This window comes from Saccostrea echinata, unplaced genomic scaffold (genome assembly GCF_033153115.1).
Source record: "Saccostrea echinata isolate AGI-Se365-2 ecotype Australia unplaced genomic scaffold, CSIRO_AGI_Sech_v1 ptg000024l, whole genome shotgun sequence".
Classification (NCBI taxonomy): Eukaryota; Metazoa; Mollusca; class Bivalvia; order Ostreida; family Ostreidae; genus Saccostrea; species Saccostrea echinata.
The window spans coordinates 2044560-2188738 of record NW_026889773.1 but is presented as its reverse complement, the minus strand read 5'-3'; the positions used below and the strand labels follow the sequence as shown (position 1 = coordinate 2188738).

The 144179-nt window shown below is 33.8% G+C and overlaps 7 protein-coding genes across 7 annotated transcripts in view; 3 read left to right on the top strand and 4 right to left on the bottom strand.

Moving 5' to 3' along the window:
- LOC133191705 (anaphase-promoting complex subunit 7-like) overlaps nt 1–4118 on the top strand; it is a 17340-nt gene extending 13222 nt beyond the window's left edge. Inside the window, exons 14-16 of the mRNA XM_061327441.1 lie at nt 1153–1269; nt 2710–2830; nt 3387–4118. Coding sequence (XP_061183425.1) covers nt 1153–1269; nt 2710–2830; nt 3387–3443 — 295 coding nt within the window. The 3' untranslated portion in view covers nt 3444–4118. The remainder of the gene's footprint in view (nt 1–1152; nt 1270–2709; nt 2831–3386) is intronic.
- Nucleotides 4119–26414: 22296 nt separating this feature from the next.
- LOC133191813 (proton-coupled folate transporter-like) lies at nt 26415–29172 on the bottom strand. The gene is made up of 2 exons (XM_061327545.1): nt 28955–29172; nt 26415–28119 (listed from the first exon to the last, which is right to left on the bottom strand). The coding sequence occupies exon 2, from the start codon at nt 28068–28070 to the stop codon at nt 26550–26552; it is 1521 nt and encodes a 506-aa protein (XP_061183529.1). The 5' UTR covers nt 28071–28119; nt 28955–29172; the 3' UTR covers nt 26415–26549.
- A 12621-nt stretch (nt 29173–41793) lies between these two features.
- LOC133191812 (aspartate dehydrogenase domain-containing protein-like) lies at nt 41794–50820 on the top strand. The gene is made up of 8 exons (XM_061327544.1): nt 41794–41971; nt 45391–45523; nt 45934–46018; nt 46334–46477; nt 46868–46973; nt 49096–49216; nt 49541–49680; nt 50357–50820. Exons 1-8 carry the CDS (start codon nt 41935–41937, stop codon nt 50392–50394), a joined length of 804 nt encoding a protein of 267 aa, XP_061183528.1. The 5' UTR covers nt 41794–41934; the 3' UTR covers nt 50395–50820.
- Nucleotides 50821–51683: 863 nt separating this feature from the next.
- On the bottom strand, nt 51684–58833 carry LOC133191811 (trichoplein keratin filament-binding protein-like). Its single transcript, XM_061327543.1, has 15 exons — nt 58717–58833; nt 57918–58145; nt 57526–57634; nt 57165–57266; nt 56588–56644; nt 56060–56128; nt 55269–55442; nt 54841–54953; nt 54601–54667; nt 54296–54406; nt 54126–54187; nt 53455–53536; nt 53106–53291; nt 52809–52952; nt 51684–52009 (listed from the first exon to the last, which is right to left on the bottom strand). The coding sequence occupies exons 2-15, from the start codon at nt 58106–58108 to the stop codon at nt 51980–51982; spliced, it is 1497 nt and encodes a 498-aa protein (XP_061183527.1). The 5' UTR covers nt 58109–58145; nt 58717–58833; the 3' UTR covers nt 51684–51979.
- Nucleotides 58834–65089: 6256 nt separating this feature from the next.
- Nucleotides 65090–91947, bottom strand: LOC133191704 (trafficking protein particle complex subunit 11-like). Its single transcript, XM_061327440.1, has 29 exons — nt 91884–91947; nt 91378–91596; nt 90607–90776; nt 89790–89975; nt 87709–87882; nt 87349–87445; nt 87009–87142; nt 86695–86836; nt 84219–84309; nt 83666–83745; nt 83433–83511; nt 82790–82844; nt 80217–80362; nt 79808–79869; nt 77365–77491; nt 77086–77158; nt 76228–76444; nt 75775–75953; nt 72721–72846; nt 72102–72154; nt 71203–71294; nt 70556–70615; nt 70318–70443; nt 68908–69015; nt 67943–67994; nt 67692–67797; nt 67236–67458; nt 66840–67007; nt 65090–65238 (listed from the first exon to the last, which is right to left on the bottom strand). Exons 2-29 carry the CDS (start codon nt 91579–91581, stop codon nt 65206–65208), a joined length of 3363 nt encoding a protein of 1120 aa, XP_061183424.1. The 5' UTR covers nt 91582–91596; nt 91884–91947; the 3' UTR covers nt 65090–65205.
- Nucleotides 91948–92510: 563 nt separating this feature from the next.
- LOC133191810 (RWD domain-containing protein 4-like) lies at nt 92511–108513 on the top strand. Its single transcript, XM_061327542.1, has 7 exons — nt 92511–92570; nt 95586–95643; nt 96897–96977; nt 97711–97820; nt 106951–106996; nt 107596–107703; nt 108327–108513. The coding sequence occupies exons 2-7, from the start codon at nt 95620–95622 to the stop codon at nt 108507–108509; spliced, it is 552 nt and encodes a 183-aa protein (XP_061183526.1). The 5' UTR covers nt 92511–92570; nt 95586–95619; the 3' UTR covers nt 108510–108513.
- A 6503-nt stretch (nt 108514–115016) lies between these two features.
- LOC133191740 (brevican core protein-like) lies at nt 115017–119388 on the bottom strand. Its single transcript, XM_061327476.1, has 5 exons — nt 119298–119388; nt 118009–118162; nt 117672–117754; nt 117506–117590; nt 115017–115246 (listed from the first exon to the last, which is right to left on the bottom strand). The coding sequence occupies exons 1-5, from the start codon at nt 119304–119306 to the stop codon at nt 115017–115019; spliced, it is 561 nt and encodes a 186-aa protein (XP_061183460.1). The 5' UTR covers nt 119307–119388.
- Between the last annotated feature and the right edge of the window lie 24791 nt (nt 119389–144179).

The following is a 144179-nucleotide window of genomic DNA, read 5'->3' as shown; positions in this document are numbered from 1 at the left end:
ATAGAGATGTAGGTATGGGGAATGTTACTGGTTTGACAGGGGATAGAGATGTTATTCTAGGGAATGTTTCTGGTATGACAGGGGATACAGATGTAAGTATGGGGATTGTTACTGGTATGAAAGAGGATAGAGGTGTAAGATTTAGGACATCATACTGTTACAAGATTAGAATAGAGACATTATTCATGGTATTAAGGGGGATATAGATGTAAGGAACCGGGGAAATGTTACTGATAAAGGAGGAAAGAGAATACGTTCTATTTCCATTAGTGAACTCTTCAAAATTAGAGGCACGTTTGGTCATCTAACTGGGACAGCATGGCGTTGCGGATAATACAAAACATGCCAATCTCAATCCAATTTTAAATGTTAAATGTATTTGTCATTTCAATTAAAGATTAGAAGAACTAAAAGACATATGTAAGAGAGCGAGAACCCTAAATTTATCATCCATTAATAAAAAGTACGCCTTTTCTGAGGCATGTGTATTGTATTTAGATGTACCATACGATAAATAGATGCATACGATCAACAATAGATATAAATTGATATCGTTGTCATTCCTACTCTTGATGTATATAAAGTCCACAACAATAAAATATTTCATTTGCATTTTCTTAGGAATTGTTCATCGACATTCAACATATTGTTTACATGTTTATGTAACGTTTGTCCCAGAACTCCCGCAAGATTTGTACATTTTCCGACTTTTTCACAAAAGAGCGCACTAAGAAGTATAACTCTTCCATTGTGGAAATAGAATGTATTATGATGAATGTTACTAGGAGGACAGTGAAAAAGGATTGTAATGAATATGCAAGTATTGTAAATGTTACTGGCAAGATGGAGGATAGAGAGGTGTAAGCATGAGTAATATGATAAGAGTAACACTTGCAGGTAAAAAAGATGTATATCGATAGGTAGTTATGTAAATATGAACAATGTTATTAGTAAAAAAAACAAATGTTTATGAGATGGATATACACAAATAGAGTGAATGATACAATTTATCTATGGCTGTTTGCTTGAAAGGAATTGATACTTTAGAAACCATTCAAGTCTTTCAATCATTTAACCTTAACATCAAATTGGGAATTGTCATGATATTATTATGTGATAGAAAATGGCAGTTTCTCCAAATTTTTGTTTCAGATTACGAAAACAACTGGAGACCCACAGTACATGTCGACTTCACCAGATGTTGGCAGAATTCCTCACGCAGACCCATGAACACCAAGAAGCACTAGACCAGTTTAGTATAGCACTGAGGTAACAAGACCAGTTTTATTCTGAGTTAAATTGTAATATTTAATAATGATTTTTTAAAATCAATTTTGGTCAACTGAGTCAGTCGCATTTCCTACTATTTTCCTTTTTTTGTTTGACATCATACATTGTTGTAAACTTAAGAGTATTTTCAGCTTCTTCCATAAAAGTATTGAATCACTTTATACTATGATTGGTAGGCCTGTAGATAAAGGGGAACAACAGATCGTAAACTTCATGGTCCTTGTATTTCTGTTTTTAGATTGGATTAATCTAATGTCCATATTTCTATTCTTAGTTTAGACCCATCTAATATCCATATATCACTTTTTAGTTTGGACCCGTCTAATGTCAGTGTTTCTATTTTTAGTTTAGACCCGTCTAATGTCCATATTTCTATTCTTAGTTTGGACCTATCTAATATCCATATTTCAGTTTTTTTGTTTGGACCTGTCTAATGTCTATGTTTCTGTTTTAGTTTGGACCCATCTAATGTCAGTGTTTCTGTTTTTAGTTTAGACCCATCTAATGTCCATGTTTCTATATTTAGTTTAGACCCGTCTAATGTCAGTGTCTCTATTTTTAGTTTGGACCTGTCTAATGTCCATATTTCTATTTTTAGTTTAGACCCATCTAATGTCCATATTTCTATTTTTAGTTTAGACTCATGTCAGTTTTTTTTATTTTTAGTTTAGCTCATCTAATGTCCATATTTCTATATTTAGTTTAGACCCATCTAATGTCCATATTTCTATTTTTAGTTTAGACCCATCTAATGTCCATATTTCTATTTTTAGTTTAGACTCATCTCGTGTCAGTGTTTCTATTTTTAGTTTAGACTCATCTAATGTCCATATTTCTATTTTTAGTTTAGACCCATCTAATGTCCATATTTCTATTTTTAATTTAGACCTGTCTAATGTCCATATTTCTATTTTTAGTTTAGACCCATCTAATGTCCATATTTCTATTTTTATTTTAGACTCATCTAATGTCCGTGTTTCTATTTTTAGTTTAGACCTGTCTAATGTCCATGTCTCTATTTTTAGTCTAGACCAGTCTAATGTCCATATTTCTGTTTTTAGTTTAGACCCGCCTAATGTCTGTTTCTATTTTTAGTTTAGACCTGTCTAAAGTCCATATTTCTATTTTTAGTCTTGACCCGTCTAATGTCAGTGTTTCTATTTTTGGTTTGGACTTGTCTAATATCCATATTTCTATTTTTAGTTTAGTCCCGTCTAATGTCCATATTTCTTTTTTTAGTTTAGACCCGTCTAATGTCCATATTTCTATTTTTAGTTTAGACTCATCTAATGTCCGTGTTTCTTTTTTTAGTCTAGACCTGTCTAATGTCCGTGTTTCTATTTTTAGTTTAGACCCGTCTAATGTCCGTGTTTCTTTTTTTAGTCTAGACCTGTCTAATGTCCGTGTTTCTATTTTTAGTTTAGACCCGTCTAATGTCCGTGTGAGGGAGGGCATGGAGAGGGTGGAGAAGCAGAATGATATGGGGCTAGAGAGCGCCTATGATGTCGGAGTGGAGGACATGGATAACAGTGATGAAGAGGTGGGTCAAAGGTGTCTAGGTTATCTCTGAAGGAGAAAAATGTTTGGAATCAAGAAAAGATAACATTTCATTAATGAGTACACACTTTGTTGACATTTATAACATTTGTCAAAATTTCAAAATACTTTTATGTTGAAAAATTAGAAATGAAATTTTGATTTAAAAATCATCCTGAAACCCATAATGTGTGGATTCAAGTTATATCATAACCCCTTGGAGCAAGGACGGGGCAACAATTTAACATTTTTTATTGGAATAATGAGGAAAAATCTTAAGAATAGCAGAGTCAACTGACTCAGGCATAGCCATGAGTCTCTTGCATTTTCGTGTAATCAAGTGGATGACTTCTAAAACGAAAGGGAATCAACACAGAGAGAGTTATTTCTCCTTTAACAAAACTGTATTTGGACAAACTTCATATATGATGAAATTGTTGTGTGAATGAGCAAATATACCCCGGAGCAAAAATAACCTTTATGTACAGTACATAGTCCTGTATTGTGCATTATTTGGGTTTACCATGGACTGTATGACACATGTACACTTTTTGTTTTAGGAGGAGTTTGACGGCAGTGATGTAGAGAGTGCCTGGTCAGACACTGAATTCAGCTGATTGACCCCCACCCTGACGAGACCTCAGACAAGTACTGACTAGGACTTAGGACATCCCCCTCTCAGCGGTGACCTATATATGGATCAGACTATTCTACAGAAAATGGTTCTATTTTCACAAAAAGTGAGAGAGGTGTCTCGGTCTGAACTGTTTTCCGATCCACACAGCTTCTGCTCTGTAAAAGATGTAAAATAACTCTCTGAGGAATTGTGACATACCTGTGTTTGTACTGCCTTAACAAGTTGTATCAACACTAGAAAGGTGGTGCATAATTACATGTACATTGTATGTTAGAATGGTGGTGCATGATTACGTGTACATTGTATGTTAGAATGGTGGTGCATGATTACATGTATATTGTATGTTAGAATGGTGGTGCATGATTACATGAACATTGTCTTAAAATGTTGTGATTTTTTTAATGTGATTCAGTAGCTTTTCATGGAAAATGATTGATTAATGAGGCTATTAATCTCCAGTATACTGTTTTTGTTCTTCATTTTGCACGAAAAATAAATTTATCTTTACTTACATGTAAATACTATGATACTGTTTGATGTGAGATGTGTATTTGTAAGGTGATCTAATAATAAATGGTCTTGTAATCAGAATGAATTGTGTATATAGAATATGTGTTTTAATTCAATGAATTAAATAAAAAAGCTTTTTATAGAATTAATTTTTTGATTCAGTTTGTACAACCACGGCATTGTAACTATCTTTGTGTTTCATACATAAAAAAAATCTGCCTCAATATACAGTTATGTCTGAAATGCAAACGGATTCAGCGGCTAATTTCACAATGTAACAATTAACAGGACATATACAGTATGTTAGTGATGTCACTGTGATGTGCCTCAGTTTGTTACCGCCCTTTACCAACTCGGGGTGGTGGAAGTGTTTTACTTGCGTAAAATTATGTTTCTTAAACACAGGTACATAATTATAATGTTCTCATATTGGTAAGTCCATCAATACTATAAAATTCATAGAAGAAAAGTTCTGATTGGGTCAGCTTAATGTCTGAGGTTATAGTGTTATGCAACTTTCCAAAGGGAGAGTGTGAGACTCTGCAGGACATATATTATCTATAATACCAGTCAGAAGTATGGGGAGGGACAAGTGGATCTGGAAACATCCCCCCAAGGATTTTCGTAGTGAAGAAACCTGTATAGTAAACTAACCAAAAAATGACCTTGGATACCCGCTCCCCCAGAGTCAGGAGACATGGAACAAAAGTCATTTGTGAAGAAAAGAGGCTTGTTCATGAGAACTCCCCCCCCCCAAAAAAAATTACAACAAGGGGCCCATGCTTACCTACAAGATCACCTGAGTTACTATGGCCCTGCTATTCATCGTCGCTATGGTCCTGCTATTCATCAGCAGATTTTTTTCCTATATATCCCTAAATAAAACTTTGATTATCCATTGTGGCCACACCCTACTCCCAAGGAGTCATGATTTTGATAAATTTGAATCAACACTACCTGAGACTGCTTCCATATCGATTTGACTAATCATCTTGCCGTTGCTATTCTTGAGAAGAAGACTTCTTAAGATTTTTCCTATATATTCCTATGTAAAACTATCATCCTCTGTGGTCCCACCCTTTCACCAGGGGGTCATGATTTGAACGAAGTTTAATCTACACTCTCTGAGGACGCTTTCATATCAATATCACTAATTATGCTTTTGCTGTTCTTGAGGAGATTTTTAAAGTTTTTCTATATATTCCTATGAAAACTTTGATCACCCATTGTGGCCCCACCCTTCACCTGGGGTCATAATTTGATCAAACACGAAAGTAAACTATAAAATAAAGCTTTCATTTAAATTTCAACCTTTTTGGTTAAGTGGTTCTTTAGACGAAAATATTTGAAAGATGCCTCTAAATTTTTACTAATTCTTAATCGCCACTTGAAAGAGGGCGTGGCCCTCCATTTGAAGAAACTTTAATCCTCTTCACCCAAGGATGCTTTGTGGCATGTTTGGTTGACATTGGCCCAGTTGTTCTGGAGAAGAAGTCGAAAATGTGCAAAGTTTATAGAGACAGACGGACGCCAGACAACATGTGATCATGCAGAAAAAAAACTCACCTGAGCTTTCGGATCACGTGAGCTAAAAATTCTCAATTACAGGCTGTCCGGCGCCCTAAAATTCTTAAAAAAAATTAATTTTCCTTGGTTTTCATAAAGTTATTTTAAAATTGTTGAATTTAAGTTGAACCCTCATCCCAAAAAGCCCTAATTTTTCACGTAAATTTTCCCTTTTTTTTTAAAGATTTCTACTCTACCCTTTTTGAAAATGCATTCATTCAAAATGTGCCCTAATGTACTTTACAGTTCTAATTAGATTATGCAGTGAAAAGCATTTGACCAGTGGTAAGACGTTCTGTCTGTACTTAGTTTTTTTTTTTTTTTTTTTTTTTTTTTTTTTTGAGTTTATTGTCAAATTTGCGAAGGATATTCTATTTAAATGTCTGGTACTGCCCTTATTTAGTGAAAAAAATCTAACTTTAGTCCTAAATGAGTTCTAAAATTTCTTAATTTAGTTCCTAAAAGTCGCCCTAAGTTTTTGTGAAAGAGTGCTGGGCAGCCTGCATTAACATCCGTTCCTGACTGTCATGTACTACACTTCAGACTACTACCACTTTAACCATGACTGTACCATGTAACTGTAAACTTTAACCATGACTGTACCATGTAACTGTAAACTTTAACCATGACTGTACCATGAGAAATGAGACTTGAACCATTATTGTATCATGTGACTGCAGGAAGACAAGACCTGCAACTCCAGTGCAATAAAGTCAATGTAAAGAGAGTCAGTTAATATCGTAATTAGTACACATTCTAGAAATGTAAAGATTACATCTATAAATCATTATCTAATGAGTATAAAGGAAAAGAGCTTGAACCCGTCAGAGAGAATCAGAATTTGATTGTTAATGTGCTCAAGCTTAGTCTGAGTTATGTCGACATGCTCACGATAACTAGATGGTAGAGTCTGAAACATATGTTTCATATTTGGACATTTTACTAGAAAAAAACGTTAATGGTAACCTAACAAAAACAGATAAACGTGAGGAATTTAACTTTTCTATCGTCAACTTCCCTAACTTATGTAGCAGAATATCTTTATCACTTGCATTTGGGGTTTATATTTCCAAGTTGATTTGATACACAAGAGCATGCTCCACGTACGAACAATTTCTAAACGAGGCAAGCTATTGACAAACAGTTGATGAAACAACGATATCAACAGTCTCGTTTAAAGTCAACGTTTTGCCAGTTCTATTCTCGACACAATGACCTTGTCAGCAAATACAATTTATCATGAAGTCGAATGCTGACTGATGTATTTCATACAAATGTTAAGCCATAAATATTTTAAGACTGAATTGTCTAAGGATTTTTCCGTTTGCCTGATCATGACAATGAGTAAACGGCGGATATGAGCGGTCGACAGGGGATGCTTACTCCTTCATGGCACCTGGTCCCACCTCTGATATTTATAGAGGTCCGTGTTTGCTCTGCTCCCAATTTGTTTTGTTTCAATGGAATTTTGAGCAAAAAATATATCTTTTAAGATTCATTGTAAATGTAATAGATTAGTTCTCAGCTCTGCAATGTGTTTAAATTTTTTAATCAGTTTTGCCTTAATTTCATTTCTTTATCTTTATGAAGAATACACTTTTGAAAATATTCAGTAAAACAAGGGGAAAAAAAGAATGATACCAGAAGAATGGACAAATAACACAGAAAGACAAATAGGACTACATGTAATAAATGTATAAAGCAAGCATATAAAACGAGAAACATATATTCATTCAATATTTTTATGTTCAACGTTATAAACATATTTTAAATTCATATATCAATTGGCTGGATGGAAATGTTTCAGACATTTTTTTTCCTGTATGTTTGAAGCATTTATATTTTAAATCTGAGATTTTTGACTAGATAATATAAGTCTTCTGGTATTATTGGGGTTTTTTTCACTTCTGTTTGGGATGACAAGTTATCGAATGCTATTGAGACATATTAAACTTGGTCTTATAATGAGTAAATAAAACGTAACCACGTCGATAATTAGTCGGCAATTAATCTTTGATCTAATCTTAAGCTTAAACTGTTTTTGTATTTTTATTCCTAGAATATTAAACAACCCAAGCATTGAAATACAATATAATCTATGGTTCAGGACAAAGAGCTGATACACATGAATATTATTCTTGTTTCAAGAAGATCGAACCATATTCTACATGTATGTATTATTCATATCACATAAACAATGAGATAATTTATCTCTCTTCAGTGCTAAAAATATGATAGATTGATTTTATTCAGACAGAACGCATTAAGATCTCTTATTTCTGTACTTTACCGACCCTTTTCCCACACGTTTCAGGCATGGAACTTTTTTCCTCCATGGTTTGAATCAAAAATTTGATTAAATTCCATGCAATAAAGAAATCTTTATTAACTTTAAAATTTTCATATAAGTATGTTATAAAATTATTTGTAAGTTTTCTAAATCCATATATTATAACTATTTTTCATAGATGCGTCTTCTGTATTTCCGATTTGAATACCACCTTTTGTGTCCTTTTGCATTAAGAGGCTAAAAATGATTTCGATATTTAAATCCTTCTAAAGACAGAAATCGACATTTATCAGGGAAAGATTTCGCTTATTCATGTACATGCATTTTATGTGACCTGTTATTCCTTTTAAGGACATTGTGTATTTTTGGAACTTACAAGAACAGGAGTGAATAATTGTCGTAAATCAGGAGTTAATAATTGTCGTAAATCTACAAAGATTCAAGATCATGAACCATATATAAACACTGAAAAGAATGGCAGCATTTATCAGCTAAAAGTTAAGTTTTAGAAGTAAGAATTTGGGAAAAAAAAATCCAGAATTTCATCTAAATACGTCCCCTATTTCTCTTGTCACAGGATTTCTTACATGGGAAATATTCGGCATTATTTGCATAGAGATTTTTTTTCTGATTGAAATCAGCCGATTCCCTGCTTTTTCCTGGATATCTATTTATGATTTCGTGCTTAATCACATGATCTTATGTGTTTCCTATTTTATGAAAGGACAGCATTTTGTTTTGTCCCTGGGGAAGCTGTGATTTTGCATTTATATTAAAAGTTTTAATTCTGTGTAATAAAGTGGGGGCAATTCCGAATTAAGGTATTTGGTGAGTCTAATAACGTGTCCCACACAAAGCAATGAAATATCGTATTACAGGGGGTTTACGTAATGACGTCAGAAGCTTTCATCTGTGGGCTTGAGGTCATTATGGAGGGTTCACAAAGGTACGTTCAATACGAGTGTAGCCCGTCATTGACCTTAACGAATCAATGTCCATTGATCATGTCTGCCTGACTTTAATTTTTGTTAGCCAATGTGTTGCTAATTAGACAATACAGGAATTAAGATTTGTTTGAGTTTCTCTGAGCTAAAATATTTGTTTTACATGTATACATCAAATCGGTCAATAAGTTTCATTTGACTTTACTTTCAGGTTAAAATGATTATCTAAAGCCAGTTTGTACATGTATCTGATTGCAAATATTTCCAACAATTTTACAAACAATTGTTGATAACATCGACAAGTTGCACTATTGGTGTAAACTTCGAATCACAGTCTTGCACCTGCAAACATAAGTTTAAAAAAGACATGTTACTATGATTTTCGACTGATGACAAACATTAACGAATGGCTTTACGTGATTAAAATTCATTAATTAAAAAGTAATCTTGAGGAAATACTATTCTAGGAGAGTGGTTTAAAATCTTAAATGACAGAGGGACGACAACATATTTTCTGCTTTCTTGAATTTTAAGGAACGGAGGAGAAATTAAGATCAGCATTTGTCTTCCATGAGAACACTGGAGTAGGAGGGTCAGGTCTGAAATGTCGTCATTAATGACAGACAAAACAAAAGATTGTTCTTCAAAGCTCTTTATTTGAGACGTGATGTTCGTCAACATGCCAAAATCACACGCATTACTGATCGAACACTCACGGGCCATGCAACACAATGAGTACTGAATCGAAAGAACAAATAAATTCTGGAACGATAACAATCTCGTCTAATTCCCAACAAATGATTTTGACCCACCATTATAGACAGAGGTTGAGATTCTGTTGAACTCTGTGTCGTATATCGATATCCCATGTTGTATAATTCATGTCTCCGTCCCTCTCTTAATTACTTCTCTTAGAAAATCAATGTCGGACCAAAAACCTGCGCTATTTTCCTATTTTATGTCGGATGTTGTGTTTTTCTAATAGGTCCCGGCAATGAAGATCTATAGTTGGTTTGTCCTCGTAGTCTAGGCCTTGGATGAAACGAGGAAATGTAATAAAATTGTGTTTGACACAAGGAGAACAGACTCATTTAATCCCTGCTAAAGAAAATAAACCACTCGTCCAAACCAGATTTACCCTTCCAGATTGATAGAAAATAATGTTTGGACAAAAAAGGCCTCCATAAAAAAGATATTCGAACAAATAATTGATAATGTTCCAATGAAAGTTCTTTAAAACCCAGCTATGATATCACCTAAATTGAAATGCATTTTATAATGAGGCCTTGATAAATATTTGATTTTTTTCCTCTGTCTGCTAACTTTCTGAAGAAGAAAGAAACAAATAACATTTGAAGGGAAGAGCTTTCAGAATGAGCTACATGTATTATAAAATATAAGCTGTATTGTCGCGGTCTTCTGAATTTTTGCTATAGCGCAGAAAATTCTATTGGCGAGACTTTTACTAATCTTTACTAGTCTTAACTTTGGCGATTTATCTTTACTAATCTTTACTAGTCTTAACTTTGGCGATTTATCTTTACTAATCTTTACTAGTCTTAACTTTGGCGATTAATCTTTACTAATCTTTACTAGTCTTAACTTTGGCGATTTATCTTATTAATCTTTACTAGTCTTAACTTTGGCGATTTATCTTTACTAATCTTTACTAGTCTTAACTTTGGCGATTAATCTTTACTAATCTTTACTAGTCTTAACTTTGGCGATGACCAGTTTCCTCCTCCTTCTCCTCCATTTTTTTTACATGGTATAATAATTTTTACTTGCCTTTCAGCTATCTTGTCTTTTCTAATTTACTCAGTAGTGTACTTAAATCTTTATACCTGTCTGATGTGCCACAGTAAGAACAATAAATTACGATCTCAGCCAAGTAGCATGTCAGTTTGGCAATCGCAGTAAGGTTCCATTTTTTTTCTCTTTTCGTCATAAATTAAAAAATTTCTCGATATTTGATCTTAGACACTGTCCATATTTATAGATGAAATCCGATGAAGGGAATTTCAGCTATTCAATAACTGGAAGTTATTTAAAGTTAAACATGCATGTCCCTTCAATGGATTTCATATACAAATATAGACAGGCTTTAAGATCGAATATCAGTAGCTGGAAGTTATTTAAAGATAAACATGCCTATCCCTTCATTGGATTCTATCTACAAATATAAAAAGGCTTAAGACTGAATATCGAGAGAAAAAAAATTAATTTGTGGCAAAGTAGAAAAAGAAAATGAAAGTACGTACTGAAGCTACTGAACCGAGGAAAAGTCTTTCGTTAAAAATGTTATATCCATCCCGGAGTTAAATGGAAGTTGCGAAATCTTGCAAAATGTTTATAATGAGGTGTTTCATCATACTAGGTGGAAACTTGTCTTGGGATGCACAAGCCTTAATCTAGTGGGAATGATTTTTTTTTTCAGTTGAACTTGACAAAATAATTGAAATTAATTATATGATAGTGTCATACCCTAAATTCAGAGTACAAAAACAACAATGGAGAATGCTAACCTCCGTTTGTTGTTGTTTAAACTATAAATCTATCATTAACAATACCAAAACCAGATGTAATTTCCTCTCTTTGTCAGGATATTTTTGAGTTCATTTGGAAATCAAAGTAAGATGAAATTAATAGAGTTAATGTATCCGAAGACTATATATATCACGAAGCTTAAAATGATTAATATCGGCAAATTTATAATTATCCTGGAATGTTCTTGGATGAAAATATTGTTACAATGAACCATGGATTGAAACATTTATGGCTATAATTGGCAGTGACATGACATTTTTTTTTATTTTGAAGAAGATATTATTTCAAAAATTTTAATGGCATGAAATGATACATTTTGGCAAGATCTTTTTACTTAATGGCTCAATGAAACGTGAAAATAACGAACAGTTATCAAGCTCAAAACTCCCTTGGAACGATGCAAATTTGGAAAAGACCAAACATGAACCTCTATAAACAACAGAAGTCGGATCAAGTGGGATCAGGTGCCATTCAGGAGTACGCATCCCTCTGTCAATCGGTCACACTCGCCGTGTGCTCCTTATCATGATCAGACAAACAGGAAAATCCTTAGACAATTCATTGTGAAAATAATGGCCTTACTATTTGTATGAAAGACGTCAATCAACATTCAACTTAATTAACTACAGATTGTATTTGCTAACATGGCCATTGTATCGACCATAGACTTTGAACGGAACCGGTGATATTCCTGTATCATTAACTATTTTGTCAATAGCCTTTCAGAGACTTTGAACGGAACTGGTGATAATCCTGTATCATCAACTTTTTTGTCATAGCTCGCTTCAGAAATTATTCGTACGTAGAACATGCTTTTGCATATCGAATCAACAGGGAGACATAAAATTCTTATGCAGGTGATAATGGTATATAGCTACAAATTAAAGTCATCAAGTTTAATATTAGGTTTTGCTATTCTGCCATTAATGTCTCTTTCTAGTAAAATATCCAATTATGAAAAAGATGTGTCAGACATTGTGGTGTCTTTTATTTCGAGTTCAAAGGGATATTTCGATTCAACGTAGGAATGAAAATGAAAATTATTAAAACGTCGACTATATATCTGTTAAATTGAAGGCCAAAGCAAGAATCTCCTTCTTTTCACGTAGAAGTTTTTTTTAATAAATTCTGCTTCATATGAATACAAAAATAGCCCTGCTTATAACGGGGTGCAATTAGTACCCATGGGAATTCCAAAGATTGTTGGAAGACTTCAACTCCAAAAACTACATAGATATTGTCAATCAGAAACTCAAGCATCTTTTTAATATCAACTTTGGAGTACTTGTGTGCACGTGGAAAATCAGAATAGTTTTTTTATGAAAATAATTTTGCAAGTGCCAATCTATAGACAAGGTATGTTAAGTTACGAATTACAATTTAATGGAAAAAAATTCTATGAAGTCAAAGAAGCCTGGTCTTTAATTCATCGTTGGGAATGGTAGGAAAGGGATCTATGAGGATAAGTTGAATTTAACTACTTTAAGAATTAAAGTTCCTCTAAAATACAATCAAAATACTTGTAATGTACCTCACAAAAAAGACAATGTTGTTACCTGCTTGTTAGTTGGCACCGGTGCATACTGATTGTGTAATCTAGTTAATTTTTTCTTCACTTCTGAATTATTGAAGACTGAAGGATAGATAGTTTTTAGATTTCTCGTTATGTTTTGTTATCTGTTTCGAGAAACATGGATGAATCATAGACACCTGATCCCACCTCTGGAATTTCGGAGGTCCATATTTTATGCCTTGTTCTCAGATTTGTATTGTTTGTAGATTATTAGATCCATCACTTTGTTATCTTCATGTATCTCTGCTGGTGAACAGTCTGCCCACGAGGATACTTGTAGCTGGGTATATATTCTACTATGGATAAGGAAAAGTTTAACAATCACATACTGACTGACATGGTGCCTAGTATGAAAAGATGTCAATTCACAGAGTCTATAAGGGGCACAAAGTCTGACAGAATGGTTGGTGTCCCTCGGTTACTCCTTTGGGACATAAACAGTGTATCATATATGCAGTCAGCAAATAACCAGTACAAACCAAACATTTACTAAAATTAAAAATTGTTAGGTTTCAATCAGAGACATATTTGACAATTCTTTTTCGGACCTTCTGTGTTCCATTTCGAAATGTTCTACTACAATTGCAAAACCGTTGGTATTTTGATAATAAATACTTCATTTTATAGCAATCTGACTGGACAAAGTTTGTATTAAAACTGTGAAAATAAGACTTGTAAAACTGCAAACGTTTTCTATGGAATTGTTTGTACTCTATGCGGACTGATTTATACTGGGGAAACAAACTGTTCCCTGAAAAAGAAAATGTCGGGTTTTGGTCTGAAATAAATAATTGGAGCCATCAACTTCTTTATAAACATTTCAATTCGTCTGACCACTTTATTCTTTCAATGAGGATTAGCGTTTGGGGATAAATGTATCATCCAATCATCCAACTAAGGTTGCAACGACTGAATAATGTAGGGGATCTTTCAAGCCCACAATTTGCCAACGTGAATGTGATGGGATTTTTTAACAATACACTTGGACGTAGGCGTAGTCATGGACATTTATCATACAATATACCAAATATACGTTATGTCTCCTATTTGAAGAGACTAAAGCAAGTCCATACTTAGATTCTTCAACTGCAGAATAAAAGCTAGTGTTTGTGACACTAAATGTTAACCAGAACAGGCTCTTTAGGCCACCACGTGTGTCGGATGATAATTTTGACGCAACCCGACGGTTCCTTAAAGTTGCCAACAAAGGAATAGATACTGTGAACATAAGTAATGAAATGTATGGAGATATCAAACAGTATTCAAGCTCAAAAGTCCATTAAACAATACAAATTTTGAAGCAGAGCAAACACGGACCTCTAAAACATCAGAGGTGGGATCAGGTGCCATGGAGGAGTGAGCATCCCCTGCCGACCGGTCACACCCGCCGTGTGCTCCTTGTCTTGATCGGTAAATAACGGAAAAATCCGTCGACAATTCAGTGTGTAAATAATGGCTTAACAATTAGTATGAAAAAAGTCAGTCAGCATTTGACTTAATGATAAATTGTATTTGCTGACAAGGTCATTGTATCGACCATAGAACTTACGAAATGACGACTTTAACGAGATTGCTGATATTCTTGTTTTATCAACTTGTTTTTCAATAACTTACCCCCCTTTAGAAATTGTTCATACGTTAAGCATGCTCTTGCGAAACGAATCAACTGAGAGATATAAACCCCGTATGCAGGTGATGAAGGTATATTTCTGCATAAGTAAGGGAAGTTGACGATGGAAAAGTTAAAGTCATCACGTTTATCATTAAGCTTGGTTGTTAGATTACCATTAAGTCATTTTGAAGTAAAATATCCAAATATGAAACAGATGTTTCAGACTCTGTGGTATCTTTTATTTCAGGCTCACCGGGATATATCGTATCAACATAAGAATGGAAATAACCATTGTTAGTTGACAATACGTCGTCGATATATTTAAATGTCGAGTTGAAGGCCACAGAAAGTGTTTTCTTTTTTCCACGTATAAGGTCTTGAATAAATTTTGCTTCATCTGAATACAAAAAATAGGTCTGCTAATAACGGGGCGCAATTGCTACCCATGAGAATTCCAATAGATTGTTGGAACACATGGTCTCTAAAAACCACATAGATATTGTCAATCAGAAACTCAAGCATCTTTTTTATATCAACTTCAGAGTACTTGTGTGTACAATCAGAATTTTTTTTAATAAAATGATTTTGAAAATTACCAATGACAAGGTAAGTAAATTTACGAGTTCCATTTTTATTGAAAAAGCAGCTGTCAATGATATCAAAAAGCCTGAACTTTAATTTATCGTGGGGAATGGTTGTACATGTATACAAAGTTGTAAAGTCGTAAGTTTTTATGCTGTTGATTTTGTTAAAATTTTGTGTTTTCAAATTTTCCAAAAGTTCCTTGGAATTTTTAAGTATCTACATCTGATTTACACCACTTCTCGAATATTTTGTTGCACAGTGCTCTTGAAGTTTCTCCTTCACTACTGTTAATATCTTAGTGAGGAGTAAAGAAATAGGCTTGGTTGAACATTTACTGGAACCCTCTATGTATCTTTGTTTGTAAGGATTTTTATGAAGTTTCGGAATCCAGTATAAATATGGTAATTCAAATTCATTTATTATTAAAAATTATTAAAAATATTCAAAACTGACATATGATTTTGAAGAATTTCTTTCTTAGAAAGGGAACTATGAGTATAAGTTGGATTACCACTTGTAGAATTAAATCCGAGTTCCTCTAAAATACATTTAATATAATGAGCCTTACAAACAAAGACACTTTGTCAGCAGGGACCAGTACGTACTGATCATGTTATCTATCTAATTCTTTTTTCACTTCTGGATTATTGAATACAGAAGGATAGATGGTTCTATAATAATAATTATAAATAATAATAAATAAAGATAATTTTAAGTACCAAATTGTAATGTAATACATTGCTTCGTTAAAGAAAAATCAATTTCAGAAGACAGTCCTCTTTGAAAAAAGCTAAAATAGGTGACGCTAAAGGACGTCACGGAGCAGCGAGTAGCAATATCATTTTGTTTCGCACTCGGGAAACCTCTAAATAAACTCTGAAAATACTAGAGAAACCAGGATATATATGAGAGTCATGCATTTGTATATTAATGGTAAAGACAGTGTTTGAGTGGTAGAAACTTTGATTTGGACGATGTTCAGTCTGTGAGGAAACTTACGACTTTTCATTTTTATACACAACCATTTCCCACGATAAATTAAAGTCCAAATAATAAAAGACAACATAGAGTCAGCCACATCTGTTCCATATTTGGATGTTTTATTCACTATAGACAAAAAGGGCCAACTAACAACTAAATTGTATGACAAAAACACTTCAGCTTTTCAATCGTCAACTTTCCTTATTTATGTAGAAATATTCCGCTATCAAATGCATATGGCGTTAACGTCTCCCAACTTATTCGATACACAAAGCATGCTCCGAGTACGATCGGTTCTTAAACCGAAGTCGGCTACTGAGAGATAAGTCGATGTGACAGAACTTTCAACATGCTCATTTAAAGTCACCATTCCGTTAAATTTATGGTCGTTATAATGACTTGTTAACAAATATAACCTATCATTGGGTCATATTTTGGCTGTGGTGTTTTAAACCAATGGTAAGACCTAAATTTGACTCAGAAACTTTCCGACTACCTGATCAATACATAGGGCTCACAGTGTGACAGGTCAGAGGGGATGCTGAATACTCCTTGGCATCTAATCCCATCTCTGGAATTTCCAGGCTTTTTCTTTATGCCCGGTTCATAAATCTGTATTGTTTGTAGACTTTTTGAGATCGATCACTGTTCGTTATCTTCACCCATTTTCATTTTACTTTTTAGTTAACTTGTTATTTCATTTTTTTTTTAATGTTCCTCCCTATGCTTCGTATTCAGCGTGACAATAGGTCTCATTTTTATTTTGATGTTTTCCTACTTTTACTAGCTAAAAAGAAAAAGAAAAAAAATCAACATGTCTCATTGAAAACAAGCGCACATTTTTCATAATAAGTCAGTCAAAATTTGTATTTAAAGTACATGTAAAAGATATAATCAATTTTACTAAACACGTACTCCACTTATCCCTCGTGTCATTATGACCACGTCATCCAGTACCTGCACAAAACTTGCAACATTGTATGCGGTAACTATACCTACTGACTTTTCTTCAACTTTTCTATCGTCAATTTTCGTAACGATAAGCAAGAACCTTTTCTAAGTACGAACAATTTCTAAAACGAAGCAAACTAATTACAAAAGTTGATTTTCAAATGTAATAAAGCTGGATTTGACGACCTACTTCGACTTCTTCTTAGACGTGTATATGTATCTCGCATTAGATAGACTGAAATAAAAAAAAAAGATAGATAACGTAGGGTTATGTTCTTAAAACTTGATTCTTAAATTTGTAATACGGCTAGGTTTGTCGACTTACTTCGACTTCTTCCTAGTATTCGACCTACAGCGATCCCAGATACCGAAGTTGAACTGTATAATATAAACTTCTACCAAAGTCGAGACTTCACAGAACAGCCTTCCTCACCCTTTCTGAACATAAAACCTATTTAACGACCATCAGAAAAAAAAAATGGAAACATTTCTGAATAAAAAAGTACATGTAAATTGTACAAGTTGTGCATGTTGAACACTCTATTAAAGCGACTAGCACTAGTCTCATCTTTATCTTTTTGATCTATTTAGATGATACAATAGTACTGAAATCTTACATTATACTTTGTCTTTTAATTTTTTCTTCAGGAATCTTCTATATCTGCATGCGTATTAGGTTTCATGGAGTGATGCCAATAACGACGAATAATGAACAATGATTTCAGCACAGAAACATTTACTGTACGACCCCTTCATTTTCTATTTTCGCCACAAATTGAAAATAACCCCGATATTCTTAAAGCCTGTCTATATTTGTAGATAAAACCCATTGAAGGGACATGTTAATTTTTATGTATGACATCCAGAGCTTTAGTGAATACTTTAAACGTTAAATTGATAATGAACTGTAATAATCGCCCTAACTATACATGGAAACTGAACGCTATATCTAGTTAGAGTTCTATCTTAAGTGGTACTTAGTATCATATTCTGTCATTGGATAATCCACATTTCACGCGATAAGCACAAAAAATATTACCTGATATTAATGTCATGACCGCAAGCTACAAGTAAATCTGACGCGGAATTGGGTATTAGTTTCTTTCGATTACAATACGAGGGACTTTGTAAACTGCACTGTTACAACGCACTTTGAAAAATTACGCACTTTGAAAAAATTTTTCAAAGTGCGTTAATTTTGGGACCACGTTAACGCACTTTGAAAAAAAAAAATATTTCTTTTCAAAGTGCGTTAATATCGACCATATTAACGCACTTTGAAAAAAAAATGTGCACGGCTTGGTCAATATTCTTGCAAATTTTAGGTATGATAAATAATTATTTGAGCCTGGTTGGATAACTTTTCGGTGATGAGTCAGGATCTGAGATAGAGACGTTTTAAAGATTTTTAGGAGTTGTCTTGTTTCCAAAGGTTCTCGTAACTGTCATAAAACGGAAATGGGTCTTAGAAATAATGGAGGAAGGATTGTTTAATAGCACAGTTTCGTTTCTTTTTTTTTCTTTTCTTTTCAAAATTTTATCCAGTCTCTTATAAGTTCGGTAGATGTAGGTGTAGATAAGTGACTTAAAGCATCGCATTTTTCTTAGGGAAAAGGGAGCAATTATGATTTTTCCATACATGAAAATTCTCTCTCTCTCCCTCTCACATCTATTTTTCTATCATATTCATCTATCTATCTATTGAGAACATATATTAAACAATGGTTGACTCATTTATTTGATAGTAAGAAAATAAACATTAGCCACATTACTCACTCGACTTAATTTTTTACCTCGTTCACTAATAACTTTTTTTCGAAAAGTTATGCAGTCAGATTACTTCTAAATCTGTAATTTGATATCATAAAAAAGTTAGACATGTCAAATAGCATGATTTAATTACCATGTAAATGCATTTTTCCTGAGGAATCATTGTGGACACATTTTGAATGAAGTTATGGGGTTCTCTTCTTTAATATAATAAGGTGCGTAATTTTTTTTTCAGGAAAGCTTATCTCAATTTTTACATCTATTTTACGTTAACTCAAATTTGTTGAGAGAAATAATATTAATGTCATACCAGTTATGTAAATACATATACATGTATTTGTGTAGGAAAGATAGAGAGTTGGGCTGAGGGACTTTCTACCTGTCTTCTCCTCGTTCTCGATGAGGGTAGATCAATTTATCAGTTTATTGGGAGAAATACAGTCCCTGAAACGTTCTACTTTCCCTTTTTCCGTTCGCTCACCGTTCGTTCAGCGTGCGTTCACCGTTCGTTCACCGTGCGTTCACCGTTCGCTCTCCGTTCACAGTTTTGCGTTCACCGTTCACCGTGCGCTCGCGTTCACCGTTCACAAAGCGTTCAGCGTTCGCTCTTCGTTCCGTTCACTTTGCGTTCACCTTGCGTTCAGCGTTCACCTATCGTTCAGTTTTCATTGTCATTCGGAACTCCGAAGTGAAAGGACTTATCTTTTTGTAGTTAAGGAGTTACAGGTTTTTTTTAATTTATTAACTAACATATCGTGTTTGAAGAATCATTATTTCATGAGGAAAAATATCTACGATATATATTTTTATTATTCTAACTTAGCTGTAAGGTTATTCATTAAATTACTCTGGAAAATAAATGTTGTTACAAAATATAATAGAACAATCCTGAGAGTTATACATAGTACTGCGGATATCCTGTTAATTTATTATCTTTAGAACGAATTAAATTGATAGTGTGGTTAAAGGAAATATTTATTTAAAATGTAATGCACTACAGAATTTCTCTACTGTAATATGTAAAGTCTATAGTTATAGAGAAAAAAAAAATCTTTCTTCACCGTAACTTTATATGTTTGCCATTCGATATGATTAATACACCCCCTCCCCCTTTCCCCCTAAATCGGTGACTTAGTCAGTACCGTATTTCCAGAATATTTTAATTAACATTTAAAAAAAAAGCTATGGTCTTTTTTAGAACAAAAATTTCAGTCTCAAAACAAACATGCATCTAAAAAAAGTCACAAAACAATAGTAGATCAAAATGTACACGTGTCGGCGGTGGTATTTGAAATTGGCAGAGAGTATGTTTCACATTCAAGTGTTAATGCCCAATGTATTTTACTAATTTATTATTCAAATGTTGGAATAAAATCTAGAAATGATAAAAATAAATGTTATAACTTGTTGGAAATACTCGCACTTCGTCTTCGATGTGACGAAACTTTCACACCTGCACAGTGTCGAATGATTTTGATTGACAGGACAAGCACGTGGACTTCGTGTGAACTTGAAGCAGGAAAATAAAAACGAGTATGACTGTCAAACAAATGGATATGATTTGTTGATAAAAAAAAAAAGAAGTTACTTTCACTGTCTGATATATTTAGAAAAAAATTTCAGAGTTTTTGTTTGATATAAGTACAAACATTTGGTGAAGCCTGAAAGGAGGGGGGGCTAAAACTGAATATTACTCTCTCTCTCTCTCTCTCTCTCTCTCTCTCTCTCTCTCTCTCTCATTTGTCTGTTTAATAAAAACTATAACACCATATTACTTAATTATCAAGTTCTGAAAATTGAATTTATAACAAATAATATGAATATGTATCTTTGCATCATCTTGTCCGATTATAATCACGGCCATCTAGAGATACATGTAGACGTCTGCTCAATAAATCATGATGAAAAATAGAAATGACACATAATATATTATTATATTAAAAATTTAAAATACGAGCGTATAAATGTAATTAATTTTTTTCATTACTTTACACGAAATCGCCTTGACACGGAGATATATATATATATGAGTAAAAGTTACAACCGCTTTAATTCATTCTATAAATCATAAGTTTTCTCTGATTTGTTATCAACTAAGAATAAACATTTTTATTTTCCAACTAAAAATAATATCTTTTATACTTCAGCGTTCGGCAACAATTGCAATGTTTTAATGCGATAAAAATCGTGTGATTAAAAACTTAATGTGCATGCATCGTCTTTCTTAGGACAATTTTGGAGAATTTATTTTATTGACTTAATTATTCATTCATTTATTTGTTTACTTATTTATTTATCTATTTTTTTTTTTTTTTTTTGGCACCTGACATTATAATACAATAAAATAGTTTCAATGCAAGGAAAAGATCAGAGGCATTCCGAATATATCGTTCCTCTTGCGTTCACCGTTCGTTCACCGTTCACTTTGCGTTCGCGTTTGCGCTCCGTTCGCGTTCTGCGTTCGCTCACCGTTCACCGTTCACACATCGTTCACCAAGTTGCGTTCAGCGTTCACACATCGTTCACTCACCGTTTGCTCTGCGTTCGTTCAGCGTTCGTTCACCGTTCGTTCAGCGTTCGCTCACCGTTCAAGTGGGAAAGTAGAACGTTTCAGGGACTGTATAACAAATTAATGCTGTCTATTAATATTATTAAAATCTAAGTCCAGAATTTTTGTTTTATACGTATTTTTTCAAAGTGCGTTAAGTGTCTCCATGGTAAAAAATGTTGATGTACACTCTTAACGCACTTTGAAAAAAAATTTAGCGCACTTTGAAAAATTTTTTCAAAGTGCGTTGATTTTGTCCCAAATTTAACGCACTTTGAAAATTTTTTTCAAAGTGCGTAATTTTTTCAAAGTGCGTTGCCACACTGCACTTCGTTATCGTATTTACATGAGAATCTAGTGATACTGCATGAAGCTTTGATTTTCTTTCACGGTTACTTTCGTCTTCTGTTTTTAATTCATGTTATATTTACATGTTTATAGCTGTTATCCCCTTGAGTGATCTATTTTGCTAGTTGGATGAAATTCTTCAAAATTAAGTAACAGTTTTAAATACACTATACATTCTAGTCGACGGGATTGAATTTGATTTCTATATCTAAACTGGATTCCAAAACTTTATAAACCTTACAAAAAAGATATCCACTGAAATGTTATACCAAGCCACTACCTTTACTTCTCACAAAAATATAAACTAATCAAATGTTACTTTTCAAATATCCATAGAACTTTTGCACAACTTTTTTCATTAACGATTGCAAAACGTTTTTTTTTTTGGCACTTGTAAAGATAAACTGGTTTTGTTTTGATTGGGGGGGGGGGTTATGATCTGTTTCATAGCTGAGGGAGGGTATATAATGCCAATAGAATTTACAATGCTTATAAGTTTGCCACCGAATTTCATCATTTAAACAGCAAGAACAGCAAGAAAATTTCACAATGAAATCAAAATGTTGTTGAAACTGTTACTGTGTTCTACCTCGCTGGAGGGCATGATTTCATCAATCAGAATGCAATAGTGTTTTTTTCAGAAATCGGATAAAACTTATTTCCATTAAAGTATATTACAAATATACTCGTCGTCGTACTCAATAGGTTTCAGTGTTATTTTTCTTACTTTATCACAAGTCGTCTTTTTCTGTGTGACAATTTCTTTTTTCAGTTTAATTTTCCCCATCCCTATACTATATTTTGTTGTGTTCAGTTGTATCCAGAATTCTTAATTATAAATATTAAACTCTACAGTGCCTAGATACTAGTACTGACCATCTTGTTCTTCCTCTTCTTTCAACTATAGTCCACTAGGAAGTATAATTCAAAATGATTAGGAAGTATAATTCAAAATGATTATTAAAAGGGTCTAAATTCAGGCAGCAAATATCTTTGAAAAGGCGACAGAACTTCATTTTTCTGATAAATTCCGTGGATGCATTTGCTAGAGGATGCACTAAATATGAGACCGTTTTCGAAAGAGGCAATATGCGAAATATCTATCCTTCCTTTTTCAGTAGACTGGAAGTGATAAAAGATTAAGAAAATACGATTAAGAAAATTTTTAAATACGTTTAACATTCCAGTTTAAGGAAGTGAGTTTGATTTACAGTATCTAGAGTGAATTCCGAAACTTTATATAAAATCCGTACAAAGATGAGATATGGAGATAATGAACGGTGTTCAAGCTCAAAAGTCCATTAAAACAATACAAATCGGGAGCAGAGCAAACACGGACCTCCAAAAACATCAGATGTGGGATCAGGTGCCATGAAGGAGTGAGTATCCCCTGCCGACCGGTCACACCCGCCGTGTGCTCCTTGTCATGATCGGTAAATAACGGAAAAATTCGTCGACAATTCAGTGTAAATAATGGCCTATCAATTAGTACGAAAAAAAGTCAATCAGCATATGACTTAAAGATAGATTGTATTTGCTGACAAGGTCATTGTATCGACCATAGAACTTACGAAATGATGACTTTAAACGAGACTGTTGATATTCTTGTTTCATCAACTTGTTTGTCAATTTCTTACCTCGTTTTAGAAATTGTTCATACGTAGAGCATGCTCTTGCGTATCAAATCAACTGAGAGATATACATCCCATATGCAGGTGTTAAAGGTATATTGCTGCATAAGTAAGGGAAATTGACGATTGAAAAGTTAAAGTCATCACGTTTATCATAAAGCTTTGTTGTTAGATTACCATTAACGTCTTTTTCTAGTAAAATTTCCAAATATGAAACGGATGTGTCAGACTCTGTGGTATCTTTTATTTCAAGCTCAGTGGGATATATCGTGTCGACATATGAATGGAAATCAATATTGTTAACTGATAATACATCGTCGATATATCTAATGTCGAGATAAAGGCCACAGCAAGAGGTTTCTTTTTCTCATGTATAAGATTTTGAATAAATTCTGCTTCATATGAAAACAATAATAGGCCTGCTAACAACGAGATGCAATAGGTACCCATAGGAATTCCAAGAAATTTTTGGAAGAAACCACATAGATACTGTCAATCAGAAACCCAAGCATATTTTTAATATCAACTTCACAGTTATATAATATAAAGATATATTGCAGGGTCCAGTAAATATTCTACCAAGCCCCTATCCTTACTTTTCCCCAAAATATTAACTGCTGTGAAGGAGAAACTTTTATGTTTTGTTTTAATACATATTCAAGAAGTGGTGTAAATCAAATGTGGATTCTAAGAAATTTTGGAAATATAAAATCTCAAAACTTTTTCAACATAATTAGCATCAAAACAAACAACTTTTGCACACTTTATACAACCATTCCTCAAGATAAATTAAAGGGCAGCTTTTCGACATTGTAGACAACTACTTCCTCAGTAGAAATGTTCATATCTTATGATTGATCATCTACAAAACTGTAATGTTAAAAATCATTCTGACTCTACATAGAAGTACTCTGAATTCGATGTATGTAGTCTCTGGAGACCAGATCTGCCAACAATCTTTTAGATTTTCCTTTAGTAGCCGACCTGTTTTTAAATTCCTATGAATCAGAATTTTTTAAAATGAAATATATGGAGATAACGAACAGTATTCAAGCTCAAAAGTCCATTATACAATACGAAATAGGAGCAGAGCAAACACGGACCTCCAAACATCAGAGGTGGGATCAGGTGCCATGGAGGAGTGAGCATCCCCTGCCGACTTCTTTATGAGACTAAAACTTTTACTATGGCCTTCAACTCCACATTTAGATATATCGGCGACATTTCATCAATTAACAATGGTTACTTTCAATGATATGGGCCAACTTATAACTAAACTGTATGACAAACGGGATGACCAACTTTTCCATCGTCTACTTCCCTTACCTATTAGCAATATTATAACATCACCTGCATATGATGTTTAGATCTCCCAGCCGATTCGATACACAAAAGCATGCTCCGAGTACAATCAATTTTTAAAACCAAAGCAAGCTACTGATAAATAAGTTGATGTTACAAGGATTTCAACAACCCTTTTTAAAGTCAGCTTTTTGCAAATTTTAGGGTCGTTATAATAACCTGATTTGTAAATACAACCTATCATTGGGTGGTATTTTGTCTGACAAGTTTGATACCAATTGTTAGGTAATTGCTTTTATACTAAAGTTTACTACGGAGTATTCCGTCTACCTGATTTATACATAGGGCTCACTACGGGTGTGATTGGTCGACAGGGGATGCTTACTCCTTTTCGACACCTGATCCCACCTCTGTTTTTTCAGGGGTCCCTGTTTTTGCGCTGTTCACATTTGTTTAGAGGATTTTAGAGATTGATCATTGTTCCTTCTTTTCACCTTTTACATTGAACAATAGGATTCAGGGTTATTTTCCCCACTATAATATATGTTGAATCTAACTACAAGTGTACATGTATAAGTTAAAGTGTTTAGTTTCTATCTGCACTTTTTATCGAATAAGTCAGTGTGACAATAGATTCCATTTTTATTTTCCTCCCTACTGTTCATTTCGTCGTGTACATAGTGACAATAGTTTTAAGTGTCATTTTTTCTCTATTAGCACCTTTTGTCGTGAGGTAAAAACAGGGACCTATATACTAGTATATAGGTCCCTGGTAAAAATAGGTTTCAATTTCAATTTATTTTCCTCTTCCTATACATGTGCGTGTATTCAGTGTGACAATAAATTTCAGTTGTTTTTTTTTTTTTTTTTTTTTTTTTTTGTGCATTATTTTCCACCCTATACTACTTGTTGTCGTATTCAGCGTGACAAAAGGTCTCAGGTTTTATTGCTACGTTATCGTATTCAGTCTGTGATAATTAGTTCCAGTGTTTATGTTCTATCTGAATTTTGTCATATTATATACGCGATAATGATTTCAATGTAAATTTGTTAATTTTCTTCCTATGTGCTTCATATTGTCACTTTTAGTGTGATAATGGGTTTTAAGTGAGGTTTTTTTAGGAGCTATTTTCCTTCATACATTACATTGCGTGTTGTTTGGTGGGCAAAACAGGTTTCAGTGTTATTTTGTTATTTCAATCTTATACTTCATATCGTCGTGTTGTACAATTTTCCTCCCTATATTTTATGTTGTCGTGTTCAGTGTGACAATAAATTTCAGAGTTATTTTGTTATTTTCCTTCTTTCACTAATGTCGTTGTGTTTAACGTGACAATACTTTATTTTCCTCCCTTCACTATACTACGGAAGCCGGTAGGTGCCAGGTAGAAAAATATTTTATCTCAAGGCCGCCAGATAACTTTCTGGCGGCCGCCAAATAATTATCTGGCGGCCGCCAGATAAAAAGATCTGGCGGCCGCCAGAAAGTTATCTGGCGGCCGCCACATAATTTCTGGCGGCCGCCAGATCTTTTTATCTGGCGACCGCCAGAAAATTATTTGGCGGCCGCCAGATAAGTTTCTGGCGGCCGCCAGTTATTTATGTGGCGGCCGCCAGATAAAATATTTTTTCTACCTGGCACCAACCGGCTTCCGTACTATACGTCGTCATGTTCAGTATGATAATAATTTACAGCTTCTTTTTTCTATTCATAACATTCACAAAAGATTGTTTAGAATTCATGAAAATTCAAATCCAAAGGCGTCTTAAACCAAAATTTAATAAAAAAAAAAAAAAAAAAAAATGGACAACACGTGGTTGATTTTGATTTGGCAGCTTTATTAAACGACGAGTATTGATTAATTCGATCCTCAATCTAGTATTACTGAACACTTGTAAAGAACACGCAGCAATCGTCAGGGGGCGGATCATGGTGTTGTGGCGGGATACATCGAGGGGTGTGCTTGATTCTCTTCCATTTCGTCTATTTCCGGTAAATGCTTACTTTTCTTTGATTGGTGACTTCCGGTGGCGCCATAATCTGCTTGGTCTTTGAGCGATTGTAACAAGTCACAGCTCTGAAGGTCACGCAGCTGCTTATACATTATCACAAGGACTCCTAATAAGATTAAGTATATGAAAGCTTCTACCATAAACGCAATACCTGGGAATATATGAGCTGTAGCACTATACAGATTGACAAATATCAATGTACCTAAGAATTTGGAAGATGTTTCGCCACACGAGAGCAGAGAAAACATTTTTCCTGCTTCGTCCACATGCACTGCCTTACTGACCAATGAGCGCAGAGCGGAAGTGATCATTCCCGCCATCGCTCCTATAGCAACGGAAACAAATACCATCCAAGATTCATCACAGAATCCAGCCCATATCAATCTGACGAATTTACAACCGATTCCTAATATCATTATGGAAACATCAGAAAGCATGATCTTATTGGAGAATAAAGGCAGAAAAATGAATAAGCACAGTCCCATCACGGCATAGTCTAATGACAGGAGGTAGCCATACCAGGACTTGGACCAGTTCAGAGGAGATCGGGTCACGAACAATAGATTGATGTCCATCTCTCCGACCTTACAGGTCTGGTTCACTAAAGAAACCATAAACAATACCAGAATTATGGTCCTTTTGTTTCCAGAACGAGATTTGAACATGACGGCTAGTGTTTCTTTAATGTTTGACGGTCTGAACACTTCACATAATTCACAAGATGAAGTCTTGTTATCCTCAGTCTCCTTCCGTTCCACAGTTTCGTCTACAAGGATAATGGTGAATAGAATGGACGCTCCATGGAGAATCACAACCGACACAAAAGCGGCGTTGAGGTCAAGGACGTCCTGAAATATTCCTGAGAATAATGACCCCATAAATAATCCAAAGAAGTTCATGGCCAAGAGCTTTCCAAGATTCCGGGTGCGATCCCCCGCGTCTGACAAATCAAACACAAAGCTATTGACAGCCATTGTTATAACTGAGCTTTTTCCAAAAAATCCCTGAACAGCGGAACCCCCTAAAATTAGCGCTATCCTGTGTTCAGGCACCATGTTACTGGCAACATAAAGCATTACAGCGAATACGCTCCCTAGACTTGGGAGTAGGATGGGGATCTTTCTGCCATACCGATCGCTGTATGACCCGCAGAATAACGATAGCGCAATGGCAGGAATATTTAGCAATAGTCGGTAATAGATTAGATAATTTCCAGACTTACTTTGGACGTAATCTTCCAGCACGGGGTATTTATCTAAATTCATGCAAGTGGTTTCGTTCTTAGCCTGTTCATCTTTAAACATTTCGTAACACACGGCACGAACCAAATATGGTCGAGTTGTGGCATCCAACATGGATTCGCCTGTCTTGTAAAGAAAGAACACGATGTCCACAATGACGAAACTGAATCCACAAGCAAACATTGTCATCTTCATGAGGAAAGTCAAATCATCTCACCTATGTTGTACCTGAGCTGGAATTTGTCTACAAGATTAAAAATATTAGAAAGTATATCATAATGTCTGTTAAATCTGGTCCGTTAGGGGCACTATATGAGCCTTGACCTCTTAAACTTTTTTTTTTAAATTTCTCTTTAAATTATACACCAAACCCTGTGCAATGTAAAGAAAAGACCAAAAATCAAAAGTTTGGAGTCATCAGATTTAAAAATTCTCTAGGTTTTATCCTTATTTCTTAAGGCAAATATTTTCTAAAATTGCTATCTATATTTTTTTCAGTAAATTTTGAAAATGTTTTAAAAACAAGGAAAACAGGCTGAAGAAGGTACTTAAAATCCTTACAACTAGTCTAAATGAAGACTGTTTGATTCCTCCGCTTTTATCATTTTTTCCCATATTTATTTATATTAATATAGCCATAAATTACAGACAGAATATATTACTGTATTAGTATTGTGTAGCTTCTCTACAAAATACAGAAACTTTTACAAATTTCGTTGTTCTGATACAATGGAGAACTTAACAGTAGTATAAAGATTTGATGACGCTAAGTCTTCAGAGAAAGTCTTTTTTCACAAGTATTTCAAAAACAGCTGATGTCTAAATATAATTGAACCAGATTCATCTTCTAATTTTCTATAATAATCTTGAAACCTAACTGGAATATCATCGCAGCTCTCTTTCCCAGATTAATTCAATATCAGTCCTATAGCCATAAAAGGTGAATAAAGAAGTAATTGACTTAGAGAATAAAAAAAATTCTAAGAGGGGCGAGGGTCTAAATTATCTGTTATAAAACAAAAATGTGACCTCAGAAACACAGTTTCTATGAAGTCAAAAGTTGAAATTACTCATCTTACCTTTTAAATGGAAATGGTCCTTGGAATATTCTTCATCAGACACAGTCTCCTTACAAAACCCCCTCAGTATAGTTACGAGATAGTTCTAAGGAAATATCAAATTCTGAAGCGCCTCTCTGTTGTTGGGAGGTTATATCTTGGACTTGTGTAGTCTACGAGTACAGTATTGATGAAATAAAATCACTGGAACTTCCGTTTCATTTCAGTGCATAAGGTCCCCAGAACAGAGATCTTTATTGCTGTGTGACTTTGTTGATGGAGTCTGAAAGAGACCATTTTAAGCACGTTACAGTAGCCAATATGGTTATAAAGCCGTTGGTTTGATGCATTCTCCCATATCAAGTGACATCCCAGTCTTGTAGAGTAATCTTTCTCCCCGGAAAACTAGTTCTAGGAAAGAATTTCCTCTGGAAAATGGGCTCTAGGGTAGGATTTAAACAAAAGAGAAAAATGACTCTAGTGTAGTATTTTCCCCCAGGAATTCCCAAACTGATGAAATTTTCCGGGGGGGGGGGGTACTCTGTTAAATAGATATAGAGTGCGATTTTTCCCAGAGCCAATTTTCCCCCATTAAAATATTATTCATTTATCCTATAAAACTTTTTTGGCCTAAAAAGAGAAAAAAATACTTAATTGCTGCTTATTTAATGCAGTTACCTCTAAGAAATCAATTAGCTTTATATATCGGAAGGAGTTTTCGTTTCTTTCTGCTTGTCAACAAATTTCTGGGTTGGATATTTTTTTATTAGGGTGGAATCCCCCCCCCCCTTTCTGGAAAAAATCCTACTCTTTTAAAGAAAGAGAGGGAAATTGGCTCTTATAGATTCCGGAGGGAAAGGAGGCTATGCGGACAACCCTACTCTACAACATCGGTACTTATACCTTCACACTTCTAAATGTTTTTTTTTTTAATTCAGTCAAAACTTAACTTACTTGCAAACTTTACATAATAAATTCACAGGAATGTGGCTGCTTGAGGAAAACAACTTGTTTTGAAAACATACATGTTCTGAAACATTTTAGAATCAATGATTTAAAATAGGCTACAACGGCTGGTCACTTAAACAACCTTCACCTTTCGTCGGAGGTGCGCCACTTTTAATGCTTCTACTAATAATACACAAAATGTCTGTTTACAAAAACGTTCCATTGATTGTCCAATTAAAAACAAAAAAGAAAAAAAAATTTCTTTAGAGTGACTTCTTTTAACAATTAAACATCATTCATATTTTGTAAATTAAATCTTAGCTAAATCTATATAAATATATATTTATCATGTATGTCAATTTCAAAATTAGTTTTTAAGCAGCTTAAAACCGTGTTATGTAACTATCTAATAAGGGTCTGTCATCTTAATCATAATAATAAGGAAACGGATTAGTATGATTTTGTAAACTTGTTTCCGAATCCTTTTTGATTTTTTGTACTACTTGCCTGTATTTTCTGCTTGTCATTTTCAAATAAATATGGTTTAAGTTAAATCTATATAAAGTAAAAAAAAAAAAAAAAAAGACTCTATAGGGTTACAGACCATGCCCTCAAGTGATTCTAAAGTAAACTTAAATTACATACCATTGTTGAATGATAACTCCAATACATAACATCTGTTTATGATCCCAGGAAAAAAGAAGAAGAAAGATTGTTTCCAAAAAAAAAAAAAACAGATATTAAATTATAATTCCCTCTTTATCCGAATAGCTACAAACATATCTATGTAATTTTTATAAATGGGTTACAACACTAGTTCATTCAAAGAGTGTAATATGTTTATTGGTTATTTACAAGTTATACTTTATATTTTATTACAGGGGCGGTCAATGTGACCAAAAAGCCGTAATAATCTTTTAATCTTATAATGCTGAAAAAAGGAAACTTTCACACATGTAAACAATTGTTTGCATAATCTGGATTAATTTTATTGGAAAACAACGATGGTTTGGAAAGGTTTTGCATTTTTCTTCATTTGAAGCACCTTAAATTACCGAATAAACAAACACAAATCAACAGAATTTCAAATTGTAAGAATTGAATTTCCTTTGCTATGTCCTTAATTAGTCATATTCGTATATAATGAATTTTTTAATATATATATATATATATATATATATATATATATATATATATATATATATATATATATATATATATATATATATATATATATATATATATATAGCGAATTGGCAATATACATGTTCCCTCCCATTATGACTAAAGAGGATATGTCCAGAAAAAGTATTAAATAAAAACAAAACTTGGGTTACTAAAGGTTTCTGATAAATTGAATTTCAAAATTAATTTAAATACTTACGAAAAATAATGTCAGTTCAATTTTTTAAACTTTGAGACTGATCTTGAAAAATTCGTTATAAAAGATGCAATTTTCGTGATTTTTAACCTTTACGGAATAAAATTAGTTTGCTGTATCAGGTAAATTCGTAATATCAGAGTTCGTTATAACCGTAAAATTTTACAAGGAATTGTTAAGAATTTTGCCGGGGATCCCGAAAAACTTAGGCAATGTCCATAATTTCGCTTTATCCTTCTTCATATGAAACGAGTTTTACTGTGTACATTATAGACTAATTATGGGCGTCCCACATGTAAAAGGAAATAATAGAATCAATTTTTTCTTCCAAAATTCCAATATCTTTCCCTTAAATAGGTGACTCTCTCATTAAAGATATAATATCAGTTTAGTTTAACAGCTTTATGTTTGACAAAGCCATACAATTTAGTGAAAAGTTGTTTTCCTTTATCCCGCTATCACTTGCATATAGTGTTTATATCTCCCAACTTACTCGATTCTCAAGATACCCATGCTCCGAATACGATCAATTTTTAAATCGAAGCAGGCTACTGGTAGATAAGTGAATTTTACATGAATTTCAACAAACTCGTTTAATGTCAGCATTTCGTAAATTCTATGGTCGTTATAATAACCTTATTTGCTAAAACGACCTATCATTGGGTCGTATTTTGACTGATAATTTAAGCCATTGTATTTCAAACTACATTTGCCTACGGAATATTTCGTCTATCTGATCAATACGTAGGGCTCACGGCGGTTGTGACCGGAGGACAGGGATGTTCACTCCTCCTAGACACCTGATCCCACCTCTGGAATTTCCCGAGGTCCGTGCTTTTCTGCCCTGTTCACAGATTTATATTGCTTGTTTGTTATCTTCAAAATCAAGTGTAAACACGAACATAACATTCTTATAGCAAAATGAATTGCGGTATATCAGTCGAATTTTAAAACAGGTTTCATATCTAACAGTTCTGCAATGTTTACTAAAGGTAGATCATCCAAGATCTTTCTATAACAAATATTCATGAAATCTTTGCTTTATCCAAATGTTCACGTCTCAAAGTACAGGTATATGTGTCGATATCAATGAAATTTTCCTAACTACATGTATAGAGTCATTTTGTAACATACATCAATACTTTTAAATTACATTGACCAAAAAAAAAATGCACAAAATTACAAGAACCATAAAACTTTAAAAAGAATTTAATAATATACTACATTATTCTTTTTTCTGCCCAAAAGTTGCCATTTAAGAAATAAAAATATAAGAGGTTTTGAAGTTTGAAACTGAGATTATGCATAATAATTTTTAAAAAGATGTTTGTTCGCCTTTTTATCTGAATAAAATGATTCCAATTGATTGTAATGACCTATTGTGATTCTAATGAAATATTATTAATATAAATGTGCTGACAATTGAGTACAATTTGCTCTTTTCACAATGACATCTCAATGATTGCACGAATTCTGTACATCATACACACAGTCCGCGATTATCTGATTCACTCACTCACTTTAGATGTTCTTTGTTATCTGGAACTCTTGTTCTCAAAGAAATACTTTACTCTTTTCCACAAAATAGGATGTGAATAATTTCAGATACACGTCCTTAAGAAATAATTTGTATTTTCTTTTAATTGCTTGAATTACTGTCTTTGCAGGGAGTATGATTTAAAACGTTGCAATTATTTAAAAATTTCAGATACATTATTGCAAGAAAAAAGAGTCTTACCAGAGACAAAATGAGATTTCCTTCAGTTAAAGTGAGCACCAACTCCGTAGAAAATATCAATGGTTGTCTCAATATATTCCATTTAACTTTGTCCATTATGACGTAAGTAAGCCATAACCAATAGCTTCTCGTTCATACTCCTACAAATAGAAGCTCGCGATCTGAAAGGGATGCTATCGATTAATGAGTCTTGTGTTTACCAGCACGTGAAATATACTGCGTAAGCTAATATTAATTTACACAATACAAGTTGTTATAGAGAAAATGAAAAGTGGGGTGTCCATGTAGACCTTATGTTAAGAATTCGATCTGTTGTCATGATGGCACAGTGCCTAATCAAGTGATTGGAGACAATTATTGAAGCACATCCAGGCGCGTATGTAACTTATTTCTATCAGATTCACATCTCCGGACTGAAGGGGGACAATGTCCTGGTGATGGTAGCTTATCTATTACAGGATACATGCATAAATTTTTTGAAATAATAATAAAAAAAAAATTCAGAAATAATCTGTCTTACTTTACTAATCTAGATAAACATGGTCATTTAAGCTGGTCGCTAGCTGGAACTGAATTCACCTGATTAGTTAAAACTACAGTCTCGTGGTACCGTAGGGGATTACCCTTCTCCTTTCTGAGAAGATCCTTTTATTTTATTGTTAATTCATATGGCAATTGCTCCAATCCTCCCCTTTTTTGTTGCAGTTTAATCAAACCCTTCCATGCACGTCATTGTACTGTCGAAAATGATCAGAATAGACCCCTCCCCACTACAAGAGAATTTATGAATTTATCTATTTGATATCTATATTATTTTTAGATGGAGAATAGAATTTTGGATTATTTTTTTTTTTTTCACTTGGAGTGCTAGTTTCTACATTATTTTAATTATTTAGTTTAAGAAGTATTTTATTCACGATATACATAGAAGTATATACAATGAACATGGATTGAATTAAAGATCAAGGTACAAATCCTGAAATGTTACAATGGTATCTATTTCAACTTTTACAAAGACATGTATTTTAAACTAATTTTTAAGGAGGATACAGTGCACAAAATTGAAAAAAGAGGGGAAATGAACAATAAAAAGGAAAAATGAAAGAAAAGAGAAAAAAAATTAATTTTAAAATTGAATTTAATTATGATAAATACAAAAGAAAATATATATTAAAATGTAATCTATTGATAGAGGACAGATATTCTTTCCCAGATTCTCAAAAATAAATTTTATCCTTAAAAATCATTTTTTCTATAGCTATGACACAGTTGAAGATAAAATTGAACCAATAAATGTCCCATCCCCTCCCGCTCTCGTTAACCTTCACTCCATCTCTTTTTAGGGAGGGGGAAGGATTGATCAAAAATTACATATCCCTTAATGTAGACGGGGCACACCCCACTCCACTCTTTATTTTTCAAGTTAATCTGAATCAAGGAAATAGTGACAAAACAACAGTTGTTTATGAAGCAATTAAAATTTCCAGAATTGATTTTTTGGCAAAGCAACACACGAGAAATATCAATTTGTGGCCTATGAATTATGCAGTTATTTCTGTAACAAGTTCCATCAATTTTTTTATTCATATGATTGTGCAGGAAAAAATACATACATGTGTAATAACTTTTATTGTTTCTTTCGCCCCCCCCCCCCCCCCACTAATTAAATTTACTAATATTTTGGCAATGCTTTTAACAAAATATTCAATTTCATTTCATCAAAAGCAAAGAATGCTACACTTGTAAAGAAAATTAAGAAAATAATTTTCATCATACAAATGATAATTGGCTTATTGTCCTGTAATACTAATATAATCATTTCAGCTAGATTACAATTGCATAATATATAATTCATTGTTTAGTTTTAGCTAACCAAAGGTCAAAACAGACATCGACGAAAGGTGCAGTAAGATTTCGTCTTAAATCGTCTACGAAGATTTAATTTTAAAAAAATATCCCAGACATATGACAGAGTTTAAAATTGTGGAGTTTGATATAAAATATGTATTAAAGATACGAGAGTGCTGAAATTGTGCACTTTTCACAACACTCGTAAGCACTGGGGCGGGGGTGTGCCCCCTCCCCAATATACGAGGGTTGATCCTAAAGTATATAATGCTAATTGCAACTGCTATTAAATCTTAAATAATCGAAAGTTTTCATCAAAACTTCACATACTAAAACCTCTATCTATATAGACTTTTGACCTGAAATTTCATTTGAAGATATATGCAATACTTTATAAATATTAAAATAAGCACAACATTGGGTCACGTATACAGCCGCACGGCGGTCTCTTTAACATTTATTTTGATACATAAGAGCAAAAAGGAATGAATTTAGAAATAGCATTTGGACAAAGTTCAAATAATTTTGATAAAACAACTCAAAACAAGACAGTTTATAGCAAAATGGCAGTAAAGATAATTAAAAAGAAGCATGTGAGAGGTTTTAAAAAAGATACATATATATATATATATATATATACACACACACAGATGAACTAAAAATGAGTGCTGAAAAGTAATGTCAAAACAACGTCGGTAATTCTTGCCGATCGGTGATAGAAAAACATAACTTTGTGCTTACCGTATCTTAATATTTTAAAAAGTATTCTTTATAATCGAATGAAATGTTATGTCAAATATCAAAAGTGATAGGCGTATTAGTATGTCAAATTGCGTCCTAGGGTCTGCTACCATTGTCATCAGCAAGTTGATTATTAATTGGAATTTTTAACACGCATTGAAATAATACCTCATGAGCAGACCCCTATAAATGGACGGTCATTGAAAAATTAATTACCTTTTAAAGAGATGTACAGGTTTCCCTCGTTATCAATCAGTAGGATTTCTGTGTCCTACTGTAGCGTGGTACATTTGTCTATCTTCTTTCTTCAATCACTGTTTTTTTTTTTCACAAAAGAAGCAAAAATGTGGTCTGTAACACACTGACATATTACCATATTTAAGAAATGAATAATATTAATGTGTATTTCTAAAGGTCATCCAATTATGCACATGTCAAAACGTGCCAACACCGAGGTCACATTTTTTGTGAAATATTAAATTAAAAAAAAACATCTAAGTGCGTATTTAAGTTCTGTTTATTTAATAGGGGTCTGCTCGTCCACTTCTTAAATGATTTTAATGTACTTTAAAATGGACGAAATTTATGAATAACAGGTTACCTTTCTCATCACTAGCCCCTAAGTTTAAAAGTCGATCATTCAGACCTGCTTTTATCAAGAATTAATTGATTTCTGTACATTAAGAGACTTTTTAAAAATATTTTTCAGACAATTGAGTGTAAGAGTGCCTACAAGGGATGCAGCTGTCGTAGATTCCTGATTTATATTTGGATGTTATTTGTCCGTTCCTTACATTACTATATTATAACATTTTTATCATAACGTCTATAGACTGCTAAAAGTGTCATTTTTAATGGGATTACAACCCCTATACAGAAAATTATTTGGCTACGTATAAAACTTAATAATAAAGTTTGAATTGATTTTATTCTGGAATGTGGGTGCTCATTAGATATTGCGCATTTAACATGTTTAATATACATGTATTTCGCCTCAGCAAAATAATACAATTTAGCGTTGCTGGAATTTTGTGTTTTTACTCTCCTTTTCAACATGAAATAACATTTTCAAGTATGTGCTTATTAAACACCCCGACCCCCCCCCCCTTCTTTAATATAGTGGACGAGGGGTCGTTTTTTTTTTCGGTAAAATGCTACAACCTTCCCTAAAAAAATCTGCATCTGCATACAGGTAATTCTAGGCAATTAATAGAATATACATAGTTTGAATAACCTGTAATAAATATGAAAATTTTACTGTACTACTTTAACTGTCCTCTGTAAACATGGCAGAAAACACAACAGATGAACCTGGTTTTTGGTTCAGATTGTGAACTAAATGTCAACGTATAAACTCTATACACTTTTCTATCAGATAATGTTGTTTGTTTTTAAGAACAATACCAAGAGCCTGTCCAAAAAAAATCAAAATGACTCAACCCATTTTCAAGAAAATAGGGTAAATTTTAGAAATATTTGATGGTTGCGTCGTAGCAATAACGGCCTTTGAATTATTTTATTTTCAAATATAAGTCTGTGACATTTTACGCTTTATATTAAACATTAAGTACTTTCTAGTAGCATTTAGAATTAAGACATGACACTTTTTGAATACTTCGTCTACATCTTAAAAAAAAAAGCTAAGTACTACGAATCCAATAAAATTCTAGAGGAGTTGACTTCACTTCATATCTTACGACTTCAGATTAATTATTGAAATACTGTATACAACAAAATATAGAAACTGACTACCATAAATTCATTATAGAAACTGAATACAATAAATTCTTTATTGAAACTGTAAACAATAAATTCGTTATAGAAACTGTATACAATATATTCATTATAAAAACTGTATACAATAAATTAAGAAAATTAAAAAAAGGTGTTCCTTATCATTATTCTACCCTCAAAGAAGCAATATGTCCAAAATAATATTTTCAACATTTCAATGATTTAAAAATTTTTTATAGAAAAAGAACCTCTTGTACAGTAAATTCCAAGTAGTGCGAAAGCGATTATTTATAAAATATCAACCCCCCCCCCTTCCCCAAAAAATCGGGAACACAGTACTAGCTGATGGATTAGACAGATATACGTATACACAGCTATAGAGACCGGGAGGCTGGGGTAAAGGCTACCGTTCCCTCGGTTTTCAATGTTAGAGGACTATATGTGTACTACAGTTAACAAAAATGATAACAGTTGTAAAAAAAAATCTGGTATAGCTGATAATTAAATAAACACTTGATACTTCTATCCTAAGGCAATAAAGCTAAATGCTGAATCAATGATTCTAAATCATTATATTTTTTACAACAGCACAATCAGGCAGATGAGTATTAGAAAAGCAATTATTGTAAACAGATTTGATTTGACCGTTCTATTTTTATTTCAGGAATCAAGGCAATGGAAACCTGAGGCACGTTGATATCGTTTCTCAACCGATTTGTACGGTAAAAATTGACACTTTTCTGAAATACTTTGAAAGGTGTTTGATATTTTACACTGAGCGTTAATGCTTGTTAATGTGTTAGAGTGGAAATCAATGAAAATTATCCCCAACATACAGCGCTCTTCTATTCAAACAGATTTCATTAGGAACTATCTCATGTCGATTCAAGATGTTAAGCTTTAGGAATTCATTACTATAATCGTCACAAAAATGAAATTTATCGAAAGAAAAAGGGGGAAAAAGAGGATTTTTTAGAAACAGTTCTGATGCTATTTCCTAAAGGCATTTTGTGGTATCATTTTGAATGAATGCTTTAGATCATGGTTTAGAAATCGTTCTCGGCCTATCACATCTCAATAAGAGAACAAACTGACTACGGTAAAACTCGGTTGCAGCGAACAAACTTATGATGAATTCACGCTTACAGCGGAGCGTTTGTCGTTCCCTGTATAAAAACGAATATAACGAATCAAATACGCTTAAAGCGAATCAAAATTGTTTGGTCCTGACACTTCCCTGATTTTTATGATCGGCTTCGGCCAGTCACAGTTGATCCCATATGTGAGGCATCCATCAAACGTACAACTAATTGAGCAAACATGATTCAACGGACTAGTACTATGTTTGCTGTGTACTCATAGCTTCATGTGATCTAATTCCTCATGGGATGTTATGTACTAAGGAGTTTTATTAATGCATTTACTTCGAGATACAAACATTTATACAGCCACATGGTGAATTTTCCCCATATGCACAAGAATTTTATTCAAAACGGAAGTGCACCATAGTCTTGTCCCATGATCCCCAGTAATGAAGTGCAAGGGAACCTGGGACAAGACTAAAAGGTGACCCTTTCTCTTAAGAGTAAAGTTTATTCTTTCATTGATGTTTCGAGTAAGACTAACTCGTATATTAGTTTATTAGGTGTGAGACGGGTTTTCCAGTCGGCGAGCAGAGTTTTGACACTGTTTAAGGAAGTTAAAAGAAAATTAAAAAAAAAACAAAAACAAAAAAAACAAAAACAAAAAAAAAAAAAAAACAGGATAGCATACAATATATATGGTTGGAAATTCCAACTTAAAAAGTTGGCTTTTCCCACTTTAATTTTGGTTTTCCATCTTAAAAGCTGGTAATTCCAACTTTGATCTTGGCCAATCTTTAAAACTGATTATATTTTCTTTTATGAAAATCATTTAAGCTTAATTGCCTTAATCAATCCATTAACCCTTAACTGGTTAGAATCAGTTTTTCAAGGCTACTAGTAAGCAGTGGGCTCTTCCATTTCATATTTCCATTATTGAAACTTACTTATACAATGATAAACAGATTAATAATACAATATTTTACCTTTACTTAAACCTACTTTATATAATTATTTATACAGACATAAATACAAACAATAAAATTTCTTACTTGCAGTAAATAATCTCGGTGCTGTCAACTTGATCCCCATTTATCAAAGAATATATAACTTGACTTAACATCTAGTTAACAACTTAAAGGATCTTATTGGAATTAAGCGTTGGCTTTATTTACATGGGTTATCCTTGGTGTACACACAAATATGTGTATGTTTTCTAAAGTTAACTGATTCCGATTTCTTTTTAATTACATGTATATTATTATTAACACTATTTGAATTATAATTTTTTGTGCCAAATATTATTTTCATATTTTATTATTATCATGTTCAGAATGTAATTTTATTACATGTATACATGGTATATATACCAAATATCTAGATTTAAATTGCAATACCCTCTGCGAAGATATATATCCATGAAGTACTTGTGACTCTGTCTAAATGTCCGCTAACAGAGTGATTGTGGAGAAATTATTAATATTCTTTGTAGAAAAAAAATATGAATAAACCAATGTCAATAGTATTTCATCAGTGTGAATTCCGAGTAATTTCAGAGACTTCGGTCCAGTACAAAAAATGAAAAGGGTTAACTGAAATTTTATAGAAATTAATGCATACATTTAAAATCATCAATTTTTCTTTTACCACGCATAGAATAACTCATTTTGTGAGTAATGGTTGTGTTTTACCAAATAAAGACGTGAGATTAAGCGTTGAAAAGAAAGCACGTATAGGTACAAATGCTGGATTCCCTTTAGGTGAGGACAACAACTAGTTATCAAAAACCCCTCTTAACAAAGATAATGACGTCTATAGATGCAGGGAAACATTGATTTTCATCAATCCTTCCCACTTGTGTCAAAACTTATTGTTTCTTAATGGCTAATGAAATCATAAACAGTCATTATATACATACAGTGGTGGGAATTAATAATATTGATACTTTTTAGAAAGTTAATCGATGAATTGAATCAGTGCTATTTGTAACACTTTGGCAGGCCTTTATATAACAAACTTGGAATATGGTCCATGCAGTTTCTGCACTAACTGCCATTAATAGTTTTGAACCAGTGGCAGATCTAGTCTTAAGGGCTCGAGCAAAAGGGGGGCGAACATATGTCCCCTTTTGAAGAGAAGAATACAAATACAAGTATAGTATTTAGTCCAACTACGCCTGCAGAACAATGAATATATACATTAATTGTTAGAAATATTTTGTATAAAAAAAAAACTATGGTCAAATCAGTCTGATCACTGAAAAATCTCTCTGATATGCCAAATATAATGTCAGATTCAAGCTTTCTTCCAATCAAATGCGATATTGCAATATTCTGCTCAATATACTAGAAACTTTTTTCATCTCAACAGCGTCTAACCCCAACCCAACCCCCGTTAAAAAAAGAGGAAAAATTATTAAAACAGATACTAACCTTGCCGATCTTACATGTATGTTAGTTCCTGTCGGATCTAAAAATTTTCAGGAAAATCTTAATCTAAATTGCATCAAGATATTTCCCTCTCTGTCATAGTGTGTAAAAATCCGAAAAAATCGGTTTTGTTAACATCTAGTTAATTGGTAGGGGTTCTGTGTTAGTGCAGTGTTCTATAGAGTAGATGGATTTATCGACCTATCAAGCGAACGAGACAATACGCTCCTCATTGTCGGGAGATCACTACTCTTAAACAGAGAGAAGACAGTTCACTTTTGTGTATTTAATTTAATATTATTTAGTAAAAATGAAAATATTTCATTTTTTTTGTATTTAAGTGTTGTTGTCTGAAAATGCAGCTTAAATTGACATTTCTGACCCATAGGAGCTGGGAGGGGGCACTATTTTAGATATATATACCTACAGTGTAAACTAATGCTTATTTCGACTACCCCCTCCCCCTTGTTTCACTGAATATCGGATGACTTTCTTTGCTTGTCAATAAATTTCTGATTCCTATATCGGCCTGCAATAAATGAACATCTATGTACATAGTAGGAGAGAGCAAAATATTCTTTGTAGACGGACTCTTTACATGTAGTTAAGTAAACACCCCTTACCTTATCGCCTCACCGATACCACGTGGGGTCCGCGGGGGAGGGGGGGGGGCAGCAAATAACTATCTTTATGATATGATATAGAATTTTAATTCTTAAGCCTACCCGTTATTAAGTTGTTTTACTGCTTAAATGAATATATTTCTCTTCCTATTTAAAGTCTCTGAGATTCCTCTTGACCAGCCCCCCCCCCCCCCCCAATCCCTTTACCGTCATTAGTGAATCCGACCGTGCTCGGTTTTACGGGTTATATATCGTCTATTCAGTTCGAATTTCCTTTTATGAGAGAATAGAGAGATTAGATGTCTTTATGTACTTTTAAATTAACGACACTGTTTGCAGATGTAAAAAAATATTTCTTAAGTATTATATAAAAAAATAAGTCACATTTATGCCCGAGTTCCAAGTCGTTGCCAGAAAATATCCCTCATTTGGTAAGATCTGCATAGTGTGACAGCTGAGCGTGCACGTGTTAAAAAAATGAGACGTGTTGGAATCGTGGGATACGGACATTTAGGTAACATGATAGCCATGGTTATTATTGCTTCAGTTTAACAAAATAAGTAGAGAACTGGGTTTTCAGAAGTACCATTTGAGTCCGACTTTATTATCCCAGACTGCTGTGTGGTATATGTATGTAGTATAATTCAATAAGCCTGAACAGGTTCAAGACCATCCTTAGCAGCATTTGAACCAAATCATTCTGTTTATAAATTGCAAAAGGAATTACAACACTTTAATGTGTAAATCAAGGTATGACATTATCTTATAAGGTTAAAATCAATCAGATCCCCTCCTCCACTTCTTAACGCACATATACACAAAGAAAATTCTGATTAAATACACCCCTGGGCATTTTCAAGTGATCATATTTTGGGGCATTTGGAAAAAAACCCTGTGTAAGTATATTCATGAATATCACCAAAATTAGAATACATGCTTAGAAATGCTAATCAAGCTGCCTATAGGGTTAATTAATGATTGTGTCAAATCATCTCTGGACTATGTTTACACTAAATTCTAAGGTTGTTGAAAATACTACATGTATACAGATATATTAATGAAAAAGTAACTTGGTCCAAAGAGTTTTGAAATTTTGGCTTCGAGTTGACAGGCCTAGATCATCAGATCAAACGCGACATAAAGCGTATAAATTTTCTCCTTTGATCTGATATTACCTTATGTTTGTTACTGGTATGTTATCTGTATGTTTGTAATTGGTATGTTATCTGTATGTTTGTTAGTGGTATGTTATCTGTATGTTTGTAAGTGGTATGTTATCTGTATGTTTGTTAGTGGTATGTTATCTGTTTCTTTGTTACTGGTATGTTATCTGTATGTTTGTTATTGGTATGTTATCTGTATGTTTGTTTGTGGTATGTTATCTGTATGTTTGTTAGTGGCATGTTATCTGTATGTTTGTTAGTGGCATGTTATCTGTATGTTTGTTAGTGGTATGTTATCTGTATGTTTGTTAGTGGCATGTTATCTTTATGTTTGTTAGTGGCATGTTATCTGTATGTTTGTTAGTGGTATGTTATCTGTATGTTTGTTAGTGGTATGTTATCTGTATGTTTGTTAGTGGTATGTTATCTGTATGTTTGTTAGTGGTATGATATCTGTATGTCTGAAAGTGGTATGTTAACTGTATGTTTGTTAGTGGTATGTTATCTGTATGTTTGTTATTGGTATGTTATCTGTATGTTTGTTAGTGGTATGTTATCTGTATGTTTGTTAGTGGTATGTTAACTGTATGTTTGTTATTGGTATGTTATCTGTATGTTTGTTAGTGGTATGTTATCTGTATATTTGTAAGTGGTATGTTATCTGTATGTTTGTTAGTGGTATGATATCTGTATAATATGTTTTACGGTGTGACCGTTGGGACGAGCGCAGTTGTATAATCAAAAAGCTATCTATAGCAGTTTACACTTGTAACGTTCCGCCTCTTCAAACGTCAAACGGCACGAGACACAGCCTAGACTGTGACGTCACATGACGTCGGAATTTACGGAGACAGCCGAGCGTTTGGTTGAAGGAGACTAGAGATCTTGTGCAATAATAAACGAAATACATTGTGGAGTAGATGTAATTATTTTATATTTCTTTTAAGCTCTTTGCAAAGAAAGAAAAGTAAACGTATCTCTCGGTAATGAATAATTATCCTTGATCTTTTGTATGTTTTGTAAGAATTTCGCATGGAACCCTGGTAGCGAAGGAATTCTGGGAATGTTGCACCAGAAAATTTGCCTGACGTATGTACAGATTTCATTCCGAATTTTCTCTGTTCTTACACGTTAGTCTATTGAGCTCGCTGCACTCGCTATTAGTAAGTGGTATGTTAACTGTATGTTTGTTAGTGGCATGTTATCTCTATGTTTGTAAGTGGTATGTTATCTTTATGTTTGTTAGTGGTGTGTTATCTGTATGTTTGTAAGTGGTATGTTAACTGTATGTTTGTTAGTGGTATGTTAACTGTATGTTTGTTAGTGGTATGTTTGTAAGTGGTATGTTAACTGTATGTTTGTTAGTGGTATGTTTGTAAGTGGTATGTTAACTGTATGTTTGTTAGTGGTATGTTTGTAAGTGGTATGTTAACTGTATGTTTGTTAGTGGTACGTTATCTGTATGTTTGTAAGTGGTATCTTAACTGTATGTTTGTAAGTGGTATGTTATCTCTATGTGTGTTAGTGGCATGTTATCTCTATGTTTGTAAGTGGTATCTTAACTGTATGTTTGTAAGTGGTATCTTAACTGTATGTCTGTAAGTGGTATGTTAACTGTATGTTTGTAAGTGGTATGTTAACTGTATGTTTGTTAGTGGTACGTTATCTGTATGTTTGTTAGTGGTATGTTAACTGTATGTTTGTTAGTGGTACGTTATCTGTATGTTTGTAAGTGGTATCTTAACTGTATGTTTGTAAGTGGTATGTTATCTCTATGTGTGTTAGTGGTATGTTATCTCTATGTTTGTAAGTGGTATCTTAACTGTATGTTTGTAAGTAGTATCTTAACTGTATGTCTGTAAGTGGTATGTTAACTGTATGTTTGTAAGTGGTATGTTAACTGTATGTTTGTTAGTGGTACGTTATCTGTATGTTTGTTAGTGGTATGTTAACTGTATGTTTGTTAGTGGTATGTTATCTCTATGTTTGTTAGTGGTATGTTATCTGTATGTTTGTTAGTGGTACGTTATCTGTATGTTTGTAATTGGTATCTTAACTGTATGTTTGTAAGTGGTATGTTATCTCTATGTTTGTTAGTGGTATGTTATCTGTTTGTTTGTTAGTGGTACGTTATCTGTATGTTTGTAAGTGGTATCTTAACTGTATGTTTGTTAGTGGTATGTTATCTTTATGTTTGTTAGTGGTATGTTTGTAAGTGGTATGTTATCTTTATGTTTGTTAGTGGTGTGTTATCTGTATGTTTGTTAGTGGTATGTTATCTGTATGTTTGTTAGTGGTATGTTTGTAAGTGGTATGTTAACTGTATGTTTGTTAGTGGAATGTTAACTGTATGTTTGTTAGTGGTATGTTAACTGTATGTCTGTAAGTGGTATGTATCTGTATGATTGTTAGTGGTATGTTAACTTTATGTCTGTAAGTGGTATGTTATCTGTATGTTTGTTAGTGGTATGTTATCTGTATGTTTGTTAGTGGTTTGTTTGTAAGTGGTATGTTATCTGTATGTTTGTTAGTGGTATGTTATCTGTATGTCTGTAAGTGGTATGTTAACTGTATGTTTGTTAGTGGTATGTTAACTGTATGTCTGTAAGTGGTATGTTATCTGTATGTTTGTTAGTGGTATGTTAACTGTATGTCTGTAAGTGGTATGGTATCTGTATGTTTGTTAGTGGTATGTTATCTGTATGTTTGTTAGTGGTATGTTAACTCTATGTTTTTTACATGTAGTTACATGTTACCTGTATGTTTCTAGGAAAATACCTTGCAGAGAAGATTCAGGAACACCCTGACCTTGACCTTGCCTTTGTATGGAATAGATCACCAGCTGCCCTGGAAGGATTAAAGCAGGATCTCATCCTACAGGATCTCAAGGACTTCAGCAAAAGGTACAAGAAGTGACTGTCCCAAATCAGTCAATATTAGGAACAGCATACAGTACTTCTCAGTATTTCAGCTGTTTCTGCAGTATATACAACTAGTAAAAAAAAAAACTCAAAGACTCAAACAGGATTGAAATCCAGGACCCCTGGCATACTGCGCCAGCAACATAAATAACTCAACCACTGAGACCTAAATTTAACTGTTTGATTGTCTGTTTTTACATGTTTTTGATTTCAGGTGTCTAATTAAATGATTTTTTCTAATTAGTGAAATATTGCATTCAGGAAACCCGAAATTTTAGAATCTTACTTGCCTAATGGACAAATGAGAATAAAATTATTTACTATCCTTCAATTATCCCTAGGTATTGTATAAGTATACATTTAAGATAAACTCACTGTTGTTTCTCTTTCAGAAATGCCAACCTAATTGTAGAGGTGGCCCACCCCGACATCACAAAAGAGTGGGGACCCAGGTTTCTGGAGGAGGCTGATTTCATGGTCTGTCTTACATCTCCTGCATTCCTCTGAACTATGAAGTTTAATGACCAAATAATGTATATACCAGTTTTTGTCCATTTAATTTCAGTATCAGGAAATTCAGTCAGTTCTTTTACTGTTGACTTTTATTTCTGTCATAAAGAAGATGTGACAAAACTGACATGCATTAAAGAGTTTTTAAAAAAGCATCTGGAAACAATTAGGATATGCTGATTCAATCTTACAAAAAAATATATAACATTTTTGAGATTTTACTTTCGACATCAATAGGTTTTCATTGTAATATTAATCTGACATGATATTTTCATCTCACAGATTGGTAGCCCTACTGCCCTCAGTTCCCAGGAGCTGGAGACCAGTTTACGGGGAGCGGCCATTAGACATGGCCTTTATGTGCCTAGTGGTGCTTTCTGGGGAGCAGAAGATATCAGAAAAATGGCTGACAGAGGGACATTACAGGTAAGTTATCATACAGGTGAGAAATTAAATTGACACACAACAAGATTTGTAAATTCTGATATGTTTACTCAAGAGTTCAAGAGTACTGCAGTATTAACTACATTTATAAAAAAATATTAATTTCCTACTTATTGATATATTAAGTTTGTAAAAATTGTAAAAATTTCCCTCTGACTGAATGTCTAACAAGTGAACATGCTGGTTCCTTGACTTATTTTAGTCGAGGCTTCAAGTGACAAGAAATCCTCACCACCTGTGATGTTATTGAAGCTCCTTTATATTGATTCTGTCTTCCAGTATAGAAACAATACAATGTTTGGATTAAATTAATATCCAGTAATTCCACAGGCAAATTTAAAAAAAAATGTGTATTAAAATTGACTTTTTCAGAACCTAAAAGTTACGATGACCAAACATCCCACCAGCTTTAAACTGGGCGGTGACCTCAAGGTCAAGAATGAGCAGGTGAAGGACAAGAGGGTGGTGCTATATGATGGTAAATTCTGTCATCTTTATTGAAACATTGTAACAAATATAGCACATCAAGATTTGTGCCATGCACATGTACATTCATTCCATATACAGGGATATTTTCATTTGTAAATGTTTTTTTATAACTCAATTCATTTCATCTCTCAGTTGGTGAATTTAAACCTGAGCTTATATTCAAGAAAAAGTTTATTATAATTCATACTTATTGAAACTGTTTTGCCAATGAATGAATTTATGTACATGGGGATAAAATTTAATTTAATGTGATGGGGCAAAATTTTGCAGTATTAAGTAAAAAGAGGAATACAACCTCACTGGTATCTGCTAATCTGATCTCACTTACTGAAGCTGTGCCTTAATTTTTGGTAACCTGTCTTTCATTGCAACAGCAAGCATAGCAGGGTTTCGTTCAAGAGTGTAGCGGCTATGTAGCCGGCCTGTATGTAAAACTACAATCTTGAATGTTAAGCTAGCCAAGCCACTACATAGGGAGAGTTAGCATAAATATTTGATGCTAGTACCAAATCCAAGATGGCCTCCTTAGTTACCACTTTGCAGCACACAAGGAGGATTGTTTTCTACATCTTAGTGAATTAAATGTAAATTTACATTTATATTTTCACTTGAACATGTTGAAATAAACTCATTTTGTTCCAAAGATAAGTTTTTATTGATATATTTTTATCCAAATTTTAAAACTTAGCGGCTAGGTTAGCTGTCTGTTCAGTAGAGAAAGATATCTACCACCTAGCTGCCATGATATTGAATGCAGCCCAGGTATCTTTTGGGTCATAATCATTTTTTTTTCAGTACTGATTGTTGCAATCTTTTCAACATAGTATTACATTAATCACATTTCCTGGAATTTTTTTCCTGTCTTTTTATAAAATATTTCCATTATCATACCTTTTATTTTAGAAAAGAAATACCGTATAACGGGTATTTTCTGCGGTTGGAAATTTTTGCGATTTAACCCCTAAAAGGTAGCAAATTAATTTCTGCGTTTTCAATTTCTGCGGTTGCACTATACCGCAAAAATTTATTTACGGGGTCCGATCACTAAACTTTATGAATTATCAGAACGCTGTCATGTTTATGTTTATAAATTCATTAAGACATATTGATCAAAGCTGTATGAGAACTGGTATTAAGCTATTAAGCTTAATTAAACTACTATCTTTTAGTTAGTTTTTGTAAAAATATTTCGAATACCAATTGAAATGAATTAATGCAGTGTCAGTCCACCCAAACAACAATACAAATCTTTATTCTAACAGACGTTTTATGCGATCTATTAAAATATTTAAATATATAGATAATGATAATAAATGCATCCAAGCCATATTCTAAAATACGCTTCTAATTAACTGCCATCAAAATTAATTTGGTGTTTATATTTTAAGCTAAAACAAACAGTTGCATAATCTAGTACCCTAAAGTTGACGGTTAACAATCACAGGTGTCATGTGCATTGAGCCGTAACTAATCCTGTCAGTCGTCTGCATTAGGTGAAATTCACGAGACGATCAAGCCACATGGTGTATACAAGCAGTAATTATTGTCTCAATATAAAACACAAGATTAAAAAAAGTGTTTAAACAAGAAAAGCTACCATGTGTTGTTTGCAGCTATCGGAGTTTGGATTAATAATTGCGAAATAGGTACAAGTAAAGATGTTTTTGTATCAACTTATGATATTATTTACAGGAAGTTTCTGATTCAATATGTTTTGGATAAATCCTAACATCTAAAATCTTCGAATTTCGATGACACCCGAATTTTCTTGCTAACGAGGATATGACCACTCATGAGTCTGCGGACGCATCTCTTTTAAAAACCTTGCGTTCCAAATAATTTTGCTGCGTCCAGTACGCAGGTTCTTGCGTTAATGAGAACCCTGTCAGACACACGCACCACTTATCATAAATGCATATACAAAATATCTATATGAATATTGAAAAATATTTTGCGATTGTAATTTTTGCGGATTTGTCCTATCCGCAAAATTCCGCAAAAATTGGACAACGGCAGAAAATACCCGTTATACGGTATATTATATAAGCACTTTTTCTCATTTTTAAATGCCACTGATGACATAGAGTTTCTTCCTTTTGAACACATTATAGGACCTGTTCGTGAGTTGTGTCCCCTGGCTCCTAATAATGTCAACACAATGGCAGCAGCAGCTATAGCAGCACATAATCTTGGATTTGACAAAGTCACTGGATCCATAGTATCAGATCCTCAGTATGTGTGTGATAACATTCTTAATTTGTCTAATAGTAACAAGCTACTGGCTCTGTATGCAGAAACTTGATAGTGTCACACACTCAGTACATATGTTTTCAGCTCTGATAGTGTCATACACTCAGTACATATGTTTTCAGCTCTGATAGTGTCACACACTCAGTACATATATTTTCAGCTCTTACACAGTCTTGCGGTAAAAGCTTATACAACTTCTTGATAAACATATTTGTATTTTTAACTGGTGATGAATTTTAAGATTTAACAAGAGCTATTGTACACATGTTTAAATATTGTACACAGACCTTGCTTTTACACATGCAGGTTAACAGATTGGCATATTGTGGAGGTGGAGGTATGGGGACCTAATGGCTTCAATGTCAAGACAGTCCGGAGTAACCCTGCAGCTGTGGGGGCAGTCACTGGAACAGCCACATATGCCTCCTTCCTCAGTAGCATGCTGGGTAAGTTAAAATGTGGGGGCAGTCACTGGAACAGCCACATATGCCTCCTTCCTCAGTAGCATGCTGGGTAAGTTAAAATGTGGGGGCAGTCACTGGAACAGCCACATATGCCTCCTTCCTCAGTAGCATGCTGGGCAAGTTAAAATTTTTGGCAATCGCTGGAACAGCCTTATACAGTCACTGTAATATCAAGGGCATCTTCATTTTACTGGTAATTTTGACACCTTGATAATTTTGTATCACCAAGTCACTGGTCAATATCAAAGCTTCTGAATCAGATTTATTCTATATTCAGTCAAACTTCATCATCTCCAACTTTAAACTTCTAAATATCCTAGATGATATGAAATAACAAGCATAAAGAACATAAAGAACTAGAGGCCTATGGGCTACATTGTTCACCTAAGCATGTTGGCTGGAGAAAAGCAGACATCAGTTCAGTATTAAATAGTTTAAATATATGGAATCCAACCTAACCCCCCCCCCTTCCGCCTGAGAGGGGAGGAGAGGGGGGCATGTTCTAGGTTGGACACACTGCTTTGATGACTGTTATTTTCTGTGTTTATTGTTCAATTGTAGGGAGTACATTCTTCCTGGGCAGTGTCCATGTTGATGAAGGAATATACAAATAACATAATTTACAACAGGCTGATATAAAATGTATTTTAATTTACAGGTGCTAAAGGGAAAGGACCAGGTGTTCATCTGTGTTGATGAAAAGAACCAAATCACCAACATTCCAACTGATGACCAATTCCTCCAACATATCCCAGTGATGACCTAATTTACATACCAGTGATGATACCAACTAATGACAAATGACAATATACCCCCAGCAAACCAACTATGTCCAAATTGTCAACTTTGCACCTATGATGAAATCACTTGCATGCACCAACTACAACTAAATCAACATACATGTAACAACAAATTACATGTATCTATTTTCATCTGTGAGTGATCAGATTCTCATCTATGAGTGATCAGTTCTTCCAACTCTTCTTCTCTATGAAGGGTAATTTTTTTTTAAGAAAGCAACAATGATCAATTCCAAGTGTCGGGCTTGGTAATGCACTAAGTCAAGTCTTATTACTGTAATGGAATCTCTCTTACAGTGGAATAAAATATTTATTTTTATAATTAAGATTTCATTTTTTATTTATCTCATTCAATGAAACGAGTGCATTGAAAAGCTCCTTCAATAACTTGAGGCGCAACACCACTGTCATAACTAATGAATTTATGGATAATGTTTAAAGATAAAGTGGTATTTGCCCCAGTCCTTCAGATCATCTATCCAAGTATTAACTGTTTAACGCTGAACCACAACTTCACACATGTAATGGAGAAAAATTGGAATTTCCTGCTAGACACAGAGAAGGTTTATGATCTAGGGATGTGTCATGACCTTGACTGTCATTTGTCCAGGTTCAACATCACTGGCAGAAAAACCATTATTAGAGTCCTATCCATTTCTTCCTGATGGAGAAACATTGGTCTTAAAATAAAGATTACTAAGACCTGGTGGTGTGTCATGATCTTGACCCAAGGCCATTTGGGAAAGTTCAAGGTCCCTGGCAGAAAAAAAGTGTATAAACTGTGTTTGGTCCATTACTTTGCAAGAGAAATGTTGGATGCCAATATTTTTCTTAAATGAGTTGGGGGGATATCATTTTTGTAAACTCACTCAGTGTCTCTAGTGAATGATCTCAAGCTTTCGCCTTGACAAAGGAAATTTGTAAGTTGAAAGATATTCAAGCTATTGTTTCTTCTACTTGTTAATTAAAGGGATAGGTGAATGTAACAACAGCTAGACAGACTTCTACAGTGCAGCTGCTGTTTGTGGCAGCTGTTTCTCCATTACAAATTTATAGTTTAGAGAAGATTGCACAGACAGACAAACATATTTGTTAAATATAGGCGCATAACAACCTCAACTTCTTGAACTTGTCTAGTTTTTATTTTACCTTAAACGTATACTAAAAATAAGAAAAACACTAAAGTATGTGAATGAATATTTACATTTCATTTAATTCTCAGCACATAAATAAATCGCATATTTACATACATTCTTCTTGAGAATACATAACAGTTGTCTGTACTACAGGCTTTGGTAATCCATTCAATAAAGAAAATTACATAAACAAGAAATAAGTCACAGCAGCTGCTAGGCTGAAGGAAACTGTGACAATAGATTAAAATTTCTGCACTTCATGTTTTTTTTTCCTGGCAGTGTGGATCACATAAAAGCATGAGAAGTCTAACTTGGTCAGAACTAGACCTTCTCAGTCAGATCCTGTTACATCCAAGCAGTCCTCCGTCCAAAATTCTGAAAAAGAACATCCAATACAATACAATAAAGAATACTTGCTTCTTCCTTTGGGAGAATTTCAACATTGTTACAGTTAATGAAGACTGCAATTTATTCATAAATTTAAAATTTATTTTAATTTTCAAGACTCATTTCCTTATCTTCCATAAAAAAAACTGCTGATGTTATAGAGCAAGGGCCACTTAGGGCCTTGTTTGGCCCTGTGAGTTTCTGAAAAATTGAAACTGCTCAGTATTTATCACTTGGACCCTTGGTGACCGTGTATCTATGGCACATGATGTAATTTTCTCTCTAGTAAATGCATTATGATGTCATGAAATGAGTCATTTTTATCATATCCTGTAAATTCCTTTAAAAAAAAGGCCAAAAGTTGGAGTATTTTTTCAGTATTTGATACAGAGCAGAACCTCTGATCCAAAATATGCAATTACATAATGAAAGATCTGTTTCTGAAGATCATAAAAGTTAACGTTTTAATTTTTGGATCGAGGGCTGTGCTCTTATTTTAATTTTTTGCTGAATGTAGTCAAATATGCCTGTTTTCTGCAAAATTCAAGAATATTGTATTTTCACAAGCCTGTTTTCCAATACCTGAATTCTCAAAAAAAAATTTGTGATGGGAAATGACAGTGCTAAGTCTCTACTTTATTTTGATACATGAAATGGGACAGAGGGTGATAGTCAATTAATTGATATGAGGACAGGGCCATTTTACTTCTTCACTAAATGAAGACTAAGGCTACTGATGTTAAACAAAATGGTTTCTACTTTACACACCAGTGTTGATGTGACTTACCTTAGGTGCGAAGCCTCGGACTTTCATCCTCTCAGTCTCCTGTCGGAGGAAGTCCTCGTATTCCTGTTCCTCCCGCCGTTCCCTTTCCTCCTCCTCCTGTAACTTCTGTCGTGATGTTTCCTTCTGTTCATGACGTGCTGTGATCTGTTGTCAAAAGGGAAATAACCATTGATTTACAAGCAAACATACACTTACAAGTATTTGAAAATTTATTTCTAAAGCTGAAAATATGAAAACATACATGTACACTGTCTTTCTGATATCATGGGTCCCACTTTTGAGAACAGAATTACTAACCTGTCCTTTGAGATCCAGTTTCAAAGCCTCTTTCTGTTCCTCAGCTTTTTCGAGATCACGCTGTGTCATCTGATTGGCTATCTCCATCTCTTCTATCAGTTTCTCCCGCTGATACAGAGACTCCTCCCGTTCTCGCTGCACCTCCTCCAGCTTCTCCTCAATCTGTCGCTGTCTGTCTTTAAACACCTACAGGTAATAAAAATGTATGGAAACTGCTTAAACACCTACAGATGAAATGTATGGATACTGCTTAAACACCTACAGATAAAACGTATGCATATCATACACGAACTTGAATATGAACAGAAAGTAGAGAATTTTCTAATAAATTGTGGACACCGATACTGACCTCCCTCATTAGCCTCTCTCTGGCCTTACTCTCACGCGCCCATTCTGCGTCCCTCTTTTCCCACATACGAGCTGCTTCCTCTCTGAAATCAGAAAATAAATTATCATTTAAATACAAAGTATTCTTTACACAGTTTCAACAATGCATGGACTTTGCCTTACAATGCTCTGTTTTCCCTGAAGAATAACTCGGTAAATAATAAAACTTGTGGCTATGATTTGAATGATTTTATTCCTGTACTACACTATAACATTGACCTTTCCATATTTCTTTCATACAATGCATCCTTGTTGTACCGAAACATTTTTTGATTTTCCCAGACAGGACAAAAAGCTCTTTAGACCCTATGTTAATGTTATACATTGGGCCAAGGGCATATTTAATATATAAATATACAAGCACACACAAGAAATCAATATTACTAGAGAGAGAGAGAGAGAGAGAGATTCTTTATAGCGAACTAATACTGAGAAATGATACTGAACATATTTTCAAAGAGGAAATTTCATAGCTAGTTCTTTATGACAAAATTAAAAAAAAAAATGTTTGGAAGACAACATTCTTTTACAAGATGTTTACTTGTTATGCAATAAATTTTATAGCGATGGAAAAGAGATTCCAAAGAAAACTGCATGGACATCTTCTAATTATTTAATAAAAAAGACACTTACTGGTACAACATGTCAAGTTCAGCTTCTCTGGCCTTTTCTACTCGTAACTGATCTTCAATAACCTGTTAAAAGATACATAATATATTACAACAAGGAACAAAATATCTAACTCTAGACAGTTAACTTATTACACATATTATATAATCATTATATTGCTGTGTGATCATCACCTGCTTCATCCAGGCCGCGTCAGCCTGGGCTTTTTCTCTCCGCGTGGTGAGAATTTCTCGTTCCACTTTCTCCCTCTCAATAAGAGCCTCTAACATCTGCTTATCTTGTTCCTAAAGAACATAAAATAACCAATGGTAAAATAAAAAAAATTAAAAAACATTTTTTTTTTCTTCTCTCTGTAAAAAAATTCAATTTTTTTTAGACAATGTTTACTTTGCTTGTTATGTGGTAAAAATTACTTTAACAAACAAAAATAATTTTTTTTCAAAGGCAAACTTTGAAGACATAAAGAGATTTTCATTACCAGCTCCTCCTGAATTTGTCTGGACCGTCTCATCATCTGGGCTTTGTGTTGCCTCAATAGCATTCGACTGTAAGAAAGAACCAGTGGTGAACATTAAAGAACCAATTTAACATTTATGTACTGGTACATCTGACTGATATCAGCTTCTTTATATTGTTGATAACAAACTACCATAATATCACAATGAAGACTACAGAATGATGAAAACCTATCTGACAGTTGTGATAATTAAGAACTTACCCCATTTCTCTGTGACGGCGGCCTGCCTCCATCTTTTTACGTTCCTCTTCTAACTCCTCCAGCCTCCACTGTTCTTTCTGTAGAGAATCTTGTTCCTTCTTCAGTCTGCTGGCCTGTACAATAAAGACAATACAACAAAATATAACACATACTGGCTATGGCAACAAAACCAAACAGTGAATAATCTGCTACTGTAGAACAATCACAAATATTTAATACACAAAAAAAATAATCATTGACTACTACGCAGCCAAACAGTACACAATCTTTGAACTGTAACACAATCTAATGGTGACAACTAACAATCAAACGATGAACATGACAGTGAATTTTAAGGTGTGATTTGTGTGTGTTTTTCTATCTGACCTCAGCTGGTCACTTTTTCAGTTTTTTTAGGCTATACTTTTGTTAGAGTTCTAGTATCTGACCTCAGCTTCTCGCTCGCGGAGTTCCAGCATCTGATCTCTCAGTACGTCCTTCCATTTCTTCTCCTCCTCTAATCTCTCTTCTTCCTTCTGTCTCTCCAACTCCAGGGCTGCTATTCTTTCTTTCTCCATCTCTCTCTCAAACTTTTCTTTCTCAATTCTTTCCTGTTCTTCTTTCTGCAAAACAAATATAATTATTTAAACTTGACCAAATATTTAATCAAAGAAAAATGATAATACATTTTATTAGCAAAGTTTCTTCTCATCCACATGAACAAAAACCTAGAGAGCATTATATTGATTGTTCTTTTACAGATACTTGCCCCTCAGACCTTCGAAGCACACCTTCATTCCCTCTAGACTTGTAAGTATTTTGTGTGACCAAACATCCTCAACTTAAAAACTTTACTAAGAGCCCCTTAGATCCTTTTTATAAATAATACATGTACCTTTCTCCATGTAATGGCCTTTTAAGTCCCTATTACATATCTGACCGCAATACTTATCTTACCTCCACTTCAGCCCTTCACCCCAAAACCTATGGCTATTTGATTACCTATCTAACTGCCCCCTCAGACCCCCCTATGCTACTAATTACCTCTCTGACTTCTCCCACTTGAAACCCCCACCTTGGGCTATTTGATGACCTTTCTAACTGCCCCTACAGACCCCACCTATAGCTATTTGATGACCTATCTAACTGCCCCTTCAGACCCCCCTATGCTAATTATTACCACTCTGACTTCTCCCACTTGAGACCCCCACCTAGGACTATTTGATTACCTATCTATTACCTCTCTGAATTCCTCGACTTGAGATCCCCATCTGTCTACCACATGATCCTTCAGCTGTTCAGACTCAAGCTGTCAAATATACAAAATCTCTGTTTTAATGTAATCATGTATAACCATAGGATGACTATGTAAAAAAAAAAATACACAGAATGTTTTGTATCTATCATTTTTCCTTCTAGATGGCAGTAGAAGCTTAATAAAGGTGTGTTTGAGTTTCTCAAACATTTTTCATTTAGAATTCAAGGATTTTCCAAAGTGAGTCTGTGGTCATGACCTATTAGAGTTTCAGCTTTGTTTCAACTTTGCAATCCAGAACATGTGGATCAGTTTAAATGTAGGTGTTTCCAAGTCACTTTTTTTTTTTGAAATATCAGGCTTTTACTAAATAAAATCATAAAGTTCTACATAAATTAATCTATTATGCAGTGACTGTATTACTTATGTTTTTGATATCTGTTTTTTTTTTCTTTTCACAATTTGTTAACATTATATCTGGGTTGTATTGTTTACAGTATCATATTAACTTACCCTTCTGATATCTGGGTTGTTTTGTTTCCAGTGTTCATACAGCTTCTCCTCAGCCAACTGTGAAAATCATCAAATATCAATCCGTTATTAGTAACATTCATTTTTTTATACCTGTGGATATTTGTGTATTTTGTGAATTACAGGAATTATCAACATAAACTGTATGTGTAATGATTATTTCTGCGAATCACACATGATGTTCTTAAAATGTTTCAAAAAAAAATACATACCAAGTATCTATTAAAAGACATTGTACATGTATGTAGAAGGGAAGTACTTGTGGAAATTACATATACTTGTGTACTTTGTGTAAATTAATCCCATACAAATATTTACCTGTTCACAGTAAAAATAGATAAATGACTGACCTCTTTACCATTTTCTTATTACAGTATTTTATATACAGTGCATGAAAACTTATATACTCAGTACATATATAATGTATAATATATAACCTTTATACTCAGTAATATATAATGTTCATCTTAGATACTCATTACACATATAATGTATAATATATAACCTTTATGCTTAGTTACATATAATGTTCATCTTAATTCAATCAGAGCTGTCTTACATGTTTCCTTTTTTCTTCCCGAGCACTCTTTAGAGAGTCAACTCGGTCTTTCATGTCTTCCAGGCGATCATAATTGTCCAAGGAATATCCCTTTAACTCAGCCTGGCAAAAAATAAATGCTTATAACATGTACAAGGCAGAACACAGGAGAAAATGGTTTTACTCTGTTCATTCCTTCAGTCTTTATTTCCTAATTATATGAAATAATTTCATTTGACAAAATCAGTTACCATTATACAGTGACGTAATTCATTACTTTTATCATTAATTACAGAGAAGTTCAATGCATAATTTAAATTTTTGGTAAAAGTGGTGCCAGCAGCACATTCAGGTTTTGTGCTAATTATAGATAACTACTTACCTCGAACTTGTATCTTTCTTGTCTTAGCATGGCAGACAGCTTCTCTCTGCGTAGGGCTAATTTCTTTGCCTTTTTATCTGAGTCTTTTTCTCTCTGATAAGCATCCATGCTGAAAAATATAATGCATAATTGACTCTACACAATACTGTAAAATCTCATTTTTTTTTATGTCAAATTTTTGTGGTTTGAGGAAAAACTATGGGTTCATGGGGATTTCATTTCCTGGATGATGAAGAATTGTTGAGTAGTTATGTATATGACATTTTACATTTGGTGGTGGACATGAATTTGTTGGTCTTTTCATTCCTCAAAAACAATGAATATTAAACCCCCCAAAAATTAATGATTTCACAGTAAGCTGCTGGTCTGAGATAAGTGGGCCTGACCTATACCTGGACTTCAGAGATTTCTCTGACTCCCATGCGCTCTGTTTTGTGGCTGCTATGTTTGATTTCTGGAAGTAATTTGCTGTGTTACTCCATCTTTCTCGTAAGTGGTCGTCATGGTTTCTATGTCTAACAATTGCCTGCTCATAAACATTTCTTCTGGTTGTCCAATAGTGCGGCATGGATGGTAAAGCCATATTTAGTCTGTGTCTATGTGATAAATGCCTGTTGTATCTATAAAAAAAAAACAAAAAAACACTGAGATAAGATGCTATTTATAATTCAAGGAATGAAAAATTCAATTTTATGTCATGCTGCCCTACAAAACTGATTTGTCTCTTGTTTGAAAGTAAAATTATTGGCATAAAATGTCAATTTCAGTGAACAAATTCTTAAAGCATTCTGAAAGTTTACATAAAAACAAATGAATGAGAAAAATAAATTATATCATGCAAGAAAATAAAAAGGGTTATATATCATGCAATGAAAATCATAGGCCTAAGTGTCAATTTTATGATCAACTTTTGCCACGTTCACCTATTTCAAATTTGATCTCTTTTAGAAAATATTGCTCGTGACGTATCTCATGATGTACATGGCATAACTTTAGAATATGAAATCAAATCCAGGTTGCATAAATTCTGCATATTTATTTGAAAATCAAATTTATCTTGCTCAAGAAGAATGGAGTTGAATTTGAACCAACACAACAAGCACAGACCCGTAAATTCACTAACTGTAAACGTTCATAATCCAGGGAAAACAATCCATATTTGTTGAAATTGATAACTTAAACAATTCTTACCATAAAAGACGTTATCCGTGGAATAAATATGAATCTACAACATCAGAGATCACATGTTCTTTCTTGTTTTCAAAAACTTAAACTGTAGCGAATGTCAACAGGAAGTAAATCAATTGACGCATGCGTAGATTGCAACTAAAAGAAGAAGGTCTATCCGATCGACACACTGGATTCCGAAAAAAAAGATGAAGGCGATATTGACTGCTTATATACCAGTGCAAAATGCTTTTTTTTAAACATTGAGAAAATTAAATTGAATAAATGTGTAAATATTGAGCTTATCTATTTAATTTTCAACATATGGTACGTGGCATTTACCCCCGGGAAAATTATTCAAACACAACCAAGTAAATCGATCACTGTTGTTTACTTTCGTGGAGAAACTACATGTATGTGTAAATTACGTGTTCAATTAATTTATCTTGGACTTACAAAATTTTAAAAGTTCAATTTATTTGAATTTAGATCTAAGGGAAGATCACTCTAACTGCAGAATCAGAGCCCGGTTTTACAAAAGAACTTATGACTAATGAAATATATGGAGATAACGAACAGTATTCAAGCTCAAAAGTCCATTAATCAATACAAAATAGGAGCAGAGCAAACACGGACCTCCAAACATCAGAGGTGGGATCATAGGTGCCATGGAGGAGTGAGCATCCCCTGCCGACCGGTCACACCCGCCGTGTGCTCCTTGTCATGATCGGGAAATAACGGAAAAATCCGTCGACAATTCAGTGAGTAAATAATGGCCTAACAATTAGTGTGAAAAACGTCAGTCAGCATTTGACTCAATGATAAATTGTATTTGCTGACAAGGTCCATATGGAGAAATGATGTACAGTTTATTCATGAGGTTGCTCCCACGTGATTTACTTCTCATTAATCATGTTAATGTTTATAAGATCCTTCATAAACTCGAAATATTCCATTTCTTTAAATTTTTGAATTAAAACCTGCAAGCACAGTTTGTTTTGTTTTTTAAGACTCCGTCATAATTATTTGGGCAGAGTTTGGGGTTATTAACAGTTGGCAACTCATGAAACCATCTTTCTTTGGTAATAAGTAGGTCACACTGATTCAAGAAATTGCCGTTTTCAAATTAAAAAGGCGGTCGTAACTCTTCATGAAATGATAAATCATCTGTATTTTATAAAAATAGGCATTCGTCTGCACCTATTAATCAGCGGAAGAACTCTGTCAACTTACAATAAACACTTACATTTAATCACCAAAAATGATAAAGACACCAATTCTGTGTTCTTTCCTTCATTAAAACATTATACTCTCGTTTCGGAATTTCAAATCTAAAAGGCGGTTGCAACTTTCACTTTGGTATCAACAATCTTGTCATTTCCGGTAGAAGATATTAAGAAGAATCAAATCATCGGCGGAAGAACTTTATCCGAAATAGTTAGGATATAAAAATTTGCAATTTTTGTATTTTCTCTATATAAACCTTTATAAATTTGGCCGCCATTATAGTTACAAAATGGCCGATATGCAAATCAGCAAAATGAACACCATTTCTCCATATGCATTGTATCGACCATAGAACTTACGAAATGATGACTTTAAACGAGACAGCTGATATTCTTGTTTCATCAACTTATTTGTCAATAACCCAAGTGAAAATTTTCTCAAACAAATCATTAACAAATTGCCTACAAATTGCCCAAAAATCAATTAAAAGTGATTTGTTTCAGTGATTTGTAAGCAATTCATCTAACAAATCATGAATGAATCATTTTCTACCAAAATGATGACTATGATTTGTTTACAATTTGTTACAAAAGAGTGATTTGTTTGTGATTTCTTTCACATTTCATACAATTTCTTAGTGATTTGTTAAACTTAGGAAATTGCTACAGTGATTTCTTCATGATCTGTTGAACTTAGACTTTCTTCAAGGTGATTTGAAAATGATTTCTGGAACTTAGTCTTTCTTGAGAGTGATTTGTTAATGATTTGTTGAACTCATGGTCCTTCTTGAGAGTGATTTGATAATGATTTACTTCATTACTTCCGCCGATCTTGTTGATTGGACAGTTAAGAAACTCTACCGCCAATTTTCATTCATCAGATTTGAATTGAAATGATAGGAGCTAGATTGTGCCGTTCTAGATTCATACCTCTCTTCTTTTGTTTAAACTGATGTTTATGCCATAACCCTGCAGCGTATAGTTTTTAAGGTATGTATTATTGTATTATGCTATCATTTCCTCCTTAGAAATGACAATACTTCATGAGTTTATTACCATGATTAACATGTTAATATTTCTAACAACAACAAAGTCGCCACCAATAAATGTTTAAAATAAAATCTATAATATGTTGGCGGTGCAACCGTTAGGGCGAGCGCAGATACCTTTCAGTTTTAATTTAGATCGGGCTCGTCAAACAGCACGTGACACTTGCTACGTCTAGACTCTGACGTCATATGACGTCGTATGTATGTTGCATTACCAAAACGAAGTCTGAACAGTGCTAATTTTAATCAAGAACGTTTGATCTACTATTTATCTGCTTTTTATCCATTATATCAAGGTTATTTTATTTTTTGTCGAGTTTTTGTTGCTACCGCGAGAACGTTGTTTGCGACGAGATGCAATTCGCTAAGCATTATGGGACCACAGGTAACTGCGGAAAAAAATTCATTTGGATCAATGTGTAAAGTCCGAATTTTCTCGTCGCCCAGGCGTTGCTTCAAGAGCTCGCAGTGACGAGCGGCGCTTAGCGCCGCTCGCTGCGCTCGCTATAAAGCTATAAGCTTCAGCAAAGTGGCTTGTTCACAGTGTCCAGACAAATATTTATTTCAGGAAAATACATTTACCAACTTCTAAAACAAAAATTAACGCCTGTAATCTTCCAAATTTGAAACCAACTATATCTGAAGTACACGATGCCAATTACACCTATATAATTTTCCTTTGAAACCATCTGTATCATTCTGAAGTACATGATGCCATCTTGATGAGGATACATCCCAGTAAATGTGTATATTTTCAATGCACAGAATGAAAATGCTGTTGCCAAAAGTTTATTCTTAATTATAACAATATGCATGTGTTTCAAGTGAATATTTGAGGGATGGTTGAGCATCATGCATACAAGTGTGTATCCACCTGAAGTGATTTGATAGTGATTTGTTAAACTGAAGTGATTTGTACACAATTTATTTGAAATGATTTGTTTGCAATTTATTCATGATTTGTTTGCAATTTATTCAAAGTGATTTGGTTGTGATTTGTTAAACAGAACTGATTTGTAAACAATTTATTCAGAGTGATTTGGTTGTGATTTGTTTGCATTATGTGCATCTACATTTCAGAAATAAAAAGGTGATTTGCTTACAATTTGTTAGGAGTGATTTGTTAGCTCATTTGCATGGGAATTTGCATCACTTACAAATCATCTTCAAATCACTGATTCATTAGTGATTTCTTAAAGTGATTTGTTTGAGGATTTTCACTTGGGAATTTACCTCGTTTTAGAAATTGTACATACGTAGAGCATGCTCTTGCGTATCGAATCAACTGAGAGATATATACCCCGTATGCAGGTGATGAAGGTATATTGCTGCATAAGTAAGGGAAGTTGACGATTGAAAAGTTAAAGTCATCACGTTTATCATAAAGCTTGGTTGTTAGATTACCATTAACGTCTTTTTCAAGTAAAATATCCAAATATGAAACAGATGTATCAGACTCTGTGGTATCTTATATCTCAAGTTCACAAGGATATATCGTATCGACATAAGAATGGAAATAGCCTTTGTTAATTGACAATACGTCATCGATATATCTAAATGTCGAGTTGAAGGCCACAGCAAGTGTTTTCTTCTTTTCACGTACAAGATTTAAGACCAAAATAAGACCAATACATACATACATACATACATACATATATATATATATATATATATATATATATATATATATATATATATATATATATATATATATATAAAAGACCAAAATGTTATTTTCCGAATAATATTTCTATTTTTGCATTAATTTGAAAAAGTTTAAATCTTTTTTTAAAAGAACTTAGAAAGATATTTCTTATACAAGCAATTAACAGAAATAAATGATTTTGCAGGATTTTAATATCAATTAATTAACTTAAGTTTTTGGTCTTAGTCATACATGTCATAGGTTCTTAAAAATTTTGTAAAACTAGCCCCTTTAGTAGAAAGGGTTGTTAAAGGTGTATAAGAATAAAAGGAATGGGATAGATTTTTTATAAATTGTTTGTTTTACGTAATTTTCGAATTGGTGGTGTTGATGGGGAGGGGGGGGGGGTCTTCAAGCACCTTTGGAGGGGGGTCCTAACATTCCTAATGTTAAACTTTGATCGTCCATTGTAGCCCCGCCCTACCCTGGGGTCATGATTTGAACAAACTTGAATCTGCACTACCTGAGGATGCTTCCAAATAAATATACTAACTATGGCTTGGCTGTTCTTGAGAAGATTTTTCTTTGATCACCCATTGTGGCCATACTCTAGCCCGGGGGTCATGATTTGAACAAACTTGAATTTACACTATGTAATAAAGCTTTCAAATAAGTTTCATCTTTTCTGACCCAGTGGTTGTTGAGATTTTTAAAGGATGCCATTAAATTTTCACTACCTCATATACTCGCCTATTTTTGAGCCTAATATATTGAAGGAATTTCCCATTGACCCACTTATAAGTTTGTACTTTTTTGCCTGAATCTACTCCCAAAAATCTGATTTAAAGGCAAGTATATACGTTAATTCTTAGTTATCTCCCCTTGAAACAGGGTGTGGCCTTTGAATTGAACTAACTTAAAACCCCCTTACCAAAGGATGCTTTGTGGCAAGCTTTGTTGAAACTGGCAGAGTGGTTCTGGAGAAGTCGAAAATGTGAAAAAGTTTACAGACAACACATAATAAACAGATGCCAGATACCTCAGTCAGAAAAGTTCACTTGAACTTTCGGCCCAGGTGAGCTTACAAGAGGCCCATGGGCCAAAATGCTCACCTGAATAACTTTGGCCCTACTGTTCTTTATCAGATTTTCCCCTTGTAATATGTATTGTTGCTCCACCCTATCCCAGGGGGTCATGATTTGAACAATTTAAAATCTACACTACCCCAGGATGCTTTCATGTAAGTTTCAGCTTCTCTGGCCCAGTGGTTCTTGAGAAGAAGATTTTTCCTAAATATTTCAATGTAAAATTTTGATTCCCCATTGTGGCCCCACCCTACCCCCGGGTGTCATGATTTGAACAATTTAAAATCTACACTACCCCAGGATGCTTTCATGTAAGTTTCAGCTTCTCTGGCCCAGTGGTTCTTGAGAAGAAGATTTTTCCTAAATATTTCAATGTAAAACTTTGATTCCCCATTGTGGCCCCACCCTACCCCCCGGGTGTCATGATTTGAACAATTTAGAATCTACACTATCCAAGAATGCTTCCATGTAAGTTTCAGCTTCTGTGGCCCAGTGGTTCTTGAGAAGAAGATTTTTCCTACATATTTCAATGTAAAACTTTGATTCCCCATTGTGGCCCCGCCTACCCCCAGGGGGTCATGATTTGAACAATTTAGAATCTACACTTCCCAAGAATGTTTCCATGTAAGTTTCAGCTTTTCTGGCCCAGTGGTTCTTGAAAAGGAGATTTTTTAAGATTTTTCCTATATATTTCAATGTAAAAAACTTTGATTCCCCACTGTAGCCCCACTCTACATCCAGGGGTCATGATTTGAACAATTTAGAAACTAAACTACCCCAGGATGCTTCCATATAAGTTTCAGCTTTTCTGGCCCAGTGGTTTTTGAGAAGAAAATTTTTCGATGAGCCCACCCTATTTTTGTCTTTTCTTGATTATCTCCCCTTGTAAGGGGGCTTGGCCCTTCATTTTGACAATTTAAACTTCCCTTCACCCAAGGATGCTTTGTACCAACTTTGGTCAAAATTGGCTCAGTGGTTCTTAAGAAGAAGTTGAAAATGTGAAAAGTTTACAGACGGGCAACAGTTGATCAGAAAAGCTCACCTGAGCTTTCAGCTCAGGTGAACTAAAAACTTTATGCTTTTATTTAAAAATTGCAGCTTTTTTGTCCTTTTACCGGTAATATTTAATTGACCTTCCATTAAATTATCACAGGCAAACACTTTAAAACAAATAAAGCTGGATACAGTATTCACAATAAGATATTGATTTCAGTGAGAATCATATGTATCATCATAATCATAATGTGAATCATAATACTCATAATAAATGAAAAATACACAAGAATTGTGGTTGTAAACAATTTAATGTACATGTAAATACAAGACAGAATTGTACGACAGATATTTAGTCAAGTCTTTAAGAAAACAATGTAATCAAAACAACAAAGAGCACAGGAAAGCAGTAACCAATCACAGCCATCATCAGAAGAGCAGTACTTAACCAATCACAGCCATCATCAGGAAATCAATGACCAATCAGATGTAAGAATTCTCTCAACATACTGTCATCATGTTCCTTGGGACAGTACCTTACCACAGGGCTATCAACAGAAAAAAAGAAACTTCATAGACTAGTTCATATTATATGCATAAAATTATATCATGTACCCTTTAAATAGCAGATCAAAATACATTTAAAGGTGAACAGCTGCATTGCTTAAAAAAGAATTCTGCATATCATTGAACCAATTTTACGTCTTCTGTTTTTAAATCTACAAGATATACATATACAGGGTGTTTCAGAAAACATGCAAGCATTTTGATTGATTAAATTTTACTGGTGTTTCAACCAATACCATGCACCAACATATCAAATTAAAAGTCACAATTTCAAGATTTATTCTTATGAAAATAAAGTTAATCTGGCAAATAGATAATGAATTACAAAAAAAAAAAAACTTGTAAAATTTCACTTAGTTACAAAATATGTTATAAATGGCATCATTTTTGTTGAATGAATAAATCTATCCGATGCAAGAAAGTTCTCATTACTAGTGCAAAGAGTCTGTTGGTAATTAATCAGGTCTCATTTTTTGAACCATTTTGAGTTTTGTATATGGACAGACAGAGATAATCTACAGAGTATAATGGCATTCTGCTTGGTCTTTTGAAATAATTCCATTTAGTATGCTTTTGATATATTACATATATACAATAAACAAGTGTATAATGAACTTACACTTACAGCAAAGAGATTGTCATACTTGTAGTTATAAAACATATTTATGGACTTATTTGGATATAACGAATAATGTTTATAACAAATCACTTTTCTATAAGCATGCATGTTTTAGTGTAACTAAAAATTATATGCATCAGTAAGCATGGTTTGCTCCCTCCTCCAATTTAAAAAAAAATTCTTGTTTTAAGAAAGACCATATTCTACGGATATACAAGAATTAAAGCAAAATTTATTTCCTCTACTGAATTTTAAAAAGAAACATGATGTGTTTGTGAAACACTGAAGCCCCTCTATGGCAGCTCATGGCCAAAGTTAAAGTTTTTCAGAGGTAGGTCCAAACTCCAAGGTCAAGGTTATGAAGTCATAAATGTTGTTACAAAAAGAAAGGTCTTTTTACAAGGATATATAAGTGAAAATTGAAAGCTCTAGCACCAACTGTTCTTAATGTTTGATGTATGGCCAAGGTTCAAGTTTTGCATATGTAGGTCAAACCCAAGGTCAAAGTCATGAGGTCAAAATGTTGGTAGCCAAAGAAAGGTCATACAAATTAATGTGAAATATAAAAGCCCTGGCATCAAATGTTCAAAAGCTATGACCAAGGTTTAAATTTTATCAAAAGTAGGTCAAAGTCCAAGGCCAAGGTAATGAGGTCAAAATTTTGGTATTAACAGAAAGGACTTGTGGCAAGGAATATGCATGTAAAATATGAAACCCCAACATGAACTGTCCAAAAGTTATGGCTAAGGTTAGAGTTTTTGCAGACAAGCAGACAGAAGAACAGACCAAAATCTACATGTATATGCCCCCACCCCAATCTCAGATTATGGGGGCATAAAAAATTCACTTTGTTTGGCAAAATAACATGCATTTATTAATGCCACTATGCAAAGGATAACATATTCTGTACTTCATGTCTACAGTTTTCTCTAAACTCATAAAAGTATATACCATAAAATTTACCTTAATAAATATATGGGTAGGTAACATCTTCTGTAGAGTGGGGTCTATTGGTTCAGGGTATCGAAGAAGAGTAAAGTTTATTTTTGGTAAATTAACATGACCTGCCACCAAAGGAAACAAGTTGTACTTTAATTCATACGGCACCCCTGGCAGCACTCGGAAGTGAAACTACAACAAAGTTTATTCACTATAAAAGAATTCCAGACAGAAAATCTGTTTTTTAAAATCATAAAATATTTTAGAAAACTTGGTTTACCAAGAATCACTAGGGCCTATTAGAAACAATCAACTATCAAATTACAGAACAGGCAAAGTTTCAAAGTATGTTTTAGCTGTTGTTTGCTAAAAAAAAAATTATCAAACGGTAAGAATTCAGTTAACATCAATGACTTTCACCTCTTTGTTTCCTGAGAACATGAAACAGTCGTTGGTGTCCATGGTAAGTTCTATCTCCTGTGGGTACGGTGTACGATTATGGAGTATGTATGATAATGGTAGAAGGGACTTAACCCCGCCATAGGCTGGGAGTCTTAACTCCACGGACAAGGGAATGTACTCTGTATTGACAGTAGGCAGCGGGAACATGGTGTCCACAAACGGAGTGTCCTCCCCTGTTTTCCTGTATTAAAAGGTATATGTAAAATGATAATAAGCTGACTTATAAAAGAACTGGACAGTACAACAAATACTACGTACAAAGTACATACAAATACAATAAAAAGAAACATTTAAGAAAATATTCCAAGTCAAACATACATGTACTGCTGTTTGTAAATGTACAGAATTTAAAGATGATATCCTAGTAACCTAATGAAGAAACAGATCTCAAGATCAAAATAAATCTTTATTTACCGTCTCCATGAAATTGAGTATGTTCCCAAGGACACCGCTGATGGAGTGGGGTTAATGGCCATCAGACAGATGCATTCAGTGGCACACTCTGATTTATTCAAAGACACTGAAACAAGACAAGAATAAATGCTGAAAAAATAGATGGACTTAAACAAGACTAACCTGTGCAACTTATATTTCAAATACAAGCTTCTGCATGATCCATAATGTACAAAATCAAGACCTAACATGTTTAACAAAGGTCCACTTACCATTTTGCAGCTGTGACTGTGTAGTTTTATCTACATGAGAAATGCTGGATGTCTGAAATATATAAAATACTGGTAAAGATCCATACTTCAATGGTATTTCTTCTATTCTGAATGTTATACTCTATTCATTGCCTCTTTAGCATAACAGGATATCATTGAACGACCAGTCTGGGAGACTAGGTGACATCTTCATGCATCCAAGACGGTCCTTATCTCACCACAAAAAAGCAAGAAGATGACATCTCTACTTGTACAGGGCTATCCTTATCTCAACATACTATGGAGATCCTTATCTCAACAGACTATGGAGGTGACAGATATTTCTATTGTTTAGAGGTCACCAGACTACAGAGATTACTGTAGTGGTACCCTGACTCACCAGACTGAGGTGACTAATTGTCAGTGTCTCTAGTGCTATCCTAACTCACCAGATTGAGGTGACTAGTTGATATCTCTATTTTGTACCCTTACTCACCAGATTGGGGTGACTAGTTGATATCTCTATTTTGTACCCTTACTCAACAGATTGGGGTGACTAGTTGATATCTCTATTTTGTAACCTTACTCACCAGACTGAGGTGACTAATTGTCAGTATCTCCAGTGTTATCCTAAGTCTTCCAGATTCAGGTGACTAGTAAATATCTCTATTGTCTTTAGTACAAACAAAAACTCACCAGATTGAGGTGACTAGTTGATATCTCTATTTTGTACCCTTACTCACCAGATTGAGGTGACTAGTTGATATCTCTATTTTGTACCCTTACTCAACAGATTGAGGTGACTAGTTGATATCTCTATTTTGTACCCTTACTCACCAGATTGGGGTGACTAGTTGATATCTCTATTTTGTACCCTTACTCAACAGATTGAGGTGACTAGTTGATATCTCTATTTTGTACCCTTACTCACCAGATTGAGGTGACTAGTTGATATTTCTATTGTCTCTAGTTCTACCTTAACTCACCAGATTGAGGCGACTAGTTGATATCTCTATTGTCCATGGTGAGGTACAATTCAGTTCTGGACTAAGTAAAAATGGCTCCTGAATCTGCACAGTATCCAGTGCCTCAAACTAAAGCAGATAAAAGACATGAGATAAATTATTGAAAACTGCAGGTAAATGATGCATAAATTTACAGTATGTATTCCTTTTTAAGTGATGAATTGAATCAAAAAATTTTAACATAATACATATTACATATGTACTGGTACATGTATACATGTACATACATGTAGGAACAATGATTAAAGGTTTTGCATCATTAAATGGAAGCAAAGGTATGATAGAAAATAAATTACTACAATTGATAAGACATTGAAGCAAGTCTTTATTAAAAGTGATATACACATCTAAAAAATCTACTTCTTACAATGTTTAAGGGAAGGTAATATTAAAATGTACACTGTTTTGACCATTTTGGTTGTTGATGTTGCTTTGTATAAGAGATGTGTGTTGTTTTCTCTGAATTACAGACATAATACATATCACATATGTACTGGTACATGTATACATGTACATACTGTGGTGTTTTGTCTGTATTACAGACTGTGTGGTGTTTGCTCTGTATTGGATTCTGTGTGGTGTTTTTTCTGTATTAGACACTGTGTGGTGTTTTCTCTGTATTAGAGACTGTGTGGTGTTTTCTCTGTATTAGAGAATTTGTGGTGTTTTCTCTGTATTAGAGACTTTGTGGTGTTTTCTCTGTATTAGAGACTTTGTGGTGATTTCTCTGTATTACAGACTGTATGGTGTTTTCTCTGTATTAGGGACTGTGTGGTGTTTTCTCTGTATTAGAGACTGTCTGGTGTTTTATCTGTATTAGGGACTGTGTTGTGTTTTCTATGTATTAGAGACTGTGTAGTGTTTTATCTGTGTTAGGGACTGTGTGGTGTTTTCTCTGTATTAGAGACTGTGTGGTGTTTTCTCTGTATTAGAGACTGTGTGGTGTTTTCTCTGTATTAGAGACTTTGTGGTGTTTTCTCTGTATTAGAGACTTTGTGGTGTTTTCTCTGTATTACAGACTGTGTGGTGTTTGCTCTGTATTGGAGACTGTATGGTGTTTGCTCTGTATTAGACACTGTGTGGTGTTTTCTCTGTATTGGAGACTGTGTGGTGTTTTCTCTGTATTAGAGAAATTGTGGTGTTTTGTCTGTATTAGAGACTTTGTGGTGTTTTCTCTGTATTAGGGACTGTGTGGTGTTTTCTCTGTTTTAGAGACTGTGTGGTGTTTTTTCTGTATAAGAGACTTTGTGGTATTTTTTCTGTTTTAGAGACTGTATGGTGTTTTCTCTGTATTAGGGACTGTGTGGTGTTCTCTCTGTATTAGAGACCATGTGGTGTATTCTATGTATTATAGACTGTGTGGTGTTTTACCTTCATGGAGAGCAGCTTGACAGAGACCTCAAAAGGGTTGACCGTATTGAGTGAAATCTCCTCCTCCTTCTGACAAGAACACGTCACTGGGCCTTGTTTGGTTGTTATGGAAACCTCATACTCTACCTATTGGAACATACAAGACCAATGTCAATACAGCCTTCATTTGGTATAGCCAGATAGAGCTGTTTTAATAGATATACTCCCTCTATAATCCATTTTCTCACATTATAGTTACCTTAAAACACACAGTACGTGTTCCAGTTTGTAAGTTTTTTATGTACAGCTTTCTGGTGCACTATCAAAAAAAATTACGAGGGTTATATATTTCGATCTTAAATTAGGCTTTATGAGCAGAAAATATTAACAATACTGCTTACAATACTCCTAAAAAGAGGCTTATTCATTTCAATTTAGTAAAATTCTAAATTCTTATTCCCAGCTGAGTCCTTGCTTAATTCCCTTTAAAGAAATATTCAAAATCTACATTGAATACTCTACTCTCATATTACATGCATTTCCACAGTTGACTATAAAAATTCATTATTTGCTTTTGTGTCAAATTTGAATATAGAATTTCTTGATGAGCAAGTTTCCATTAAAATTTAACTCTTCAGAATTGAAGTTCTGCACATACATGCACAATATGAATATGAACGCTTTTCATGAAGCTTTGAAAAAATGAATAAAGTAAATATGACACAAAAAATATATTCTACCCTCCCTCACACATTATTTGAAAATTCAGTTTTTCTGCATTACTGACAAGTTCATGAATCCCAACCTCCAGCTCATCAAACTAAATCTTTCACAGCGAAGGTAAACTACTGCTGGCAGACAATTAAACTGTGTTTGGAGACTGTAATGTTCTTGTAACATTCTCACCTTTCCCCCTTTTGAGATGGTCCCTATGTCTATATTGTTGATTCTGTTGACAGTTTTTCCATCAAATTCTGGTTTATCCAAACACATGTGTACTGTAACATAGGACAGATATGTAATACAGGTAATAATCCAAACACATGTGTACTGTAACATAGGACAGACATGTAATAATCCAAACACAAGTGTACTGTAACATAGGACAGACATGTAATAATCCAAACACATGTGTACTGTAACATAGGACAGACATGTAATAATCCAAACACATGTGAACTGTAACATAGGACAGACATGTAATAATCCAAACACATGTGTACTGTAACATAGGACAGATATGTAATACAGGTAATTATCCAAACACATGTGTACTGTAACATAGGACAGACATGTAATAATCCAAACACATGTGTACTGTAACGTAGGACAGACATGTAATAATCCAAACACAAGTGTACTGTAACATAGGACAGACATGTAATAATCCAAACACATGTGTACTGTAACGTAGGACAGACATGTAATAATCCAAACACAAGTGTACTGTAACATAGGACAGACATGTAATAATCCAAACACATATGTACTGTAACATAGGACAGACATGTAATACAGGTAATAATCCAAACACATGTGTACTGTAACATAGGACAGATATGTAATACATATGTAATCCATGTTTCTTGTTCTTAAGAGCTTGCAATTAATCACATGAAGAATTGAATGTTACTATATGTGCTATATTAAGATAAATCCAATTCCTTACATTTTGATTTGAAACCAATCTAAATCTTATCAGTACAAGAATACATTAACAACTAGAATTGACCCGACAGAACTAATACCCTGAAGAAAGCACACAACTTATGTACATGTAGTATATCATGAAAACTCTGTCTTACTTGTTTGGTCTGTAACGGTTGTAGAAGAATCTTCTTTGATGCCAAAGGACAATCTACAATAAATCATGTAATAAACAGGTAGATCTACACAAAAAAAACTGTAAAAGTTTAAATTGTACATTTGCATATCAACATGTATATCTACATGTACCAATGCCCTGACACAGTTACTCTATATCTATATTAATGCATCTAACATGACCTGAAATTGTTAGTCTATATATCTACAATATATATATTTAAATTTTCAAATTTCTTTTTCTGAGATAAAACTATAAATAATAAAAAAAAAACTCATTTCTTCATGAAGCTATCGGTTCATCAATAGGTTCATTGCACATGAAAAAAATTGTGTGGAAGGAGGGAGAAAGAGAGAGAAGTGGATGGGGCTTGGAGCACATAATTTACACAATCATCAAAATATAAGGAATTACTATCTGGTTTTTTTAGTTTTATGATGATCAAGCAATTCACTTGCATGATAATTTGCATAAATGCCAAAGGCTAATTACTTGATCACAGCATAAAACAAAAACAAAAAAAAAATAGACAGATATTCCTTAAATATACATGAATCTGTAGTTATGTATAATGTAGTTAATCTATATGTACTACTGACCTGACATTGTTGATGTCCACATCCTCTGCATTGTTGACATCCAGTGACAGTGAGTAGAATTCATTCAGGAGACATGGCGGCTGATGATTTAGGTCAAGGTCAACCTTAGCTGTCCTTGGTAAAACTCTGTTACCAAGGTATCAGAGAAATAAAATATGGGAAGAAATTAACAAAGGTTCATGTAAGAACAGGGATAAGCTGTCCTTATAGAAAAAACTTTGTGATAAAAGTGTCAGAAATTACAATACAGGGGAGAATCAACAAAGGTTAAATGTTGAAACAGAACTGTTAACAAATCAAGAGGCCCAAGGGCCTTAACAGTCACCTGAGTATGATACAACAATTTAAAGGATGCATAGAGTATAAAATGAACTGAAAGGTGAAACTTTGTTGCCAAAAAGCAAGAAAAATAGGGTGATCATGATCAACAAAATAATTGGTCTTAATATTCATTAACAGTTTATAAATTATGTTCTATAAATCTGATCCCCATTTATCACTATCACCATACAGTATATTAACAAATTATCATTGCTTCTGTACTATTTCAATCCTTTGTTGAAATTTCTTACATTGGCCTCTCTTGGTCCTTGATGAACATTTAATAAGACAAGTTATTTTTGTCTCATTTTTATTTATCTACTACTTACAAGTCTATCTGATCATTAAAACTATGAAAGTACTTTTTGTATTATACAATAAAAGTTTTTGCATAATTATCTTATTCTATTTACCTTTCAAGTACATTATTTACAGTGATAAATTATCAAAAGTAAATGGCAAAGGGGAATAACTCCTCTCAGTAGAATACAAAATAATAGAGCCCTGGCCAGGACCAGAACACTTGACCAAATGGTCCAGATGTTCAAAAATCTGGTAAAAATAATCTTCCTTATTAAAACTTTTACTCTTTTTGCCTCTGATATGCCCAGGTGCGGAGAAGATTTTTAAAGAAATAATGCATTTTTACTACAGATTCACTATATTATCAATAGAGCCCCCCCCCCCCCCAACACCAGAGCTTCTGACCCTGGGACCATAAGTTTGCTCATCATAACTAATCACTTTGTTTATCTGCTTAACACCAAGGAGCAAACAGGATTATTTAATAGAATTAATGCATTTTTACTATATTATCAAGAGCCCCACCCTCACACCAGCACATCTGACCCAGGGGTCATGAAATTCACTACTCTGGAAGAAGCACTCTTGCTCATCATAACTATACACTTAGCTTCATTGCTTTTTTAACCAGAAGCAGAAAGGAATATTTTCAAATAAATTTTGCTTTTTCACTTTATAATCAATAGAAGCCCTCTCCCCCCCCCCCCCCCCCCAGAACCCTTAAATCTGGGGTCATAAAATTCACAATTTTGGAAGAGGCATCCTTGCCTATCATAACAATGTACTTAGTTTGTTTAAACAATACCCAGGGGCAGAGAAAAGGATTTTCAAAGAAATAATTCACTTTCACTACAGGATCTATATAGCCCCACCCTAGCACCAGAACTCCTGTCCCCAGGGCCATGAATTTCACAATTTTGGAAGAGGCATCATTGCTTATCATAACAATGTACTTAGTTTGTTTGAATAATACCCAGGGACAGAGAAAAAGATTTTTAAAGAATTAAAACATTTTCACATTAAATCAATAGAGCCCCGCTCTAACACCAGAACCCCTGATCCAGGAGCCACGAATTTCACAATTTCGGAAGAGGCATCCTTGCTTATCAAAACTATGTATTTAATTTGTTTCAATAATACCCAGGAGCAGAGAAGTAGATTTTCAAAGAATTAAGGCATTTTCACTATATAATCAATAGAGCCCCGCCCTAACACCAGAACCCCTGCCCCTGGGGCCATGAAATTCATAATTTTGAAAGAGGCACTCTTGCTCATCCTAACTATGTACTTAGTTACTTTATTTAATACCCAGGAGCAGAGAAGAAGATTTTCAAAGAATTAATGCATTTTCACTATATAATCAACAGAGCCCCGCCCTAACACCAGAACCCCTGCCCCTGGGGCCATGAAATTCACAATTTTGGAAGAGGCACTCTTGCTCATCCTAACTATGTACTTAGTTACTTTATTTAATACCCAGGAGCAGAGAAGAAGACTTTCAATGAATTAATGCATTTTCACTATATAATCAATAGAGCCCCTCCCTAACACCAGAACCCCTGACCCTGGGGCCATGAAATTCACAATTTTGGAAGAGGCACTTTTGCTTATCATAACTATGTACTTAGTTACTGTAGTTAATACCCAGGAGCAGAGAAGAAGATTTTCAAAGAAGTAATGCATTTTCACTATATAATCAATAGAGCCCCGCCCTAACACCAGAACCCCTGACCCTGGGGCCATGAATTTCACAATTTTGGAAGAGGCACTCTTACTCATCATAACTTGACTGGGTATTAGTTTATTTAATACCCAGGAGCAGAGAAGAAGATTTTCAAAGAAATAATGCACTTTCACTATATAATCTATATAACCCGTCCCCGGGGCCATGAATTTCACAATTTTGGTAGAGGGGTCAATGCTTATTACAATCATGCCAACAGTTTGACTGCTTGATGTCCAGGAGTAAAGAAGAAGATTTTTAAAGATTGCATTAATTTTGGTGGTTTTAGCCCCACCCCTCAGGCCCCAGGGGGGCAGGGATCATGAAATTCACAGTTTTTGTTCCCCTTCACCCATAGATGCTATATGCCAAATTTGGTTGAAATTGGTTGAGCGGTTTCAGAGAAGAAGCTAAAAATGTTCAAATGTTAACGCACATCGCACGACGACGGACAAAAACTGATAGCAATAGGTCACCTGAGTGACTCAGGTGACCTAAAAAGTGTTTTAAAATCTCTTGGGTAAAACAACTAAAGTATATGTACTTTCCAATTATTTCATAATTTTGGCAAACATGAGAAAAATTTGTTGCTTTAACAATGCATTGCTACATGAATGGTTTAAAACCCCTGGTTTCATATAAGTCTCACCATACTTTATTATACAAATGTACTACTTGTTCTATGTCATTTATTTAGTGAGACATACCTAGTTTTAGGTCGGACTCCAACGCACTCCCAGTGGATGTCCTCCTGCTTTGTGTGGGGTTTGTTTATCACTGGTAAGGAGGTAAAGGGCGAGACCAAAGCATCCCCTCCCCCTCCCATCCACCTCAGCAAGGCACACCTCCCTGTCTCTGACCCTAGTTCTAGGACCATAGAGGTCACCTACAGACATACAGGGAGAGTCACATTATGTAGAAAAGGGTCAATAAAGTGTTCTTAATATATTCTCAAAAAAAACCCATGATGTTAAGCTACTTAAAAGATTTAATGGCACTCAGTAGAATAACTGCTTGATAACACATGCATTTCAGTACTGATAACCTTGAAAATAAAGCACATACATGTATGATACATTATAATCATTAGAACATAAAGAGTTCAGTCACACATCATTACACTATTCATACATCAAAGAGGGATTGTTTTACACAGTTACCTCGATCTGTGAATTGATGTCATCCTTGACGGGTAGGAAAGAGAAGGTATAGAGCTTGGTTTTCTTAGGAACCAGGTACAAGTCCTTGTCTGTGAAATCTCCATCAGATACGGCAGATATTCCATGTCCATCCACAACCTTACAGTAATCATTATAGATCTGATTGTTCAGCTGAATCGAGAGTTTGGAAAAACGGACCGGAAACTGACAATTAGCTCTGTAAATAGACATGTTAAGTTTCCTGTCAGTTTGTTATCAAATGTTTAACAAGTACAATTACATTTTAAGTTAAAAATAGAAAGCCAAAGACATGTCAACACAAATCTACTATCATATTGTTGATAAAGAACTGAAAAATACAGAAATCTTAAATGAAATCATGTATTCTATAAGTCCAAGTCTATGAGATAGCCATAAATGACTTAAGTTAATTTCAAAAGAAATGATTTCAATGGAGCCAAACCTTAATCTTACATGAATTCCATATGATGGGCCAAATTACTTACCGGAAGGTCAGTATATTGTTCATTATACAGTATACATTGTACAGTATATTATTTTCAATCAGTGCCAGACAGTAACATTCTGTGAAATGTTTCCTTTAGATCTTTAATTCAAAGAATTCTAACTACTGTATAAAAATCTTTAAGAAACTGCTATTAAAGCCTAAAGGATGTTTTTTGAAAGAATAAATTTTTCAACATGGCAAAAGTCAATTATCATTCTTCAATTCACTAAGCTCTGTTTAGCAACCAGGCAATTATAGTCCTCTTTAAAAGCAAAATGATCAATTATTTCACTGAAATACCACAGTATTCTGGAGGTTAGACATAGTGTTACACATGTACATAGACTTACCTGATGTAAATCTGTAACTCCACTTCACTGTCAGCTGCAAATGTTTCTGATGTAAACATAGCCTTACATTCCACTGAAAATAAAATTAACATATAAAATATGTATAGTTTGTCTTTATTCCTACAAAATTCTTCTATCTCTTCTTATCTTTTCTTATTTCACAACAACCCATACATACATATGTAACATAGGGCACTTTTAGACTTTTTACTCATTAGGTGGTCTTTGGCAAAACACATAAAGCATTTAATATGTCAGACTTTCAGAATTTTTTTTTACCAAATGGTACAATAGTTTGTACGTCCATCGTGAAAACACATGGTGACTCAGTTGAGGTCTGCCAGAGACGGCGAGCCTCCTCCACACACTCGGAATCTAACCCTGGCTCAGCCTCAGGCTGGTCATTCTGTATGGACAGAAAAAATTCAGACTAATTTCATAATGTTATAAAACAAAGGTTTTATAGCAGATTATGAACAAGAGGCCCATGGGCCACAACGCTCACCTGAGTCAATATGGCCCTGCTGTTCTTCGTCAGCAGATTTCTTCTCCTATATATTCATATATAAAGCTCTGATCGCCTGTTCTAGGCATCCCCTCCCCCAAGGTGCCATGTTTTGAATGAAATTGAATATAATCCTTTTGAGGATGCTTCTATCTTCATATACCGGTAATTAACCATGATTTTTCTGCTCTTTAAAACAGAATTTTAAAGATGTAAAAAGGGGTGGGGGGTGGGGTGGGGGGGGGGTGGGGGTTTGAATGTGCACTACCTGAGGAAACTTCCATATCAATATGACTGATCAAGGCTTTGTTGTTCTTGAGATTAAAGAAGATTTTTAAAGATTTTTTCTATATATTCCTATGTAAATCTTTCATCCCCCATTGTGGCCCCACCCTACCCCTGAGGTAATGATTTGAACAAAATTGAATTTACACAACCTGAGGATGATTCCATATCAATATGATTAATTGTGACTTTGTTGTTCTTGAGAAAAAGATTTTTTTCTATATATTCCTATATAAAACTTTGATTCCTCATTGTGGCCCCACCCTACCCCTGGGGGTCATGATTTGAACAAACTTGATTCTATGCTACCTGAGGATTGATTCCATATCAATATGACTAATTGTGGCTTTGTTGTTCTTGAGAAGAAGATTTTTAAAGATTTTCCCTATATATTCCTATGTAAAACTTTGATCCCCCATTGTGGCCCCACCCTACCCCTGGGGGTCATGATCTGAACAAACTTTAATCTACACTACCTGAGGATGATTCCATATCAATTTGACTAATTGTGACTTTGTTGTTCTTGAGAAGAAGATTTTTAAAGATTTTCCCTATATATTCCTATGTAAAACTTTGATCCCCCATTGTGGCCCCACCCTACCCCCGGGGGTCATGATCTGAACAAACTTTAATCTACACTACCTGAGGATGATTCCATATCAATACGACTAATTGTGACTTTGTTGTTCTTGAGAAGAAGATTTTTAAAGATTTTCCCTATATATTCCTATGTAAAACTTTGATCCCCCATTGTGGCCCCACCCTACCCACGGGGGTCATGATTTGAACAAATTTTAATCTACACTACCTGAGGATGATTCCACATCAATATGACTAATTGTGGCTTTGTTGTTCTTGAGAAGAAGATTTTTAAAGATTTTCCCTATATATTCCTATGTAAAACTTTGATCCCCCATTGTGGCCCCACCCTACCCCCGGGGGTCATGATCTGAACAAACTTGAATCTACACTACCTGAGGATGATTCCACATCAATATGACTAATTGTGGCTTTGTTGTTCTTGAGAAGAAGATTTTTAAAGATTTTCCCTATATATTCCTATGTAAAACTTTGATCCCCCATTGTGGCCCCACCCTATCCCCGGGGGTCATGATTTGAACAAAATTGAATCTACACTACTTGAGAATGATTCCATATCAATATGACTAATTGTGGCTTTGTTGTTCTTGAGAAGAAGATTTTTAAAGATTTTCCCTATATATTCCTATGTAAAACTTTGATCCCCCAATGTGGCCCCACCCTACACCCAGGGGTCATGATTTGAATAAACTTGAATCTACACTATGTAATGAAGGTTTCACATAAGTATAAACTTTTCTGGCTCAATGGTTCTTGAGAAGAAGATTTTTAAAAGATGACACCAAATTTTCACCAATTCTTAATTATCTCCCCTTGGAAGAGGGTGTGGCCCTTCATTTGAACAAACTTGAACCCCCTTCACCCAAGGATGCTTTGTGGCAAGTTTGGTTAAAATTGGCCCAGTGGTTCTGGAGAAGAAGTCAAAAATGTGAAAAGTTTACAGACGGACGGACAGACGGACAGACAGACGGACTACAGACAAAATGTGATCAGAAAAGCTCACTTGAGCTTTCAGCTCAGGTGAGCTAAAAATGATATCAAACAGGGCACAATGAGTTTTTTTTTAATATTTCTTTCAAAAGTGTTTTTTTTTAACTTACAAATTTAGCCAGTGATAGAAGGTGAATGACAATTTTGCAAAAGTGACCTTTAGGTCTATTTAAGATCTTAACCTGTGTTTTCACCCAATCACCACCTTTCCACTATTCTGGTTTTTACAGCAAGTAGAAAATCAATTTCATTTCCAAAGTTCACCATAGAAAAGTTAAGTTAGAAAGAAAGTAAAGTCAACAAAGTAAAACATTTCAAACTCTGATGCTTCAGATTTCTTACATTCATGACTCTAGTCAGGTTCATCTGAATTCTTGTTTTCTCTTCATCACTGAGTTTGACATCTGGTAAAAGGTCAAGGACAAGTCAATGCCAAATATCACACAAATATTACTTTACAATACCAATGCACACGTGCACGTCTTTATGCTTTTTTACTCGACCAAGATCCTGATAAATAACATTTATTTGTAAGCTATGCATAAGGATACATGTTCACATACGTACTGATTCAAAATACCTGTACTTGTATTCTAGTGTCATTTCTTTTATTCATTTACATGGATTTAAATCAACTGATTTGTTACATCTAAACCTGATTGTTAGCAGTTTTAGATACCAGTAATACTTAATAATCATACATTAACTATGGATTATATAAAATAATCTTTTGACTCTAAGAGAAGGATACATGGTCCCACAAGTTCCAGACAGACAGACACATAGTCCTGGACTTTAGCGGTCAAGTAGGCACACTTCAGGGAGATGTCCAGAATTGAGGTCAGGAGGGACCACCAACGCTCCCCGCGGTAATCCCATGTCACCTTGTTCAACAACCTACAGCAATTAGTGAGAATATCAGCTGAGTGTAATGACTAACAATACAATGTATAAAACAAAAAGAAGATAGCAGAAAAAAACAGTTGACTTTCTTTTCTGTAATGTATAAATATCACTGTGTCTTTGTGTCTGAGTAAAACTTCTTTAAACTCCTGTGGTTGCTCAATCTATACAGATATATTATGAATATTACTCTGTGTTACAAAAATTGATGTGCATGATAATCCAACAATGCAAGCCACGTGTTTTATGTCCATTTCATTTCCACAAACCAGTGGACATCTACTGCAAAATTCACTTTCTCTTGATCGAATCACAATATTAAGCGATGCCAAATTCATCTTGAGCAATGAAATCACTCTGTAGCAGTTTACATGGCAGCATGCATAATATAATCATATTCACTATCATTGCAGATAAAATAGATCCTGAAGAACAGAGGCTAGTATAATTTTTAAATACTTAACATTAAAATGACTGGGGTTTGCAAGGAGATTTTGTGTGAATAAGCTTTAGAACCAAAGTTGACACAAAACTGTAGCTGATGATGATAATCTATTGTAGTCAAAACAATCTACACATATATGTCAGAGGAATTTCCCTAGAGACTTACTATGTCATTCTCATGAGACTTTGTGCCTTATTTTAATATGTGATTTTTTCCCTTGAAATTCATCTATTGTTTCAAGTGTGAGTTAATCTTCTTAAAATGTATACGTACCTGAGTGGCTCGTTTTCATATGCATGAATTATTCCCTTTTGAGGCTTACATGTTGCTCCACATGACACATGAAACTTAAATGTCTTTGTGCATCATTGATACATTGTACTTGCTTGAGTTTTCTCCCTTAAAGCTAACATGAGCGCTTTGTTGTTAAATGTGTGTGTCAGTCCTCTTCAATTATATGTGTCCTTGAGTGCCTTACCATCACTTTTGTGATTACTTCTCTTAAGATTTACACAAGTGCCTTCCATCTTAATGTGATTTATTCCTCTTGAGACTTACATGAGTGCCTTATTGTTACATGTTTGAGTTATTCCCCTTTTGACTTACATGAGTGCCTTATTGTAATCTTTCAACTTACATGAGTGCCTTAATGTTATCTTTAGACTTACATGATCGCCTTATTGTAATCTTTAGACTTACATGAGTGCCTTGTTGTAATCTATAGATTTACATGAGTGCCATATTGTTACATGTTTGAGTTATTCCCCTTTTGACTTACATGAGTGCCTTATTGCAATCTTTAGACTTACATGAGTGCCTTATTGTAATCTTTAGACTGACATGAGTGCCTTATTGTTACATGCTTGAGTTATTCCCCTTTTGACTTATTGAAATTCTTTAGACTTACATGAATGCCTTAATGTAATGTTTAGACTTACATGAGTGCCTTACTGTTACATGCTTGAGTCATTCCCCTTTTGACTTATTGTAATTCTTTAGACTTACATGAATGCCTTATTGTAATCTTTAGACTTACATGAGTACCTTATTATTACATGCTTGAGTTATTCCCCTTTTGACTTATTGTAATCTTTCCACTAACATGAGTGCCTTATTGCAATCTTTAGACTTACATGAGTGCCTAATTGTAATCTTTAGACTAACATGAGTGCCTTATTGTAATCTCTTTACTTACATGAGTGCCTAATTGTAATCTTAAGACTTACAAGAGTGCCTTATTGCAATCTTTAGACTTACATGAGTGCCTTATTGTAATCTTTAGACTTACATGAGTGCCTTATTGTAATCTTTAGACTTACATGAGCGCCTTATTGTAATCTTTAGACTTGAGTGCCTTATTGATACATGTTTGAGTTATTCCCTTTTAGACTTACATGAGTGCCTTATTGTAATCTTTAGACTTACATGAGTGCCTTGTTGTAATCTTCAGACTTACATGCGTGTCCTATTGTAATCTTTAGACTTACATGAGTGCTGTATTGTAATCTTTAGACTAACATGAGTGCCTTACTGTAATCTTTAGACTTACATGAGTGCCTTATTGTTACATGCTTGAGTTATTCCCCTTTTGACTTATTGTAATCTTTTAACTTACATGAGCGCCTTATTGTAATCTTTTGACTTACATGTATTGAGTGCCTTATTGTAATCTTTAGACTTACGTGAGTGCCTTATTGTAATCTTTAGACTTTCATGAGTGCCTCATTGTAATCTTTAGACTTACATGAGCACCCTATTGTAATCTTTACTTACATGAGAGCCTTATTGTAATCTTTAGACCAACATGTGCACTTTATTGTAATCCTAATACTTACTTGAGCATCTTATTGTAATCTTTAGACTTACATAAGCACTTTATTGTAATCTTTAGACTTACATGAGTGCCTTAGTGTAATCTTTAGACTTACATGAGCACCCTATTGATACATGTTTGAATTATTCCCCTTTAGACTTACATGAGTGCCTTATTGTAATCTTTGGCATGATAGTACTCTTCTCCCATCTGTACCACTGTAAAAAAAATCTTGTCAGGAATGCAGAACAATGATTATCATACCTTCGTGTTAAATACTGAAATCTGATTGATTTAGAGGCATTAACCAATTTTCAATGTTACCCTTAGCACTAGCAACACACTTGGCAACAAAACAAAAAGATTAGCAGAGATTTTTAAGAGGTCATAAGGGACCTGTATTCTGCCCATCTCCAATGGTAAAAAGTGTGTGTTTTTCCCAATTTCATAAAAGAAAATTCCCAAAAGAGGATTTAAAACATTAACAAATATCGCTAAAAAAAAATGTCAGAACTCAGTAACTTGCATATCAGGATTGGCGTTCAAAAGAATGTCTAAATTGCATGCTCCAAAAACAGATTAACAGACTGTAACATAAGTCGATAAATACCTTACAAATAAAAACACTCTCATTTGAACTTACTTAGAAAAATGTCCAAAACATGCATTATGTATGCAATATCAATTTTATCATTAAGTAAACATAACATTATGACATGTCTGTCACTTCCAAATCATTTTATCATAGCATATGCTCAATATGTAAAATATCTTCATAATATTGTACATGTACTTCTGAAACTTACTCAGATATCGCTTCATACGGGGAGATTTGTATTTTTTGAATTGTGCCACAGCACTGCTGAGTAGAGGAATAATCAACCACTGAAAGAGAACCATACAAGACTTGTAAACCTATCTATCAAACATTTATCTACTGACCATTCTGAAAAATGCTAATTTCAGTATAAATTCAAAGTATACAATTAATTTAGAAATCAGAAGTAATTTATTTATTTTTCCATCACACTTGACTTACAGAGTGGTCCACTTTGACTTCTAAACTCTGGAGAGCAAGAATTCCATCTCTTTCTCTCTGCAAATCTGGAGGCTCAATGCCTAGAAATCAAAGTTTGGTTTAAAATTGTGTTGAAAATGTTGAAAAAAAAATGGTTTAAAACTATGCTGAAAACATGGAGGACAATTTTCTTCTAAACTATGTTAGAAACATAGAGAATACTTTTGTTTAAATCTGTGTTAGAAACATGGAGAATGCTGACTTACTGTAACAGATAACTGACTTATATTTGTTTAAGACTGTGACAGATAACTGACTTATTGTGACAGATTACTGACTTACTTTTGTTTAAGACTGTGACAGATAATTGACTTACTTTTGTGTTAGACTGTGACAAATGACTTACATGACAGATAACTGACTTACTTTTGTGAAAGACTGTGACAGATAACTGACTTACTTTTGTGTTAGACTGTGACAGATAACTGACTTACTTTTGTGTTAGATTGTGACAAATGCCTTAAGTGACAGATAACTAACTTTTGTGTAAGACTGTGACAGATAATTAACTTACTCTGATGTCCCTGTCTCCAGGGTCTCTGTCCATAAAAGTCAAGGTTACTGAGGCTCTCCAGGGGGTCAGGCTGAAACACCACATTCAGGGGCTACAACAGGAGGAAAGGTTATTAAATTACTGTAGATTACATTTACATGTATCTGTTAGGTAGACTGTTTGATATGGTTCACATGTTTATCATATTAAGTCATCATCTTAAAGAATTTATCAACTCAGTGTATGGTTGAAACATTATATCATTCAGAAAGCCCTTGGAGCATATTACATTTTATTGATACACCTTGTCAGGTTGTGATTCTTTAAGAGGCTCAAGTTTATAATTTGACTAACTGTAAACCTACTACATGTACTGCAAACCACTTTTTTGCAAGAACTTTTTTGGAGTAATTTTGCAAGACAGGCTGATCACAAATTCTCATTCTCTCATAGATTTTTAATATCATCTAAAAAATTACATCATAGACCTCCACTTTTAATTTTCTTTTCTGAATATATAAGATTCCTAATAACATGTATAAAGTTTTTTCTGAAAATATCAAATGACTTGTTTGACAATGAAGCCAGCCTAGACATTCCTTACAGTTCCAAGAAATAAATGTACAGTGTAGCTACTTCAGGACTTAATACAGGCTGTTTCCTGTTGATGGAGTGATTGATTGTTCCTACACCCCTGTAAACCTTACCTTACAGAGCCCCCCTACAAACATTTACACCTTACCTTACAGAGTCCCCCTACACACCTGTACACCATACCTTACAGAGTCCCCTACACAGCTGTACACCTTACCTTACAGAGCCCCCTACACACCTTTACATGTGTACACCTTACCTTACAGAGTTCCCTACACACCTGTACACCTTACCTTAGAGTCCCCTACACACCTGTACACCTTACCTTACAGCATCTCCTACACAGCTGTACACCTCACCTTAGAGTCTCCTCCACAGCTGTACACCTTACCTTACAGAGTCCCCTACACACCTGTACACCTTACCTTACAGCATCTCCTACACACCTGTACACCTTACCTTACAGAGTTCCCTACACACCTGTACACCTTACCTTACAGAGTCCCCTACACACCTGTACACCATACCTTACAGAGTCCCCTAAACACCTGTACACCTTACCTTACAGAGTTCCCTACACAGCTGTACACCTTACCTTACAGAGCCCCCTACACACCTTTACACCTTACCTTACAGAGTTCCCTACACACCTGTACACCATACCTTACAGAGTCCCCTACACAGCTGTACACCTTACCTTACAGAGCCCCCTACACACCTTTACATGTGTACACCTTACCTTACAGAGTTCCCTACACACCTGTACACCTTACCTTAGAGTCCCCTACACACCTGTACACCTTACCTTACAGCATCTCCTACACAGCTGTACACCTCACCTTAGAGTCTCCTCCACAGCAGTACACCTTACCTTACAGAGTCCCCTACACACCTGTACACCTTACCTTACAGCATCTCCTACACACCTGTACACCTTACCTTACAGAGTTCCCTACACACCTGTACACCTTACCTTACAGAGTCCCCTACACACCTGTACACCATACCTTACAGAGTCCCCTAAACACCTGTACACCTTACCTTACAGAGTTCCCTACACAGCTGTACACCTTACCTTACAGAGCCCCCTACACACCTTTACACCTTACCTTACAGAGTTCCCTACACACCTGTACACCTTACCTTACAGAGTTCCCTACACACCTGTACACCTTACCTTACAGAGCCCCCTACACACCTTTACACCTTACCTTATAGAGTTCCCTACACACCTGTACACCTTACCTTACAGAGTCCCCTACACAGCTGTACACCTTACCTTACAGAGCCCCCTACACACCTTTACACCTTACCTTACAGAGTTCCCTACACACCTGACAATGAAGCCAGCCTAGACATTCCTTACAGTTCCAAGAAATAAATGTACAGTGTAGCTACTTCAGGACTTAATACAGGCTGTTTCCTGTTGATGGAGTGATTGATTGTTCCTACACCCCTGTAAACCTTACCTTACAGAGTCCCCTACACACCTGTACACCTTCCTTACATAGTCCCCTACACACCTTTACACAATACCTTACAGAGTTCCCTACACAGCTGTACACCTTACCTTACAGAGTCCCCCTACACACCTGTACACCTTACCTTACAGAGTTCCCTACACACCTTACCTTACAGAGTCCCCTACACACCTGTACACATTACCTTACAGAGTCCCCTACACAGCTGTACACCTTACCTTACAGAGTCCCCTACACACCTTTACACCATACCTTACAGAGTTCCCTACACACCTGTACACCTTACCTTAGAGTCCCCTACACACCTGTACACCTTACCTTACAGCATCTCCTACACACCTGTACACCCTTACCTTACAGAGTCCCCTACACACCTGTACACATTACCTTACAGAGCCCCCTACACACCTGTAAACCCTTACCTTACAGAGTCCCCTACACAACTGTTTCCTGTTGATGGAGTGGTTTGCTGCCTGTTGGTAGTAGAACCCTGGATGTTGTGTCTGTATTGCTGTCAGGCCAAGTTTAATAGCTTCATCAAAAAGATCCCCAAACACTTGAAACCTGACAAATATATGTATAGTGTACATACATAAAGCCCTGTCTAAACAAGCATAATATGCAAGATTTAAATTAAATTGTCACAGTCATTAAGTTTCTTCTAAAGGCTTTACAAGCCAGAAAATTTTTAATTTTTTTATCCTCCTACAAAATTGTATGATGTTAGAAGACATACTGTTTTGACATCCAAGCACTGTGTTCGAATGCCAACTCTGAACAGCCCACTCTGGACTTGAAGAAGTCAATGTGTTTTCTAAACTGAGCTATAGCATCTAAAGGGGCAGTATGCTGGAACGACAGTCTACAAATCTGGGGGAAAAAACATGACTGTAAAAAATTGCATGTATAAACATGCAGAAATACTTTACCCTTTAACCCAAGAAAAACATAAATGATTAAATTGTTACCAGTCTTTAACATTTTTTATTGACGACAGCTTTTATAGAGTTTTTGACATAGTGTCTCAAAGTCAGGCTGGCACCCTATCTCACCAATGTGAGAAGTGTAGAACATACCTTGTAGCTGATGAAGCCAGCAATTGTTTTTATCTCCAGTAGGTTTGTGTCATGCATCCTAAGATCCAATAGGTGCCCATATGCCTGTTTGTAGTGTCTGAAAAGAATCAATTTTGAATTTATTTCACTTCAGAAATAGCTTGTTAAAATGTATATTAAATATTTCTATTTTTTGCACATGCAGATTTTCTCTTTTGATTATTAAAGCAAAGCAACCTATATTATCCAAAGACATGCATTTTCCCCAAACCGGCTGCAATAGTTTTGGCATATTAAGGGGCAGGAAGATCATACACTAAAGACAAAAATGTACTCAACATACCATAATGTATTTAAAAAACTGAAAACATTAAAACTTACTTCAGTGCCGTATGACTGTCTTGTTTCAGCTCATTAAAGAAAGCAATCTTGAATTGATGCCTGACAAACAGAAGTTGGTGTGTTGTCTTGTTTAGAAAGTCTCGGTGAGATTTAACTTTCCGAGCCTCACCGTGATAATAGCTCTGAGCAAGCTCATAAAACGCATTCTCCAGCCTTCAAAGAAAATTTATTGGTGAATCTTTAAATTAAACTATAGTTACATTTACATACAGTATGTACATTCAATCACTAGACAACTGGCAAGGTTAAGTGCTGTATGCTTTTATCGATAATCTTGACCTTATACACTTAAAATCTGACCATGTGACTTCAAATCTGTTTCACTTTCCCTCTGTTTAAAAATTTTAAGCTGTGCAGTAAACTTGAATTTTTTTTTTGGTGTAGTAAAGGTTCAACATCATCACTAGTCCAATAGCTCAGAGCTACTAAATAATGTCTTGGACAAGAGGAATATTGTTTATGAATAGTCTGGTGGACTAGTAATTTAAAACATTTCTTTTCTGATTTCACAGATTGTAAGATGTTCATGTTGTTAATGAAAGTGAGTAATCTTTAATTAAAGTGTCTAGTTATAAAATTTAAGCAAAAATTTTATCATTAAATATCTATTTTTTTTCCCCTTCAAATTTCTTCAGAAATGTAGAATTGTCCTTTTAATTTTGAAATGTGGTACAGTATAACTGATATTTTTTACATGCTGCTAATTTTTATGAGTTTTAAAAATCAGTAAAATTAAAACGCGTAAAATTTCACTGAAGTAAAAAAATGCCTTGTGTAAATTTTCAACATCGTATGTATGAGAGTAATGCTAATTGCCATTCAGCTCAGTCCCTGGAGGCTATACAATTAGTGCTGCTGGTATTTTTGAGCACTTTTATGTCACATGCTGTTAGTTGTTAAATTCCTTTTCTTAAGTCTTGAGCAATTTTTAAATTATGGGATGTTAGTTGTTAGATTTTAATTATTGAATCAAGAATTATGGAGGGGATACGAAGCTATTTGAAACCAGTATCTACATTACCAAATCCAGACGGATCTTTTAGTGAAACGATTCCTAAAGAGGTGATTAATGCCATAAATAAATTTGTTGCCACAGTTTCCTCTTCTCAAAAAACTCCAAAACGTAATACTGTCGACTAAATCTTGATGATTTGAGTTTTCTCTCTTTGTTTCTGGTTAAATAAAATCAAGGCGAGCACGCGGTTCGAATCAATATTGATACCTAGCAATGTGTATTAAAAAAAAAGGAATAAATGAAGGGCATATGGTATATAAAGGTAAATGAACTAACATACATGTATTATAATTTAATAGATCGTTTTCACAGGGACAATTTCTTCTCTTCTCTTTTTTTTTTTTTTTACATCGGGTTGTCCAGACACATTTATTTGTATATAAACACATTCAACGTGCTAACAATCATTGATCTGGAATTTTACCTCCGATGATTTTAACTTTTACGGACATGCTCAATTCATAAAAAATTAACACCTAAAAATTTAAATCACCCTGTTTGAACCAAAATTCGTAAAAATTTACAGCAGTAAAAATAACCCGTTATACGATATATTTTGTACCTGATGGTGTAGTCTACATGTATGAGGTTTTCAGTATGTGGTATATTTTGTACCTGATGGTGTAGCCTATGAGGTGGTCAGTATGTGGTATATTTTATACCTGATGGTGTAGCCTATGAGGTGATCTGTATGTGGTATATTTTGTGCCTGATGGTGTAGCCTATGAGGTGATCTGTATGTGGTATATTTTGTACATTGTACCTGATGGTGTAGCCTATGAGGTGGTCAGTATGTGGTATATTTTGTGCCTGATGGTGTAGCCTATGAGGTGGTCAGTATGTGGTATATTTTGTACCTGATGATGTAGTCTATGAGGTGGTCAGTATGTGGTATATTTTGTACCTGATGGTGTAGTCTATGAGGTGGTCAGTATGTGGTATATTTTGTGCCTGATGGTGTAGCCTATGAGGTGGTCTGTATGTGGTATATTTTGTACCTGATGGTGTAGCCTATGAGGTGGTCTGTATGTGGTATATTTTGTACCTGATGGTGTAGCCTATGAGGTGGTCTGTATGTGGTAACACATACAACTGTTTAGCTGATAAATCACATGCACTACACAGGGATGCTGCCCTCTCTGCGGCCACCATATCCTCTCCGGGAGGGAGGGGAGCATTTTTCTGTATGAGGACCACTGCCACCTTAGTCCCTCGCCCATGTAAACTGTTTCTGTAAATTTAAAAAAAAAAGTTTTAAAGTCATAAATGTCACATGCATGTACAGTATTTGTAAATACCACTAATTATTATTTTAACTTTTTAATTCAGAGACATGCATTCACTTATGGTTGCCTGTTTGAGACACATGAAATCTGCACTAAGAAATTTGAAATTAGGGGCAAATTTGTTCAATTAGTCTGTGGAAACTTCAGATTTTAAAAAGACAGATTGACAAAATGATATGACCCTAAATCTTTGGGTGTCTTGCTCTTATAGTAAAGTACTCATGAACATTTGAAAACCTTTTGTTGAAAACTGTTTAAGTGAACACTCATAACAAAAGTGTTAAGGGACAGAGGGATCTACAAAAAGATGGACGGACAGTGTGATTCCAGCATTTTCATGTGGGACCTATTAAATAAAAACAGGTGACCAGAAGTCTTTTGCAATGGAAACAGGAGGTATCTTTATCTGACAATTTCTAATGTCATACTGCCTACATTCACTTTTGTGGCACCTCCACTCTGGTGGCATACAGACGTGCATCTGTTTATTTGAAAATATCTACAGCACTCCACTCTAGTGGAAAACCTGTTTACCTAACAACATGAACAATCTCCACTATTTCCTCAAGTCTTTACCTAACAATCTCCACTCTAGTGGCACACTCCATCTGTCTTTCCTTCCACAGGGGCTCGTCCCAATCAAGATCAAAGAAGACAACCACCACAGCAGGAACCAGGGTCAGGTGCTTGTTCATCCAACCAGTCTTCAGGATCCCTTTAGGGATGTACCACTCATACGACTGTCTCTACAAGTACAGACAAATATAGGGATGTACCACTCTAATGACTGTTTCTACAAGTACAGACAAATATAGGGATGTACCACTCATACGACTGTCTCTACAAGTACAGACAAATATAGAGATGTACCACTCAAATGACTGTCTCTACAAGTACAGACAAATATAGGGATGTACCACTCATACGACTGTCTCTACAAGTACAGACAAATATAGAGATGTACCACTCATACGACTGTCTCTACAAGTACAGACAAATATAGAGATGTACCACTCATATGACTGTCTCTACAAGTACAGACAAATATAGGGATGTACCACTCATATGACTGTCTCTACAAGTACAGACAAATACATGTTACACAAATCTGCTTTGCAATGTACATATATTTCACTCCATGAATCTGAGGGAAAGATTATGTTAATTTAACTCTGATCAACGCTTTCACTGGTTAGGTTTTATAACCAAGAAACTATTAACAAGTTATTGTTTCAAATTTCTGGGGGTCTGGGTTAAAATTAATCTTGGTTTGGTAGCACTTTCTTCTTAAATATTTAAATTCAAAATATTTTTAACTTTTTTTGCTTATAAATTGCTAAACCAAACCTTGTTTGTTCTACATTTTGGATATTCATGGTCTCCGGGGAACACCTTGAACTGTAGGGGTACTCTGTCTGACCGTCGATTGTTATAGAATGAGTCCCAGATCAGCTTGTGTATAGCATTGTAAGTGATGTCCAGGCCAGTCAGTCCAACAAGACCAGTTGGTCGGCGCTGAAGCTCAGAAGGAAGTTCACTGGCCCATGACATGATTGAATGATTCTACTATCATAGAAAAAGATCAGTACCATCAAACAAGACATCGCTGTACCTCTCAAGCAGTGGTGTATGTCAGTTCATGGTCTATGTAGGCAGATGCCAGAAAAAATTCAATACAAATCTTAAAAATCACCACAGGTAAGAAAAAAAATTGATTTCCTTTCCCTTTTAAGCAAAGAAATCATCTTGAACAGTAAATTTTAGGCCCCTCCCCCTTTTTGTCTATCTATTCTGCATGAATGTTAAAATGGTATATACGTCAAGAAAAGAAGACTTTCGAAAAAATATTTAACCTGATGTCAGCAGTCCAGCGTCAACTTCATGGCTTCTAGATTTAGTTAAATAGTTTTGTGGAGAAGCTGCTGTCAGCAGTGCTTCGATCAACAAATCGGAAGTTGAATTTATTAATCACTCGTACAAGGAATATTCGCTTTCCCACTCAACGTTCCTTAAAAGAAAAATATTACTGAATATTTACATTTCCAATGTCTTTGTCCGAGATAAAATTACAAATTGTAAAAATACTTTATTTCTACATAAATCTACTGGTTCATCGATAGGCGCGGTTAAAAAAAAATCACGTGCGGGGCGGGACAAATAGAGACAGAAGCGGGGCTATTAGCACGGGAATTTGCAGAATCAGGAGCATGTAAATATAAGGAATAACTGTCAGATTTTTTGGATTCATGACGATGATCAATCGATTGGCTTGCGTGATAATTTTATGCATAAACACCTTCGGCGTTTATGCAAATTATCACGCAAGCCACTCGATTGATCACATCATGAATCCAAAAAATAAGACAGTTATTCCTTAAATGAGTAATTATCATGTTTTTTATATTTATCTAACTAAGAAAACAGATTTTACAATACACACCATAATATCTCTCAGAGTTGCTAACTTGGTAAGACCTACTTTGCTTTTCCAAAATGTCTGCGCCCATGTGGCATGGAATAAATGGAAGAAAACATTTTAGGTTTGTAACTTTGTACTGCTAGTTCAGATGGCAGATACTAAACAAAATAAGTCTGTGGGAAACTGAAATTTAATGTATGCATATTTATTTAAGTCAGCCAGCACTAGGCATTGCCTCCTAAGCAATTTTAGGTGGTAAATTAAAAATTTCACAAACTTCATCAAGAATTGAAGAATCCCGCACAGTCTAGACTGTGATGTCACATACGTCGTATGAAGTTGCATTTTATACCAGAATCTATGTAGGCCTAATGCATTTTTTAAATGAAGGGAAAAGTATAGTGGTTAAAATTATTTCGTTTCTTTTGAGCTCTCTGCTCAGAACTGGATCTTCGTGATAACTGCAGCCTCTTATATTCACTGTAATCACACGAATCATGGGGGCAAAAGATTTCTGGGAAAAACCCACACAAATACAAAAAAAATACAAAAAGTTTGATAAATACAGTTGAACTTCGGTATCTCAAACACAGACATCTCGAATATCATGGATATGTCAAAGTGATTGGGAAGTCCTAACCACGTATTTCTTAAGTATTTTACCCTTGATATCTCGAACCTTCGGATATCTCAAAGTTTTATCTCAGTCCCATCAAGTTCGAGATAAGGAGGTTTGACTGTATATGGATTTCATTCCAAATTTCCTCTGTTTGTACACGTTAGTCTAAAGAGCTTGCTTCACAAGTTCACTGCGCTGGCTAATATTTAAGAAAATTGTGAAATCTGTGATATATTTGTAAAGATATGAAAACAATAACCTGAAAAGTAAAAATAAACTTGAATGAATGTAAGAGAACGTCCTAAAGATGCTGGGTTTGAATTACACTGTCACTGTCAGAACACGATGATCTGTTTCAAGCACATCAGTTACATGCTCTTTTGCTTGCAGACTGCTAACAAGCACAAATGTATTTGTAAGTACTTAACTGTGTCTTGATAATGAGTATATTAAAGCCAACTAAGGCCAAAGTTTTTATTTTTTTTTGGTTTACCATTTTCTGTCTCAAAAAAATGCATTGGGTGGTCGAAAAATAAAAATAAAAATAATTTAGGATTCAACAATTTCATTTTAAAATGCTAGCAATGTTTGTTTAAATAAAAATAATACACGTCAATAGTGTTTTTAAGTTTTATTGTCTAGATCACATAACTTTTTATTTAATTTTAATTCATTTCTAACTTTAATTCATCTTCATTTTCATTTACATGCATGTAGTTCTGAGTTTTGTTTGTCAATCGGTGCTTGTTTCATGATGTTCAACTTCTTTATGTGCTCTCCAGTGATATGTGATGTGTTATAAACCTCGGCATCCCCACAAACTAAAAATAAAGGTCCAAATTTAAGTTAAATTTAGATTGAAGAAAAGTACAACTTAATTGTTTAACAATATTAAAAGTAATTGACGTTGAAATAAAGGTTATAATAATTTGATCATGCAGCTATCAAATTTTTTCAACCTGCGGCACAAAAGCCTAATAGTTTCTCATCAAGTCCTTCTTTAAATTTTTGTTATGTACCTGCGCACAATAGGCAATGCTTATTATTTACTTAGTAATTCAAAGGGCTTTGATCTCAATTGAGTATTAAAATTGCAAAGATTTGTATAATGAATTTACTTCATTAAATTAACAAATGTTTTATACATATTTGAATTTGTCCAGTGAAATACCAGTCAGCGTTACTTCAACTAAGATGTATCTCTCAACACCAAATTGGCCTAATTATTATCTATTGGTGTATCCGTGTCTGCTAGGTTGATCAGGGTTGGGCATACACTCTCCAATATTACGGTATGAATTTAGCCAATTGAGACATTGCAATTGGAGAAAGGGATCATACATTCAAAATTTTATTCACTTTTCCACGCAGAAAAAGTTCTTTAAGTGCGTGTCATAGCTTTCAGTTTCAGTGAGGAATTACCTTGTTACATGACAGAACCGCCATTTTTGGTTTGCACGTGTTTATTTACGGTCACCTAAATGTTTGTAAAGGTCTCATATATTAATAAGCGCTTATTTGACTAAGATGCATTCTAAAATTTAAAACCCAACAGTTCAGCTGAGAAAAATGTGGAAAAATATGTCGGAAAAGACGTTATTTTTATTTTCATGATTGGTGAAAATTAGGGTCGGCAGAATCGTAAACCAAAAGAAAAAAAACTTTGGCCTAAAGTTTGGATTATTCCATAGTGTTTCTTTATTATTCATCACCACATACTACAGTATACATGATAACTTTGATTATAATAATTATATATTAATCAAAAGATTGTGCCAGACCTGCATCATCGTATACCCACTGGTTTTCTCGTCTTTTACTCATCACCTTTGGGCAAACTTGCAGAAATATCCTCGTAAAATAAGCTGTATAAATTTTTTTTTATTATAATCATGATAATAGATACCAATCAGAAAATTGGAATTCTTCAGTTTTGAAAATACCTTTATTAGTTAGCAAATTTTGTTTAAAACAGTTATTAAAGAACAATTGTACAGGTCACTTACATCAAATTCCAGTAAGAAATTATATGAGAGTACCTTTCTCAAACTGCAAAATGCACTGGCGAGTAGATTTATTTGCAATCCCTTTGTTAACTACAGAAAAGTTTTAATTTGTCATTGTGGAACATTCATACGTAACGTAAACTTAAATTTGTTGATTTGCCATATCAACTTTGTGGAGCAGCCACGCGTTTGAATTACATACAATGATATTTCTGCAAGTTTGCCCAATGGTCATGAGCAAAAGACAAGATCACCCCGTAGGTATCCAACAATGCCAGACCTGGTGAAAGTTTGAACTGATATCCTGCCAATATAAACATGATAAATGTGTTTTGTAATGTGATCTATGTTTTCTTAAACTTGTCAACTCCCCCATAACTTTGAAAATTTTAGATTATTAATATTTGTTGTCAGATGGTGACTCGTAGGAAGAATATTATTTAAAAATAACCATTTATTATAAAGTAATGTTGATTTATGGTCTTTTTAATTAATCTTTTTTTCTTTTTAGGTGAGATAGAAATACGATGTAATCCTCCATCAAGATGACATGTAAAGAACAACAAGAGGTACATATTGTCTCGTGTATCCAAGTCTTATTTATAAATGAAATGTAAATGCAGAATAATTGGACATGATTTCCATCCAGTTATTAATAAATAAATCTATTAAGTTGATAATAAAATTATTTCTGACTAGACGAAATAATCCAAGTATATTTGCTTGTATGTCTTATAAACTTAGCTGTAATGTATTTAAAAGATCATATTTTTCTTTACTCATCATAATTGTACAATTTTAAATAGAAATGGTAAACTGAGTTTGAAATCCATAAGGGACTATATTTTTGGTGGAATGGTGGCGTATGAAAATATCTCCTTTTCTGCATATCAAAATCACTTACAGAACATTTCATTTGGTTAATTCTTTTAAACAATCAAAGACTTGAAGAAATTTTGATATGTAACTAAAATTAATAATAATGCCCTAAAGTTTTAAAACATAGCAAATAAAAATGATTTTCTAAAAAAAATACAATCTTGTTAGCTTTTGAAAGCCTCCAACCTTAAAACAGATTTGAGCAAAAAATCAGTAAAAAGTGTTTTTTCTCTCTTACTAAACGGTCAAATCTATTTGTTTTTGTATCACTTTGTATATTTATATGACTACTTTACCATATGTAAAAATAAGAAATATTTAAATATAGGAAGTATATAAAACTAACTAATATATCCTAAAAATTAAGAAAAACAGAGGAAATCCGGATTAGCCAATATCTATTTAAGTTAAATAATGTCAATTAATTTGGTAGAATCATCTGATAGACCTGATATGGTAACATCTTTCTGTGCAAAAAGAAAAACATTTTATCTTTTAAAATAGAAGTAGGCATCACATGATTAACAACAGTAATTTTTTACTCTAAATGTCAAGGAAAAAGATAATGACCTTGACCTGACCTTGTTTCTAAAATAAAATGGTCAAATTTAATCTTATTGATACCATCACTTAGTGATATTGTCTTCTTGAATCTATGAAAATTTCATGAATTTTTAAATACAAGAAATATGAGTAGAATAAGAGAAGAATCCCTCCTTAAAGCTGCTTTTCAATTGTAAATTTTAGTTTACAAAGTAAAGTACAATATTATTGTCTATGGAAATTATTATAGAAGTAAATGTGATGTTTTAAGCCCATATCTAAATGCACCAAATTATTTTGGAAGAACTGTTAGTTTTCCAGTAAATTTGTAAAAAAAAAATGCATATTAATTGACAAAGCTTATCTTATAGATTTAGAATTTAACATGTTTTATTTATAGGAGGAATTGGAGGTTCTCCATTCTATTTATGAGGGTGATGAAAATTTCAAAATAGTCAATCCTACTACTTTTCAATACAAGGTTGGTTTCTGTAATAAATGAAGTTTTCTTAGTGAGTTAATTTTTTTTCTGCTTGAAAAAAATGTTCGCATTATCATGATAATTATAGGTAATTTGTGTGTGTGAGAGAGAGGGAGACAGAGACAGAGGGGTTGGATGGGAAAGAGAGAGAGAGAAAGAGAGATATCCTTTTTTAAAAATTAAGGGGGGGGGGTTAATTTAAATTAAAATATGAGTAATGAAAAATGATAGTTAACTGTTTTGCCCGACTTCATTTATGACCTCAGAACACATGCATAGTGAACTACAAAAACACACATATTTTGAAAGATACTTTTAATCTTAAGAGTGATTTTAAGATATTAAAATGTGCAAAATTGATTTGAATACTCAAAGTACTATCCTATTGTGTATGAAATCAAGTACGAGGACATTATTATTCTCTGTCAGTATGGGGAGGATGGATCATACCACACATATTTTGATGTTTCAGTATTTTTAGTACTTTGATTATTCTCTATCAGTATGAGGAGGATTGTTGTACCACATACATGTGTATTTTGATATTTCAGTACTTATAGTACCTTTATTATTCTTTGTTAGTATGGGGAGGATGGATCTTCCCACACATACATTTTGATGTTTCAGTATACTTTTTGAACTTTGATTTTTCTCTGTCAGTATGGGGAGGATGGATCGTACCACATATATTTTGATGTTTCAATATTTTTAGTACTTGATTTTTCTCTTTTAGTATGGGGAGGATGGATCGTACCGTGCCTTCAATGTGGAGATTGTCTGGAGTGAGGAATACCCAGAAAAAGAACCCAAGGTCAACCTGGACACATTCTACAACAAACACATGTAAGTAAAGTGTATATCAATAAAGTGTATATCAAACACATGTAAGTAGAGTGTATAACAAATACATGTAAGTAGAGTGTATATCAATAAAGTGTGTATCAAACATATTAAGTAGAGTGTATATTAAACACATGTAAGTAAAGTGTATATAGCAAACACATGTAAGTAGAGTGTATATAGCAAACACATGTAAGTGCAGTGATCAAATACATGTTAATGAGTGTATAACGAACACATGTAAGTAAAGTGTATAGTAAACACATTTATAATGCGTGTATGAAATATAAAGATAAGTATAGTAATCTAACTCAACAGGTTTGCAGATAACACTTAAAACCTTAGGGGCCCCCAACTTAACACAAGTTCTACTAGCCCACATTGGTATTTAGGGCCACAATTTTCTGTTCACTGAGGTAAAAAAAAATCTCGATGTTTTCTTATCATAATCTCAGAGAAAATATACTTTGCTGTCCATATTTTTTCATCTCAATTTTTCCTGCAGATTTTGACACCTTTTGTTTGAAATTCCATGTTTTCATTCCCTTCAAAATGTTTATTGAAATATATATGTTTATATCGTAAAATTACACAGAGCGTACTATACTCATGGCACATGTAGTAGCCACAAAATCATAAAACATACACATAGGTATGTGTAAAACATATGTCAGAAACACAGATAAAGAGCTTTAAACAAATACATGAAAACAGCATGACAGCATACACGTATATATTATAACATTGTGGACTAATATCACTGTGATTTCTGTCTTTAGATATGTATTATTACATTGGTGACTAATATCACTGTGATTTCTGTCTTTAGATATGTATTATTACATTGTGGACTAATATCACTGTGATTTCTGTCTTTAGATATGTATTATTACATTGTGGACTAATATCACTGTGATTTCTGTCTTTAGATATGTATTATTACATTGGGGACTGATATCACTGTGATTTCTGTCTTTAGATATGTATTATTACGTTGTGGACTAATATCACTGTGATTTCTGTCTTTAGATATGTATTATTACGTTGGTGACTAATACGTGTATCACTGTGATTTCTGTCTTTAGATATGTATTATTACATTGTGGACTAATATCACTGTGATTTCTGTCTTTAGATATGTATTATTACGTTGGGGACTAATATCACTGTGATTTCTGTCTTTAGATATGTATTATTACATTGGGGACTGATATCACTGTGATTTCTGTCTTTAGATATGTATTATTACATTGAGGACTGATATCACTGTGATTTCTGTCTTTAGATGTGTATTATTACATTGGGGACTGATATCACTGTGATTTCTGTCTTTAGATATGTATTATTACATTGGGGACTAATATCACTTTGATTTCTGTCTTTAGATATGTATTATTACATTGGGGACTGATATCACTGTGATTTCTGTCTTTAGATATGTATTATTACATTGGGGACTGATATCACTGTGATTTCTGTCTTTAGATATGTATTATTACATTGGGGACTGATATCACTGTGATTTCTGTCTTTAGATATGTATTATTACATTGGGGACTAATATCACTGTGATTTCTGTCTTTAGATATGTATCATTACATTGGGGACTAATATCACGTGATTTCTGTATTTAGATATGTATGATTACGTTGGTGACTAATGTCGCTGTGATTTCTGTCTTTAGATATGTATTATTACGTTGGTGACTAATGTTGCTGTGATTTCTGTCTTTAGATATGTATTATTACATTGTGGACTAATATCACTGTGATTTCTGTCTTTAGATATGTATTATTACATTGGGGACTGATATCACTGTGATTTCTGTCTTTAGATATGTATTATTACATTGGGGACTAATATCACTGTGATTTCTGTCTTTAGATATGTATTATAACGTTGGGGACTAATATCACTGTGATTTCTGTCTTAAGATATGTATTATTACATTGGGGACTGATATCACTGTGATTTCTGTCTTTAGATATGTATTATTACGTTGGGGACTAATATCACTGTGATTTCTGTCTTTAGATATGTATTATTACATTGGGGACTAATATCACTGTGATTTCTGTCTTTAGATATGTATTATTACGTTGGGGACTAATATCACTGTGATTTCTGTCTTTAGATATGTATTATAACATTGGGGACTAATATCACTGTGATTTCTGTCTTTAGATATGTATTATTACGTTGGGGACTAATATCACTGTGATTTCTGTCTTTAGATATGTATTATTACATTGGTGACTAATATCACTGTGATTTCTGTCTTTAGATATGTATTATAACGTTGGGGACTAATATCACTGTGATTTCTGTCTTTAGATATGTATTATTACATTGGGGACTACTATCACTGTGATTTCTGTCTTTAGATATGTATTATTACATTGGGGACTAATATCACTGTGATTTCTGTCTTTAGATATGTATTATTACATTGGGGACTGATATCACTGTGATTTCTGTCTTTAGATATGTATTATTACATTGGGGACTAATATCACTGTGATTTCTGTCTTTAGATATGTATTATTACATTGGTGACTAGTATCACTGTGATTTCTGTCTTTAGATATGTATTATTACGTTGGTGACTAATATCACTGTGATTTCTGTCTTTAGATATGTATTATTACATTGTGGACTAATATCACTTTGATTTCTGTCTTTAGATATGTATTATTACATTGTGGACTAATATCACTGTGATTTCTGTCTTTAGATATGTATTATAACGTTGTGGACTAATATCACTGTGATTTCTGTCTTTAGATATGTATTATTACATTGGGGACTAATATCACTGTGATTTCTGTCTTTAGATATGTATTATTACGTTGGGGACTAATATCACTGTGATTTCTGTCTTTAGATATGTATTATTACGTTGTGGACTAATATCACTGTGATTTCTGTCTTTAGATATGTATTATTACATTGGGGACTAATATCACTGTGATTTCTGTCTTTAGATATGTATTATAACGTTGGGGACTAATATCACTGTGATTTCTGTCTTTAGATATGTATTATTACGTTGGGGACTAATATCACTGTGATTTCTGTCTTTAGATATGTATTATTACGTTGGGGACTAATATCACTGTGATTTCTGTCTTTAGATATGTATTATTACGTTGGGGACTGATATCACTGTGATTTCTGTCTTAGATATGTATTATTACATTGGGGACTGATATCACTGTGATTTCTGTCTTTAGATATGTATTATTATATTGGGGACTAATATCACTGTGATTTCTGTCTTTAGATATGTATTATTACGTTGGGGACTAATATCACTGTGATTTCTGTCTTTAGATATGTATTATTACATTGGTGACTAATATCACTGTGATTTCTGTCTTTAGATATGTATTATAACGTTGGGGACTAATATCTCTGTGATTTCTGTCTTTAGATATGTATTATTACGTTGGGGACTAATATCACTGTGATTTCTGTCTTTAGATATGTATTATTACATTGGGGACTAATATCACTGTGATTTCTGTCTTTAGATATGTATTATAACGTTGGGGACTAATATCACTGTGATTTCTGTCTTTAGATATGTATTATTACATTGGGGACTAATATCACTGTGATTTCTGTCTTCAGATATGTATTATTACATTGGTGACTAATATCACTGTGATTTCTGTCTTTAGATATGTATTATTACATTGGTGACTAATATCACTGTGATTTCTGTCTTTAGATATGTATAATTACATTGGTGACTAATATCACTGTGATTTCTGTCTTTAGATATGTATTATTCAGTTGGTGACTAATATCACTGTGATTTCTGTCTTTAGATATGTATTATTACGTTGGGGACTAATATCACTGTGATTTCTGTCTTTAGATATGTATTATTACATTGGGGACTAATATCACTGTGATTTCTGTCTTAGATATGTATTATTACGTTGGGGACTAATATCACTGTGATTTCTGTCTTTAGATATGTAATGTATTATTACATTGTGGACTAATATCACTGTGATTTCTGTCTTTAGATATGTATTATAACGTTGGGGACTAATATCACTGTGATTTCTGTCTTTAGATATGTATTATTACATTGGGGACTGATATCACTGTGATTTCTGTCTTTAGATATGTATTATTACATTGGGGACTAATATCACTGTGATTTCTGTCTTTAGATATGTATTATTACATTGGGGACTAATATCACTGTGATTTCTGTCTTTAGATATGTATTATTACATTGGTGACTAATATCACTGTGATTTCTGTCTTTAGATATGTATTATTACGTTGTGGACTAATATCACTGTGATTTCTGTCTTTAGATATGTATTATTACATTGTGGACTAATATCACTGTGATTTCTGTCTTTAGATATGTATTATTACATTGGGAACTAATATCACTGTGATTTCTGTCTTCAGATATGTATTATTACGTTGGGGACTAATATCACTGTGATTTCTGTCTTTAGATATGTATTATTACATTGGGGACTAATATCACTGTGATTTCTGTCTAAGATATGTATTATTACATTGGGGACTGATATCACTGTGATTTCTGTCTTTAGATATGTATTATTACATTGGGGACTAATATCACTGTGATTTCTGTCTTTAGATATGTATTATTACGTTGTGGACTAATATCACTGTGATTTCTGTCTTTAGATATGTATTATTACATTGGGGACTAATATCACTGATTTCTGTCTTTAGATATGTATTATAACGTTGGGGACTAATATCTCTGTGATTTCTGTCTTTAGATATGTATTATTACGTTGGGGACTAATATCACTGTGATTTCTGTCTTTAGATATGTATTATTACATTGGGGACTAATATCACTGTGATTTCTGTCTTTAGATATGTATTATAACGTTGGGGACTAATATCACTGTGATTTCTGTCTTTAGATATGTATTATTACATTGGGGACTAATATCACTGTGATTTCTGTCTTTAGATATGTATTATTACATTGGTGACTAATATCACTGTGATTTCTGTCTTTTGATATGTATTATTACATTGGTGACTAATATCACTGTGATTTCTGTCTTTAGATATGTATTATTACGTTGGGGACTAATATCACTGTGATTTCTGTCTTTAGATATGTATTATTACGTTGGGGACTAATATCACTGTGATTTCTGTCTTTAGATATGTATTATTACGTTGGGGACTAATATCACTGTGATTTCTGTCTTTAGATATGTATTATTACATTGGGGACTAATATCACTGTGATTTCTGTCTTAGATATGTATTATTACGTTGGGGACTAATATCACTGTGATTTCTGTCTTTAGATATGTAATGTATTATTACATTGGGGACTAATATCACTGTGATTTCTGTCTTTAGATATGTATTATTACATTGAGGACTGATATCACTGTGATTTCTGTCTTTAGATATGTATTATTACATTGGGGACTAATATCACTGTGATTTCTGTCTTTAGATATGTATTATTACATTGGGGACTAATATCACTGTGATTTCTGTCTTTAGATATGTATTATTACATTGGGGACTAATATCACTGTGATTTCTGTCTTTAGATATGTATTATTACGTTGTGGACTAATATCACTGTGATTTCTGTCTTTAGATATGTATTATTACATTGGGGACTAATATCACTGTGATTTCTGTCTAAGATATGTATTATTACATTGGGGACTGATATCACTGTGATTTCTGTCTTTAGATATGTATTATTACATTGGTGACTAATATCACTGTGATTTCTGTCTTTAGATATGTATTATTACATTGGTGACTAATATCACTGTGATTTCTGTCTTTAGATATGTATTATTACGTTGGGGACTAATATCACTGTGATTTCTGTCTTTAGATATGTATTATTACATTGGGAACTAATATCACTGTGATTTCTGTCTTTAGATATGTATTATTACGTTGGGGACTAATATCACTGTGATTTCTGTCTTCAGATATGTATTATTACATTGGGGACTAATATCACTGTGATTTCTGTCTTAGATATGTATTATTACGTTGGGGACTAATATCACTGTGATTTCTGTCTTTAGATATGTAATGTATTATTACATTGGGGACTAATATCACTGTGATTTCTGTCTTTAGATATGTATTATAACGTTGGGGACTAATATCACTGTGATTTCTGTCTTTAGATATGTATTATTACATTGAGGACTGATATCACTGTGATTTCTGTCTTTAGATATGTATTATTACATTGGGGACTAATATCACTGTGATTTCTGTCTTTAGATATGTATTATTACATTGGGGACTAATATCACTGTGATTTCTGTCTTTAGATATGTATTATTACATTGGTGACTAATATCACTGTGATTTCTGTCTTTAGATATGTATTATTACGTTGTGGACTAATATCACTGTGATTTCTGTCTTTAGATATGTATTATTACATTGGGGACTAATATCACTGTGATTTCTGTCTAAGATATGTATTATTACATTGGGGACTGATATCACTGTGATTTCTGTCTTTAGATATGTATTATTACGTTGGGGACTAATATCACTGTGATTTCTGTCTTTAGATATGTATTATTACATTGGGGACTAATATCACTGTGATTTCTGTCTTTAGATATGTATTATTACATTGGTGACTAATATCACTGTGATTTCTGTCTTTAGATATGTATTATTACATTGGTGACTAATATCACTGTGATTTCTGTCTTTAGATATGTATTATTAAGTTGGGGACTAATATCACTGTGATTTCTGTCTTTAGATATGTATTATTACATTGGGGACTAATATCACTGTGATTTCTGTCTTTAGATATGTATTATTACGTTGGGGACTAATATCACTGTGATTTCTGTCTTTAGATATGTATTATTACATTGGGGACTAATATCACTGTGATTTCTGTCTTAGATATGTATTATTACATTGGGGACTAATATCACTGTGATTTCTGTCTTTAGATATGTAATGTATTATTACATTGGTGACTAATATCACTGTGATTTCTGTCTTTAGATATGTATTATAACGTTGGGGACTAATATCACTGTGATTTCTGTCTTTAGATATGTATTATTACATTGGGGACTGATATCACTGTGATTTCTGTCTTCAGATATGTATTATTACATTGGGGACTAATATCACTGTGATTTCTGTCTTTAGATATGTATTATTACAATGGGGACTAATATCACTGTGATTTCTGTCTTTAGATATGTATTATTACATTGGTGACTAATATCACTGTGATTTCTGTCTTTAGATATGTATTATTACGTTGTGGACTAATATCACTGTGATTTCTGTCTTTAGATATGTATTATTACATTGGGGACTAATATCACTGTGATTTCTGTCTTTAGATATGTATTATAACGTTGGGGACTAATATCACTGTGATTTCTGTCTTTAGATATGTATTATTACATTGAGGACTGATATCACTGTGATTTCTGTCTTTAGATATGTATTATTACATTGGGGACTAATATCACTGTGATTTCTGTCTTTAGATATGTATTATTACATTGGGGACTAATATCACTGTGATTTCTGTCTTTAGATATGTATTATTACATTGGTGACTAATATCACTGTGATTTCTGTCTTTAGATATGTATTATTACGTTGTGGACTAATATCACTGTGATTTCTGTCTTTAGATATGTATTATTACATTGGTGACTAATATCACTGTGATTTCTGTCTAAGATATGTATTATTACATTGGGGACTGATATCACTGTGATTTCTGTCTTTAGATATGTATTATTACGTTGGGGACTAATATCACTGTGATTTCTGTCTTTAGATATGTATTATTACATTGGGGACTAATATCACTGTGATTTCTGTCTTTAGATATGTATTATTACATTGGTGACTAATATCACTGTGATTTCTGTCTTTAGATATGTATTATTACATTGGTGACTAATATCACTGTGATTTCTGTCTTTAGATATGTATTATTAAGTTGGGGACTAATATCACTGTGATTTCTGTCTTTAGATATGTATTATTACATTGGGGACTAATATCACTGTGATTTCTGTCTTTAGATATGTATTATTACGTTGGGGACTAATATCACTGTGATTTCTGTCTTTAGATATGTATTATTACATTGGGGACTAATATCACTGTGATTTCTGTCTTAGATATGTATTATTACATTGGGGACTAATATCACTGTGATTTCTGTCTTTAGATATGTATTATTACATTGGGGACTAATATCACTGTGATTTCTGTCTTAGATATGTATTATTACATTGGGGACTAATATCACTGTGATTTCTGTCTTTAGATATGTAATGTATTATTACATTGGGGACTAATATCACTGTGATTTCTGTCTTTAGATATGTATTATAACGTTGGGGACTAATATCACTGTGATTTCTGTCTTTAGATATGTATTATAACGTTGGGGACTAATATCACTGTGATTTCTGTCTTTAGATATGTATTATTACATTGGGGACTAATATCACTGTGATTTCTGTCTTTAGATATGTATTATTACAATGGGGACTAATATCACTGTGATTTCTGTCTTTAGATATGTATTATTACATTGGTGACTAATATCACTGTGATTTCTGTCTTTAGATATGTATTATTACGTTGTGGACTAATATCACTGTGATTTCTGTCTTTAGATATGTATTATTACATTGTGGACTAATATCACTGTGATTTCTGTCTTTAGATATGTATTATTACATTGGGAACTAATATCACTGTGATTTCTGTCTTTAGATATGTATTATTACGTTGGGGACTAATATCACTGTGATTTCTGTATTATTACATTGTGGACTAATATCACTGTGATTTCTGTCTTTAGATATGTATTATTACATTGGGAACTAATATCACTGTGATTTCTGTCTTTAGATATGTATTATTACGTTGGGGACTAATATCACTGTGATTTCTGTCTTCAGATATGTATTATTACATTGGGGACTAATATCACTGTGATTTCTGTCTTAGATATGTATTATTACATTGGGGACTAATATCACTGTGATTTCTGTCTTTAGATATGTATTATTACATTGGTGACTAATATCACTGTGATTTCTGTCTTTAGATATGAGACTGTAAAGACCAAGATCATGGAAGGACTTCAGGAACAGGTGGCTTGTTTATATTATATTTCCTGCAATTGACCTCTGTTATTTCAAACATCTTTTTATAAACATGTATAACATACTTAGTAGTAAATACAGGTTTTTCTGTATAATGGATATGCCTGATGTCACAGTAAGCATATCAGCTTCCAGGACTGATGCCGATCCTGCAGGGTTAATATGGATTTATATCACCCCCTTGTTAATTAAACCTTTGAAAAACAGAATTTGTGATAATACACTTCTTTTTCTAATTGGCATTTTCTTAATTTTAGATTACTGTTCTTCAATATAATAGGCCAGTTAGTGATTTTGTATTTGTATTTGCTCATGTAGCCCATTCTATATCACACCCTCTATCAGCTCTCCACCAATATCAACCCTCGGGTCTTTGGCTCTCTGGCTGATATTGGTGTCTCGGGCTGATACAGGATGTGATAGGGAAAAGAATACTAGTATACATATTTTTCTCTATGTACATGTAGATAAAATTGTGAAAGGGAAAAGCATTCATTGCTTGGATTAATATTAAACATTCTTCAATACTGCAATTTTAAAATAGTCAATAAAGGAGGTTTCTAATGTTCAGTTATCTTTTCACTTAGATCCCTGACTTACTGGACTGTGCCATGACCTACACATTGTTTGAGTGGGTCAAGGAGAATTATGATGACCTTGTTGCTGAGCAACCAGAAACACAACCAATCAATCAGGTTTGTTGTTCAATGGATTACTGTTACAAACTTGTGCCTGTGGTCTTTAGATTTATTTCCGTTTATTTGAAAGGGATTTTATAAGAATATGAATCAAATCAGTTGGAAAGCAAGCAAAAAGTAAATGAATAATTGCTTAGATTTGATATGTTTATAAAATATAGCAAAAAGACAAAAAAGATTTGTTAAACTATTGAATTTTTAATGCATTGCTAACATGTACATGTAATTATGTTTTTTCATAAAATTCTAAGAACATATCTAGCATATAACATATCTAGCATGTTATTTATACATCCATGTTCAAAGAATGCAACTTATTTAGTTTATTAAGTAAAACCTCTCAAAACTAATATATGTAAGACTTAAATATCAGGACCCCGTTTTACAAAAGAACTTACGATTAAGATTAAAATATTATTATGCAAATAAATTTCCTTTTTTACATTGAAAATGGTTTTAATCTTTTTGAAAAGAATTTAGAAAGATATTTCTATGCAAACAGTGTTTTAATGGAAACATAAGTTTTGTAAGATTTTACAATCAACTAAAGTGTTTTGTCTTAGTCGTAAGTTCTTTTGTAAAACGGCCCACAGATGTATATGCACAAACTTTGTCTTTAGGTCAGCGACAACAAGATTTCTGTTATGGAGGTGGCAAAGAAAAAGGAGAAAAAAGAACAACTGACCAAGAATCAGAAGCGTAAAATGTTTGATCGACTGGACGCGTCCGGAGAGAGGCCGCGGGGCTGGGACTGGGTGGATGTTATACGTCATTTATCTCAGACCGGGTCACAGAATAACTAGTGGGGGTTAGGAGGGGGAAAACACATAATTGTAAAGTTTTTAATTGAATGGGGTTTTGGAAGACAGTAAAGGGTTGCATAGCTATTGATGTTTCTGGCAAATTTGAATTATGACTGGAATGAGATTCCTTAAAAATAGACAACAGTATTTAATTCATTACAGCGGACATGATTCTCTTACTATTCATACTTGAATTTGACTTCGAAAAAGAGTCTTTACATTACATGGTGCTGTAACTAAGAATGTTGCTTTTTCCTGTAGTCTATATGTATATATTGCAAGTGTAAGGTGTTCTTATTGTTCTTATACATAAAATAATATGATTATATGTAAATAAATATTTAGGGCCCCGCAAGGATTTGCGGGTGCCCTATAGTAATCACTCTGTCTGTCTGTCTGTCCGTCTGTTTGTCAGTCTGTCCATCTGTCATTCTTCCGTCCACAAATTTTCTGTTTTTTTCTAATAACTTTTTTTAGGGTTGACCAATTAAGTTCAAATTTGATATGTTAGTTGAATAGGCAGTAAGACATATTTTGATGCTAAGTTTGGTTCTCTATATCATCTGGTTTGGAGCTGGGGTGGTGGGGTATATTCCTTAACTTTATATAAGAGTGAATGGGCAAAGAGAGATAACTGCTGAGAATGTTCCTATTGTAAACTATGAAAGGCTGCAATGAGTCTCTTGGGATTAATTAACTTTCCTCTTGAAGAAAATCCAAAGCATTTATCTTTATCTGCCACATTGAGATTAATTAACACCTCTGTCTGCAAATGAAGTTTGTTTTGAAGTTAAGGTCAATTCTGAATTATGTTTACATTCTCTGAAATGTGGATTTAAATAATGTTCATACTTTATTTTGTTAAAATACACAATGAGTTATGATTTTATTGAATTCTAAAAACAAGATATAGATAAAGATATTGTTTTTATTATTATTTTCTTTTTTTCTGCCTTATGTAAATTCAAGAATACTGATTATTTTAACAGGTATTCAGATAATAACCTCATTCTATCATTGCTGAAAAAGTTCTTATTGTAAACTTAGAAGAAAAGGTTGAGAGAGCAGTATAATTAATCCCGTGGGTTTGATTATCTTGCTGGTTTGCAGAATATTTTAGAGGGTTATCTTTCTGTCACTTTAAGATTAATTAACACCTTTGTCTGCAACTGATATTTGTTTTGAAGTTAAGGTCAAGCCTGGGTGATATTTGCATTCACTGAAGGCTGGCACTTTAGAAAACACATGCTTCATTCATTTTTAAATATACATTTAATTGAGTTATTATAGATATGATAATTTTTACTGCCTTATGTAAATACAAGGATACTATTTACAGATTGTTGGACTGTTGCTTATTCTTTATATATTTTGAAATTTTTTGGAATCAAGTAAAATTCTCATCCCCTAATCTGCACCCTTATATTTCTAACCCTCAGCAGGGCCCTTGCTGACTGGTCAGATTTCTAGTTATTTGGAAAAATATTCAATTTTTATATTGTTAAGTAAATTGGCAGCAAAACATCCTGCTTTATATTTTCAGTATAATAATGAAAAAAAGCAACTATTTCTGATGAATCAGAGGTTTGCGGACTAAATTATTCAAATATGAAACAGATGCATCTTTTATTTCGAGTTCAAAGGGATATTTTAAATCAATGAAGGAATGAAAATGAATATAGTTAATTGATAAATTGATGTATCTTAATGTTGAATTGAAGGCCACAGACTTCCTCTTTTTATGTTTTTGAAAAAAAATTCTGCTTCCTTTGAATACAAAAATAGGTCTGTTAATGGGACAATTAGAAATCATGGTTATTCAGACATATTGTTTAAGACTTGGTCTCCAAAAACTACATAGATATTGTCAATTGCAAACTCGAGCTTCTTTTTAATATCAACTTTGGATTACTTCCACGGAATTCATTATATTTTTGAAATTATGAAATATGAAGACAGTGAACAGTATTCAATCTCGAAAGTCCAATGAAACAACACAAATTTGGGACAGAGCGAACATGGACCTCAAAATGTAGAGGTGGAATCAGGTGCCATGGAGAAGTGAGCATCCTTTGCCAACTGGTCACACCCACCATGTGCTCCTGGTCATGATAAAAAAAAACGGAAAACGGAAACATTTACCTTAATGGTAACCTAACAACAAAGCTTTATGATAAACGTGATGACTTCAACTTTTCAATCTTCAATTTCCCTTACTTATGTAGCAATATACCCTTATCACCTGCATATGGGGTTTATGTCTCTCAGTTGATTCTATACGCAAGAACATGCTCTACGTACGAACAATTTCTAAAACGAGGTAATTTATTGAAAAACAAGTTGATGAAACAAGGATATCAACAGACTCGTTTAAAGTCATCATTTCGTAAGTTTTATGGTCGATACAATGACCTTTTCAGCAAATACAATCTATCATTAAGTCAAATGCTGACTGACGTTTTTATACTAATTGTTAGGCCATTATTTACACATTGAATTGTCGACGGATTTTCCCGTTATTTCCCGATCATGGAGCACACGACGGGTGTGACCGGTCGGCAGGGGATGCTCTCTCCTACATGGCACCTGATTCCATCTCTGATGTTTAGAGAGTCTTGTTTGCTCTGCTCCTGATTTGTATTGTTTGTATGGGCTTTTGAGTTCGAACACTGTCCGTTATCTCCATATATTTCACTATGCTTAATGATGAACAATTCATGTATAATAAAGAATAGATTTATTAGCTACCTAAGTTATACTGGTATAACATGGGTTGGAACATTTTACGCTTTTTATAAACAGCTTCGCGGTTTCAAAAGCGTAAACTGCCCCAAGCCTGGTAATATAGTGTAACTTGGGTAGCTATTTAATTCATTCATTAAATATTTACTACATAAGTAAGGAAAGTAGGCGATGGGAAATCTAGGTCATCTTGTTTGCATGCTTTATCATAATTATATGTTTTCTAGGTATTTGAACAATTGACCTTTATGTGAAGCGCCGTCTTTAAAACATGATGTTTTACATCCAGGTAGTTAATAAGTTATTGTGTTAGTGATCATTCGTCATTTTAAAGTATTTCTTGCATGGGAGCGGGAGCTTACAAAACCACGGGTATATATATATATTGACATTTGTGTTCAAAATCTTATGGAAAAAATTAATTACTCATCAAAATATAATATTTACAAACATATAATTGACCATTTTTCTTTACAATATTATCTTTGTAAGCCTATACCTTCTATGTACAAAAAGCAAACAAGTCAAACCAGGCTTTCATCTCATAATCTGGAATTGAAACAGGACAACATAATAAAAAAACCACCTAGGGAGAGTAGAATGTGTAAAAGTGAAGTAGAGGATGAATAGCATTTTCTTTTAATTTGCACGCACTTTGAAAAGCTATGTAAAAAATATATCAAGAAGTATTACTAGCAGAAGCCGTCTGATTTAAAATTTGCACAATTATTAGGTGCTCACAACGTCCATAATCTCTGTAATTTAGGGAAATATATTCATCATGCTTTTAAGCTGAGGGAAAGTTTTTCTCTCATACGGTAATTTCCCATGAAAAATATTAAATAATGGTATTATATTGTATTATATGTGTAATCTATATAACCGCCTAAAAATGATTGTGAGATTCTCAATTTCCTATGTTTAAAATTTCAAGAGCATCTATTTAATACTTTTCATTTTATGACATAATTAATTACCCCGCCTAAAGAACCTCGGTTATTCATAACGTCAAAAACACACTATTACGACATCTATCTACCCATCATTCGAAAAATCGTTTAAAAAATCAGTTATTTTAAAAGGTAATTAGATTGTTTAACCTGATATTTCCTAAATTTGTTAATTTTTAGCTCTACTGGTCAGAGACCAGAAGAGCTTATGCGATAGTAAGGTGTCCGTCGTCCGTCCGTCTGTCTGTCTGTCTGTCTGTCTGTCTGTCCGTCTGTCTGTAAACAATTTTTCAAAACGCTACTCCTCCTACAGTTATGGTCTGATTTCAATATAACTTGGCACACAAGTAGACTACACTAAGATACATAATTTAGTGCATCGGTTTTTGATTTCGATGGACGGTGTTGCCATGGTTACTAAAAATAGAAATTTCTGTGAAATTTCTTTAAAACGCTACTCCTCCTACAGTTTTGGTCCGATTTCAATATAACTTGGCACACAAGTAGACTACACTAAGATACATAATTTAGTGCATCGGTTTTTGATTTCGATGGACGGTGTTGTAATGGTTACTAAAAATAGAAATTTCTGTGAAATTCCTTTAAAACGCTACTCCTCCTACAGATATGGTTCGATTTCAATATAACTTGGCACACAAGTAGACTACACTAAGATACATAATTTAGTGCACCGGTTTTTGATTTCGATGGACGGTGTTGCCATGGTTACTAAAAATAGAAATTTCTGTGAAATTCCTTTAAAACGCTACTCCTCCTACAATTTTGGTCCAATTTCAATATAACTTGGCACACAAGTAGACTACACTAAGATACATAATTTAGTGCATCGGTTTTTGATTTCGATGGACGGTGTTGTCATGGTTACTAAAAATAGAAATTTCTGTGAATTTCCTTTAAAACGCTACTCCTCCTACAGATATGGTCCGATTTCAATATAACTTGGCACACAAGTAGACTACACTAAGATACATAATTTAGTGCACCGGTTTTTGATTTCGATGGACGGTGTTGTCATGGTTACTAAAAATAGAAATTTCTGTGAAATTCCTTTAAAACGCTACTCCTCCTACAGTTTTGGTCCGATTTCAATATAACTTGGCACACAAGTAGACTACACTAAGATACATAATTTAGTGCATCGGTTTTTGATTTCGATGGACGTTGTTGCCATGGTTACTAAAAATAGAAATTTCTGTGAAATTCCTTCAAAACTCTACTCCTCCTACAGTTTTGGTCCGATTTCAATATAACTTGGCACACAAGTAGACTACACTAAGATACATAATTTAGTGCATTGGTTTTTGATTTCGATGGACGGTGTTGCCATGGTTACTAAAAATAGAAATTTCTGTGAAATTCCTTCAAAACGCTACTCCTCCTACAGTTTTGGTCCGATTTCAATATAACTTGGCACACAAATAGACTACACTAAGATACATAATTTAGTGCATCGGTTTTTGATTTCGATGGACAGTGTTGCCATGGTTACTAAAAATAGAAATTTCTGTGAAATTCCTTTAAAACGCTACTCCTCCTACAGTTTTGGTCCGATTTCAATATAACTTGGCACACAAGTAGACTACACTAAGATACATAATTTAGTGCATCAGTTTTTGATTTCGATGGACGGTGTTGCCATGGTTACTAAAAATAGAAATTTCTGTGAAATTTCTTTAAAACGCTACTCCTCCTACAGTATTGGTCCGATTTCAATATAACTTGGCACACAAGTAGACTACACTAAGATACATAATTTAGTGCATCGGTTTTTGATTTTGATGGACGGTGTTGCCATGGTTACTAAAAATAGAAATTTCTGTGAAATTCCTTTAAAACGCTACTCCTCCTACAGTTTTGGTCCGATTTCAATATAACTTGGCACACAAGTAGACTACACTAAGATACATAATTTAGTGCATCGGTTTTTGATTTCGATGGATGGTGTTGCCATGGTTACTAAAAATAGAAATTTCTATGAAATTCCTTTAAAACACTACTCCTCCTACAGTTTTGGTCCGATTTCAATATAACTTGGCACACAAGTAGACTACACTAAGATACATAATTTATTGCATTGGTTTTTGAATTCGATGAACAGTGTTGCCATGGTTACTTAAAATAGAAATTTCTGTGAAATTCCTTTAAAACGTTACTCCTCCTACAATTTTGGTCTGATTTCAATCTAATTTGGCACACAGTTAGAATACACTACGATACATAATATGTATTTCTGTTTTTTTTTATTTGGGTGAGTGGTGTTGTCATGGTTACCGGTACTAAAAATAGAAATTTCCGTGAAATACTTTCAAAACGCTACTACTCCTAGTTTTCATTTGATTTCAATATAACTTGTCACAAAAGTAGACTACATTAAGATGCATAATTCTATTTCTTATATTCTAAGAAGACAAACATATGATGAATATTTTGTGTTTTCCATTTTGTGTTGTAGATACAACAGATATAAAATGTCTGCAGATATTTAGAAATATCATATCACATTGACTCTGTCCTGTTATTTATTTATTTATTTCTTAATTTTTTGATTTTATCAACATGACAAATTTCAATTAACTATAGTTTTCACAAAAGCAGTATCAATAAAGATTTATATTGATAGAATTTATATGCACTTTCTTCCTCTTTCTCTATTCATTCCAAGGGTTGTCTGTAATATAAATTTAACATTTTGTTGTGTACAGCTGGCTTTGTAAAATTTCAAATTTACATAAAAACACCCCCCCCCTTTTTTTTTTAAATGACGTCAATTCACAAATGGTTAAATTATTTGTTGTCAGAGAATCAACGTACCAGATGATTCACAAATAAAGCGAAGCTTAGCATCACACTCTTTATCATTCCATTGACCTTTTTTGTAACCTGGAGAGTTCATCTGTCCACAATCCTCACCAACACTGTCAGGTTGTCTTGGCATCCAGTTTGTGTAGGTAACTGGCTTTCCTGTTGAAAACCAGCTCCATCTTCCTTCTACAGACAGGTCGTTTAAATCCAACCATAACTTTTCTGCAGAAAAAAGAACAGTCACTGTGGTGTGCATGGAATATTACACAGAAAAGTTAATTTACCTGGGCGAAAAAAGTATGTCATTTTGTTGCTCTACAGCTGCTGTAAGAATCCTAAATGTTAGCTACTCATATTCTGATTGACAATATCTATGTGGTTTTTGGAGACCAGGTCTTCCAACAATCTATTGGAATTCCCATGGGTACCAATTGCGCCCCGTTATTAGCAGACCTTTTTTGTATTCATATGAATCAGAATTTGTCCAAAATCTTACACGTGAAAAGAAGAAAACACTTGCTGTGGCCTTCAACTCGACATTTAGATATATCGACGACGTATTGTCAATTAACAATGGTTATTTCCATTCTTATGTCGATACGATATATCCCGGTGAGCTTGAAATAAAAGATACCACAGAGTCTGACACATCTGTTTCATATTTGGATATTTTACTTGAAAAAGACGTTAAAGGTAATCTAACATCCAAGCTTTATAATAAACGTGATGACTTTAAACTTTTCAATCGTCAACTTCCTTTACTTATGCAGCAATATACTGTATGTGTTATTAAATTAGCGGGTTTCATATTTTAGCGGCTTTAGCAAAGACAACGATGCGCTAATTCATGAATACCGCTAATAAATCATTTATTAATACAATATTTGGTACGTTTGTGTGTAGCGCTAATTCATGAATACGCCAACAACTCAATACCCGGTGATTGCGCTAAATTTTGAATACGTAGATTTATGTACACGTACAGTGTCTTCATCACCTGCATACGGGATATATATCTCTCAGTTAATTCGATACGCAAGAGCACGCTCTACGTATGTACAATTTCTAAAACGAGGTAAATTATTGACAAACAAGTTGATGAAACAAGAATACGAGCTGTCTCGTTTAAAGTCATCATTTTGTAAGTTCTTTAGTCGATAAATGACCTTGTCAGCAAATACAATTTATCATTGAGTCAAATGCTGACTGACGTTTTTCATACCAATTTTTAGGCCATTATTTACACACTGAATTGTCGACGGATTCTTCCGTTATTTCCCGATCATGACAAGGAGCACACGACGGGTGTGACCGGTCGGCAGGGGATGCTCACTCCTCCATAGCACCTGATCCCATCTCTGATGTTTTGGAAGTCCGTGTTTGCTCTGCTCCTATTTTGTATTGCTTAATGGACTTTTGAGCTTGAATACTGTTCGTTATCTCCATATATTTCATTCTATACTTTTAACCACCCGGGCTGCTTAATAAGTATCCTAGTACCGTTGGAATATCAGAAGGATTTATTATTTCATTAAAAGCTATATAAGCGTATCTGAGCTAAACAATAAAAATACGAGACTGAGTGTAGATAAACATGATATATATTGTTTACGATCAAATTAAAATTTTCACTATTTTTGAATTTGAATAACCTCATGTTTCCATAGTTAAATTGATTTTAATCTGTGTCTGTTCATTAAATGCGGAGTCGGTAAATAAATCGGTTATTAGTCCCCTATGTGAAACCGGAGGGGACTATAGGTTTCCTCTGATTCTGTCCGTCCGTCTGTCTAGCTGTCTGTCCGTCCGTATGTCCCTCTGTCTGTCTGTCAGTCTCTCCCACTTGGTTTTCCGCACTTTTTTTCTAAACACTTGCAGATATTGAGCTGATTTTTAGTATGTGAGTAAATTTTGATGTTACAGATCAAGTTTGCATTTCTTTCTGCTTCAATGATTTTTTACGGAATTACGACCTTTTCAATTTTTAAGGGTTTTCCGCACTTTTTTTCTAAACACTTGCAGATATTGAGCTGATTTTTGGTATGTGAGTAAATTTTGATGAGTTACAGATCAATTTGCATTTCGTTTTGCTTCATTGATTTTTCACGGAATTATGGCATTTTCAATTTTTAACGGGAACCAAATTACACTTGCCGGTAGGGGACTAGTATTGCATATGCAATACTCTCAGAATGCTTGTTGTTTTAAATTTCTAATATCTTTGAAACGCTTGATTTAAATTGTGTAATTTACAGTCATATCTTTATATGAACTTATAAAACAAACAGAAAGATCTTTTTAATTTTAGTTAGTCTGAACTTATAAAAAATACGCCATATATGACTTTAAAAAACACACAATTCATAAACCTTTGAATTTTCTATATAATGTTTTATACTTGACTGTTCTTTTTTAGAAAATATGTTTCCTTAATTTTAAGTCATCATATTCATATCATTACAAATATGATGTTTAATGAACCTTTTGAGAAAGTATTCTGTAGCCACTCATTTTCTTCTTTATTCTCTATCCCTGCTAGGTTAGCCTTTTGCAATCTGCAGAACATCTAAAAAAAAAAACCAAATATTTATTAGATTATCATCTATTTTGGTCAAAATTATCTGTATCAAAAGTAAATCTATCTTACTTGAGCTCCAAACCAGTCTAGTTTATGAACAAATTCTCTGTAGCAGTGCCCTTTGAATCGCTTCCATCCGTTCTTACAAATTCCTGTAAAATTAGTACGTACATGGACGTCTTCGTAGCAATTCAATACATGTATACAAAGTGTGTAATAACATATATATTGCGGAGAAAGTTCCTAAATGTTTCAAGGCATTCAAAATTGATTGAAAATAAGTTAAATTGATACTAAAACTAGTCAGTTTACCGGGCAGTTTAATTTGGATCACCTTTGTACATTTCAAAGAAAGGACTAAATGTTTTTTTTCCAATAGAACAAATCATGAAAAACATTTCTTTACCTTTGTTCCTATCTTTTCCTGTCAGTTGTTTGACGCTGGTTTCAATCTGACGCAAGGTCGAAAGCATTTTCCCATCACATGAACTTCTTCGGCTCGATTCACATCCGTTAAATGTACATCCGCGGCCGGAGCACTCAGTCTCAAACACAGCAGACTACGAATGTATTTCATAAACACGTACATTAATTTTAAACGACAAATATTTGTTTAAGAATTCTTATTCTCAACTCTATTTTCTGATTGCTAACTACATCTATGACAAAAAAATCTAATAATTTTGACGAAAGGACCATACTGTAGGACAGCTAAAATTAATCTTCTATAGACCACAGTTATTGAATATTGTCGTCAGTGATTGATGAAGTTCTTTATTCTAACTGGGAGTTCTAGCTTAGCAATTGTCTAGCACATAGAATATCAGATCTCTATTTTGTCACATTTACGAGGGGTTTATATATCGTCTAAGATTCCTCCAAATTGAAACTTTTAGATATGGCGTTAGAGCAGCGGCACAATGTTCAAAACCCTTTTGGTGCAGGACTCTACTCTTACTCTACATAGGCATGTCTGGTCACTTCAAGCAATGTTTAATCATTGAATTGTCTGTCTTACAATGTATGTCATATTATCTGTTCTTACTTATGTTCAATTCTTTTTTTAATAGATTTTTTTTAATTTCTCTAATAAATGCTAGTAAGTTTTATAGAAATTCCATTTTGCTAATGTTATTAGCACAATTTATGGTATTGTGTCATTGATAGATGATAAATAGATAAATAGTAAGTTTTACATTGTTTCACAAAGGACTATTTTTGGACCTGTGAATTTCTTTAAAAAAATCTAATTTACTCGGTTTAGGAAATTCTGTTCCCATATTTTCTACATCGTTTTAAAGAGTATGTTGACACAATTATATCCCACCCTACCCCAGAATAAAATACTGACCGAATCCGCGAATGCATTCCAAAATTACATCAAAATTCACCCCCACTCCCGGAATAAAATTCTGACAGAGTTCGCGCAGGCATTCAAAAATCATATCAAAATTAAATAAAAAAAAAAAATTACGTGTATTTCTGTTTTTTTTAAAATATGTTAAATTTGTCTTCTTCTCTTAACAGACTCTTTGACATACTTATCGTGGGCACTTAGACTCTGAAATCATGTAAAACCATTAAGAACACTATAGGATCGTGAAAAATTGCTAATCTTTTTAAATAATGAACGAGTACTCAAGTACTCCACCAGAGAGGCAAGCGAGTAACCGGTTATTGGCAATTATTTCTTACCTTCAACATTTTGTTTTGTTCCTGAATGGACGTGAACAATTTGAAATGGAGATCCGAAATATTATTTTTTAGGAGACCTTGAGTAGTTACAGAAACAGCTGATTTTTTTAGCTCTACTCCGATAACAAGTACAAAGATCAGTAACATCTCAATTCTTATCGACATGACTGAATACAAACAGGGATACGTATACAGATTAATTCTTATATCTATTTATGTACAATATTGTACATTTGTGCTTTGCAGGGAAAATTGTCAAGTTGCGTGTAATTCGAATTTTGAAATAGAACAATAACATGCAATATTCTTATTATCCTTTAATTTTTTACATGCACATGTAGATAACACTATACATTAAATGTGTAGGTGTATTTAAATACAATTCAACAAAAAATCATAAGCTTTATGGAAAATGGATCATAAAAAATAAACTTCCACCGCCTTGAAGTGCTTGTAGCACATTTTTATTATACATGTGTTTCATAATATGTCTTTATTACAATTTGTTATAGAAATACACAAGATAAATTTATTTCGAAGGTTTTAATAAATTCAAATTTTCCATTTAGCATTTTTTTTTCTGGTATGTGCTTTCACAATGCTTTTGATTAAGCTCTTTTAAAAATAATCTACTTTCCATGATGTCTTCCTTTTGACCTCTTTATGATAAAATTAGTTAAACGTGATGTCTGAAATCCAGAATCGCTGCAACAAAAGCCTTTTATTTCTTACTGTTTTCTAAAACGTTTCAGGAAGACGCTGAATTTCTTTATAGGAATTTTTTCCTGATTTTGTTTTTGTTTGTTATTGTTGAATGACACTCATAGTACAGCTTTTACACTTCTCTCTTTATACAAAGACATTGAAATTTCATTGTTTTATTATGATGTCATATGTAACCAAAAAAAAAAGTTAAAAATCCCAAAAATTTCGTGATGCAAAACTGCTTTTTTTTGTTAAAATGAGGTTCAAAATAAAATATAATGGATCTATTTTCTAGCCCCTTCTGACACCAACATCTACGTTACTCTTAAAAACAGTTAATCATTTCACCAGTTATTTCAATTTCTATTGGCCATAATATTTACACGAACATAAGTAACATATATATTAGTCACACTAGAGCAACACTATCTAAACGTTAAAACATTAATCCAATCTTCTGCATTAGGTTATCTTTTGGACCGAAATTAATGTTCATTTTTTTTTAAAACATGTTACCTTTAAGTTACTATTACCATATGTTGATCTCATTTCATTTTAATTGCTAAGTTTTCACATTATGTTATTTATTTATTTTGCATTAAAAATTTTTTATCCTTGAAGGTCTGAAAAATTTAAGGGTCATATTGTCTACAATACATTTTTTTCATTCAAGGTATACTGTGCGATGGAAATTTATTGTTATTGGCCTATGTATCTCAAATAAGCAAGCTTCTTTAAACTTATATACCATATTTTGTATTTCTTTGCAAGTCAGTGCCAATAAATATATTATTGAATATATACACATGGCAACTAATCTGAAGTTTTCAGTGCTCTGTTGCAATATGAAGCAAAATTTATCTATACTTCTGAATAAAATAGAAGTCTCATGCTACACCTTCAATGCGATATTTAGATAGATGTATATGGACAAAGTTTTATCAATTATCAATATTAATTTTCATTTACACGTTATACATATCCTTTTGAAATTAAAAGATTACACAAAATCTGACATATCTGTTCCCTATATAGATGTTTTAATAGAGAGAGACGCTTATGACGAACTTCATATGATAACTACGCTTTATAATAAACAGGATGGCCACGAAAGAGCTAAAGCCACGAACCATCAAATTTGGCCCTGTGTTTTTCACAAAAATAAAGTTTCGATTCAACAAGAGTACTATACATTAAATGTTAGAGGACAACATACTTGTTTTCCATACATAACCTATTTTGTTAAATAATGCGCCATTAGGCACGTGCGACGGTTGGAACATGCGACGGTGTGATAAAAACGTTAAAAAATGCCGATTTTTCGACAGATTTTCCCAAAGTTAGATGTGGCCACAGTCAAGAACAACTTTTATACTTACCATAGATATAGATATTGCCGATACAAATCTTTATGCTTATTATCATTGTTGTTCGTGGGTGTGGCCAATATGAAATTTGATTTTATATTTAATTTTGATGCATCAAATAATCACTAATTTGTGAATTAATCGTTAACATTAAATTCATACAACAATATAAATTATAAATTTCACAAAATATGCGAAAAAAGCAATTTATTGTTCGTTTAAAACGCTTATTTTAGAAAAAATCCTCAAGAATAAACATTTTCTAAAATAAATATCTGGCAAAACATGGTATTTATTGTGAATAGGTCCATTATACATGACGTTACTAATAATACGTCAGTTGTGACGTCATAAAGGCTCTAAACTATTTGGTTGCTGAAAAGTTTTTATGCTCTCGAATGCTGTCATTATTTGAATGATTTAAGCCCAACTGGATGATACCATCAAATTATTAATTATCAGAAATTCACGCCAAATTGTTTTCTTTACTGCACTTAACATCCCCCACCCCACCCCCACAATGCCTGCTTTTTTAAAGCTGTTATTAGACCTACAATTTTATATTTAAGCAATTTTTTATTTATATATTCATTTTTATTTATTTTTGATATTCTTGTGACAATTTTAATAATGGTGTGCGTGTTAACAGACATGATCAAATTGTAAACAAATTAAAAGAGAATGTAGCAAAGATATCACGCTAAACCTTTGTAAAACAAACGAAATAATAAAAACATAGCTTGCTGTGCAAAGTGAAAATTAAAAAAAAAAAAAGAAATAAAAACTAGAGCCGAGCTCGTTGCAGAGCAACGAATAGGTCTTCCGTTGGAGCAGTGACCTTGAGTCAAGGTCATGCCATATTCTAAGATGATAAATAATCTTTTAGGGGACTATCGACTTGCAATGCTTCGCCAGTAGAAAGACAATAAAATAATGTACATGTACACTTTCTATTTCGTGACCTTGAACTTGTCCAGATGACCTTGCGTCAAGCCATGACACACTCTGGTTATGACGCAAACCTATCTGTGTTACCGACTTGACAAGTTAACACATGTCTTTCAGACCACACATCCAGTAAAAGCATCTTGTTCTAACTGACGTTGAACTTGAGTCAAGGCCATGACACAGTCTGTATGATACCAACAATACCCATTCTGAGTGTTTCCAACTTGACAAGTTTACACATGTTTTTTTTCATTTCGTTTCCACATAGTTGTAATTTATTACTTTAAACTCGCTGGCTTCAAATTTTATTGTATATATGTTTTATGTCCAATTTCGATATTGAAAAACGTCGGTATCTTTGAGTACGTGTACAAGGTGCATTACGTTACCCTATCACATCATGTTTTATAACGCAGACCATACATGTATATATAGTCAGCGTTATAAAAAAGGGTTAAAAGAAACCATTTTATTCATCAAAAATCTCTGCTTAATTATCTTTGCTGATTTCTTACAGAACTAGAGTGTTCCCAGGAACGCATGTGTCGCCTGCTTTTAGCTTCATTAAAGATGTAACTAAGTCTAAAAGTTATCAGCTATTTATTTGCTAAGGCATTGAATATAGTTCATGCCAAAAAAAAAAAAAAAACAAAACAAAACAAAACAATCCAGGGATAGTAAGACTGCGATAGAATCTAACAATCAAATAGAAATGCAAATCCTTAACCCCTGAAAGCTAAAATGGATATTAATGAAATTTGAATAAATTTATTATAAATAATTATATTATAAATTATTTAAGTACGTGATTTCAACAATCCTTCGAAAGAGGCTTCAGTCTTTCATATCAGCAATTGTCAGTCTACACCATCCATTTTGGAATACCGATCCCGTTGTATTTTCATAGTACTTAAATTTCAGTTTTTGTGGTTTCTTTATTTCATACAGTGTCAAAATACATTGTCATGAGATCATAAACATGTATAACTGTTAATTATTAAACCCTGCTTCTGTATTTTCAAAAGACATAAGTTAAATTTAACCCTCCGCAGTATATTTTACAAAATAGGTCAAAGGTCAAGGTCAAGTGAACTGTAACGCTGGTATTTTTCAAAATGTTTTATGACAAACAGTGCACATTCTAAATAGCATAGACTTGCCTCATAAATATCAAAAAGAAGTTGTATATCGGCATTATTGGTTATTTTGAAAAGTAGGTCAAAGGTCAAGTTCAAGGATATCTAGGTCGGAAGCCATGGAAAAATACAAAAGCCATAGTGTCAAGCTATATGTGCAAATTATCAAACCCATACCTCTTACATTTCTCGAGATATAAGGTGTGACAGACGGACGGACAGCAAGACAGACGCCAGGTAAATTGATCGCTAAGTGCTGCTCTGCTCTGCAGGCGACACAAAAATGTTTGTTTGATTGTCTGTTTGTTGTTTAACGTCCCTTGAGCTGCCAGCATTTGCCAGTGGAGGGCAGACCTATACTCGACATTCAAGGCCATTGAGCAGTGAGGGATCTCTTTCGTCCCAGCATCTACTGCTACACGGGACCTCGGTTTATACGCGGTCTCATGCAAAGGACCGGTCTCCACGTCCCGCAGAGGGAGTCGAACCCACGACGCAAAGATTAACTCCTTACTCCTTACTCCGTGACTCTAGAGCAAACACTCAAACCACTGCGCCACGCGGGCGACGAATCGTAGGGGTAGAAACATTTTGATAAATGTATTATCATCATGAAAATCATGTTCTGACTTAAGCCTGTAGAACGCAATTTTATTTTTTTCTGGGACGGGGCACAAACAATCAAATTTTTTTGATATCTAAGCAAAAAAAAATAAATAAATAAAAATAAAAACATAATTGCGGGGATAGGGGGTGGGCACGACCATATAGCTTTAAGCTATATAGTGACTAAGAAGGAATAACTTGTCATTTGTCAAAGTCTTTTACCTAAACTCTTCACTTTTAATTGTCAATGACAGATTCTTGTTACAAAGTGAAAAGTATACATTTATATGTAGTACAGCTATCCATCTCATATGCATAATCTGTTTAATGAATCGTTTTATCCTAAAGGGAAAGTGAAATCTCAATCAAAATTTGTCACAAATACTGGACTCTCTGATTAATTATAATATACATGTAAGAACGGATCGTCAATTAGGACTGCAGGTTTGATAAATTCACAGCATGCATCTTCAGCCTTAATTAAAACGTTGTTTCGAAATATTACACTGTATCTATAAAAGCGTAAAATTTGAATTGACCTAAAGAATATTTTACACCACAGGGGAAATGCTCCCGTGGCACCAGAAGTTAACAATTTTGATTGACAGGTGTAGCGCCGTGCATGGATTTCATGTAACTATGTACAAATAAGAAATGAAGGGATCTAAAGAAAAAAAGTTATTGTGATTGACATTGTAATTAAAACAGAGACAATTAAGAGTAGTTTGGCTGTACTGGCCTTTCTGACATTTGAAGTAAAGTTTAAGAATAACTTATCATTGAAATGAAGTTGTAAAAGTGTATTATCAATTATTTTCATTTTCATCATTAGATGTGCTAATAAATTTGTTATATTCAAGTCCATGTATATGTACTCCTTGTACATTTTTTTTGGAACCGCGCGTGCAAGTGTAATTAAATTATAAAAAGTTAACATACTTCTTAAATGCATGGCATTTACGTTACACAGTTCTGAACATTAGAAATAATTAAGCTTATAGTGTTGGCGATATTTAATCGTATGCTAAAACTTATGTATTACATAAACATGTATTTTAAAAAATTCAGCACAATATAGCCTTTCAGATACTTATACATACAAAATCAGATTACATATAATATGAAATATTTATTGAATATTATGATCTCTTCTCTGTAAACAGGTGTGTTTTGAAGAGGACATTGAAGGCGAAAAGGGGCTCGAATAGCCGCCAGTTTTTTTTTCTTCGGAAAGCTGTACAGTTATCTTGGACGACATATCGCATACAAGTACAGTGTACAAAACAGCAGTGAAAATAAAAATAACTAGAGCCGAGCTCGTTGCAATGCAACGAATAGGTCTTCCGTCGGAGCAGACAGAACATAGCGACCTTGAGTCAAGGTCATGCAACATTTTAAGGTTATAAACAATCCTGTAAGGGGCATCAACTTGCAATGTTTCAACAGTAGAAAGACAGTAAAAGAATGTAAAATTCCCCTGTCAGTGAACTTGAACTTGTCCAAATAACCTTGCATCAAGCCATGACACATTCTGCAGCTGGTTAAGAACAAACACCATCTGTATGTCACCGACATAAAAAATTCTCAGTCACGCATTCTTTCAGACTATTCATCCAAAACATCATATTCTAAGTGACCTCGAATTTAAGTCAAGGCCATTACACACTCTGGATGATATATTTATCATCCTTCAGTGAAATGCAAATGCATGCAATTTTTTCTATTACAAAATTATAGACCTTTTTGTTTGTTTGTATGTTGTTTAACGTCCCTCTCGAGAATTTTTCAATCATATGGAGACGCCACCATTTGCCAATGGAGATCTGCAAATTTTGACCTATACCCGGCACTCATGGCCATTGAAGAGTGAGGGATCTTTTTCGTGCTAGCACCTACTGTCGGACGGGACCACAGTTTATACAGTCTCATCTGAAGGATCGGTCTCTGTGTCCCACAGTGGGATTCGAACCTGCGACGTAAGGATCAACTCCTTAATCCACGACTCTAGAGCAGACATTCTTACCACTGCGCTACGTGGGCGACTAGACCTTTTTGAATTTTACACTTATTATATCAGTGACCTTGAACTTGCCTAAATGACCTATGTTAAGGTCAAAAACAACCTTTGAACAAATTATGAGCTTCCAGTGATACTCAATGACAAAGATATTCCTGAAAAAGAATATTGCACTTTTGCAATCTCTGTATCAAGTAAAAGCTTCCAGTGATTTTATATTACAAAGTTATAGCATGGAAAAAAAAAATATTTATCTGCCAGTGACCTTGAACTTGCCGGGAAAAACCTTTGTTCAAGGTCAGGACAAACCCATCTCTAGCAATCTGAGAAAAAGTTTTTTGTGTTCCTCCCACCCCTTATAAATTCATAATCCAGGCACGAATTTTGCCACTTCTTCTGCCAGTCTAGTGCTATGTTATCTCAAACCGGTGGATCATAAGCAATCTTTGTTCCAAGTATGAGCTTCCAAAATTATAGCACATACAGTAATCTTACACTTTCATGTCAGTGACCTTGAACTTACAGGAATGACGTTGGATGAAGGTCGTGGCAAACCCCTTTGTCACAAGCAATTCCTGTATCAAGAATGAGCTTCCAGTGACTCTCTATTACAGATAAATGAGTCGTACAAAACTTTGCTATTTTTTTTAAGTGACCTTGAACTTGCCGGAATGATGTTGGATCAAAACCATGACACACCCTCAGATCATTAGTAATCTTTGTACCAAGTATGACCTTCCAGTTTCTTCATAACAAAGTTATATCCTGGGCAAACTATCACGTACAGACGGACAGCTAGGCAGACGGACAGTGTGATTCCAAAAGACTCAAAACACCCCCACCCCAAACCCACACACTTCATTTGGGGGATATATAAATTCCTATGTTAGATTATGAACATTCTTTCCGGCCCAAACCTTCTCCCTGGAATCAAGCTTTGAAAATAACAAGATGTGTTTGTGAAACACTGATGCCCCTATATGGCAACTTATAGCAAATGTTAAACTTTCTCAAATGCAAACCAAATATGTTGATACCCAAAGTAAGGTCTTGTTTCGAGGAATATACCTGTGAAATATAAGAGCCCTAGCAGCAAACATTGAATAGATATGGAAAAGGTTAAAGTCAAGGTCAAATGGTCAAAATTAATGGTGCCTAAGGAAAGGCCTTCTCACATGAAATATACTGGTGAAATATGAAAGCTGAGGCACCAATCGTTCAAAAGTTATGACCTAGGTTTAAGTTTTACAAAAGTAGGTCAAACTCCAAGGTCAAGGTCAATGGATTACAATTGTTGGTATCCAAAGGAAGGTTTTGTAACAAGGATTACATATGTGAATTTTGAAAGCCCTAGTACTAACGGTTCAAAAGTCATGGCCAAGGTTAAAAGTTTTTAAAAAGTAGGTCAGACTCCAAGGTCAAGGTCAAAGGGTCAAAGTTGTTGGTATCCAAAGGAAGGTCTTGCCACAAGGATTACATATGTCAAGTATGAAAGCCCTAGCACCAACGGTTCAAAAGTTATGGCCAAGGTTAAAGTTGGGTAAAATTTTGCAAAACTGGGTCAAACTCCAAGGTCAAGGTAAAAAGGTCAAATATGGTGATACCCAAAGAAAGGTCTTGTCACATGGAATACACATGTGAAATATGAAAGCCATAGCTCAAACCAATCAAAAATTATGGGCAATGTTAAAGTTTTTGCGGACAAACAGACAGACAGACGGACGGACAGGGCAAAAACTATATACCCCTGAATCTTCGATACGGGGGCATAAAAAATGAATGTATGCTATGTTGGAAATTTTCTCATTCTAGTCCAGGGGTTCTTGAGAATACTATTTTCAAATGACCCTATGCGCGGATCTAGAGGGGGTTGGGGGCAGTTAACTGTATATACTAAACCAAGTAAAAGTGGCCATGACCCCCCCCCCCCCCTCACCGCCCCTAGAAAACGCGGACCCTTCCTCGAAAACGCGGATCTGTGTTAAAATGGTATGAAAAGTCTTAGGTATGAAGCTTTAAAAGTCAACGACCCCCCCCCCCCCCCACACACACACACACACACAAACACACACACGAAATATGTTTTTCACGTTTGGGAAAAGAGTTTCTTTTTTTGGCTCGTCAAGAAATTTCTGGATTGAAATATTTTTTTTTATTGGGATCACCCCCCCCCCCCCCACCTCTCGCCGTGGAAAAAAAATCCTTGATCTGCGCCTGGACCCCATATAATTTTTACTACATGTATCCGTTAAAAGAGGATGTGACCCTTCATTTGAACAAAACTTTACCAAAAATATTCTATGTTAATTTTCGTTGTTATGGCCCAATGGTTCTTGATAAAATAAAAATGAGAAAAATTTACAAGTAGCTTTAGAACGACAACGACGATAACGCTTATATACACCAAGAAAGCAAACAAAGATGAAGAATTATGAACAGAAAAGCTTACTTGGGCCTTTGGCTTGGGAGATGAGATCCTTATTAAAAATTGAAATTATTTTGTCATTTTTTTTACGATCGACGGGCCTGTATTTCAAAGAGATATATTTGTAAGAACCACTTTATTCTAAAAAACAAATAATCGTCCTATTATGGACGCCCATGATATATTAGACAGGATGTTTAATTAAAATATAATTCAGATATCGACATCCAGGAGAACAACACATTCTTTTTCAGTGGCGGATACAGGAATCTTGAAAAGGGGACCCGACTAGTTAGAATAATCTAACTGTGTCTCGGGACTGGCCCTCACCACAGTTAGAATGCCTCCAATATACCCGTAATGTAGCAGAAAATTGCAGAATCGCTCCAGAACAATTTTTGAGAAAATTAATGAAGTTGAATTGAAAATAACAGTCAAATTAATCATGACAAGCCTTTTTGAGACAGTAAATACCTTTCATTTAAAAATTTAATCCATATAATGGAAGAATTCAACACTTTTTCACCAACGTTTTTTAATCGTTTCAAATTTATACACAATGTTGACATTCGGAACTGTCGGGATTTTTCATAGTAAATGCACTGAGTTAGAGTTATCTCCCGTATTTTCTTTGCTACATAGACAATACACAGAACGCATTCTATCGTTAAACCGGGTCCGTAGGACATTTATCATTTTAACGATAGAACATTCTATCTAGGGGCCCGACCAGTTTTGGGTCGGAGTAGGGGCCCAAAGCCACATAAAAAATTGATTTATTAAATCTTGTGTATATTTTGGATACAAAAAGGAGGCAGGCCCCCTGAACCTCCTCTAAATCTGCCAGTGTTTTTTTTCATTATTAGTCAGCCCGCGGGCTGACTATTTACGGTGGGATGAAACTACAAGTGCGCTTGCGTAATTTGGAAATCTGGGGAAAAGATTTACACCTTACTCCAACCAGAGGGCGTGCTTCTTCACACACAATACAGTCTATAAATAGATCGAGGCCGTGAGTGTGCTTCGTTCTCGACGATATATTAAAGACATAGATTGTTCTAAGTAGGAAATTTGCGCTGTTTTATATAATTCTATGAAAATATTTCAGTGTTTCTTACAAAAGATGCGAAGTTTGTATGTTGAGCACATATAACAATTGGATATATATAAACCCTCAATTGCCGTTGCAAGTCAAGGATTTGTGTGTACCTGATGCAAGACTCCCGCGATCAATACCTTGCATAAGACATGTACGGGGCTACAAAGGTCCCAAAACAGTGAAAAAATCTCTTTTCACTTTAATGAAAGTTATGAAAACATCAGAGATAGATTTTTATAATTTACATGATGATGAAAAAATGACCACAGTAGAACTGCGATAGTTGAGAGAAACTGCGCGGATTTATAGACAGGACCCCCCCCCCCCCCAACGAGAAAGAGAGAAAGAGTGAGAGAGATGAAATCCAGTATGTTAATTAATCTAGTTTTGGTTTGATGGTAGACATCATCAGTTACATTTTAGGGTATATACGCACTGCATGTATAAACATATTTTGAATTTCCAGTTTGAATTGTTTTCCATGGCTTTCACTACCTTATTCTGGAAGCAATTCTTTTCTTTCTTAATAACACTAAAATGGATGCTTAAACTAAGAAATTGATTTAAATATACATGTACTATGCACCCCCCCCCCCATCATGCATTGCCTGGAACCTGCACGATTAAAAACTTTTATTTGATAATAATTAAAACAAGCTAACCCAAAGTCTACCTTCTTTTTTTGTATCACTATCTATATCATTTATATCACTGTAAAAAATAAGTGTTTTAAAAATAAACACCAAATTGCCACAGATAATAAACACTTCAACACGTTTAAAATTTAAACACCTCGTGAAGTGTTTAAGAAATAAACACGTTAGAATGTTTAAAATCTAAACACATAAGGTTTAACATTTAAATACTTCTTCTCATTCTGTTTAAATACTAAACACTTCAAAAACACAAAACGTTTAAAGATTAAACACTGAATAAACACAAGGAATTTACTAAATAAACACCGTACGTGTTTAAAATTTAAACATTTCATGTTTTATTAATAAACACGTTCAACCTAAACACTTAAACACTTAAACATGTTTATTCGATGCAACAGATAATAATCACTTAAACATGTTTATACGTCAATTTTTAAACACTTCAACGTGTTTAATTTACCAAATAAATAAACACTTAAACGTGTTTATAAGTTTTCAACATATTTATTAAAAACAAACATAAAACAGTACAAAACACACGGTGCTTGATGATGAACATGTACATAAAGCTTAATTACTAAATGAATTAATGTTGAATAGGGATTCAAACTTTATAAACAATTATAGCATTAATCACACATTTGCTAACACACAGATACATAGTTCAATTCAAGTTGAAAAATAGAATTATCAAAACAAACTAGCATGAACATGTAAAACCTGCATGTGAACTAAAATCCAATAAAATTGGTGGTGGAAAGGGGGGGGGGGGGTCTTTGAAATAGGGAAAAATACATACATTATCGCTTAATACAATGAAATATTTTTCAGGAGTAAAATTTTGAAACATTATTTAAAAAAAGGGCAAGGGTGTCCTTTACATCCTTTTTTTAAAAAAATAAAACAAACAAATTCATAAATAAATATAATGCAAAAAGGCTGAAAATATTGTTGTCTGGGTAAGGGATATATATGTATTACACTAATAAATCCAGTTAAACGTGACAAATTTACTTTCATTAATATTCAAAGTTTTAACCAAATGAAGAAATTTTCCAATTTTGACGTGTAAAGAACTAAATTTGTTAACTATTCTTGCAAACTGCCGGGGTATCACTCACTTTTCATATAATATTCTAACCGAGTTAAACAGTCTAGCTCCTCTGCTTGTGTGTAAAATTCAGGTTCTTCTGCAACGGATGATAATCAGTTTTCCATTCTCCAAAATTTTATTCACCCTAAGTAGTTCTAGTTCCTTCTTCTCATCAGAGATGTCCTGAAAAAATATTCACTATGCAAATTCAGAAAATTTTCTGTATGAGAAAACATTGAGATCGAAAAAAAATTGTTATTCTTTACGCCAATTTTAATTATATAATACATACTGAGAAGCAAGTTTGGAATAAAAATCTGCAATACAAATAAATCATATAAGCGTACAAACTGTGTAGTGTGTATACACTAAAATATTAAATATTAATGTACCTGCAGGAGCAGCCCAACAGCAACAATTAAGAGAAGGGGAGGGGGTTATCCAAGATATTTTCTATCATGTAAACCCCAAAAATGTAAAGTCTCCTTAAATTAAAAGTGCGCGGGCTGGGGATGAAAATTATTGTTGGTACTTGTATTGTTGCATGTTGTTAACGCTCATGTGTTGTGTATGGTCAGCAAATAATCATAATAATGCGTGATAGGGAGCATAAATTTTATCAAGGACAGGTAATTGGATTACATTTACATACCAGGAATTCAATGGTGTGTGTGTGTGTGTGTAGGGAGGGTGGGGTGGGGTGACCCTTTTTTTCTTTGAATGCCCTTTAAACTCACCTCTCAAGGTTAAGTATGATCTTCGTTTAAAATCCCTTTCCTTTATCAAGTAATGTATACTTCTCAGGATTCACAATAACAGATGAACGTCCCTGCAAATTAATTAGATGTCAAAGTACTAAAAGACTACAAATATTTTATCGTCTACCGCTTCGCATGGCCGCATTGCACTCAGGACGATTACTAACGATAGGAAACATCCTGCATTTCATAAATGAAAAGTATTATAGATCTTTAATGTATTTAACAATCTTTTTTTTTCAGATTTTATATAAAGAAATGTATAAATACCTCCTGTTTCCTTCTTAGATATGGTGTTTCTCAGTATATGCGCGATTCTGCATCTTCTGCGTTCAAATGGCATGTTATGACATAATCAATTGCGTCATTTTCTATCATAACGTATTAAACACGGGTGTTTAATTTGCAATTTCTCTATAAATACCATGTGTTTAATTTATAAACATATGATGGTTAAGAAATGAACACTCGTGTTAAACACCGGTGATTAAAATATTGATACAATTCTAAAAGTCATCATAATATTTGTTTCTTTTTCCCCTTTAACAGTTTATGAAAATTATGATTTTTTTGCACAAAATTACTATAAATTAATGTTAATTGTAATTGCTATTGGTATGATCTAAAGTCAACATATTGCCTGGCTATTCGTATTTTTTTCTGTGTCGAAAAATATCTTCTATTATGTGCGGAATTACTTCATAAATTAAGAAATTATACAAATGGCAAATGCACACAGCAATACTGAGAAGCAACACCTAATTTATTTTTTGATTTGATGCATATGAACTTTACGAGTTTAAGATGGATGATTAAACACCATACTAATTGAACACCAGTTTAAATAGCAGTGTTTATTTATAAAACGCTAATGTTTTGTATTTAAACCCACTATGTTTAATTGTAAAACACGACTGTTTAAAAATTAAACACAAGTTAAACATCATTTTTTACAGTGTAGAATTTAACAATGAAAATGTACGAGGGTTGTTAAAAACGCGAACTTTTTAAACATAAACTACCTGACCAAAATTATTCATTTTTGCATAAAGTTGGGAAATTATTTTTTTGTAATTTTGGCTAAATATAATAAGGTTTCAATGCCATTTGCATTTTTAAACATCATTCAATGTGTTAAATATCGGTGGCCGGCGCACGGCAATTTCTTGACATTCAAAAATAGCATTGACAGCAATGTTTTCTTTATTACCAGGCTATACGGATATATAATGTGACAAAAATTTTAGAAACTTTATGATCTAGAGTACTCGTGTGTAAAAAAAATCAATACTCTGACTTCATAAATAACAAAAATATTACGTTATATTCACAAACACTTATACATGTAATTAGATATTGCTAAAAATGGCAATGTTGAGCGATAATGCGGTGCACCAAATTATCACTATGTGTTGTGTGGAGCGGGGTTTGACTCCTGTTCATACGGAAAAAGAGCTGGGAACGAGGGAACGACACAAATACATGTATCGATCACAGGTTCGTACATAGTAAAAGAGGTTCAAATATGAATGGACTGGTTATCCGATGGAAGAAGCGTTTGGTTGACCAACAAAAAAGACGATAAACTGAAAAGGCTAGAGCTGGACGTCATGCATGGAGACCATTGTTAAGTATTCGAGCAGTTAGGTTTATGATCGGGTTTGGGAAATTTTTTATTAAAAGAATTTAATCCTTGATTTATTCTTAACTGCAGTACACGTGTGAAATAAATAACTCGGTAACTAAAAAAAAATAAAATGCACTATCGAATTTATGCATAAACGATTTTTTAAAGACGCACGATTCCTGAACAAATTCAAAAACTCCACGAATTACGTTTTGACGTCGTCGGTGTTGCGCCGGCAGCTGTTTTGAATGATTCCTTTACCAAAATAAAAAAAATCTATTTATAGATATTATTTACTGAAATTTCTGTGAATTATTTCAAAAATGTTGATTTTAATGCATGCCAATTTTTAACTTTATAATATTAGTGAAACAAAAAATATTGAAAATGTTCGCGTTTTGGGGGGGGGGGACAACCCTCATATACATCCGTCAACGTTCAATGACTGGGCTCTAACTGGCTTTGTTCATTTCTGAGACGAACTTTCTCTGATGTCCGCGCCCAAGAGAAATTAATTGGAGGTCATTATAATGATCACGATGTAGTCTAACTAAAATTTATTCTATGCTTTATTATTTATACAACATTGTGTTCCAAGTAAGAAAACGATTAGGCGAATTTAATGTAGATTACAATGACTTTTAAGAAACACAACATGATGAATAAAACAAGTCATATACCATCACAAAGCATGAAAGAAACTTTCTGTATTCCAGTGGCTGACTCTCAGCTTTTTTTAAAAAGCTAACCTTGTAAAGACTTGCAGAATAAGCGAAATACTCCAGACATTTAATAAAAATCTCGAACCCGAACTAAAACGCGTTGACAAAGTCAAACCAGGCGGTCTTAGTTTTTATGGCATTTTTACAGTGATATGCGAAAAGTCTGATAATTGCTGTTAATTTTAAGAAATAAAAAAGTTCGTCATTTTTCAACCTCGTTCGGTATAATATAATTTACCGATAATTTTTTCCGTTAAGGAGGAACACTTGCACGAAGGATAAAAAAAGCGGTATTCTGCATGTACATGTACACATCATTGCTATTGTGTACTCGGATTAAACCCAAAATCCTTCGTAACATTGTATTGGGTATAACTTTCACATGTTCTCAGGCGGATATTCATTTATTTTTATCCGTCTAAAGACAATAATTTCAGTTAATAGAGAAATGTTTTTATTTCATCGTTTCCCCCCATCCTTTTGATTTATACGTTTGCTTTGTACACAAAAGCGCGTGTTCATATACCGCTGTTTCTACACGCTATCGATATGATCACGGAGAACATGATATTCTCCAGCAATTTACTTCTAATGAAAACATGTTAGCTGAAAATATATATACCCGTTAGTATCTTAGTACCTGTTTAATTGCAATATCACCAACCGTAACGATCGCTGGCCAGGACTTGAATATAATTTATTACCGTTATTAAAACAACTCGTCAGCTGAGCGGACCTGTGATTTAAACAGGAAAATAGGGAAAATCCAGAGTTCGAAGTGTATTTATATTGGGCGCTCTTCCACATAAACAAATAAAACCGCATTTACACGTACTTACATGCATGTACCAGTAATTCATATCATGGGTTAATTCAGTTTATTAGATGAAATAAAAGAAATGCATAAGAGTAATCTTCCTAAACAACATGTTTTTAAAACAATTTATCTAATATAACTGACGGTATAAAATAACAAAGAAAATAACGGGTTTGTGTTTGTATTTAATTTGGAATGAGAACAAATCTTAACCTGTCAAATCATTTATAAAACATACTTCGTTTTCCAGACACTAATTGCCATGCGTAATCTTCACATGCACTGACCAAGATGTCACAAATTTGAAATGTATGGCTTCTCATTGCGTGAGTTTTGTCAACACATGTCGGAGTAGACTTATCTAAGCCAATTGATTCCCAAAGAAAACTGCATAGGATGTTTTTTTTTTTTTTTTGTACACTTTTTAACGGGTAAAATTCATTTGACGCTCGATAGAATTTTCAAATACAAGTGAAATATTTAGGTTATTTGCGTCCGATCTAGTATTTTGTATGCAATAATATTGTAAGTTAGGAAGAAAATAATACAAACTCAAAAGTACATAATTTTATTTTCGATTTTCCTGACAATTAAAAATGTGACCTCTACGTACAATTATCGTGATAATTATATGCATGCTGTTTAATGTTCATGAAAGAAATAGCAACTCGTTAAATAATAACATTAGAGAGATAAATAAACTGTTTCTATAATACACAAACAAAGTGGTCTTTTCGGCATTCAAAATGCATTGAATTTGAAGTCAGTTAAGACTAGCTGATTAACTGAGCGAGTGATAAACAGCAAGACGAAATCATATGAAAGATTCGAAATGATTTTAAAGTAATTTTCCACAAAGCGCAATTATCTCGATATCGAGAAATACAATGTTTATAAAAATAAATATGCAACTTTCTTGTAATTCAGCGAATAAAATATAAATTGAACTGTACTAGCGACTTAATCAAAGATATGAAATAATCTGAAAGATTCAACATTTTTATCCACTCATCACTTAGTTTACAAAATGTATTTGGAATGGCCATTCTATGGTTTGTTTTGTGTACGACCTTAGGTCGCTGGTTCACACGCCGATTGATCCCCGGTGACCTCCTTTGCCAGGCGCTATCGAGGGAGAGGTTACATAACTGTAAACACAGAAGGTGAATGTAAAAGGCGTGTACTTAATGGCTGTGAATAGTCTATGTTTAAAGTTTTGTTTTATTTTCTAACTTTATTGTTTGTTTTTATATGATAAGAAGAAAAGGTTATCTTTTTTCCCCTGTTTAGTAGACTGGTTTATCCAAATTTGAAAACAAACGAAATAAAAAGGGAAAGTTGTCAGTAAATAATTTGGAAATAAAGCTCAGAATACTTCAAGAACCTGATTCTAAAGAATATTAGCATCTAATGTAGCTAGGTTTATTATTTATAGTAAGTTTATTTTAATTACACGAATGAAGAGCTCTTGTTTACTTGCTGAATGAAACACTTACCTGTATATGTGTTATGCTTCTAGCTCATTTAGACCACAAGATTCAAACAAAATAACGTTTTCTTGAGATCAATAAGATGTTAAATAACAACTTTAATTACGACAGCTTTTTCGAAATATTTACCGTTTTTGAGTTATAAAGCAAAAACTTTAAAGGGCCACAGATCCCTAATTTTAGGGGCCAGCCCCTTTTTAGTGGTGTCAAATGAAAGGCCTTAAAATTGTGCACAACTTTTATTCTACATGTCTTATCAAAATATTTTTAGTTTTGAAGATAAAAAAGAAAATATGTGTAAATTTTCGGTCTTTTAGGTGTTCTAATTTTTGACCCCTCTCTAGCGCCATTTTGAATACAGAAATTGAAAAACAAAAACCGATGTGCACAACTTCAATGCTTGTATTATTTAAATTCGGTAAAATTTCTACTCCAGCTCTTGTAGTCTCTGAGCCTTTGTCTGGAAATGAAGCCTAATAAATTTTCATTTAAAGAGAAATAACCCAAAAGCGGAAGTGGATTTTTGAAATGTTTGACAGCATTCTGATAGAGTTTTGTAACGTCTATAAACCCTGCAAATTTGAGCAAAATCCGTTGAGAAATGAGCGAGATATGAGGTCTCAAAGTTGGCGTCTAGGAAAAAAAAAAAAGAATAATAAGAACTAGAGCAGAGCTCGTTGCAAAGCAACGAGTAGGTCTTCCGTTGGAGCTGCGAACAGGAAGAAGTGACCTTGAGTCAAGGTCATGCCACATTCTAAGGTTATAAGCAATCTTGTAAGGGGTATCAACTTGCAATGTCTCACCAGTAGAAAGACAGTTAAGGAATGTTGTTTCTCCGTTGATGACCTTGAACTCGTTCAAATGACCTTGCATCAAACCATGACACACTCTGGTTATAAGCAAACCCCATCTTTGTGTTACCGACTCGACAAGTTAACACATGTTCTTTCAGACCATTCATCCAGTCAAAACATTCGTTCCTTAGTGACCCTAAATTTAATCAACATGGCCGTAGGAACCGAGGGAGGGGGGGGGGCGTGCCCCCAATAATTTTGCCGATATATAGATTACTATAGTAGACATAGATACTATAGCTTGTGCCACCTCGATAGAAACGTCTGATAACCTTCTTTTTTTTGCTTGTCAAGGAATTTTTGGTAGTTGGTGACCTTTTTTTTGTTTGTCAGGAAATTTATGGTAGTAGTGCCCCCTCAACTGTCAACTGAAAATGTATGGCTGTGCCCCCCCCCCCCCCAAAAAAAAAACCTCTGAATTTGCTTCCTATGGGCCTGATCAAGGCAATGATACACTCTGTATGATATCAGCGATACCCTTTTGTGTGTTTCGCAGTTGACAAGTTCACAGTTTGCATTTATTGCATGATAGTGAGGGAGACATGAAGATTTCTTCGCCCATAAAAAATCATATTCCCCGAGGGCAACTTGAAGATTTCTTCGCCCATGAAAAATCATACTCCCCGAAGGCAACGCCCGAGAGAAATATGATTTTTCATTTGCGAAGAAATCTTTATGTCTCCCTCACTATTATGCAATAAATTGTTTATAATACCGAATTAACCAAAATGCAGGAATTACAAAGGAGATCCAATGAATAAAGCAAACATGCATTTGATGAGAACGATATGAAAGAGATGTAAGTTACAGGTACACCAATAGCCTCGTTTCATTAAAAAAAAAATCCTACGTGACAAGTTTGTGTGATCACACCAGTAACATTCAAACACCATTACATTTTTACACATTTAAATCGACACAATCAATCAACGATAATATGCTGACGGTGCGACCGTTGGGCGAGTGCATTGTTCACTTAATTTTAAGATCCACCTCTTCAAACAGCACGAGACATTTGGAACGTCTAGACTGTGACGTCTCATGACGTATGTTAGCTGTATTTCCATAAACGAATTTTGAAAAGTGCAAACATTTTAATAAAGAACGTTTAATCTAATATCTGTATGCAATTCCATTAATTAAGGTGATTTTTTGGGGTGAATTTTTAGTTGTTGTTACCGCGCGAACGAAGTTAGCAGCGTCGCTATAAACAATCTAACTCCTCACTCGTTTAATTGTGACGTCACAATCGTGAAACACGACGTTTTGTTGCAGGGCAAACATGATGGACACGTGACATTCTCGGCCAATCAAATTCTATTTTACTAGTGATTTTTCACTTGTAAGCTAGTTTTCACAGAGGTATAATAAACGTTTTTTTAGACCATACATCGAAATAAATTATCATAATTTCTATAGTCGTAATTTATTAGGTTCAACTCACTGCTTTAAAGGATCATTGTAAATGTTTTATGCCCAATTTGGATACTGAACAACATGTGATTTTTGAAACACTGATGCCCCCATATGGCATCTTATGGCAAAAGTTAAAAGTTTCTCAAATGCAAGTCAAACTCCATGGTCAAGATCAAAAGATAAAAAAAAAATGTTATTACCCAAATAAAGGTCTTGAACAAAGAATATACTGTGAAATATATACTTGTATGAAAGCCACAGCAGCAACAGTTTAAAAGTTATGGCCAAGGTTAATTTCTTTAAAAGGTCAAACTCCAAGGTCAAGGGAACATAATTGTTTGTACTTGAGGGAAGGTCTTAATTGTTACAAGGAATACACATGTGGTATTAAAAAAGCCTTAGCACCAACTGTTCAAAAGTTAAAACCAAGGTTAAAGTTTTTCAAAAGTAGGACATAATCAAAGGTCAAGGTAAAATGGTCAAAATTAAAGGTATACAATGACAGGCCTTGTCACAAGAAAATTACCTATGTAATATAAAAGCCCTAGTACTAGTCATTCAAAAGTTATTGTCAAGGCTAAAGTTGTTTAAAAGTTGGTCAAACTCCAAGGTCAAGGTCAAATGGTCAAACATATTTATACCCAAGGAGGAGACTTATCACAAGGGATACAGATGTGAAGTATAAAAGCCATAGCACCAACTGTTCAAAAGTTTTGGCCAAGGTTATAGTTTGGTAAAATTTTGCGAAAGAGGATCAAACTCCAAGTTCAAGGTCAAGAGGTCAAATATGTTGGTACCTGAAGGAAGTCCTTGTTACTAGGAATACACATAAGAAATATGAAAGCAGTAGTTCCAACCAATCAAATTTTATGGGCATAGTTAAAGTTTTTGCGGACAAAGAGGCTAACACAGTCTAACAGACAAATAGACAGGTGGACAGGACAAAAACTGTATGCCCCCCGGATCTTCGATTACAGTAGCATAATAAAATGTCGGCGTCTTTAGGTTTTCGCATTGGCCTTAAATCTGAAAATCCAACGGATTACAAGGTGCATTACGATACGCTTTCACATCATGTTCTATAACCCAGAGCATATTGTCTGCAAAGATAAATATTTAATTCAGTATTTAATTAGCTATGCATAATTATCTATGTTGTTTTAAAAAGGAAATATAAAAAAAAATATTTATTTTATATTTTTCGATGTAGAGATATACAGAAAATGTTTTCCAATTTTAAGTCCTATCGCAATACACATTTAAAAAAAAAGTGTGTGTTGGAGGGGGGGGGGTCATTACATTTTTGCTGGGATTCGCCTATGTATGATCGTAGAGAAACAAAGAGTGGGGAGGGTGCAAGCAGCATACATATTAAATACTACAACAAAAGACTATTTTCAGAAGGTCTGCCCCCCCCCCCCCCCCGTACAATCCGTACAACGGACCTGTGAGAAAAATACTGATCCTACATTCAGAGTCCCAGGGCACCAGGAAAGAGTGGCAAAAAGAGAATATCGGTTTATTTCAGTCTATAAGTCGAATCAAAATATCTTTTCCTCAAGAGTCTTCTTTCTTTGAGTTCTTCACAGTGATCGTGTGATTTATTTCATTTAATTTACGTTCTGTACTGGACTTGGAAAATGAGGACATCTTTAGGTTCCTGAGCTGGCCTTGAAGCCCGCAGAACAGATTTTCTGCTTTATGATAAATTCAAGTGATATGTAATACGGTATTAATTTTGTGTTGATTTTATTAATGTTAATTTCATCAAGAAATATGAAAAATTAATGTTTTAACTATACATAGTGAGGCATTTTTTGTGTGGAACGATTATTTTGGGGTTTTCACGATTTTTTCATATGGTACACATGATGAGTAAGTGCAATAAATATAATTTGTGGGGTCTGTCCACAAGTACCTGTTGTCAAGCCCGTAGAAAACAATTACAGTTTTTTTGGGAAGGGGGGGGGCAAATAGAAATTTCCACAGGTACTTGTACTCGATTTTTTCCTATGGTACACATGATGAATAAGTGTAATAAATATAATTTGTGGAAAAAAATGTCCAACAAACATTGGGGTTGAATTTGGGGGGGGGGGGGATCCTGTCCACAAGTACCTGTGGAAATTTCTTGATACATAAACAGAATTTAAAAGCATGTATTAGACATCTTTTGAAGGGGAGAGGGCACGGCCGTAATTAAAAGTTATATAGAGACTAGGAAGGAATGAACTGTCATTAAATTTTGGTTAAGAACTATTACCTAAACTCTTCACTTTCACATTTTCAATTACAGATTCTTGTTTTTAAAAAGCTATACATGTACATTTATATGTATCTATTAGATGCATAAATTATGTTATTAATCATTTTATCTTAAAGGAAAAGTAAAAATCTCAATCAAACTTGTTCCGCATATTATGCTCTCTGATTCATTACTCAACAGATGCTTCATATACATGTAAGAAGGGAAGACTGCAGACTGCAGGTGTGATAAATTCACAGCATGCAGCTCCAGCCTTAATTCCAACTTTGTTCCAAAATATTATTATTCAACGCGAAAAATTAGAATTAGCCGATAGAATATTTTGAATCACTTCGGAAATGCTGCCGTAACACCAGACTGAGTTCACAATATCGAGTGATTTTGATTGACAGGTGTAGCGCCGTTGTGCATGGATTTCGTGTAACTATACATGTACTGCAGATTGTGGTTGAAAATAATAAACAAACAGATCTAAAGAAAAGATATTGTATACTATACATATATTTGTTAAGAACCAGTTCATTCATGAAACGAATTTAGTCGTATTATGTGTGCCCATGTTAGATTTGACAGGTTGATTTACTAGTAGAAATTCAATGGACCACCGTCATTTAGGGTATTCCGAATCACCCCGCACATCGCGACTCTCGGTAATATACCTTACCGCTGTACCTCGCACGACACATGCACAGGTGTGACAACCAAACAGTCATTATTAGTAAGGTCTATACTTATTGCATACAACAAATAAAGAGGTAAACATAATCCGTTAACTAAAAGAATTAATTATTTTAATTCATTAACTTCCTATCCTTTTCGAAGAAAATGCCCGTGTAGAAACGTATTTCTCATCGATGTCGTGGCGTTGTTGGTGGATGAAACATGGCATATAAGGTATCGATAGAACGGCAATTTTATAAGCTTTTGTGAGTATTATTTGTTTTTTATAACACCTCAAAAATATACTAGTTATGGCCGCATTTGTAGCCCCCTACAGTTTCGAACCACGTGTGTACATGCCCCTAGCCAAATAAATTGCACACGCTACATGTATACTTGTTATATGTCAGATTATTATTTTTTTTATAACATTGTTTTTCTTAAATGCAAGGGGTATGAAAGTAATGATTTGACAAAGCAAGAGCTATAATAAGACTATCCCGGGTCCCGGTATACACTTGATCAGTGTTGATCAATGTTCATATGTACGAGTACACGTATGCAAATAATTCGATAGCTTTTGAAGATTTCAACATACATTTTTGTAACACGCATATTTGTAATAACCACTTTATATACAAAACAAAATTTCATTCTCTTATATGGTAATATGGACGTCGTAATAGATCTGACTGAATGCTTGACATGCCTGTTTCAAAAACGTTTCCTAAGTTATCTTAAGATATGCCTAAGTTATAACTTTAGAAGTTCCTAAGATTTATCACAGCTGTATCACGAAACAATCTTATCTAAAAAAAAATTTATAAGTCATTTCTTAAGTTGTGCCTTTAAGGACTAATAAAATAACATTCCCGCTCTATATACAACTCTCAGTATGGTATATATTTTTAGATTCAAAAAGAAAGGGTGCGAGGATTAGGGATTGCCCCCACTTTTAAAGGATTTGGACACAAGTATGCTTAACTTTGCGAAGTGTTTTGCTAGATCTAAGCATTCACAGACACACCCTTTCAAGCCATCTTCCCTTCCGAGCACACGATATTTGTATTTTAATTTTTAAACATTGTTCTAGGCGTTATACATTTACTTTATTTTGTTCTTATAAGGTATCTACATGTAAATAAAATTTTAAAATGAATGCTTCGTAGCGAACACATGCGAGTTTATATTTTTCAAACAATCTTTGCCAATTACTACACCGCATGTACATGCTAGTTGTTTGTGCGGTGTAGAGCAACAATGTATTTCAACATCGAGGTGCCCGCGGCTCTCTGTGGCCACGTGTATGTAAACGAGGACTGGACTACAACACTTAAAGACACAAAGCGGCAGAGACGGATGAAACTGTTTGCTATATTACAAAGACTTGAATTATAGTACATGTATATTTGAAGGAATTTTTATTTATGTTAATGTTTATTTAATTCTATAAATAATAAATGGACATTCACAAGAGTGGTGGTAAAAATAATATGTGCGTAGCATGCGTAGTAATTACAATTATTTACCGAAGCCCCCATTCAATTACAATTGCAGATGAATTAAAATACAACAACACGGGATAGAGCAATACTTTTTTTAAATGTATTGTTGCGTGAACAGACAAAAACAGCGATTAAAATTCAAAATGATTTTTATGCACCAGTGTTTGGAATTAAGATTATAAAAGATCGGTAAAGTAATCTTACTGATTCGATATAATTAAAAACATAACTTTCCATTAATTAATAGCTCTTTGTACAAAATTGACATTATACGCGATCACAAATACTAGCTTTGTTTATTGTCACAGGTGGCTAGTACACTGGTGACCTCGATCAACAGCGTGGGATTCGCGCGTTGGGTTACATAACTAAACATCGAGCTGAACATGGAGACCGTAATATGCATACAGCTAATGATCGTGAATTATTCAATGCATACAGTTTAAAATCACTTACAAAGTTTGTTGTAATAATAAACGTAGAAAGATAGATTTAATATTCTCCGCTTTTGAACACTATTAACCTAATTTAAAAAAGAAGAAAAGAAAGACTAGTTGTAATAAATAATTTAATAGTGAACCATAAACCACGTTTTAAACCTTATTAAAAAGAAAATTAACATTAAATACCGCAGGGTATATTATTGATAGCAAGTCTGTTTAAGTTATACACATGAAGAGGTCTAATTTCCTTGCCGAATGAAAAACGTTAC

Coding starts and splice junctions, on each gene's coding strand:
- LOC133191704 (XM_061327440.1), bottom strand. CDS start 91,581: ATGTCATGGGCCAGTGAACTTCCTTCTGAGCTTCAGCGCCGACCAACT. Junction 70,444..70,555: donor CACGTACTGTGTGTTTTAAG/GTAACTATAATG, acceptor ATGTTCCAATAG/GTAGAGTATGAGGTTTCCAT. Junction 69,016..70,317: donor TCAAGCTGCTCTCCATGAAG/GTAAAACACCAC, acceptor TATCTGCTTTAG/TTTGAGGCACTGGATACTGT.
- LOC133191740 (XM_061327476.1), bottom strand. Junction 117,755..118,008: donor AGGAAAAGATAGGAACAAAG/GTAAAGAAATGT, acceptor CTAATTTTACAG/GAATTTGTAAGAACGGATGG. Junction 117,591..117,671: donor TAGACTGGTTTGGAGCTCAA/GTAAGATAGATT, acceptor TTTTTTTTTTAG/ATGTTCTGCAGATTGCAAAA.
- LOC133191812 (XM_061327544.1), top strand. CDS start 41,935: ATGAGACGTGTTGGAATCGTGGGATACGGACATTTAG. Junction 46,019..46,333: donor TGGAGGAGGCTGATTTCATG/GTCTGTCTTACA, acceptor TTCATCTCACAG/ATTGGTAGCCCTACTGCCCT. Junction 49,217..49,540: donor TCCATAGTATCAGATCCTCA/GTATGTGTGTGA, acceptor TTACACATGCAG/GTTAACAGATTGGCATATTG.
- LOC133191813 (XM_061327545.1), bottom strand. CDS start 28,070: ATGAAGATGACAATGTTTGCTTGTGGATTCAGTTTCGTCATTGTGGAC.
- LOC133191811 (XM_061327543.1), bottom strand. CDS start 58,108: ATGGCTTTACCATCCATGCCGCACTATTGGACAACCAGAAGAAATGTT. Junction 54,668..54,840: donor CGCCGTCACAGAGAAATGGG/GTAAGTTCTTAA, acceptor TCTTTCTTACAG/TCGAATGCTATTGAGGCAAC. Junction 52,010..52,808: donor TCCGAGGCTTCGCACCTAAG/GTAAGTCACATC, acceptor GTTCTTTTTCAG/AATTTTGGACGGAGGACTGC.
- LOC133191810 (XM_061327542.1), top strand. CDS start 95,620: ATGACATGTAAAGAACAACAAGAG. Junction 106,997..107,595: donor TGGAAGGACTTCAGGAACAG/GTGGCTTGTTTA, acceptor CTTTTCACTTAG/ATCCCTGACTTACTGGACTG. Junction 107,704..108,326: donor AAACACAACCAATCAATCAG/GTTTGTTGTTCA, acceptor CTTTGTCTTTAG/GTCAGCGACAACAAGATTTC.